Genomic DNA, 104,551 nt, shown 5'->3' with positions numbered 1-104,551 from the left:
ATATCTGTGTGTGCAGTGATAATAAACGCCAAGCCGGCAGTGCTTTGGTCTGCCATTTTTTTTTCCTGTTTCTTTTGCGTGCTTAGTTAAATATAAACTCTGGAACTGATTGTGTAGCCCCAAGTACACCACCACTAAGTCACCCTGAACACACAACATCGTCCCTGTGGTGCTCATGTGATCGTGCAACTGGCTATGCAAGGCTGGAGGACACAGACCATTTATTTTGCTCTGCTTCCAATAGTCTGAGAGTGTTGGAGGGGAGGGGGTGAAAGCAATAAATATCAGCAAATTACAAATAGCCAGGAATAAGTAGAAACAAGCAAGCACAGCGTTGCAGGATGAATAGTAAAACACGGAGTGGGTATGTGCACTTTCCCCTTGCCATGTGAGTGGACAAAGGGCAAGGATTGTGAGATTTAGTGAAGAATGCAGCACACTGCTGATCAGTGCTACTGATAGTGGACACATGGCCACGGTGCGAATGACAAACAAAAGACACATTATATCCAACTGATAAACAAATGAATGATAAGGCCAAAAACAACACAACCACGCACACACACACACACACACACACACACACACACACACACACACACACACACACACACACACAAACAGTTTTGCAACACATTAGTAGTGCAACTAAATGATGTGTCTGTCATGTGTTATTTGTGCTGACTGTGGTTGTTTTCCACTGCTTGGCATACTTAAAGAAACAGTTTCCATTTGAAAGAACAGAGTGATGTCAGCAGTGGATGTTTGGCTTTACTGGCAGTTATGGAGGGCACTGGCGCCTTTACATATACCGACCGCACTGTGTTGACCCAGCGGCCTCCTGCCCCGCTGCCTTCAGTGCACAGGAAAGTCAGTTTCCTGTTTTTCTGCCCCATCAGTTTGGAGAACAAAAGTACAATACTGGATTGACACAGGAGCATGATCAGCAGCCAGCACAAGTCCGTCCTGCACACCATCCAGTTATATATTGTCACATTTACACAGTAATGAAGATAAGGATGCTTCACGTCAGTACATCCTATTAACAGACGTCACAGTCAGTACTAACCCAAGTTAGTCCAGCACAGACGGCTGTAAACATACTGTGTGATACTATTAATAAACTAAGACATGCAGAATAAGGTAATGGTTTGAACTGAATGGACAGTGAAATGGTTTCCAAATAAATATGTCAGTGAGATTTATGCTACGTTTTTACAAAGCTCCCAGATGAAACTAAGAGGCAACGATAAAACTGTGAGGCGAAAATAAGATCATCTTGTAAAGAAAGAACATCTTGTAAAATCGGTGAGCTCCAGAACCAGAAGAGGTGAGACTGTGCAGCACAGAGAGAGCAAGAAAGCCAGGCGCCTTTTACATCCCGCCATTGTCCAGCTTCCTAAGGGCTCCAGAACCAGGGCTTCCTCAGGACACAGGGACAAGGTTAATAAAAACAGCACACACACACACACACACACACACACACACACACACACACACACACACACACACAGACACATTTCACAGCACATAAGCTGACAGAGCAATGAGTTCACCACCTTACAATCTGTACCAAATACTAAAAGTATTAGGAGTTCATCAAGATTAAATGCACTGTGATTAATCAGTTGCAACTTAACTTTGCAAGTGTTTTAAATGAGGGGTGTAGAACTCATTTTACATCCTGGGCCACCCGCGTGTACAGCCAGATCAGTGAAAGTGCCCTTTCTGTCATTGAGAAGAAATAAAATATTGAATCCATGAGATGTTTCTCCACTTTTTCTACATGATAAGGAAACGCTGTTGTAGTAACGTCTTGATGTTTCCCCAAATCTTATAAACAGTACATTTGCATAATGACTGAAACCAGCCCAGTGAAGGAACAATGGGCTGGGAGGTCAGTTCCTTAATCATAATTATGCAAATTCTCATGACCATTGATCAACAACCACTGACCAAAGACCACTGATCAATGGCCATGAGTACCATTCACAGAGAGTTGGGGAATGGCTGCAATCACAGCATTGTAAGATGGCGAAAGATGTACCCTTAGGCCCCCTCCTCGATTCAGAGACGGTCTTTCCCTTTTCACGTAAATGGCCTCCTTGCCTCCACGCTCAAACCAGCGTTCCTCCCTGTCAGGATGTGTACATCCTCATCATTGAAAGAGTGTCCACTGGCCTGTAGGTGTAAATAGACTGCAGAGTCCTGGCCTGACGAGGTAGCTCTTCTGTGTTGTGCCATCCACTTCGCCAGAGGTTGTTTGGTTTCCCCGATGTATAAATCCTGGCAATCCTCCTGGCACTTAACAGCGTACACTATGTTACTCTGTTTGTGTCGGGGGATCCGATCCTTGGGGTGGACCAATTTTTGGCGCAGCGTGTTTTGGGGTTTAAAAGCCACAGAGACCTGATGTTTAGAAAAAATGCGTCTCAACTGCTCCGATACTCCTGACACATATGGGATCACTACAGGTTTTATCTTGGGCAGTGGTTGTCCTTCTCTCCTTCAGTGTATTGTCTTCCACAACTGGTCTTGCAAAGATTGTACTGCTGGAAGTCCAGGGGTATACAGAGTCATGACTCTGAGGCACAGGGGTGCTAGATGAATCCTAGCAAAATGACATGAAGATCCCAAAAAATATCGACTTTTAATTTTTTCTGAAAACAAAGTTTTTAAATTATATAAGTTATAGTGATAACTACAGGGACAAACAACCCTACACCATGTGAGAAATTATCCCACTATCGGGATGGTTGTCACAAAGTATCAGTATCATTAATGTTTCGTTTTTGTTAAAATTAATTGCAAAATAGAAAACTGTAAAAACAAAATGAACACACACACGCACACAAAAGACATTTCTATAACTCACAGTGAAAAAACAGGAATTGTTTTTTAATTATTTCATTGTTTATCTGGCGTAGTATGAATGGGGATTTCTTTATCTGCAGGAAAAGCTGTAAAACTTATTAAAATACATTTAAAAGTGCAAAATTTATGCTCTCCTCGCCTGTTTTCGAAGATATCCATTGGGCAGGATTGACTCTGTGCAAGGCCGATTCTTGCTCCCAGGCCTTGTGTTTAACATCCCATTCCATACCTTTAGAAATCTGACAGCAGATATTTTATCTTCTGTCTCCCTAACCGAAATAAATATCGAGTTTTCTTTATCACAGCGTTTTATCTTCAAGTTTAATAAACCACTTGTTATTTATGTAATAGTTAATCCCTTAAATTGGCCTTTTAGCGAACTTCAATTGTTTCCTTATGGCTACTGGCTCATACCATGGGAAACAGCGGATGGGTGTTTCACGCGAGCTCTAAGATTGAAATCTTTCCACGTTGATGCCAGCGGACCTGGTGAAGAAATATCACTGAGCCATAAAGGCAGGGCAGCTTTTAATCTCGTGGCAGAACTAGCTAATGCCTTTCAAGGCAATTGCTGTGAGGTTGAAAACAGGTGAATTCATGAGATGTTTCAATACATATTAACAGGTGAAAACCGTGGAAACAAATCCCTCCACAGTTTCTAAATTAACATGGCCTCAGCAGCAGGTTCACCGTAAATAATCCAATTAATTTATTTGCTTACGTCGATTTTCCAGAAGAGGGCGGTGTCATATCAGTTTTAGCAACAAGCCCAGCCCAGCACTGCTAAAACAACAAAGTGGTTTTATGAACGCTCTCGACCTTCTCTAAATAATTTTGTTTTAAATATTACATGCATCTCTTGAAAAGTGACAAATGTGTTCCGGCCCAGTTTCAATTCAAGATGGCTTTGCAAATGAATCTAAAATTCTCATCTTTCTGTCAGTCTTCCTTTGCTTTGGAAATCGACTTAAAAGGAAGGACTCGTGAACACGTATCACTTATTGCAGAGTGATGTAGGGTATAGTATCCCCAAAGCGCTCACAGCAGCCCAGAGTGACGTCGTTAACCTAGGATAGAAAAAAGAGCGCAGTCAAGTTGGGCTCAGAAACCCGGAGCAGTACCGGAAATGACTTTACTTTCATAAAAAATCAGTTTTGAGTAACCATAAAGCTTGAGCTTTCAGAAATCGTCAGTGACACTTTCATATATATATGTAAATGTTATATATATATATATATGAATGTAGTTATGATATTCAGCCTAAAGTCTAATATTATTCGAGAAAGGACTGAGCTTGTGGGAAAAAGTTACGTTACAATTACAAAAGTATTACTTCTTTTTTATGTGGGCTTAACATTTTAGTTCAAGTCACGTACTTAATACATTGAAGACACAGTAATAACGTACAGTTGGGAATGGGAATGTTTTGTAGCCAGGTTCTGGTTTAATGCAGGTTTTGCTTTAATGGTGCATTGAATTAGCTACCACTTAAATAGATATTTCAAATCAAAATCTAAATTAAATAATAACTTAGTGTTAGCTTATTATAAAAATATATATGATCAAAGACTGTTATCGCTGAAACATCGATTTAGGTTGAAGTTGTCAGCGTTTATCAATGATATTCGAGGTGCATGCATGTCTTTTGTAGGCTAATATTTTAATTTCAGATATACCAAAATCCTTGTTTTTCCTTTCTTTTCACGCAACGTTCACATGCTAACACGCAAACGTGTTTGCTTTATTTTGAAAACCTCAAACGGAAAAATATATAGGGAGGCTGTGTTTACAGCGCGTGAAAGGCGCACGATGACACGCCAGGGGAGCGCGGCGGAGCTGGGATCAGCCGGCAGCGAAAATGTGAAGGTGGAATCCGTGTGAGCAGCATTGTGTGTTGTCACTGGCGTCTTTGGGGAAAAAAGAAAAAAGAAGAAGAAGAAAGAAAATAATAATAATAAAGGCAGCCGACGTTCACACAGCAAGAGAGGGAGTTTTATTTGGATGTTGTAGCTGAGTACGGGTATTATCCTACCTTCTGTTTCTTTTTTCTTATATTTTTATACCCCTCTATGCCCACCTTCTTCTTCTGACAAATTGACTGGAAGCAGTGCTGCTGGGAGTGAGAAGCATCATTTGCGTTTAGAGGATTATTATTATTAATTTTATTATTATCAATAATATTATTTCAAAATTGCGAAGGAGTAAAACTGCCGAAACTGAGGAATTCCTCGTGCTTTATGGGATTATTTTCTGACGAAGCCGCTTTGTTTTGGATAACAACCGATATTGGGCATCATGAGTTCCAGTGGTAAGTGAATGTGCGCTCCACCTCTCCACTTGAAGCGCAGGGACGATTTATGTAGGTGAGAGCCGAGAGAAGTGCCATAGAACAATAGTAGTCTAGACTATGTCACGTTTGCTCAATTATTTATTATAAATAATAAACATTTTAAAATAAGGATGACTTGCAATTTAATGTAATAAAAATAGGAAATTGGCATTTTTGCATTAAGGAAAAACAAAACAAAACACAAAAACATACAAACACACACACACACACCAGTGTGACTGTGGGTGCCAAGTCCTTATAATAGACTTGGAGCAGGTTTAGAGATTAGAGCTAAGTATATCTCGAGGTCAGAGTGGCATTTGCCCTGAGTTCATCCAATGAGGAGCATTTTTGAAATTCTTCATCCACATAACAGTTGTTTTCTGGGGCCTTCACTCGCTTCTTTCACTTCCTGTCTTTCATCTTCTTCTCTCCCTCCTCATCCTCCTTCCCATCACTCTTGAGGGAACACCCAAGCCTCCAGCTGTTGCTTCTTCTTCTTTTTAAAAATCCACCTGCTCCTTACTGACACATTCCTCACAGGATCAGTAAGGCCTTTGGTTGAAAGTTCCTAAGCTGATCGTTTGGGACTTTAGTTGTGCATCTGTCAGCCTCGGGGGCTCCTGTCATATTTACCTCAGAATGGCTCTGGGACAGCCATGATGCTAAGCTGACCTTGTATCACCTGACTCTGACCCTGATCCTCTGTCAGCTGAATCAGGGCTTTCCCCGTAGGGCTTGTAGGGTAATGTGTATTTGTTTTGTTTACAAGTCAGACCGCATGTGGATCTCAAGGTTAACTTTAAAAGAAAATTCCACCACCACCCCACCCCACCCCACTCCACTCCACCCCCACCCCTTAGCTGTCAGTAAGGCCTCTTGAAGTTGATGTGCACCAGGTGCTCCGTGAACTGATGGTGTCAGGCGCTTCCTGTCCACCCTCTGGTATTACTGCCTGTCATTGTGTGGCACTACATTATTCATCCAGTGCTCTTAACTCTGTGGCACAGAGTCTTGCCTGACAGCCCGGTGTCTTTGCCATTCGTGCCAGGAGTGATGTGGCAGCTTCTTGTGGTCTGAGTAAATGACTATAATTCCTTTGTTAAGCTTCAGAATGCTTTTCTCAGCTGACACAGAAGGAGGGGGAGGAGCACACGCGGCCAACATGTGAAGAGCTGTCCAAAAGCTCCCCTGAGTTAATAGCGTGAGCTCCTACAGGTTTACACACAAACACGCGCAGAAACAACATGTCAACATGTGGTGTTTGATGTGTCAGAATTTAAAAGTGTTTGTTTGTGTGTGTGTTTGTGTGTGTTAGCGATGACACAGCAGGCAGATGGTGGTGTGACATGTGTCTCTACTCTGGCTTTAGGCATCGAAACAAAGCAAACACGAACATGTCCTCTTCTCTCCTCTCCTTCAGTCAGTCAAACGTGTTTCCTTCTGCTTTCAACACTTTTAAGGTTTAGACATGAACGGGCCTGTTAGGCTGTGCTGTGTGCAGTTGTTCCGCTGCACTGGGTGTTATCAACGCACATAGAGTAATTACACACAGCTCTGATAGTCTGTCTTCATCTTCTGGTCCTTCTGTCTGTCATGGTCACCAGTTTTTTGTACGTGCGTGAGTGTGTCTGGTCTGGTCTGGTCTTATTTTCCATGTGGCTGACAGACGGTGCAGTACCCTGGGCACGGGAGGTACATTTCTTGCAGAAGGAGCCTTATTTTTCAATAATTAGATATAGAGAAAGTATGTGGGTAGCTATGATGACAGATTCTGAGTTGTTTTTGCAGAATTGGCTCCAGACAGTTAGTGTGTTTCAGGGAGTGATAAAACACATGTTGATCAATATACTGATCATCGAGCTCAAGGACCTGAGGGGATCTGCAGAGCAATACATCACAGGCAGCTCTGACACGTCTCCTCCTTGCTCTCTGTCTTTATATAGAGAAAAATTCTAAGGCTATTCAACAAAGTGCATTCAGAAGACTGTAGCTGCATAGTGCAGCATATGGGGACTGTAAAAATGTTTCCTCTTTGGCTGTCTTAACTTAAAAAAAAGTTGTATTGTGTCTCATGAAAAATAACACATATGGTTTAAATGTTACAGCAGCAGTTTCCAATATGTTGACCATTTGGATTTATTATTTAGTCTTGTGCAAATGCTTTGAAAATACAGCAAAGTCACAAACAAAAACCAAAGAGACTTGTTGGAATGAAACCTGAACCTCTCTAAACTGCCGAAACATTATTGCTAGCTCCTACGTGCTCTGCTGGCTTTCCTCCTACGGTCATGTACTGGTTTGTCAGTGCAGTGCTGCCACATGATTTAGGTAACTCAGAATAACAAAGAATGGAAATGACTGCAGAAGCCAGCCCGTACTTACAGATGCTCCTTCCAGCTATTTCAGCTAGTGTCAGGCCAATATCTGATAATGATGTTGCTGCTCTTCTAGTCACGTGGAAATGAAATTTGATGCAAATATTCATGTTCCCATACATTATATTCTAATGACTAGCTTGTGCCACCATGAGGTCAAAGGTGGACCTGTAGTGCTAAAACACCAAATACCTGCCTAATGAGCATCAGCTGTACTGTCTAACGAATGCTTGTTGGAAAATGCTAGCATAATAAATTAAGAGGAGAGTGATATAGATGTCTGCTGGAACTTCATCTTTCAGGGATTTGCTTGAGATGTGCATCCTAAAGTGCAGAATCAAGCAAACAGATCTGATTAGATCAAGAAAATCTGAGAAAAAAAATCTGCTTTAAACACAATTTGATTTGCGTTAGCTTTAGCTAAATTTTACCTTTAGTTATATAACAAGTTGCTTATTTACAGCTTCAATATGAAATAAAATAGAATACGAAACAGGCAATCAGTGAAAGATGACTTTACAGATGAGCAGCTCATTTGACACTTGAGGGCCATCCATAAATGACCTGCTGCCAGATGCTATCCTTATTGGGCCCAGGAACACTAAGGTAATTAATAATTATGTTAATTAGGATAATTAATTGATTTATTACTACATTAATTAATATTTTTTGTTTATTTTGCTGTTTTATTTACTGTTCATTGTTTTCCTGGTTTTATGGGTAGCATCTACTGGAGCAGGGCTAGTGAAGGAGGAGAAGAGCCGTGTCATGTGGTGAACAGTCCAAACCAGAGCCAAATGCTATTTTCCCTCTCGATACAAAATGCCTTATTATAATAACACAGAGAACAAAGATGCACAGATGCAAACACAGATGCTGGTATAGACTGATGAATATTCATATGCAGTAATCACATACAACGGGTGTTTTTTACTTACAGGCCGACATTAAAATCGAGCACATGTTTTTTGTTGTTAATTTGCAGCGGAGGCCATTGTTGCTGCTTATAGGTGAGGTTTTTTTCTTTTTCATTTCTTTCTTTACAGTATTAAAAGCCACTTTCAAATCATAATAATAACATTTAGCATTTGTTTTATCTTAAACTGTAAGTGCTCTGTTCATTTCATTGGACAGTTTAATCAGTAGACTCTTTTGAGCCAGACCGCTGTTCTGTCCTCAAGGATGCCGTCTCCACGACCTTGGCTTCTGGTAGGACTGAGTGATTATTCAGATTGTCAGTAGCGACCTGACCCTTCTCACTCTGTGGAGCAGCAGGATGTTTGTGATACAATTGGACACTACCATTGCTCTGATAAATGCTTCTACCCAAAGGGGATATAAAGACAGGGGAAGGGGGAAGGCATGGAAAAACATGACCACTGGCCTCTTTAGATCACAGACACGGAAGATATGATGTTGCTTTGTTGTGAAATTATATATCAGAATTACAAAAGCATTGCTTATGATTTATGTGGTGTTGCACTCACAAGTTGATTAACTGTTAAGATTATTATCAGATAACAAACTTTTTTGATCATCTGACAGATGTTTCCTTGCTATACATTACTGTGTAATCTTTGAACATTAGAGAAACCAAGACATTCTTCAAATCTTTGTTTATGGGCCTTTTTGTCCAAAGTTTGGTCTTCAACAAGTGAAATGCATGGCTGACTTGGCAATTCAGGAAAATTCCACTTCTTTGCTTTAATAAACAGCTTTGGCTCTATGGTTTGGATCATTGTTCATCTGTATTATGAGACGTCGCCCAATCAATTTGACTGCATTTAGCTGGATTTAAGAAGATGTCTCTGAATACCTCAGAATTCTTTTGACTGCTTCTGTCCTGTGTCACATCATCAATAAACACTAGTGTCCCAGTGCCATTGGCAGCCATGTACACCCAAGCCATGGCACTGCCATCACCATGTTTTAGAGATAATATGATATGCTTTGGATCAGGAGCTGTTCCACGTCTTTTCCATGCTTTTTTCTTGTCATCATTCTGGTAGAGGTTGGTCTTGGTCTGGTCCAAAGAATGTTATTTCTAGAATTGTGCTGGCTTTTTTATATGCTTTTTTAGCAACGTCCATCTAGCTTTTCTATCCTTGAGGCTTATGAGTGGCTTGCATCTTGCAGTGAACCCCTCCTGTATTTACTTTCTTGCAGTCTTGAATTTATGGCGGACTTGGATATCGATACACCTCTCTTAATTTGTAAAATATGTGTACACACACACACACACACACACACACACACACACACACACACACACACACACACACACACACACAAACAGTTTTGCAACACATTAGTAGTGCAACTAAATGATGTGTCTGTCATGTGTTATTTGTGCTGACTGTGGTTGTTTTCCACTGCTTGGCATACTTAAAGAAATATTTCAGTAAACAGTTTAAAAAAAACAACCCTTCAGTACGTCAGTATCCTAACTACATCAGTTCTGGGATCTTTTTTTCCGATTGTTTCGCATTGCAAAAGAATAACATGGAGCTCATGGCAGTCAAATGTTTGTACACTTGAGTCATCTGCAGTCCTTATTTGTACTCTGTTTTTACACTGTTTTCATACTTGGACAATGAAAACCTCTGTAGGCCTACTCTTTTCCTGGTTGTGTCGTTAAGGGAATCGATAAAGAATGAGACCCATGAGCAGAACTGATAATAACACTGGTATCAATAACATTTTTTCAATATCTATGCTTGTGGTTTTACTCTCCAGCCTGTATAGACAGTAACAATAGCTGGACCTAGGCTGAGTATTTTGTTCTTGATCAAATACTGTAATGCTTTTTAAAATTTGCCACCAAGACACACATGTGACTTCAGGCTTGTAGAAAACAAAAGCTAATATAATTCACAGAGAAGTTGGGGTTTTTCCCAGTCATTTTAACAAAGTGAGTCTTTTAGAGCCAGCATCTAGCTGCCGTACTTCTCAAGTGGCTCCAACTTTTGGCATTGCTGGTTGCCGCTTGGATTTCATGGCACTTTAGAGTTTTATAAGAGGATTTAGTGTCTGGATCAGAAAACGGCAAAAAACAGAATTTGAAAAATTCATCAGCAGCTTTCTCTAAAGGGCTTGAGTTTTCGCCCAGATACATGAACGACATTAGGCATTGATGTTTTGCTACCAGCTGTCTAATTGTCCAGGAAGATGCCTGCTGAAAAATTATGGATGAGATTCTCACAGCTTGTGATAGATTATCTGCTACCTTACCAGACACTACAGCTCTGTTGCTAAACTACAAGTTGATGGTTTTGCATCAAAATGACTGTCAGTCAAGTCTTTTTGCAAACTTCTCAAACTGCAGTTCCTATGCTATGGATTTTAAACAATAAAAATTACAATTTTAAGATGACTACCAAATAAGTTTCCCTCTGTAATGAATTCACCTTGATTTAAGTCTTGTGCCTGTGGTCTTTGTTCAGTAGAGATCAATTTCAATTTGTTAGAATTCAACAATGAAATTTAAGTTTTTGAAAACCAAAGAAAAAGCTTTGGAAACTAATCGCAGATTGCAAAGCAGTTCTTTTCCTTTTAATAATTCATCTTAATTCCTAAAGGTCTTTGTATTGGCTCGCTTAGAATGTCCTATTCTTTTTCTCATTGCTACCCAGCATCCCTCATGACTGAACCCACAGCATGTCTTTCCCTGGGGCTGTCAGGTCAGGGGTAGAAATAGCAGCAACCTCTCAGTCCCTGGGGATGTTGTCTGCCTCTCTGACCAAAGCCCTGTTGTTATCACCTGTTACCAAAGGCTGTATTCTTCCAGGCTACTCTCAAATGATTTGGAGTCAGTGGATTAAATTGGTAGTCTGGTGGCCATAATTTAGAAGAACGACTCAACACCTCACTAGGGGAGAGGAAGGAGGATTGTTAGAGAGGTGCCTATAAGGGGCTTGGACTTGGAGAGCTTTGCTGCAGTTAATGAGAGTGAGTGTGTTGACACAATTAGATAGAGTTACATAATGCTTCGGCTCCTGAGCTTCTTTTGGACCTGGATCCTCGGCTGTCTTTCTCTTTCTGTCACAGACATTCAAGAGGTTAAACAAGCACCTAGATCATTAAAACAGACTTGTTGAGTGTTTGAAAAAAATTCTTGCCATTTACCTCACCCCTGCCTATAATTTAAGTACCTGTTGATAACTGCCATTCCTTACCACGGTCAGATTTGAGCTACATTGTTAATTTTTGTACAATGTTACCTACCTGTCTTGTGTGCCAGAGGTTTGTTCTGGCCCAGATTAAGAAGGTCAGACCTGTAAGTAAATACTCTGTCTTTTACAGGTGTTGGCACAGGCTTACATGTTCTGCCGTTAGCTCCCATCATCTCTCATGTCCACCTGCTGGGAACAGCGTTAATGAATAGTTGTTTTTTACATTAATAAAAAAAACTAAAAAGACAAAAAAGAGATAGTTTTAGCAATTTATTGCAGCAATTTCTCATATGGGTTTTTTCTGTTTTCGCAGCTTTAGGACGGCTTGTTTCACTTGCATGACTGCATGTTGTCTGTTTACAGCAAAATCTTCCAAATCAAGCACTGCACCTTAAGTCAACTCCAGACCTTTTATCTGCCTAATTGATAATGACATAATGAAGGAATTACCCAAATCTGGCCCATGTTAAAGAGCTGAAACTTGTAAACTCTTCATCCAATTTAATTGTGGATACACTAAAATGAAAGCTACGAGTCTACACATTATGTCCATGTCCATTATATAACTATAACTGGAAAATATTTCAGTAAACAGTTTAAAAAAAACAACCCTTCAGTACGTCAGTATCCTAACTACATCAGTTCTGGGATCTTTTTTTCCGATTGTTTCGCATTGCAAAAGAATAACATGGAGCTCATGGCAGTCAAATGTTTGTACACTTGAGTCATCTGCAGTCCTTATTTGTACTCTGTTTTTACACTGTTTTCATACTTGGACAATGAAAACCTCTGTAGGCCTACTCTTTTCCTGGTTGTGTCGTTAAGGGAATCGATAAAGAATGAGACCCATGAGCAGAACTGATAATAACACTGGTATCAATAACATTTTTTCAATATCTATGCTTGTGGTTTTACTCTCCAGCCTGTATAGACAGTAACAATAGCTGGACCTAGGCTGAGTATTTTGTTCTTGATCAAATACTGTAATGCTTTTTAAAATTTGCCACCAAGACACACATGTGACTTCAGGCTTGTAGAAAACAAAAGCTAATATAATTCACAGAGAAGTTGGGGTTTTTCCCAGTCATTTTAACAAAGTGAGTCTTTTAGAGCCAGCATCTAGCTGCCGTACTTCTCAAGTGGCTCCAACTTTTGGCATTGCTGGTTGCCGCTTGGATTTCATGGCACTTTAGAGTTTTATAAGAGGATTTAGTGTCTGGATCAGAAAACGGCAAAAAACAGAATTTGAAAAATTCATCAGCAGCTTTCTCTAAAGGGCTTGAGTTGTCGCCCAGATACATGAACGACATTAGGCATTGATGTTTTGCTACCAGCTGTCTAATTGTCCAGGAAGATGCCTGCTGAAAAATTATGGATGAGATTCTCACAGCTTGTGATAGATTATCTGCTACCTTACCAGACACTACAGCTCTGTTGCTAAACTACAAGTTGATGGTTTTGCATCAAAATGACTGTCAGTCAAGTCTTTTTGCAAACTTCTCAAACTGCAGTTCCTATGCTATGGATTTTAAACAATAAAAATTACAATTTTAAGATGACTACCAAATAAGTTTCCCTCTGTAATGAATTCACCTTGATTTAAGTCTTGTGCCTGTGGTCTTTGTTCAGTAGAGATCAATTTCAATTTGTTAGAATTCAACAATGAAATTTAAGTTTTTGAAAACCAAAGAAAAAGCTTTGGAAACTAATCGCAGATTGCAAAGCAGTTCTTTTCCTTTTAATAATTCATCTTAATTCCTAAAGGTCTTTGTATTGGCTCGCTTAGAATGTCCTATTCTTTTTCTCATTGCTACCCAGCATCCCTCATGACTGAACCCACAGCATGTCTTTCCCTGGGGCTGTCAGGTCAGGGGTAGAAATAGCAGCAACCTCTCAGTCCCTGGGGATGTTGTCTGCCTCTCTGACCAAAGCCCTGTTGTTATCACCTGTTACCAAAGGCTGTATTCTTCCAGGCTACTCTCAAATGATTTGGAGTCAGTGGATTAAATTGGTAGTCTGGTGGCCATAATTTAGAAGAACGACTCAACACCTCACTAGGGGAGAGGAAGGAGGATTGTTAGAGAGGTGCCTATAAGCGGCTTGGACTTGGAGAGCTTTGCTGCAGTTAATGAGAGTGAGTGTGTTGACACAATTAGATAGAGTTACATAATGCTTTGGCTCCTGAGCTTCTTTTGGACCTGGATCCTCAGCTGTCTTTCTCTTTCTGTCACAGACATTCAAGAGGTTAAACAAGCACCTAGATCATTAAAACAGACTTGTTGAGTGTTTGAAAAAAATTCTTGCCATTTACCTCACCCCTGCCTATAATTTAAGTACCTGTTGATAACTGCCATTCCTTACCACGGTCAGATTTGAGCTACATTGTTAATTTTTGTACAATGTTACCTACCTGTCTTGTGTGCCAGAGGTTTGTTCTGGCCCAGATTAAGAAGGTCAGACCTGTAAGTAAATACTCTGTCTTTTACAGGTGTTGGCACAGGCTTACATGTTCTGCCGTTAGCTCCCATCATCTCTCATGTCCACCTGCTGGGAACAGCGTTAATGAATAGTTGTTTTTTACATTAATAAAAAAAACTAAAAAGACAAAAAAGAGATAGTTTTACGGAAGTGCTATTGTTTGAACCATTGCCTTTGCACTTATCAGTCAGGTTAGTGCTGCCAACATTGTGAGGAAAGTTATGGATTTACAGAGGCTCCAGTGTGGGAGGTGGGGAGTGGGAAAAATATGCTTGCATATTTCCAGTGCCCACAACCCTGTCCAGAGTGAGAAAATACACAGCTACAGTTATGCATACATGCACGTCCTCGTGTTCACGTGCACAGTGAATATCCTGTTGTCAACTTCGAGGCACGCAAGGAGCGCTCAGACTCTGAGATGTGCAAGGCCCTTAGACTGTTTAAGTGATGCCAGCCCTTTGGGATTCACTCGGTGAAATGGAATCGGTAGCACTGTCATGGCAGCCCATATGCTGCTGCTGCTTTGACTTTAGCAGCGCAATCCTTCACTTAGCTATTCAGGTAGTCAAGGCCAGCTGGTTACCCAGCCATTACACCCCTTCCACAGAGAGTATGACCTCTCATACTGCTTTGAAAGATAGAGATAAATAAGTGATAAATCCCAGCTCTTTTGCCATTATATATATATATATATATATATATATATATATATATATATATATATATATATATATATATATATATATATATATATATATATATATATATATATATATATCAATATTGAATGACTGGTTGTCCATTGTCCATTTCTTTGCCTGTGGATTCAAGTGTGTTTACAACCCAGAGGAGAAGATGGATCTTTAAAGAGCCCTTAATAGCCCAAGAGATTTAGATTCAGTTAATAGAATATTTCTACCTTTTTTCCTTGTGTTTGCATTTATTCCGATACTCTTAAGGCTTTCTGTGTGAACGTGCTTTCCTGACTGTGTGAAATAGCTATTGGGCTTGCAGGAGTCTGACATGTAAGGTATAATGAGGTAAGGGGATCCATCTCGCTTTCTCTACTGACACAGCAGTGTGTGTGTGCGTGTCTATATGTGTGTGTGTATATGTTTGTGTGTGTCATCCTGTATAACTGTGTGAAAAATAGAGACAGTGAGAGAGAAAGCCTGGAGCTTACCAAGCTTACATAGGTGTCAGACCTCACAGCTTCAGAGCAAGTGTTGACAGAGCTACACACTGATCTTATTGTTTGAACTGCACACAGTGGAGTCTGTAATGTACTCTCTCCTCAGATAACACTTGAAAATGAAAAGCCGCGTTATGTCTTTCACCCATTAACAGAAGTATTATCATGCTGTTTAAAGAAATGGTCTGTATAGTGCTTTACTTGGTCCTAAGGACCCCAAAGCGCTTTACACTATACACAATCATCCACCCATTCACACACACACACTGGTGATGGCAAGCCACAGTGTGGCCACAGCCACCCTGGGGCGCACTGACAGAGGCGAGGCTGCTGGACACTGGCGCCACCGGGCCCTCTGACCACCACGACCAAGACTGTCCAAGCCGGGGCTCGAACCGGCAACCTTCCGATTACAAGACGAACGCCCAACTCTTGAGCCACGATCGCCCCAAGAAGATAGTGTGTATACTGTATAGTTTCTCTGAATCACATTTGTGTGACTGACAATGGCAATATCAAACTACATTAGTATGTAATTTTGAGAAAAGATCATCTGCTGCGATTGCAGCTGAGCTTGATTCCCTGGCCTGCTTGAACTCATACCAGACTCCGTTTATACTGCATATTAAAATCAGAATACTTTATTAATCCCAGGGGGAAGTTGATTAAATTTAGTTTAAGAGGGCAAGAATTAAAAAAATCAAGAAATAGTATTAAAAAAATGGCAGGAACGACGGCAACATGTCCATGCAGGTTAATGCACACACACACACACCCATGTATATAGATAGATATAGATATATATATAGATACAAGTAACTATAACTTGGTGTCTTTAAAAGCTAGCATCAGTTACATATAAAAGGCCTGTGAAGCTTAGAACTTTGTCAGAGGTTGAGAACTGCAAATGTGCTTTGAGAGAGAGGAAAACTAAATCTTAAGGAAACTGGGAATGGGAACAGTCAACACAACTTTCAAAATTATGTTTTAATGTGTGTGTTAGCGGACCATAGCTGAGTTCAGTAAATGTTCTTTTTATGCCTTCATCAGCTTATCGCCAAGACTCAACAGGCGGTCAGCGGAGCTCTGGGCCAATCCGGTGCCAGCGATGTCGGGAAGTTTGCAAAGGCGAAGTGGTACGAGTACAAGAGACCCACTTTCATGTCAAGTGTTTCACCTGCACCGGTAAGAAATGAATCAGTTATATAAAAATCACACAAACTGGAGCTGCCTTGCACAGTTCCCAAGCCTGGGTGGCCATGGTTAGAAAGAACTGGGAATTCCAGTGGTAGGCCAGAAACAAGACATCTATCTTGGTCACGTCTTCGTCTGCTGAGCACACACCCACATGCACGCTTGCAGATACTGCCCATGCACTTTTTCATCCGTCTTCTAGCGTACATGCTGAGTGCTACTATTAGTAAACGGTGGGGATTGGAATGGATCAGAGGTGCTTTGCAGGCGACTCAGGCTCCTGCTAAGGTAGCCTGTTAATTTGCTGGCAACTTAAAAGAGATTGTATGCTGTGGATTAATGAGACTGATTTAGCTTTGCAGTGGAAGAGCACCGGTGACCTCCAATAGAAACAATGGTGACATAGTCACACACCCTCTTAGTGTAGGAGTTGTGTGGAATGCCTTTCACTTTTGTAATTTGTGTTTGTCTATTGTGTAAAGCACATTTACATGGCAGCATGCTCTATAACATGTTTTACTGCAGGGTTAATTGACATTTTGAGAGCTACACACCCAGGTAAAATGTACACTGGTTATGCTGTAGACTTTGGAGGCAAAATGTATTCACACTGTGACCAACTGACATTCAAGTTGAGGGAAATTTAGGAGGTTGACAGTCTGATGAATGGGATTTGTATTTTTATGTGGCTCAGCAAAAATCAGACTGACTCATAGTTCATTTCAAATGCAAAACTGACATGTACAATTGGCAACATTTGCAGAGTGAAGGGCAAGTCTGAAAGGGGCTCGTGATAAGCACGTGTCTGTGCATGTGTAAAATGAAAACTGGAAATGAAAGAAACGAGGAATGCTGTTTGTCACACTGCTGTACAGCCTTGAGCAAGCGCTCTCAGAATTATGTTAATAGTTCCACACTAAAACAAAGACAGTCAGTAAGTTGTGGGTTACTTATCGGTTCTTTGTAACATTTGAGACCAAAACTGTTACAGGACAAATGAAAAAGGAATCGCTTTGCCACATCTTTTCTGTAATATGTTTGCATTGGTAGCACGAGTTGCTTAGAGGAATGGTTTATTATCGTTTAATGCTCTACAAGGGATTTGGAGCAAACATTTATTATATTATATTATATTATATTATATTATATTATATTATATTATATTATATTATATTATATACACCCAAATCAATCGACAGTGTGCTAAAAGAGTCTTGAGCCACGCCTCATTTCTTTATATTTTCCTTCCAAGCAGCCAAGCTTTCTTGTACATTTTTAAAGTGGTTTTAATCACTAGTTTGTAAAGGATTTGTAAGGGTCTTTAAAAAAAAATTCTGTGGACATTGGCTACTTTTTCAATCATTCTCTGTTCAGTTATTATACCTGACCATTTTAAAAGGAATATTTTTTTTATAAAGCCCTTTAATTATGAAGTACAAATTATTCAAGCGCAAAAATAGCGAGGGATGAACCAGTGTTGCATTACGCATAACAGCTTAACGAAGAAGCATTTTTTTGTATCTTTAGGCACTTTGCTAGCATCAGTCTGTTGCAAAAACACATAATTTTTCCCATTTCTTTATATGAATATTTGAAAAGTGCCAAAAATAAAGCAGTTTGACAAGCACAAAACTTTATGTGTGCACCAACAAAACGAGAACAAAAAGAGCTATTAGCTGAAAGCTTGGCAAATCTCAGCATCCTGTGCAGCATGTCCGTAAAAAAAATTGAAGAAACTGCACAATTGAAGGACAAAAAAAGAAGAAGTGACAGAGCTTAAAAAGAATCAAATGAACTGTTTCTGAAAGTCATGTCCTTAAGAAACAGCAAACAAATGAGCTAATAGATGCATCTGGTCAGATTTTCATCCACCACGCAACAACATCGTGAAAGTGTACAACTGTTAAAGCGTGATTTAGGGTCCTGCAAATTTGTCTGTCGAGGGGGGTTTTTACCCATCGCAGACATGCTCCTTTGTAGTCCTCCAAAATCCTAACTGCATCCAGTCACTGCATCCAGTGACATGGAGTTAGCCAAATGCTGATTGGTTGACAGGTATGGTGGAGGAGCTCACCAGGAATGGAAGAACTTCAGAAAAAAGATAAAAAAAATACACAAAAAAAAGCACAGACAGTAGTGGACACCTTTTATTGTTTTTAACACTAGTTTCCCATCAGCTCTTTGAATGTTATAGCTTTGCTCTTCTCCACGGCTGGCTGACGCACCAACAATAGCACAAGTAAGAGTTGTCCACAGACTGGTTGTACCACATACTTTGTACACTGCATACATCTGATAACAGAGCTCTCTGCAGGTGCACGGGTTATCCCAGGACTACCAGCGGAATATGAATACACTACCCCTGCTGAACCATAAATTCGCCTTCATGCCTTCATTTTCAGCATGACAATGATCCCAAACTCACTGCCAATGCAGTAAAAGCATACCTGGATAAAAAAACCACACAATGGAGTACTGTGAGTCAGTGATTGGTCACCCCAGAGCTCAGACCCCAACATTTTTGAAGCAGTGTGGGATAATTTTGACACAGAATGGAACTAAAGGCAGCCGACATCCAAAAAAGAGCTTTGGAATGTCCTTCAAGAAGCCTGGAGAACTATTCCTGTAGACTACAAATGACAAGAAAGCTTTGCTCAGAGAGTTCAGGCTGTGCCAAAGAATAAATGCTGTCGTACCAAAAATTGAGTTTCAAGCTCATTAGAATTGTGCAAACTCTTCCACTGTAAACATTATTCAGTGCAAATTTTTAAAAAATGAAAAAACAAAAAAAATATTATTTCTTTTTTTTTTCATTCCCTGTTTTTTTTTTTTGTGAGACAGGACAACTGTCTTTTTCTTTTTTTTAACACCCCGACAACTTTTTTACATAAGGAAACGTCCTGAGTAGTAGGGCTGGGCCATATCATACCGTTCACAGTAATACCGGTATAATGTTGGGCAACGATAAGAAAATGAAATAGCGCGATAGAATATGGGTAAAACGCGCATGCGCAGTGCATTTGTTTTCATACGCACATGACGGAAAAAGCATGACGGCGACGGAGAATGTGAAAGGCGAAAGCAGATCGTTGAATGAAGCAAATGAACCAGAATTGGTTTTTAAAAATGCTGCAACTTCAGTGGTGTGGAACTGGTTTAGCTTTCGTCCGTCAGATACACAACAAAGCACTATTTTTGGTAGAGCATGCTAGCGGGCCGTCTTTATTACCGTGGTTTTTTGGAAAATACGGCACACTTAAAATCAATCCTTTGATTTTTCTGAAAATCGACAGTGCCCCTTATAATCCCGTGTGCCTTATGTTTGAATTCTGGTTGTGTTTACTGACCTCGAAACGATTTTATGTACACGGCGCTCGAAAATCTGTCAAATATTTTAGAACGACTTTGCTAAGCTACGAAGCCGCACAGCTTGATGGATTGTCGGAGCATTACGGCTGTCGTAGGCAGGAGCCTCGCGGAGTGATATGTACTGTGATACTTCAACATAACATTACGGTATTGTGTGTGTAGAACCTCTTTTTAAGTTTTGTGGATATTATACATGGTTATGCTGAGGATATGTCGGCCAATTTCCACTGGAAATGCCTTTTGGTTAATGTTAGCAAGGAATTTGCATTTGCACTGTTACATTTTTATATAACTTTAATGCACATAAAAAACAGCTGCTTGTTTAAGTGAAAATACATTGATGGGTTTTTTTTGCACTAATAAAGTTGTGGAGTTGTAAAGCATTTTGTCTAGTGTCAATTATATCGTCAGTTATATCGTTGTCGCAAATTTTCAAATGTATATCGTGATAAATATTTTTGGTCATATCGCCCTGCTCTACTGAGTAGTCTTTAGATAATCGTGAAGCAATGGTGGGTAAGTTGGGTTTGTTATTCTCTGCACTACAGTGCTGTGCAGCTCCCAGACGTTCTACAGTTGATAAACTCACAGAAGGCTATTCTTCTGAGGATTGTTGTTACATCTAGCTGTCACACATGTAAAAAAAAACAAAAAAAGCTTATTGTGCACACATGCAGTCGTGTTTATAAGCACGCACGTCTACTGTATACATGTGTGCACGCTCACTGTGGTTGTGTGGGGTTGCTGTGGTAACGATGTGAAGGGGCACCCGGGCCCTGGTTGGTGGATATTCTCAGCATCTCTATGGTCCTATTAACCAATCGAAAGGCTCTGTTCTGTGCCCCAGAGAAAAAGGGGGGCAGAGCACCGAAACCGAGCAGAAAAGAGAAAAAGAGGGGGGATGGGGGGTCGTTTGTGTCGCCTAAACATTACATCATCACTAGTATAATGCCAGTCTGATTCTCACTTTCTTTTCTTCCTCTTCTTCACACTCGTAGCAGCGCGATGCTAATGGAAAGCTGTCACTGATCGCATCATCTTAGCCTACACCTATCTGACAAATCTCTCCCTTCGTGTTCCAGACAGTTCTCCTGCTCCCATGAGGCAATGGGGGACTATTGTGTGGCCAGGCTCTGACACAAACCTGCCCATAATATGCTCTCCCGTATGGACTGCTGCACACCCAGCAGTTTTCTAAAGCTTTTATTGTTCAGTGTGTAAATCCCCCTCACACACAAACATGTTCCATGTTCCGTTGAACTTCGCAAACTCCATCTTTCCCCTTTTGTCTGCATTGACTTTGGCTTTTAGTTTGTTCTCTGTATATTTTTCGAGAGTGTAAAAATGTCCTGAATGCATTGGTAGGATTTTTCCCGTGTCTGTCCATCTCTGTCATGTGTTTTTTCTGATTCTTCTTCTCTCTCTCTCTTTTGCTTTCTCCATCTTCTTCTTTTTCCTCATGACAGTCACTCAAGCATGAAATCAATTTCTCATCTCGGGGCAGGATGACATTGGCAAGCGGTGTGTGCAATTTGGAGGCTAATGGCTAAACTGTATTATGCCAACACACCGTAGTGAAAATTCACTGCCCGGCAGCCAATATCTTTATCTATCACTCCTGGTTATGAACTTTGAGACCGGGATGTGTTTCATCATTTGATTTTGCGCTTTCCTGGCCTTTTTTTTTCTCTTTTTAGAAATCAGAATGAGTGCGCAGGTTATTGACCTTGACCATTTCCTTCATCTTCACTGTGAAACTATGACAAAAAATCTCCCTCCTGTTTTTCCTACTTCTCCTTTTCTGTCTGTATTGCATCCAGCCCCCTTTTCTCCTCAAAAGGGCTGACTATGCCCCACTGAATAGCTCCTGATCATTCAGTCTTAAAAAGTCTGACACTCTCAGTTACTGTCTCCCACATTCTCTTAGCATGTAAAAACACATATGGACATACAGCCACATCATTTATCATTTCATTCTCCCTCTATCTTTGCCCACACTTATGAACCTTCTGCATGCTACATTACCATAATTCATCTCTCATGCATTAGTTAGAGGAGGAACAGATCACTAATCATCTCATTTGAACCCATTATACCGCAGCTGATTATGGCATGAAAAAGCAGCCACGCAATCAGCTGGAAAATATCAAGACAAAAAAAGAAGAAGAAGTATGGAAAACGCTGAAGACAGAAGCCAGCTCACAGAATGATTAAACAGCCCCTGAATACATGCATCCTGTAGCGCTTGTCAGCAGCTATAGTGTGTAACGATGGAGTGTTCTATTACTGCTATATGGGCTGACTAGTGCATACTGGTTCAGTGACATAGTGACCACATTTACCCAAAGCATAATTGGCACTCTTAGATTCCAGCAAAAACAGAGGGAGCCTGTCAGTGTCACAAGCATAAGGCTAACTCAAACATAAATCAAGGTGCTTGCTTCCTATGCAGCCAGCTCACAGACTAACAAAGAACACAGACACAGAGAAGCAAATATCTAAACAGAGCAGGAGACAGATGCAAACACAGACACCTTTGCACATAAACTGCAAACCTGCTCCCGGTAGTTATTTATTTTCTGAGACAAAGCAGATTTCTCTCATAAAACAGCGCTGAGGGGAATACAAGATTTATTCAGACAGGTCAGATAAATACTTGACTGCTCTGCTAATGCACCCTTTCTGGCTGATATTCTCACCGGGGCTTTTATAAAGTAGCAGCATCTTTGGCTCTTTCTCTGCAGATCTGTCTCAGTCAATCCAGCCTCCCTTTGGAAGCCATCAGCCACCATCATATTAACATCAGCCTACTGTACTGTACTGCCACTGCTCTCTGAAGGCAAGGGGAGAGACTGTAATGGAGAGAAGTACAGTGGGGAGTAGAATATAAAAAAAACAAAGAGAGAAATAAAGACAGCAAGGTTATGAGGAGAAACAGAGAGACAGACACAGAAAAAGCACAAAAAACCACACAAAAAAACGAGGGGGTTACAGGAAAGGGGAGCTTCCTGTAGCTATAGCAACCGCTGGTACGCCGGTCCAATCACCACGCCAATGCATGGTTGCTAGGGAGAGATTCTGGCGGAGGGAGAAGGGAGTGTGGCAGGAAGTGGCGCTTTTCCCTTACGACTCTGGATTCGGTTTAGATGGCAGGCATTATACCTCTGTTCGTTTCTCATACGAACATGGCTTTCACATACTGAGAACCTTTTTGTTTCCTCTAGGTGTGTCTGTGTGTGCTTGCTTGGAACAGTGAGGTGCAGCTTCCTAGGTGTGCAAGTGTCTTCTTCAGAGAAGGAGTCTTTTCTTGATTGTAAAGAAGAAGCCGTGTTAGACAAGCGCATTCGGACATACCGACAACTGGAGCATGTTTAGGGCTTATTTCAAAGCGTCATCTGTAGCCGTCTGGCTGTCTCTGTGTGTCTGTGATCTCGTTCATGTCTTGTTTTCCCTTCCCCTCAGAATCTCTCATCAGCTCTCTTAGGGTTAAAAGCTGAAGGCCTCAGTCTGCTGGTATGAAGAGACTCCACTGGGCTACCATCTGTCTCCATCAACTACAGCAGCCAAATATGAGGGAAGCCCTGCCACTCATGCATGCTTTCTCTCTGCTTTAGCCTTTAGCTGTCCACCCGCCTCCTCCTTCTCTTGCCCTTTCCTATAAAAGCATCTCCGTCTATCTTCTATTGCCGTTTTCCTTTAGACGTGCTTGAATCAGAGCTCAAGGGGTGGCAGCACTGTCCAGTTGGTCCAGACAAAAATGTCCCAAAAACTACTGGATGGTTGAACCTTACTACATCTCTTGATATGGATCAGAAGTTTAGTTATTTACTGAATTCACCTGATTAATTGTCACAAATTTGGTATGGATCTACAAATTCTTCATAGACAATGAATTCATGCTGTCATCAGTTCACTTGTATGCATATTGCTAAGTAGTGAGCTTTAGCATGCTAATACATTAAATTAAACTGCATGCACTGTAAAGTATGTGCAAAAGCTCAACCTGCATTACCTGCATATCAACTGTACGCCTCTTAAGAGTATTGAGATTGAAGCGCAGTGCCTCACAGAGCTGCTAGTGTGCCTTTTGTCTGTCTCCTCTTCCTGTTTGTCTGACCCCTTCTTCCAGCGCCCCACGATTTGGCACAACTTGAGAAAACGCATTATTTACTCTTGAAGTGTTCCCTCCTGTCAGAGAGCCTCAGATCCGGGGGGACAGGGAGAGGGCAGCGAGGGCCCCATGTTGGTACCACAGATGTGCGTCTGAAGTTCTTTCTCTAATGAAACTTGTCACTGCCCCACTACTAAATGTCCCTTTGCTAAACTATCTGTGACTGCCTGTATTTTCCTGCAAAAGGTTGGGAAATTAGCACAATGCTGACAGCAATTAAAATGTGCCGCGAGGCTACTTTACGGTACTGCAAAAGCATGTCGATTCACTTAATAGCACATTATGAAAATCTAAGTGTGGCGTAATAAGCAGTGGGAAAAAGTTACAGTGACAGACAGAGCAAGGGAAGGAACACTGTAAAAAAAAGGCGAGGTTGTGTTGAGGTACAGCTCTGTAGTGGTGAGAAGAGAGGGTGCAAATTGAGATAAAGCGGAGACTTTGTGCTCAGAGCCACAAAAATTTGGAAGCAGTCTTGAAACGGAAAGTCACAGACAGAGAAGGGGAGAAATGGGGGGGGTTTAAGGAGGTGACGGACTATTTTAGAGTTCCGTTTTGGGCTGACTTTCAGAAGGGAATTTTAATTGCGTCTGTTGGCTGGAGATAAATACCCAATCAGGCAGACCCCCCGTGGATGCCTAATCAGTGCTGTTATAATGACCACAGCTGCAGACACCAGCCTACATGTTAACCTCTAATAAGGAGACTTATTATCTCTAGATGCTTCCTGCACGGCCCCAGAATGAAATACATCAAGAAGACAAGCGTCATCCTTTGGTTTCCCTCATTAGCATGTCATTCAGGGAGAGAGCATAAAACAAGCAAATAAATGAAATTAAGTGTTTGATCTAATTTGGTTCTGCAAAGCTCGTCTTTATTTAGGCATTTAAATGACAATAAATCTCCACGTCTCCACGGAATAATACACATTTCTTACACAAACAAACAAAACAGTCTTTTTATTGCCTTTTGAGTTGTGCACATCGATGTGGGACGTGCACAGTAAAAATCCTCACGGTCTATTCAGAGGATATTAAAGCAGACCAGAAAAGTTTTCAGTCAGTTGTGCTGGGCTCTTGTTTTTATGGGTGTGTGCCCTCACCCATGTGGTGCTGGTTGTGTGGCTCTAACCAAAATCTTTCTTCTTAAAGCCAAGCTGGGCCACAACTGTGCAGCAGCAGCAGAGACACCGGATTCACTCCCAACTCCACCCACTGTGCTGGCACCTAAAATTCTGAGGGATGAGCTTAGAAAATATGCTTGATGGTCACAGTTGAATTGGGAGTACTTGGAAAGTAGAAGGACTCCTTCTGAGTAGGCTTGTAAAAGTGGAAAGCTTTTTAGGAAAGTGTTATGAATGGCACTTTTTTTTTTCAAATATCTAAAAAGTGTAATTTTCTTTTGGTTACTCACTCAGGTGCACATTACAAAGTGATTACCCTGTTAAAGCAAACAAGCAATACTTGTAGTTTGATCTGATGTAATGATTGATTCGTAGTAATAGGCATGTTTGTAGTTACAGAAATATTGTGGAAAGTCTTTAAATCCAATAAAAAGAGTAGCTGCAAAAATTCTCATTTCATCATTAATGTCTGCTAAAGGTTGTTTGTTTAGGTTAGAACTATATAAATCAGAACATGGTATAATCCTTTATGTCACAATTACAGTAACAGAGAACCTGGCTACAGATCATCAGATTATGAAAGACGAGGTTTGGTATTTACAGCTTCCCGTTCAACTATAGCTTCTCCGAATGAGTTACCACCAGTACCACCACCACCTCATCACTCAAACTGGGACCTAGCTGTCTCTAGGGCAACCGTGGAAGGTTTATATCCTCCTGGCAACTGGGTAAGGGGGGAAGTCCTTTGCAATGCAACCGGCTTATCGCCTGAAGAAAACAGCGCGATAAGCCAACAGGTGAACCACACATCTCTCCCGTCCAATCCAGGCTGAGCTGATCAGTTCAGCTGGCTGTGGTTCGATCCAGCATCCATATGCTTATATATACAGTGCATTAGGCTAATTGAGCAGATTTCACTTATTTAGAAATCAATCTGGGCCAAGACTGAAAAGCAAATCATTTTGAGAACGAGGGTGGAGAGACTGAGGAAAAGGAAAAGAGAGAGGCAAGCGAGAACCAGACGAAATGAATCCAGTCATTGACTTCAATTTAGTTTGAGAAGATGAAAACATTGTTTTTATTAAGTGATTGGCATTTCAAGACACAATGATTTTTTTTTCCATGGTGAAAACATTAATAGAGTGGAAATATTTACCCTCTCATTCCCTTTTTTCCGTAAAGGAACTGGATAGCCTGTGATTTGGGTTTCTGGTAAGAGCCTTAGTAAGTCTGGCTCAAAATGCAGTCGAGGCACTTTTTGAAGCTATGTGCCATTGTTCAGTGGTTCTGGAAATGTGGTTGGCGCAGGCACACACACACATTTATATAAACAAGCTATTTTATATCTGAGAGCTGTGGATCTCCTTATGGATCTTCTTATGCTCCTCTACTGCAAATCTGCACCCACTGGGCCTCAATGCCAATGACCTGTCAAAATGATAAAGATCTGCTGCGATCGCATCTCAGTGTGCACGCTGTCCAGTTCTGTCATGCTATCTCTGCATACGCAGTGTGCCACCTCATCGGGGATGGATTTATGTGTCTCCATCCTCCTGAGGGAGATTGTTTTGTTTTTAAGTGAGGGCCCATTGATCTTTTATTACACCATTAAGTCAATGTGCTCCACTCATAAACAGCTTGAGATTAAATGAGCCCCTTTGAAGGGTTTATGTGTATGTCTGCATGTCTGTGAACTCTCAGCCTGCCAACAAAAATTGAAAACTGGGCGGCTGTAGGGAGCCAAGTACTGCCTAGAGCAGTCTGTAGTATGTGGCCAGTATAAATCCATTTTACATCAGTAAGTTATTGGTATTGAAGGTGATTCATTCCATCGTAAGAAGAGTGATGCCTTGGTAAATGAAGATGTTTATTTACTGTGGCAGTCATTTAGCAGCAGTTAACCTGATACTGTTAACCTACTGATTTTCCCTAAAGCTTATATTTCCTTTACATATGATGATGATAGTCAGTGGTTTGGCTTCAGTGTAGAAACACAGGAGTTTCTCATGCATCCAGAGTTTCACAAAATAACATCATGGCATTCATATTTCAATGCATTATTTTTTTTTCACAGTTATTGAGGTCAGGGTCGTGGTGGGAGGCTGTAGCTTATTCCAGCTGTCATAGGACAAAGGGTACATCTTGGGTAGGCCACCGCTCCATCATCGGCTGATTAAAACATCTGAGTGAAAATTAAACACACACAGAAACACACACACTGGAGTTCAAATTTAGAAACATGGGAGGCAAATGCTGGATGTGTTTCTAACTCACTGACCATTGCTTGCAAGACCTCCTGCTTCACCAGGGACATGTGATGTATTTCTGCACAGAGTCTGCTCTGGTCCAACAACACCACAAGTTCACCTGTCTTTTGGAGGTCATTTATGCAAGAGTCTCTGTGTTCAGCAGGTGATGTTTCCACATGGAACAAGCACCATAACAATATCATGTCAAAAAGAGTTTATTAATACTTACCAGCTCAGACCTACTGCTTATGGTGTTGATATAGTTTTTAATACATAATTTCCTGACATCATAAACACTGAATATTCTGTCTAGGTGTAGTGATAATTTAACAGTCACTTAACGTCCTGGAGGATGGGTTTTGTTTATTTTCTAACTGCTGCTACATGTTATTAGCTACTTTCACGGGACTCTATGCACTCCTGTGAAAATTAACTACACGTCATGATTTAGTATCTTGTAGAACCACTTTTAGCACTTGGAATAATTGTTGTTTTGGAGGAATTTTGGCCCCCTCTTCTTCACAACAATGCTTCAGTTCATTGAGGTTTGCAGTTGTTTGTTTATGCACCACAGCATTGAGGTCTAGACTTTGACTGTGCCACTGTAGCACCTTGTTTCTTTCATTTTCAGGTGGTCTGTTGTAGATTTTCTGCTGTGCTTGGGAATCACTGTCCTGTTGCATGATCCAGTTTCAGTAAAGCTTCAGCTATAGGACAGATGGCCTCACATTTGAGTCTAGAATACTTTGGCATAAAGAGGAGTTCATGATTAGCTCAGTAACGGCTGTGTGCCCAGGTCCTAATTGTACTGTCATGAAACTTAAGATCTAAAATGCTAACTGAGGTCTGTAAAGTCTGAGATGTAGCGCTTTTGTTTTTTCCAGTTCCACTGAGCATTGCAAAGTCTGACCTCTCGATGGGAAGATTTAGGGATTGTGTTAAGACACATCTGAATGCTCCTAAACAGCAAACTGTCACAACTTCTGGTTTCATAGAGGAGGTCACACTTGATATATGATCACCTATTCAAGTGCATATAGAAGAAATCTGGTGATACTTAACCTCTTGAGGCCTGTAGAAGCAGTAATGGTTTACTTAGTTTTTCCGTTATGCACAGAACTGCATAAAGTCACTTTCTTTTTCACATGACTGTAAAGGTCTAAGATATAGAAAAACACAGATTGTACACTGAGTCTCTGAGTCAGAAATAATCAATTGTTATGAATAATGAATTAAGTTACCACTCCTTTGCTATGTGCATATAAGCACACAACTCACTTGCTTTGGGGATACACATATGGATTCTGTAAGGGAGCCTATAAAGCAGCAAGGAAAGACTTCTACAAACAGCCTGAAGCATGAAATTCAACTAGAATTAAATTATGGTTTGTGACATTACCAACCTTAAACATGCAAACTGACATTTTGAGTTCAGTCTGATGTGTATGGACATGTGTTCACACTGAAATGTGGGGAAAAAAACATCAGGTTTCGATTCAGGTTTTGTTATGAATGTAGAAAAAAGACCCCTATTTGATATTAGACCAATGTTTAGTGAGAAGTGTTTAGATAAGAATGATGGCTGGCTCCATCTGAAGCTTTGCCATCTGAACTGTTATAGTGGTTGCTGCTATGTTACATGATAATTGTATACTATACAGAAGTCTAATTACAGTGCCCGTGTCAGCAAATGAGTAATTACTGGGTCAAAGCTATAATGCCGAAAGAGAGGGTGAAGTTCAGCATTGGCAAAGGTTTAAATACTCTTTATGTTGGTTTCAAGAATTTCTCATTTGGCTAAAACAATAAAAGAAACCCAAAATGTTTATACAAGTACCTCTCTAATGACCTTTATTAGTGCAATATGTATCAGGTAATAATAGTTTTTTCAGTCAGATGTTCCAGTAATTGTCAGCCTTTTCTGTTGGTTAACTGCATAGGAAGAAACTAGAGACCACGCCGGCCGCTGATCTGTGAAAATGCCTCTTGGCTATATTGTTACACCCACTGGAATTCCCTCTCAGTTACACAGCAAAGGGCTGTAGCACGTACTGTCTGCTTAGGATCCACAATATATAGAAACACATACACAAACTGAGCACTTACCTTGTGCATACACAGCAAGAAATGTTGATGTCTTCTCCAGTGAAATGTAATGAGACCGTAGTGGATGTCCTGATGATGTTGGGAGCTTGTGGTTTGTTGTTTTGTCTCCTTCTTCACATTGTTTAGCACAAAATGACTTTTCCACTGATTATATAATTATATTCCCATCACTGCAAATTGGCTCACCACTGTCTGGAACTGAATAACTTCCCTAGCAGCCGTGTGTGAAGACAAACAGACACACACAGCACAACCAAGCACACGTATACACACACAAACAGGTAAAAAAGGAGGGCGCTCAGACTGAATGAAAAACGTGCTGACTGAAAAAAAACATGTGTTGGTAGAGGAACAAAACAGAGAAAAAGAGCAGATGACAGATAAAGAAAAATGTGTTCTCTTAAAGCGGAAAACCAAAAATAGAAATAAAAACAGACATATAGAATTCTGTTTTGTATGCCTTACTGTTTCCAATGGCCCACTTTTCCTGTCTCTCACCATTCTGTCCACAGTGTGTAACTGTGATTTAGCACAATCTGGCTTCTTCCAGAAGAAGGGCGAATACATCTGTACAGCAGACTATCAGCGTTTGTATGGTACACGCTGTGACCGCTGTGACACCTTCATCACGGGAGAAGTGGTCTCTGCTCTGGGACGCACGTACCACCCCAAGTGCTTTGTCTGCAGTGTTTGCAGGTATGTATATTCCTTCTCAAAACACACACACAATACTATATACAAGTATGTATTCTGATGATGTTTATGTGCACCCAAAAGACTAAAGAAGAGCGCAAGAACTTTATTCTGACATATGAATTTTAGGTCAAGTGATTGATGACTTCCGTCCATCTGTCCACAAAAAGTCATAACAATTGCTCGTCGTCCTACAGTAGTGGTCAGAATTTTATCTGACCGATCGTGGCTCAAGAGTTGGCAATTTGTCTTGTAATCGGAAGGTGTCTGGTTCGAGCCCCGGCTCCGACAGTCTCGGTCGTTGTGTCCTTGGGCAAGACACTTCACCCGTTGCCTACTGGTGGTGGTCGGAGGGCCCGGCAGCCTCGCCTCTGTCAGTGCGCCCCAGGGCAGCTGTGGCTACAATGTAGCTTGCCATCACCTGTGTGTGAATGTGTGCGTGAATGACTGAATGTAGTGTAAAGCGCTTTGGGGTCCTTAGGGACTAAGTAAAGCACTATACAAATACAGGCCATTTACCATTTAAGGGGCCTTCACCCACAGTTTGCCCAAGGTCAAGGTCACTTTCATCATTTGCACACAATTTGTCACTCCTCCTAGAGTATTAGTGTATTTTTGGCAAAACATGGACACAGTGATCACCTAATGGCCTTTCACCCAAATTGTGCTCTAGGTTGCGCTGTAGTTATCTTGAGAAATGTATATTATATTACATTATATTATATTATATTATATTATATTATATTATATTATATTATATTATATTTGGCCACTTTGGAAGATGTAAAGATGATACAGAGTCTCTTTTTGCTCTGCTTTGGTTTCCACCGATTCAAAATGACATAACAATGTCTGGCTCATTACCGGCAAAATGCTGTCCTCATCTGCTAGGCAATGTTAACCAGTTATTGCAAAACAGAAAATGTATTATCACTTATGTGGATATTTTCCATCGACTTTATTGCGTAACATTTTATTTGATTGTATTTGATGGCTTGGGCCCCAGGAAGACTACCAACCACTGTTGTGGAAGCTAATGGGGTTCCTTATAAATAAACAAATTTCATGTGATTAAAAGTTGCCTATGCAACAGTTACCTTAGTTATTTTGGATTAGCTTGGAATTGGATATGTATGATTATAACAAATAAACAGTATAATATTGTTATTGGTAGCTACTATTTGCAGCATGCACTCAGCATGCTGCTTTATGTATTGCACAAAAGATATGTGAGACCTGCCGGTTGACTTCTTTAGAGTATCTGTGCTTTTCTCAGTCTATTCTGTGAGACTTCATTAGTAATTTGTTAGAGAACAGCATGATAGAGACGACGGGAAATAGCAAACAGATTGTGGAGGCACTGAATAAGAAACGCATGACTGTTTTTTACTTTTCGGCTATGAGTCACTATTTTCAGCCTCAAGACCTGAAGTGACGCAGCAAAAGTTGCATCTTTAAAAACAAGAATTGGCTAATTGACTGACTTTTTTCATGGAGGATTTAATAATTAACTCATGATTCATCTTCTGAATGTCAGCAAATGTGTGATTGGAAAGCTCAAGTGTAGGAAAGATAGAAAGCTGACCTGGTGTATCGCACATTTAGGTTTAGTAAAAGTAGGTCATCTCTCCTATGAACTCCATCAGTGTTCATGTGAAGCTCCTTCAGAATGAAATCTCAGCATCAATGTTGGCTCCTTTCTTTATTTTATTTAACCGTGTCCCTCGCTTTCGCTTCAGAGCATGCTGCATATATGGGATAACCTGTCTCTCATTTGCACCCTCTCACTTGCTGACTGGTTTTTAATGTGTTGTTTACATTATAAGGATCTTTACTAACAGTATCCAGAGTAAATCATATTGTAGTGGTTTACACATTCCCCTAACAAGCGAAAGATCCCTGCTTTGATCCTGGGAGAAGACACAAATCCCTTGCGGGGTTGCGTTCGGAAGGGCATCAGGGCGTAAAAAATCTGACAAATCAAACATGCAGAGTTACCTGCTGTGGCGCCTCCTTGTGAATAAGCGAGCAGCCTTTTAGCTTACTTATAGTATCGTCTTCCAGTAGAGTAGAGATTGTTGTCGGGTATCTGCTTGACATTGCCTGATAAACACACATTCTGACCCAGCAGCTGTGGGCAAAAGACAAAAAACACCCCCCCCCCCCCCCCCCCCCCCCCTTCCAAAAAACTGAAATGATACCAGCAGGACAGAGACAGGCAGTGGAGCAGCGCTGGCAGTGACAGTGATGTGTGTGTATGTGTTGTCAGTGTATGTGGAGTAAACTAGAAGAGACAGCAAGAAGCCAAAGGGTGAATCTCTTCTTTCGTGCTCCGTCTGCCCCCTGTCACATTGCTGACTGTTCCATCTTGTACGTCCTTTCTTCCCCTCATCTTTCACTCCTGTCTTCCTTCTGGACGCACCTCCTTTGCTCTTGCTTCTTCTTCGTCATTCGCATTATTCACAAATAATAATCTTTGCGCTCTTTAATCATCAGCCACATCGCCCTCTCTTCCTTTGTCTCCTCATCATTATTCCACTTTGACTTCTTTGTCATCACTGCTTCAGCTTTAATGGAGTCCGAATGCAAGTTTCACTTTTACACGTGAACGTATTTTTAACGCAGTGGTGATCAAAGCAAGAGGACATACCCCTAAAGCCAGAAATAGCTTTACTTTTTTGGCCAGTTAAGAAAAAGAAAGCATTAAATATGTAAACAGAGTAAATTTTTAAAGCGCTGCAAAGGGCTGACAAGGCAAGAGTGTCTTGAGGGAGTGAGAGCAACACACAGGTAAAGACGAGGTCACAAATGCACGGAGATGCTTTTCTGCACCATCACAGCATTTCTGGTGCTTCGTTCTGCTGAACTATACAATGTGAATGCTATGTTCAGACATGTAGAAGAGATTTAGTCTGTCGTGCTTGGAGCTGGACACAAATATTCGCATGGACACATGTCTGAATTTTAAAATGTGCAGTTAACCTCTGGAACAGCCGAAGAGTGACATTCAAAATAAAGCCTTAGTGAAATCACTTTCCAGCAGCTTGTGTTTACCATAGCTTTTGTTGCATAATTTGTGTATCTGCAGCTCAGCTCTCATGTTTGGATGGTGCCCTTTTGTGAATAAAATAAATGCACAGAGGAGCAAGTCTCGAATATGTTGTTAGCAAAGACACACAGAGAGAGAAGACTTTATACATGGTCTGAGCACCTTTAAGTGACTACATGGATGTGCTGCACTCATGTGTGCTGACTGGGGCCTCTACTGGAGACTCAAGCCTCCCTCTGGGTCTTGGCTCCGGCTCCAGGGCTCGGTGGGGGAGTAAAAGGATTACTGCCATCTATGTTTTTTACACAGCCTTCTCTAAGCCTTTTAGCTCCCCATTCATTCTCATATCGTCCCTGGTCATAAGGAAATCAATCTGTCTCCTTTGAAAAGAGAGGAAAGCGAGTCAAAACAGTGCATCGTGATGTGGCAAATTTGATTTCATTGATGTTGCCTGGTTGTCATATTCTCCGCCTGTCAGCAGGCACATGTTTTTGCTCTTCTTTCTTTCTTTGAAGCCTTGAAAATGGTGACCTGGTGGCGTCAGTGTAGGGAGGGCAAGCTGGATGGCTAGACTGAGAGAGCAATAGGCAATTAAAATTAGTATGCGCTCCACAAAGTCTCCCTAATAAGTTTTTATTCTCACTGAGAGAGCCAGTTTTCCTTTCAGAAGCCTGTCGCATTATCGCCTCTTTAATCACAGAGCAGCCAGGTGCTCCTGTAACAATCAGCATCCTATTAACTCATCATCACAACAGTTTGCAAATGTATTTTCATTTGCAAACTGTTGTGCAATGAAAATGTATTTTCAGTTTCATAGAGGATGTCGGACCGCATTCAGCTTGTGTCAGCAGGATTATGGCCTGTCTATCACCGAATCATGTCTCTGCCAGCACCCATTTGTTATTTCAATGAATACAGTAGACTTGGATGTAAACACAGAATTACTGCAGGCGTTTTAACGCCCATTGTGCTCCGCTTTCTAATTCTCTTGTCTGTCTTTTTTTTTGCCTCCTCAGTAAACCCTTTCCAATCGGAGACAGGGTGACGTTCAGTGGAAAGGACTGCGTGTGCCAGCAGTGCTCCCACACACTTGTCAAGTCAAATGAACCGATCAAGATCCACGGGCCCAGCCGTAAGTCCAGCGCCCACTCCGCTCTGTCCGTTCTGTTTAGGGCCACCAGGCGCTACGGTGCGCTAAAGCTAATGCGACATGTCCACGAAGCCTACTTTGCTCATTTAGCTAATCGTGTGTCTGTCAAATCAGCGGAGTGACCTGCCGCGTTGATCTGCCAGCTGAGAATTATGCAACACAAACAGACACATAATCCACCTGCCAATTTCCAACATACAGGGTTTAGTGGTTTTGTTCACTGCATGCTCACAGTTGTTTATTAACAGGAATCATGAGCCTGCTACCATGTGTGTTACTAGATCTTTGACTGCATATAAAAAATGAATCTAGCCTTAGTGATGTTGGGTTTGTGACTGTTTTAAAGACTCATTAAGTTAATGTCAAAGTGCTTTAATCTCACATTCTATCTGAAGGGCACCAGATGGCGATAGCTATAACTACAAAAAGACTTCCAGTCCTAACGAACTGTGTCTTGTGAACAAGCTCTTGCTGAGTCAGTCACTCATTTCGAGTCAGATTGAATAAAAAATGTGGTCTGTTTTTTAATCTCAGTCATACTGTGTTTTAAAATTTAGGATTATCTGTGGTAGGAAACCACTAATGGCTAATGGTTTGTCATGGTTTGAGCAAGCAGTTAGACCAAGCTGGCAAAGGTGTTAACGCTCATCTAGATGCTTCATAACAGAACTTTCGAAACCTACAGGTGATGTCACCTGCATCCATCTTATTTTACAGTCTATGATAAAATCTGAGGATGAATGACAGGAAGTAGAGACTAAAGTTTTTTTTTTAAGATGGTTGGTTTATTCCTGGTACCAGAGCTGGATGATCTACATGCAGTAGCAGAGAGGAGTTGGTGGAAGTCTCCCACAGTCTGCACAGTCATCCTGCTGGCAAGAGTAGCCCACTCAGAAAAAGTCCTAATAATGACAGAATATTTCAGCGAAGGTCACAGAGAGCTCCTCCTTCCTCAGTTCATTCAGATATGCGTAATTCCTCCTTCTGCAAATCCTCCACAACTGTTATGCAGGAATTTCCCAGAGGGATTATTAGTAAAGTTATTTTTCTCCTTCTCGTTATTTAAAATGACAAATTACTATGATACAGCAGCAGGATAGTGACTGATAGTGAATCATTTGTTAAGCATAGCATACAGACAGCAGTCTGCTGCTCAGTGGCTGTGCAGTAACAACAGATGGCGTATAGGCAGTGAACAACAGTCCTCCCCAAATTGCTCCATTCAGCAGAATAAGAATCGAACAGCTCCCCAGGTACATGTTCATCACTCTGTCTTATGAGGATGCAGTGTGTGTGGACGGAATAGGGCACACGCACTAATGCACTGCCTCATTTTGCATAACGATCGGGATATTTAAGAAGGTAAATAAACGCTTAGTTTGCAGAATTCTTAGAGGGAAAAAAAGAAAAAAAACAGAGCTAAGTAATTATTAAAGTTTTCTCATGCATACACCATCCATCCATCCATCCATTCGCTTCCGCTTATCCTTTTCAGGGTCGCGGGGGGCGCTGGAGCCTATCCCAGCTGTCATAGGGCGAGAGGCGGGGTACAACCTGGACATGCATACACCAGTGGAAGCAAAATATAAAGAAATGAGGGGCGACATAAGATTTTTTACACAGTGCTGTAATTAACCGCGGATTCGAATTCATTTCATTCAAGATTTTAACGTGATATATTACAGTGGGGTAAGAGCTTAGTGTGTATGACATGAATCCAACTTCCCCAGTTTTGTTGGGCACCTTTGTTGCGTATCAGCCCCCTCGCCTACTCCTTTCATTTTCTTTTCACACTACCCACACAATAACAAACACACCACCTTACATGATTGATGAGGCTATATGTTTTGGGTCATAAGCAGTTACTTTTTTAAAAGTTTTTTTGGGGCTATTTCTGCACTTTGAGAAGTGTGTATTCACACACGTTCACCAAAAAACAAATTATATATATAAAAAATGAAATTAAAACTGAATGTATTTTAAGGTCTGAGCCAGGTGCGCATGGCTAAATAAGGCAAGTTGTGTGAAGAAGAGCCATACCATTTACCATTTAAAAAACTGCTTTGACATCACAGATAAAGCCGTGGTGAGCAGCAACATTCCTGCATTCTTTATTGTACATTTTTATGCGTCCATAGCCGGCTGCTCTTTATCACAAACATTGGTACGTAATTTTAGATGATCTAATACCTATTTCATCCAGTGGCTGAAATCAGAAGTGTATAATGACTCAGTAGAAGAACGGTCTGGGACTAAAATCCCAGCCCTTTTACACTCAGCACAATCACCACTAAATCACTTTTTAAGATTGATTTGGACGCCAGAAACCCAGCCTGCACTGCACACTGCAGTTTTTCACTACAAAACACAATTTGTCTTGGCTGACGAAGCAGACTGGAGTGGTCCCTAGAGTGACTTACTCTCTTGTGTAACAGAGCGGGTCAAAAAGGTTAAGCTAAAACCAAGCCTCCATCTAGTACAAACAAACAGAGGGCTGACCCTTTTTTAAGCCTCCCGACGCTCCTGTTGGTCAGTAACACCTGCTGAAGCATCTTTCTGAGGGCAAAAACGATGCTTGTATAATCAGCAATTAAGCTAATGTACTTCAGGCCAGAGAAAGGTGAACTTTGGTATCAGAGAACCTTGCTGGTTGTGCAGCTAGTGAGCTGTGTGTGGTGGTCTGTGGAGACGAGTGTGTGCTTTGCTGATTTACCCTTTTTTGATTTACATGAACTTTTCAGTTTAGTGATGAACTCCTGCTTTTTGTTGCATTCCTTACTTATCGGCTTGCCCGTATCTCTTAGTTTAACTAGTGATAGAAATTTTAATAAAAACTTTTAATTTAACAATTTTGCCTCCCTGTCTCCTTTTTTTTTTTTAACCCGGACACTTTTTGTTACTTTCCCACATCCCCTGGACCTCTTAGGGGAGTGTAAAAAGCACAGTAGGTTTTATTTAAGGTGGTGGCAGTGATGAAAACTGCACTTAGTAGCTCAGAAAGTGCTTAAAGATGTACACTTAGTCCTTGGGCTCATTTTGCCTTTCTCTGTCTCTTACAATTTCTACCACTCCACAACATTTTAACATCTTATCTCTCTGCGTCCCTCTTTCTTTCCCTCCCTTTCCCTTTTCTTTTTTTTCTCCAGACTGCGCTGGATGTGGAGCCGAGATCAAGCAGGGTCAGTCTCTCCTGGCACTTGACAAACAGTGGCACGTCAGCTGCTTCAGATGTCGGACGTGCAATATGGTCCTCACTGGAGAGTACATCAGCAAGTGAGTGTGTAAAGGGAAGGAAAACAGAGAGAAACAAAATGCCCAACAACTGCTCTGTCCTTCTTTATCTGCCGTTTCCCCAAGACAAGGCAAATTGTGTCGTTGACACTCTACAAGCAAGTTTCTTTTATATGTTCTATGTTGCAGGGATGGAGTGCCATACTGTGAGGCAGATTACCACGCCCAGTATGGGGTGAAATGTGAGACCTGCAGCAGATACATCAGTGGAAGGGTTTTGGAGGTGAGAACGGAACCAGATGTCAACATTAGATGATCCCACCGCAGCAGCAGCACAGAAATCCAAATTGGAGTGAACCGCGGAGCGTAATCAGCGTTATCGTAATTGAACGGCCGCGTTGCACGTCCTCTGCGGAGTTTAAGCCCGGCTGCGCTTCAGGGAGTGACCGACTTAAGATTGAGGGGGTGATAAAACATTTTGTGAAGCTTTACTAAACCGAAACCAATTGAGCTGCACCACGTCGAGCGCGCCCGACAGAACATCCGAGCAGATTGACTGTTTCTACTTGAGGTCAAAGAGAACACAAACCACCCTCCACTCTGAGGAGGTTAAAAAAAAAAACTAGACTGAGGCACAACTTTGTGAAAAGAAGGGAGACAAAAAGGGAGTTAAAAAAAAAGATCAGAGGCTAAAAAGTGAAGGGTGATGTCAGAGGGAGACACAGAAAGCGGGATTAAAAAAGCACAGAGTGAAGCAGTTTTTTAAGAGATTGCAGAAGGAGTCAGCAGCAAAGGATCTACAGCAAAGAGTTAGGAGTTGGGCTTAAGAAAGAAGTGAAGGGAGAGTAATGAGGAGAGCAGGGCTGGAAATAATGAAAGTGATAAAGTGCAGATGCTAATTAAATGTTTTGGAAGAGTCTCTGGTGGGCGTCTTGCGTCTGAGGGGACTTGAGGAAAGGGAGCAGATGTAGTAAAACTTTGTCAGACGCACACACAAACACACACATGCACATACAGGGTCTTGTTGTCCCTTTGCTCCTTCGCCTGTCAGAATAGCTGGTGTAAAGTGCTTTGTTCCTGACTGTCAGCCTCTCTAGGCTATTTATAGACATGGGGACATGTCAGCCTTCATGCTGCAAGTCTCTCTCTCACTTTCTTTTCCCACTGCATCTGTGTCGTTTGTTCTCTGAACATGTGTATCTGCGCTCGCTTGCATTCGGTCTTCTGTCAGTTTCTGATCACATAATGATGCACTTCTTTAAGATGCAGCGTGCATCGAGACTGACTCAGGGGAAGTCTCATGCAGAGGTTTGTAGCCCTACATATGCAAAATGCAGTTCATTAAGGATAAGAAAAACTTAGGAGCTGATTATTGGCACATTGGCAGATACCAATAAGTCGCACAGACGTCTGTTTAAAAGTATTGTTTTCATTTATGCTGTCCGACGTCAAACACTCGGATTAATCTCTCTGCATCTGTGTCGATAATTAGACTTTTTTTTTCCCCACAGCGCAGCGCTTCCTTTTAACTTAACACAGCCAAAGGTTGTTAGTTTAATGAGTAGTTATATAGAAGATGGAGGAGGGGAGACATAAAGGGGGAAAGTGGAGGGTGGAGGATCATAAAACCGTCTTTCTTATGTTTCACTTAATGTCTCAGTTTGGCAATAAATTTAGCAGCCTGTTAGTGCCACCACAGAGGTTCCTCATTTGAGATGGTAACAGCATTTGTTTAACTGATACCGTTTGGCCACCGATAGTAAACGCTCCACTGCTTGGAAAACAGACAGAAGTGCTGCATCCTCCCCCTTTCGTAGTAACCTGAGCAGATAGGGAGCGCGGTTAAGATGTGTCTCGGAAACAGCTGAGCGTCTTGCTGCACAGTGGGAGTTCTTGGAGGGAGCTCGCTCATCAGGTGCAACCGATTTCTTGGAAATCCAGTAAAAACGTGCGATTTATGAACACCAGGAAGATTCAGTGCAGCTTGAAATGATATAAAGTACCTCACCGTGCACACAAACACACCCACTTTAACTTGCATGCCGTGGGAGTTCAGCTGACACAGTTCAGGTCTCCTCGTCTGCAGTGCCTCTATAAATAGAAATTCTCGAATGGTGCGTTTAGGGAAGGCAGAGGTGATGGGATGGGGCCACGCCTCGGCCATCAGCCTCGCAGGGTTGCATGTGAGAAACATCAGGAGTGCGATCACTTTTCTGTGTCCATTTCAGCTGCGCCGTGTGCTTGGATTTATCCCCTCGAGGCACCTTGCATGTTCAAGGGCATATTTCACACTCACATGTCCTTCACTTACATGATTCTGTATTGTACATACACATGCATACACATGCTTCCTCATGTGACTGACCTACGGGGATCTTTGCTCTAATTATGTCATAGGGAGAGAATGGGTGGTTTCTAGCATGCTGATGAAACAGCTTCAGGCAATCCACTGGTCTCCTAATACTTTCTCAGGCTACCGGTGGCCAAATAAAGCGCATAAAAAACATATGGAAACAGTGACCTGCTCTGCTAGGCGGGGTGCGATTTTTAGATTAGCCCTCAATCTGTGAAAATCCTTGTGGCGATGATTTACGTTCAGCCACGTCCTCTCCTCATCACACAGGCAGGAGGGAAACACTACCATCCAACCTGCGCTCGGTGCGCCCGCTGCAACATGATGTTCAAAGAGGGCGAGGAAATGTACCTGACAGGTCGAGTAGTCACACATATGCATGTTTTAGATTGTGCTCACCAATTTTAGAAAACGCACGGCATGCGGGGAACACCCAGCAACTGTGTGACTGCCCTCTTTCTCTTGCTCCTCAGGATGCGAGGTGTGGCACCCGTTATGCAAGCAAGCGGCGAGAGCAGAGAGGAGACTCAGGGTGAGTTGGACTTTCAATTCAGTCTTTGTGTTTACGGAGCACTAGTTGAAACAGTCCTAAGAGCATTTGACAGTGGTACAGAGAGAAGCCCACAGATATAGAGTGAAACTTCCTCACTATGTGAATTAACTCCCTCTTTGTCTGATTCTAACCCACAGCACAGACGCCTGTCCGAGGCCTCCATCTCTCCCCCGGGCTCCTCAATAGGCTCTCCTAGTAGAGTTATATGTGTAAGTAACCTGTGACTCTGCAGCTTTTAGTCACTTTTGGCTGCCACACTGCCACCGAGCCTACCCTTGAAGCACCTTTGCTACACTAGAATCACGAGCACTATGCTTAGGCTTGAACAGTCAAGCACAAAATAAGAGAGGCTGCTCGCTCCCTTGGCCTGTTCACTTTGTCTGTGTCCTTAACCTCTGTTGTCACTGCTGATGTGCCAGACATCCCATTAGATTTGAAATAAAACAACTGCGGTGCGACTGAACTCCTGTCGTTTAGTCTCAAGGGGTTGAACTGCATTGCTTCATTTATTGTTATACACATTCCCATGTTTTCAGGGGGCGGTTCAAAAGTTCAAATTCATATAAGCATTTTATAAACTGATTATTTTAATGCTTTAATGACAAAAAACTGTTTTGGCTGCAAGGACCGCCTGAAGTCTGGAACTTAAGAACTGCCAAAACAATGGGTTTGCTCCTTTTGCAAAGCTTTGTCGGTCCTTTACTGAATCTCTCTCTTCAGTTTTATTTCAAATCAAATGGCAAAATTGTGGAAACAATGTGTCACTGTCTTCAACCTGACTGGATATTTCATGCTCATTTTCAATATTCAATGACCAAAAAACACTCTACTCATTATACACTAAGTAAAAAAATTAAAGGAACACTTGTTAATTGCAGTGTAGCATCAAGTCAGTTAAACCTCTGTGATATTGATCTGCTCAGTTAAATATCAGAGGGGGTTGGTAATCAGTTTTAGCTGCTTTAGTGTTAATGAAATTAACAACTAGAGTGGCAACCCTCAAAACAGGCATGGTTTTACAGCTGGAGGACAATGATATTTTTTTCTGTCATCTGCTTTCTCACTGTTTTGCATTTGGTTATGGTCAGTGCCACTAGGGGTAGCATGAGGCGATTTCTGGACCCTACAGTGGTTGCATCTCAATATGTACCAGAAAGTTTGCTGTGTCTCCCAGCACAGTCTCAAGAGCATGGACGAGTTCCAGGACAGAGTTACTGTAGGAAAGCTGGACAGGGCCACAGAAGGTCCTTAACCCATCAGGAGGGCTGATATCTGCTGGTTTGTGCAAGGAGGAACAGGATGAGCACTTTCAAAGCTGCAAAATGACCTGCAGCATGGCACTGGCGTGAATGTCTGATCTAAAGACTGTCCAGGAGCTCAGTGATGCCCTGATGGTGCCTTCCAGATCTGCAAGGAGATCCTCCAGGCACCATCTGTCATGTTATTAGCAGCCTGCCCCAACATACAAACCATACAAACTACTAAGTGCCCCTTTGACTTACTGGAATATAATTTAATCAAAATGGACTAGCCTGTTGCATCATTTTTTAACTTTGATTCTCAGGGCATCTTTGAATTCGGACCTCTGTAGATTGATAATTGTCATTTCCATTAAACGATGTGGCATCCTTTCGTTTCTAACACATTACAGAGTCCATGTTGGTTTAGATATCCAGCATGATCTCCCCCTCCAATCTAATGTGTTGTCAAAGTGTTCCTTTAAGTTTTTTGAGCAGTGTTTATGCTGAAAACCACATCAGAGTGTCAGCCAGGCCTTATTTTTTGTTTAGTGCTTAGCAGTTGCACTTGTAAGTCCTGCCTTTTTGGCTGTCTGAATTGTTGCTGTATATCACTGCAGTATTAGCATGTCAGGGGTTATCTGCATGCAAGCAGGAGTCACTGCTCCTTGCTCAGCGCTGCCCTGCCCTGCTCTCTTCTCATAATCAATGACCTTTCTGTTTAAGGTGATGGATGAGGGGGAAATGCAGTGTAAGCACGCTTGTCATCCATACTGTCTCCACGCTTCCTCCCTCTCTTTCTCTCTCCTGCTGTCTGTGCTTCCTCTGCTTTCTCTCTGACATATGCTGATATCCTGAAGGTCAACAGCTTATAGTGCTGTCAGCTCCTGCAGCGTGTTCGTTTGTACCTGTGTGTTCCTCATCAAGTTTTCTCTGCCCCCCCTCTACGGCTCTCACTGTTTCACGATCTGCTTGCTATCACTGGTGAAGTTCTCATTCATTGTCCATGTGGTTGATGTCGGGTCTTGTTGCTGTAGCGCTGTCTTTTGGTGGGTGTATGTGTGTCCTCTCTCCAGGCCAGAGTGGAGAATGAGATCCTAGATTATAAGGACCTAGCTGCCCTGCCAAAGGTCAAAGCCATATATGAGGTCCAACAGCCAGACCTCATATCCTCCTCATACCAGCCGTACCACAGATACATCTCTGATGACAGACTAGACACTTACAGCTATGGGGAGGTACTGCAGCCACACACTCCAGGTCAAACACAGCGTTGCACTCGTCACTCGTCTGTTTTCAGGAAGATCAAAAGTCGGTGTCGTGCAGTTTGATTGGGCATATTTTGTTAGTTTTCGAATTTTTTTTCTGTTTTTGAAAAATAATCCCAGAAATTATTGATATTTGTTTTGGTATTTGACTGATGTGATGTTTACAGAAGTACTTTTAAAGGTGAAAAACAATCAAACTGTCTTTTGTGGATGAGTGAACTGTTTAAAACATTTGACCTTTTTTTACATAGCAGCCAGTTATTTGTAGTGCAAATGTGCAATTAAATGTAAACATACTTACAGGAAATTATGTTTTCATGATTAAAATTTTGATTATATTTCATGCCACTCTCACATCTGTCTTCTCAAGAAGAAAGAGCTTGCAGGTGATCGGTTTGGGTTTTAAACAGCAAACCTTGCAAGCTTCAACCAAGAAATAATGCATGCTAACCCTCATTTGGATTTTGCAGTCTAAAAAGAAGATAAATAGCCACTTTCCCAGACAATGGATTAAACCTGGTCTTTGAAAAAACAGAAAAGAAAAATTAAACTGAAAGTAGTCTAGACTCCGTGTCTGGGAAACTGAGCAATAAAGTTTTAATCAGTCAGCTTTTGAAATCTATGAAAGAGGTATGGAAGAGGATTACAGCCACAGATTCAGTTCAGCATCTTGAGAAAAAAATCACAATTTACAATTTTTTTTCCATCCTGACATTTTTCTCAGAATTATTTACTTTAGTCCTACAATCTCATTTTTGTTTCCTACATTTGTATTCTGAAAACAAAGTCATGAAGCCCTATTTTCTTTTTTCTTACTTTCTTTTCTTTAGCCCCTCTTCTTCAGAGTGGTTATCTAAGAAACTGAATGAGTTGATTTCGTTAAAATTTGAAACTTTAATTGTCTTTTCCTGTCTCCCCTGCAGTCACTTGGGACTCTCTCTCCCTATTCTCAGGTAAACACTCTGAACGTAGCAGTGAATGTAGTACAAGTTCACCCAAGTGAGCTGTTGTCATTTCGGTGAGCTGTGTGTCTGTTTGCTCGTCTTTCACCTGACTTGCTTTGTTTGTCCCTTTTAGGACTATAACAGCCTAGATATAAAGCAAAGGCGGTGCTCCAGTCCCGGCTACATCGACTCACCAACTTATAGTCGCCAAGGCATGTCACCCATCATGCCTCGCTCTCCACAGCACTATGGCTACCCTGGTAAGATGTCTATTTTAGAAAGTTTGGAAACCAGCTGCTGGAAACTTCATTAAGTCACATAACAACTAAGTAATAATCTTTTAATTAGAAGCTCCTGTAGAAGTTGTAGCCACATAGTTAGCATAAAGACAATGAATAAACTCAAATGTGTCGTCCAACTAGTTGCACAAAAGCAAAATGTCAAACTATTCCTTTTACTAGAGATCAAAGTGTTTGTCATTTCCATCTGTCATTACCAGTTAAGACAAATAGCCCCTAATATATTTGTACTGGTGACAAATATCTGCCACAGTAGCTGCTTGACTGTCACCTTTGCTGCAGTTGCTCCTTGGCTATCATTTCATTTAACTCTTACACATGTGCATTGAGGCTGTAATTACTAATTACAGTTCTAAACAGCCCTCTATGCTGCTGATAAGTCAATAACCTTTGTTGTTACACAAGTAGAAAGGTTACTGAGTGTCACCTTGTAATTTTAAACACACTTTTGAGTTGTTTGGCTTTCATCTGCATGTGCTGATGCCTTCCTTCATGCTCGTGTTTCCTTCGCTGTGATTGGGCCATGGCTGGCTGCAGGCTCTGAGAGTGGCAGGAGTTCACCTTATTATAGCCAAGACGGGCGACCAAGCACACCCACCACAAACCAGCCCCCTAAACATTTTCATGTACCAGGTAGGACTCCTCATCTCCTCACATTCACACTACTCTCAGATTTATTTATTTCTTTTTTCACTTCACAGAGAAGATTTCATCAGCCATTATTCACTGAAGGAAGTCCTTTAAAAAAGGTCATATTAAGTTCCTCAGGAGTGAGCGTGTGTGAAAATGTGAAAGTTGTATATTTATACAACACATAATCAATCTGACATATTCTTCCCCTCATACTGCATATTTACTTTTCTTTACAATCATCCCTCCTACCTCGCCTGGCAGTAGTTCACATCCTCTCCTCCTTTACTCCTCCATGTTTCACGTCTTCATCTCCTCTTTCTCTCCTCAGCCACAGGGGATCCCAACATCTACAGGAAGCCTCCCATCTATAAGAGAACGGGTACAGTGCAGTTAGTCCTGCCTTAGCCTGCCTGTCCTTCTGTCAGTTTTAGTCATGCTTTGTTTAACCCGATGTAGATGTGTTTACCGGCCTCTCGCCATTCAGCTTCGAGTAGTGTCGATGTTCCAGCTGTTCAGTGAAACCGAAGCCTGCACAAACAAAAACAGCAACGATTAGAAGTGCTAGAAAAAGCACAAAAGGGATAGAGTTTTGACTTGCGCGGCTCGTTCCAAAGTTGAGGAAGGGGATCAGTCAGACTTCTCGCATTAGCGGCACTGAGTGAATATAAAAGAGCGATGTTTTAGTGTGCATGCCACAAGCATATGAATATGCCTGCTACCGCGCGCAGCTCCCGACAGGTTCTTGTTGGCAAATAGTGCTGGAACGGGCCATGAATGAAGTGAAGGTTGCTCAGGCGTGAGAAGCGTTGAGTACAGAGGGCTCTGAGGACAACACAGTTCACCAGAATAGAACAGAACAATGGAACAAAGCGCACTGGAAAAACTGTTTTGTAACAGAATTTTAGATTTGCTGTGGAGTCTTCTTTTATTTGTCGGCCTTGCCTTTTCTTTTTTTTCTTTTTAATGTGGGCTTAAACCATTTGTTACAAGTGTTCCAGCTCTAGAAAACAAATAGACTTGTTGTTTAAAGTCTTTATTACGTTCAGATAGCATGATGGTGTGGTTAACACGAGATGCTGTTTTTTGGGGGATTTTTTTTTCACAAGGCCCAGCAATTAAATGCGCTTGAACTTTCTGGGTAGTGTGCATCAGTAACAGAGTCTCTTTCATTAAACTGCATTTTAAAGGCCTTTTCAGCTGAGAGTCATAAGACCTCTTGATTGAGGACAGTCTTATCTCTGTTGTTGTCCCGCATGCTTTTCCGTGCTGTGCGTGTATGTGTGTGTGTGGGGGTTAGTTAGTGAGCAGCGTGTCGACTCCCGTCACCCGTCAGTGTCTCTGTTCTAAAAATTAGTACATCACTGGTCACGATGCTGCCTCGCGCAGTCCTTTACACATGATTAAGAAAGTAGCATGTACTGTAATTGGCAGCCTTTGTTAGCTCGCCTTGTTTGAATAATGACATTTAACTCATACATCAGTGATATTGATCCCTGTGCTTCATGTCTTCCTGAATAGCCATTGATTAACATGTTCTCTTGTGTCAGCGCCAAACACACCCCATGTAAACCCAAGGCCACAGCAGATACATGTACTTTAGATTTGCTTTGTTCGCCAAATGCCAGTTATGTACTAATCAGTTAGCACCCAGTCATATACATGTATGCCTTCCGTGTGGGTAGCAAAGCACTCGCATTGGATGCTCCAATAATGTTGCCCTTTATCTTTGCACCTCTTTTTTTCTTTTATTGCATCCAATCACTTTTACTCACTTCCCTCCACCTTCTGCTCCACTTTACCCGGTGACCTTGCCTCTGTAAGTATCTCCCTCCTTTCACTGTTTCAGTTACCGTCAGTGAATAGATACAGAATTTCATTTGTCTTCATGCGTGTGTGTCACTGTATTTCGCATTCAGTGTTGTGCAGCCATACTTCCTCTGACAGAAGTATCAAGAGCGTTCAATATTGCTCTGAATATGTGTTGGTGTCGTGCATCGTGTACATGGGAATTCAATGGGCCATGGATTGGATCTGGCATGGCTAATGGCTAACAGAGTGAAGAGCGATCTATGCGACATTACATCGCATGTCACTCCCATTGACTTCCGTTGACTATGCTTTAGTGCAGAGTGGCATCAATATCGCCGCCTCACACCATTCGTGAAATGAATGTGAGCCTCAGGCTGAGCCGTAACAGAACTCCCTTTTTAATGCCGGCTATTTTCCCGCCGTTGGCCGGAATATTGATCTTCTCTGACAAGAGCGTTGGATATCATAAGTGTGAAGCTGTGGAGTGAATGCGCTTCATCGCTGTACGTCTTTGTGACGCTCATTAAGATGTTTTTGTTAGTGCGCTGCTGGTGCGTGCCGTCTTAAAGCAATAGTTTGACATGTTGGGAAATTTCCTTTCACACTGAGAGCAAGATGAGAAGATCAATACCAATCTTGTTAAGTATCTGTCTGTTCAATATGAAGCCAGGAAACATCTTCGCTTAGCTTGACAGAAAGAGTAGACGCAGGGTGAAGCAGCTAGCCTGGGTCTGTAAAACGCAAGGCCCTAAAGCTCATTAACAATCTAGTTTGGGTAATTCATTCAGAAACCAAGCACCATATCTTTCCTGTAGTTTATAGACACCAGGAGTACGCTGCTGCAAGCCAAGAAATAATCCACATTTATTTTAATTTCTCCACTCTGGTATTGCAAGATCCTGTTTATATCTGGTTTCTACTAAAACCAGAGGATTGTCATCATAGTGAAGTTTCCAGCCTTTGTGCTAAGCTGCGATGACCCTCTAATAACATAGGTGGGCAATTAATTTTCCCAATGGGCCACATGAGAAACCGGGACTGTTTTTTGAGGGTCGCACCAATAAGCTGAACTCAGTTCTCCTCATTATTAATTTTCTCTTTATAAGCTTGTTGATGTATTTCTTCACAGCAGTCCCGACTTCTCATGTGGCCCTTTAGGAAAATTAATTTCCCACCCCTGCTCTAGTGACTCCAGAATCATATTGAACTAACAGATATAAGAATGGTTTATAATTTCCCATCTAGCTCCCGACCATAAACTGAACAGGCAAACTATTCCTCTAACAGGCCAGTTCTTTTGGTTCTGCCTCTTTCTCTCTTAATTCAAACAGACAATCACGTGGATGCAGCCACCAAAAGCAGGACCAGTGAGGACATCCTCAGATCCTCCAGACTGTCTACCTACTCTCCAGAGCCATACAGCCAGTCAGAGTCTGACTACTACCCCTACAGCAGCTCCCCCAGGGGTACGAAACACTGCTGTTTCACTTATTCAGAGTGTACCGATGGCACACATGGGAGAGCGGTTCATTTTGTAGCCATATTGTCATGTTTATCCATTTACTCGCACTGTTGCTGTGCTCCCCGCGAAAGTGCAAAATTCATAAAGGGAATCTCTTTCATCTCTTTTCCTCTCCCAGCCTATCGGGCGCCGAGAAGACGCTTCTCCACGGGAGGAGATGAAGAGACTTGGAGTCACGGTCTTCAAAGAGTAAGAGCTTCATAATTTTCTCTCTTTTCTTCAACGTCACACTGAAGTAAGTCCCCACCTCAAAAAGAAAAGAAAAGAAAAGAAAGAAAATCACCCATAAATAAATAAATGCACTTTTTTTAATCGCACGGCGCCTGTGCCGTCCTCCTTATTTGCTTCTCTTGCTCTCTTTCTCTGTCTTTCGTTTAATTCTACAACGCGTCCTTCATTGTTTCCTCTCCACCTTCTGCTTCTCTCCTCGCCCTCTTTCCTCGCAGATTGGGAGTGGCATCGGGAGGATGATTCTAAAGGAGGAGATGAAAGCCAGATCTGGTTCCTATGACAACGACCCCTGGGGCAGCGCGAGGAATTCTCGTAGCGGGAGCAAGGAAACACTGAACACAACAAGCTATGGCACCACGGCGTACAACAACACCATCAATGGCTGTAAGGATCCACCTATCCCACCCACCCCCACACCCCCAGTACATCCACCTCTTTTGTCTGCTGGTTTCTTCTGTTTCAGCAGGTTTATGACTGTCTTTCTGTACAGCCCTATATGTTGCCACAAGGGTTTTTTTATGAGCCTCAGTATGTCGCCGGCGTTGTGAGGGCGAGGGCGATGAGGTTTGCGGATGCAGGTCACAGAGGGTCACGGCCGCTGCTGGAGGCTGGGTGGTGTATTGAGATGGAACGATGATGAGTGTGCTTAACAGCTGTGGTAGGCCAGCGGCAGGGGCAGATGTGGCCTGTCAGTGTTGGAGGGATATCTGATCACACTGATTAAGAAAATTTCAAGCTAACTGAAACAGAGTGCTCAACCAGGTGTGCTGAAATTCCAGATGTCACAAAGTCACATGCCGACTTGTTTCTCTTTGTAATAGTCGCACTTCGCTGCTCATACAGTGTATAAGCTACTGGTTATTTTATCCTCTGACATTCAGCCTCACCTCATCTCTATCAGACAGGTTTTTTCCTGCTCCCTTTGCTTTCTCTCTCCAAAATTGTTCCATATGGGTGGATCTACCCTTCCATCTACCCCTGCATCTATGTGATTCTCTCACTCTCACAGCTGGTGTCCCATATCCTGTTTTATTTATGAGCGGTAAGATCTCTCATTAAAGCCGCTTCTCAAATGGGAGTGAGCGGGGCTGAATGGGACTCGGCTCGCTGGTGGTGTTTGAAAGGCAACAAAGGCTTGTAACTGTGCAAGCTTGGGTGTTGCAGTTAGATGTTGAAGCATGTAGTGTGTTTTTTGCACACTTGTGCATCTTATTTTTCTCGTTTTTTAAAAGATGCTTGCATGTTCCCTGGCCTTATTGCCCCTTTGATGTTTTGTGTTCCTCGCAGGGCTTGATGAATGTGGAACTTGCCCCCCTTTTTTCTTTAATTCCTCTTTTTGTCAAGCCTATAAAAGACAGATTGATGTCAAAGCTCTACACTTATTTTCCCTGATGAGGTTTTTCATGAATTTAGATTAGGCTCATGTGCTGCAGCATTTATTGTTTTATTATTGTTGTTTTTTGTAACAGGTAATCGTATCATCTGTTTATTTTACAGCTCCTCGGTCACAGTACAGCACCGATAGTGGTAAGTTCATCTGCAGAGCGTTTCAATATGTGGCTCTGATTTATTTAAATAGCTGTTTTTTTTAAGGCATCAGTTTATTATTGATCTTTTCCTGCTAGTTTTAATACTTCTTCGACCAGCATCATTTGCACACATCTGGAGATATTTTTTGTTTTAGGTTAGGCATGAGCGCCATCTTATGGCGCCAGAATGCATGAAAACAACTGAACATTTAAGCAGCTCATGGCTAGACTGATATCATGCTGATGTGTTTTCTTTTTTCTGCTTCAGATTTTGTTTGTAAGTCAGCTTCACTACCGGGATATGGCCGCAACGGCATCCAGCGGGTGAGATCACACTGAACCTGGCAAAGCATGAATAGCTGTGACATATTCTATCATACATATTATTTGGCTTAATTCAAATAACTCTTTTGGCCCCTTACACTTTTCATTACTACCTTCGACCAGTTTTCAAGCTGTTTTATTAGTTAATTCCCCGAAGCTCGCTGCTCTTGTTAATCTCACTGTCCTACTCTGTTCCTCAGCCTCAGAGTGCAGATTGCTACCAGTACCAATATGACAGTGGCAGCGAGGTCAACTGGGGAAGCAGAGGTAATTTAATATGAACTAAAAACACCTTATTAGAGCCAAGCAATTAATCTAACATGCTTTTTTTCAATTGCACTGATTTCATTTTCTCTCTCTCTTTTCTCCCAGCAGAACACAAAGTAAGGCTTTTTTAAAATAATGAAATTCCACTCCTTTTGTACCCGGGTATCTGAAATGTGTGCGTGTGTCCTTTCCTTTATCCTGCAGATTTACCCCTATGAGTCGCTCATCGTCACCACCAGAGGGCGCAACAGGCTGCCCAAAGATGTAGACAGAGCCAGACTGGAAGTAAGTTAACGGCCAAAGAAATCCCAAAACCATGACTAGAATTTGAGACTTAATTTCTGCTATGATGTGTTTTTCCAGCGCCACCTGTCCCCAGAGGAGTTTGTCCAAGTGTTCGGTATGACCGTGGAAGAGTTTGACCGGCTGGCTCTGTGGAAGAGAAATGAACTGAAAAAACAGGCGCGACTGTTTTAATAACATTCAGACGTGTGTTGAATACTGCCATAGAGTCGGAGACGGACTAACTGTAGGAGGGGACGGATAGAAACGAAGACTCCTACACAGTTACACTGCCATGCCCGAGATACCTGTTCTACATCCCCTCACGTGATAAACCAAATTCTGGTCCCACCAGATGGACTCCTGGGATACCGAGAGACATTATGCACGCTGGACTGATAAACTTGTGTGCAACTTGTGTGGGGTGCAAGCAATAGAGACTGTGATACAGTAGTGTTTTGCTTTTGTTAAGCCTAAAGGATGAAGGATGGCGTGACCGTTAGTGACCAGAGCTGCAGTAGTAAAACATAATGAGGAGAATTTTGGCTTTGCCTTATTTGTTACGCTCTCTTAGGTATGACTGTGCAGCACCAGCAATCTGAATGAGTAGAATGTAGGTATAGCATATCATTTATGACACTTTATCAGTGAGAATGACTAGATGAAAAAGAGTGTGAGCCTGCGAGCATCGCTTTGCTTTTTTTTCTCTTTTTTTTTTTGGCTTAGGGATGCATTTTGTTTACCTGTGCCCCTGTTTTCTTGCTCTCTCACAGAAACTAAGAGACCTGTAGTTTACAACAATTGATTTAGATATGAAAACCAAACTGAGAACGCAAATGTACAATTTATCAGATCACTCTGGTTAAACTTGTCAAAGATCACCAATAGATTCATCTCACTGTGCAGCTGTGCGATAACCTAAAAGAATGTGCAATCACGGCGGTTCTGTCCTTCTGCTTTTCTACCCGTTGCAATAGAACAATGACTAAATGTTTTAGGATGAGAGTTGTAGTCATCCATTTGCATTTGCTTTTTATTTATATACTTTTAGAATGGTAATCTAATAATTTTGTAGCTCCAGAGATTATATCACTCACAGATAAAACACTCTGCAAAGGATTTAACGTGCCGACAAAGATCCAGGGTTGTTGAAGACTTTGAATACTGTTATTTTTGATTTTTGTCACTAAAATTAAACTTCAAATCAAAACCAGCCTCCTCTTTTTTATTACTTTACTAGCTACACTTTTAATAGACTGTGGAATATTTGTTTTAGGCAACTGCCCTTATTTGCTTTCCAGGTGCTTGTGTAAGTATGAAGACTGATACCACCAGAGCCTGTTCACTTCCTGTTAATGCCAGCTGGGGTGCTCAGTAGTACTCACTGCATAGAGTACCAACAGTGTCGAGCCATCCCTCATTTCTTCATGTTTTATTTCAAAAGACTCTCTGGTAATTTGGTCTTGAGCAATAGTTATCCAGCCTTTTGAAGGGTGTTTTAACTGTTTTTTGTTTCCTTTTTTTCACTCATTTTCAGTCATGCCACAACAGCAGTCACTTCAAGATGCTTTACATTGTAAGGTAAAGACACCAGAATAATACAGCCTCTACAGCTGTCTATATAATACGGTAGAGGCTCTGTCATGGTTTCGGGCTCCCTTTCAGCCAGTGGTGTTGGGGATTTTGTTAAAACTGATTGAATCATGAAAGAAAGAAAAAAAAGTACTGTCAGATTTGTATTCTTCAGCATGAAGATCCGAAACACTGCCAAAGCAGTAAAAGCACATCTTTAAAGAAAAACACACAATGGAACACTATGAGTCACCAGACCTCAACATTATTGAAGCAGTGTGGGATCATCTTGACAGAGAACAAAACAAATGCAACCAACATCCAAAGAAGAGCTTCGAAAGTCCTTCAAGAAGCCTGGAGAACAGTTCCTGAAGACTACCTAAATAAATCACAAGAAAGCTTGGCTATGGCTGTGTTGAAGAATCAAGGAGGTCATACCAAATATTGACTTTCAAGCTTGGTGGAATTACACAAACTCTGCTCTTGCCTTATATACTGTAGTTCTACATATGCTTGCATGTTTCAATAAATCACTGCACCTCTTTCCTAACAATCCCAACGGATCAAGATTGCACAGTAGTGTTATTTATTAGTTTCACGAATCTAGTACTCGTCATGTGTCTGAAATGATTCCTTTTTTCTCATAGCAAATCCTAGCATTCTGCTAATGCATGCAGATTGGTCAGCTATGGATTTAGGAGATTAAATGTTTTCCTTAATGGCACATTTTTTCCAAAAAGATCAATACAACAGATATCACTGTCATAGTGTGTTCAGAAAAAAATAAAATAAAACAGTTTTCTAGAGGTTAGGATCAGTGGTCCTGTGAGACTGCTATCTGGAGGCCTGTGTTAGAAATTGTCTGCACTTTGCTTATCTGAATTGTGAAATCATGGCAACGTCAAAGAGTGACTCATGGTATGCCTACCTGTGCGATTGTGCCTTGCTCTCGCAGTTGTCCGTTTTGTCAAAACCCTTTATGAAAAACTCTACCTTTACTTTACTGCTATTTTTATTTGCTAACTATCAGGCAAGTCCCCTCTATGAAACAAGAAACTTGGAGTTAGACTTCTCTCCCATTTAAAAAGGTTTTATTCCCATTATATAGCTGCCTGGAAGCCGCGCGGAAATCCTTGTACCTATCTGGCTGTCCTTTCTTAAAAAAAATCTACTGCTTTTGACAGTAAAACCTCTACTTGCGCAAGTAGAATAGCCAGCTGAAACTCTGCTCCCAGGCAAGTACAGACAGGGTCACATCATCATCTCTGCAACAGGTTCTTGTCTAAGATAAGCAAATAAGACATAATAGGCGCTTTAAGGGAGCAGCTAGGTGGGCTTGGCTTTGGACAGGGCCAGGCGAGTTCCTTCTCTTTGTTTAGCAGACTGCAGACGAAGAAGTGCTAACTTTACCCTTCAAGCACACTTGTAACCTTGTCAAACACGAGTCATTTGTGGCTCCGAGCTGTTCTGCTGCGACGGGAGCTTGGTGGCTTTAGGACCCAGCAGATCAGCGGGTGCCTGCTGCTGCTCTGTGTTGTATCCACTGTGGATCTATCAGCGGCGGCGGCAAGCAGCTCTCCACACGTCTTCACATGCTCGCTCACTCACTCATGGACCTGCAGTAGACTTTCACAGGGACAGCATCACAGCGCAATGGACACAAGCGGCCCCAAGTGTAAGTGTAAGCTGCTTTCTAATTCGTCAGCTAATTAAGACAAGCATGTGTTTGTTTATGGGAACTAATCATTTCTGGGAGACTGTCAAAGAGTGACACACACACCCTTCCTCTCAGACTTTTATCTGCGGAAAGTCTTGTTTTCTACTTCACTGAACCCAAATGTTTACTGCCTCATTTACCTTCAACAAACACTCACAAACATGTCATTTTAGACAAAGTAAATGTAAATGAAGCAAATTGAGTAAATGTGAACTCATGTGGAGCATCTACAAAGATACAATTGTAGTCCACTTAAAAGGAAAAGAAAAGAAATAAAGCTGCTTTGGTCTCCCCCCAGCTGCTTGGACAACCAGGAAACCAAGTGCAGACCCAAGACCCACAGTTTGATTGTTGTTCTAGAAAGTGAATCTCACTCATCCTGAGTCAAGTCAAATATCTGGATGTGGAGATGAGATCTTTACAGATTGGGTGATCCTGCTAGTAATTGTCTGGTATTGGACGCCAATGGCACAGAATTCTTTTGCACAGATCTCCAGGGATATGCAGTGTTTTTGTGTGTGTGTTGAATAGCCAGAAATACAAAATGTGTTTCCATGCCATGTGTTTTCTCTGGGCGGGGTGCACTCGCACCCCCTGCACAGAAACATGTTTTCCCACTGTAACAAAAAGCATATACACTTGCCTCCGTCTGGGCTTTAGCTAAACATCAGAAGTGATGGCATTAATCAGGAAAGGTTTGACCAAGTGTAGCATTTCAACTAAGAACATATGGTCAAACCTGCAGTGATTTAAGCTGGTGTTGCTGTTTGCTTTTAGAGCTGTGAACTCTCAAATGGTTTTCATCGACTTGTTGCCCGCAGCCAGGCAGGTAAACATGTGATAGTGATTATAACGTTCAGCTTAATGGACATTTTTACTCAGCTGACTGGAAAGGAAAGAAAAGGGGGCAAACCTGCATGCCTACAAGAAAAACAACAATTCTTTTGGTCACTCCTGCCCTCCCGTCCTCAGTTTACCTCCTTTTCCATTCTTTGTGACTCTGTCAGCATATGAGGATTATGTTGATGTTAGCAGTGTTTTTGGTGTGGAGGCAAAGCATCTTAGGAAGGAAGTTTTTAGGGCTTGTCCAGATTTGCAGACGAGCAGAAAATCTCATCTGTCATTGCTATCTTTCTCAACAGAGAAACTCGTACAAACACACAAGAATGCATCTTGACAGACTGGGCTTTTTGTTTGTGTAAACACCACGAGAATAAACACTCCCCTGTCCCCTGCTTGCCTGCAGCTATTTATTTGATCTGTCAGATATGTTATAATGGGCTAATGAGCATTCATAAAGTTTGTAGCATGTCAGAAATGATAAAGATATTAGTAAAGAAGGTCCACTTCAAAACATCCTGCAAAGTGATGAACACTCTCCAGGAGGCTGACATTGATAATGTAGAGGAGTTCACAAGAGCTGAATCTTTTGTATTTGTGAGGAGCAAACTAGAAGTCAGCTTTAAGAACTGAAAGGTCAAATTAGCTCTGGGACTGCAATCTTTGGACAGTCGACACTAAGATCAAAATTATAGAGAAAGGTTCAGGACCTGAAGTATATCTTTCAAAGCCCAGTAAATGCAGTGATGCATGGGTGTGTGTCTTCCAGTGGCATTGGATCACTAATGTTTACAGATGACGTGATAGGAGATAGAAGCAGCCAGATAAATTCTAATGTTTATAAAGATTTATACACATCTTCTGCTTAGATTCAGACAAATGCTACAGAGTTGATGTGAAAGAGCTTCATGGGACACACGGGGAATGAGGAAGAAAACATACTGCAAAAGGCAAAACAGGGGTTTTTGTGTCACGCAGGAGTCAATCGCCACATCTTTAACTGATCAAGTTGCACTAAAAGCTAAAAAAGAAAAACCCAAGGCAGCAAAAATGTGCGGAACTGCTTTTGCAGTTAGAATTCATATGTTCAGATATCAAACTTGTAAAAGTTGACAAGTGGCAGGTAGGAACTTGAATGGTGTGAGCCAGCGACTGTCTGAGCCAGCTGCAGCAGCAGCAGTGTAACAAAGGTTTTGTTTCCACAGTCGACCTCAGTGAACAGTGTGAGAAGCAGAGCATTCAGGTGGGTGTGAGAAGGGTGAGGTCGTCCCTGCAGAGATGCATCGCAGCAACGGGGTTTGCCTGTGATTTAGCCCATCAGATATGATGAATTGAGGCTATTGTCAGAGCATGTGGAAGAACTTGTAGAGAAAAACAATAGACTATGGAGTAGAAAATGATGCAGAGAGAAATGCACAAGTTCACCACATGCAAATCCCTACTCCGTATATTCATTTCTGCTAATGTGACAGCGTGCTCCACATTCCACTGAGTACTATATGAAAAAGACAGCCAGTGTGTTGCAGGGCATCCATGCGCCCGTGCTTGTGTGCCTTTTGGAATGTCATTCCAACCCCCACCATCCTCTTAATATATTATTCAGATAGGAAACGGCTCAGAGTAAGAAAATGTTTTTCTTTTCATAGAACTGAGTTCTGAGCACTGTTAGGAGACAACAGAGGTTTTAATTGGTAGCGGTCGTATTAAATCACAATTTCAGTGGTTTCAGGTTAGCAGTGCAAAAGAGCACAATTAAAATGCTGCCCGCTTTCATCATCTATGCAGCGGTCAGGGGACTTCACTGTGTGCACATTTATGCAACACTTCCTGATTATCTGCTGGGTGATCTGCATTTTTATGTAACAAACAAAGAGTCCTTATACATTTAGCTTTTGTCCAGTATTTTACAACTTGGCTTTTTACCATTAGTTTTAGCAGCCAAAATGAGCAAAATCTTAGCTTCCTATGATGTTGTCCTCCTTGCTCAGCTTTCCAGTTGAGTTCGATGAGGTCAAGGAGGATTAACAACAATAAAACCATCCTGTGGTTCAGTTTAAATGTTGTTCGTTTAGTCTGTTTCGCATCCTGTTGTAAATGAAATAGCCAGACGTAACAAAGGACAGTTACAATGAATTCTACAGGCCATAAAATAGCATTCACCTTCATTTACAGTTCAAAAAACTCAAAGAAAGCTGCCTGTTCTCTGGTGCAAAGCTGTTTCCAGTAGAACTCTAGATCTTTTCTATGATGTGATGTACACAGTATAGTATTATTGTAACTAACTTGAACCACATGAATGTCAATGAGACCCAGAACATATAGAAAAGGGAATCTCCCTTCCATATAACCTTTGTTCAAAAGAGTCTTTGTTTTGTTTCCCTTTTGAGACTTTAGTAGGAGTTTTTAATTATGAAGAAGCTTTGCAGACATGGGTCGATCACACATGTAGCATACATTAAGGCATTTAGTATGATATACGTGTATGTATGATATATGTGCTTCATCATTCATGAGCTCTAAATTATGGATGATTGTAGACCAGCACTATAAGAAGTGGAATTCCCCCCTCTTTAACCCTATGAGAACAGGAGATCACCATGATTCATATGGCTGTATATGTGTGCGGGTTATGTGAGTGTATGTGCACATGTAGGCAGTGGTCATTCTCCACACATTGCTGTTTATATAGGGTTTCCATGGAGACCTGCATCACACCACTGTAGCAGGGGACTATAGAGTGTACGTGACACTGAGGAAAAAAAGGTGTTTTCTTATGCTGCTGACAGTGAAAAGGGACTCTGCCTGAGGTGTGCTGGCACACAGACACAAGCAGTACTTATAAAAGATTACGATTTATTGGGAAAACTTGGCATAATAGGACTTGTCTAACCTGTTATCAGTTAGGACGTCTATATGTGACTTTCGAACAGATGTGAATTAGGGTGATTTATGAAACAGGTACAGAAATTTAATTTAATTTTTTTCCATTTTGCTTTAGGGGGTAAAGAGACATGTTACCGACAACACATGGTGTGGAATTCACAAGAGTTTTGGTGTATGATGTGTGATGACGTATACCACAAAACATTGTAACATAATGTTTGATATTATCTACATTAAAAAAGTAGATTTCATGCTTGGCTCTTTTGAAGAAGTTCGGTCTGTAAAATGATATTTTTAAAGTCTTTGTGTCAGTTTATTGTGGTTCTTTGCTCCAGTCACTGTCAGTGAAGGAATTATTGTTATTGTGTATAAATGCAAAAATGACTGTAAAAGTAAAATATTGAAACACTGCAAAACAGCTTCTCACCTGTAGGTTTTTCCCTGTTGCTGTGCTTTGGCATTCTTTTCATTGGACCATGAAAAAAGCAGGACAAATTCTGGTATTTCATATAAGAAGGTCTTAGTGGCTGGAGCCGATCCCAGGTCACACTAGGGGAGTCACAAGCTACCCTCCCACCTATGGTCAGTATAGAACAGCCATTTAACTATGAGCGTCTTTGGAATGTGGGAAGAACCTGAAAACAAAACCCAAGCAGATAGACTATGAAAAAAGACTCCAGCCTGCCAATAGCTTATTATATTGTAATGATATTTAATACTTTGCAGACTTTCCACCTCCTTTGTTTTCTGCCTCTGTGGTTTCATGCTTCTTTGAAGACTGAACACATATTGCACTTAGTGAAAAAAGAACAAAAAAGAAGTGAAACTACATGAGGCACGACATGCTAATCCATTACCTAAAACACTGCATGGAAGTGTGTTGAAAGGTAACTTAGTAATGATTTAGTAAATGTTATTTTAACTTTTTAGACATAACTGTTGTTTATAATCAAGACTCATTTTATTGTTTACACTGCAAAATCCATGCCCAAAGTCATCCTCATTATGCATTTAAATGCTCTTAACTATACAATACAAAGGCAGTTATCAAGGCCTTCTTATGGCTAACATGACAGATTCAGACAACAGAAATCTCAGCTTTCTGGTGAAAACTGAATACAGCGTTTTAGTTCAGATCTTATTAACACAGAAAATCCCAAGTGGAGACAAAGCAGCCTCTCTCCTCCTTCTGTGCATGTGTGACTGGGATTCTGAGCGTGTGCGTGCACGCACGCGCACGTAAATGGTGTGTGTGAGTGTCTGCCAGCATCTGTTCTGTCTATATTACCCTTGTCTGTGCAACATCAGTGCTTCCACTTGCAAAATAGCATCTTTCTAAGTGTGTGAATACTTTTCTGTGAGGGAGACATAGCATTGTGGTGATCTCATAGGACTGAGGGCAGATACGGGATCTGAATAATACTGACTGCACTGTAGGGGCTTTGTCTAGCAGCAGGCTGAGTCAAGCCCTCTGTGCCATCCTGGACCTGAATAAATCAGAGCAAAAAATGAAAAATGAGAGCAAGGGGAAGGAAGTCTAGCAGGCAGACATCCCTTTGACCTTAGTCCATATTGAGAAATGCCCAGATGCATATGTTTACACCTGGTGAGTATTACTGTTGATCAGACTCTTTCTACCCATCTGTCCATTTTTGTCTCCTCCCTTTTTTTTATTGCATTTTATTTTTCAGGGACACTGGGAAGATCGGCCCTGCCTCACAATGCACTGATAAAATACAGGGAAATCCCCTGGGCACTTTGCCATTCTGTTACTGTGGTAATGCATAAACAGGCATCATCAGCTGCTGAGATGCTTCTTCATCACACACAAGAGATTTGCCACAGTAGACTGAGGGGTAAAGGATTGTAGGAGTCAAAAGTGGAACTCTGCTACACCAGAAGAAATCTTATTTCAGGGCATCAGTAGTACAACTTCAGTGTTGCCTCTTTCAACAGTGTAATTATTTCAGTAACATAAACCTTTCTCCCATACCTGTCAGATACAATTATTCTTAGGGCCTGATAGCATGAGATTCTTGCTACAGAGATGCAAAAGCTGCTGAACAAACATCACCAATGTCAGGTAGGAAGAAAGAGCAGAGTTGCTTTACTAACCTGACCTCTAACTTAGGACCTTGACTGTCTCTTTGAGATAGCAGCTCTAGCTATCACCGTCTGAACATCAAAAGCTTCTGTGCTTAATGGCTGACCTTCAAAGAGCCAGTTAATGCTTAAGCAGGTGAGCGGGAGTGCACAAGCCCATATTTCTCCCACACTCTGACCATAAGTGCCCCGGCCACCATAGATACCTAATGAGTTTGAGTATTTTCTCTGTCTGGGGTGAGCTCGTTAGAGTGGTGTAATTAGTAGGAGCAAGAATGCAGGATGGAGCCAGAAATCTCTTAGAGACAGACTGCACGACACAAACAAACCGAATGTAAGTGATGTGTAGAAATATTTGCTTTGATTCGGGGAGAGGCTCAGGGAGATTTAAACAAAGATGTTAGATTGGAAAGTAATTGTGCCGTGAAACGCATGCTCTGCTGAATGCAACGCTGTTTATCGCTCTGTCAGTTTCGGGTCAGTGTGCTGGCCAGTTATTGCAAAGAAAAAGAAAAATCTCAGACAGAATAATACTCTACTCGCGTAGAAACTCAGCATATCTATGTCCTTAGAGAGTCCCCATCACTGTTATATTTATTGTCTTTGCTCATACACTTGTATCATGGAGTGTGGGATCGTTGCTGTATTTTATAATAACCTGAAGCAGCTTCCCGAGTCCAGTAAAAACAGTGGGGGTGGAGCATGTTTTTCTCTCTCTCCTTAGCCATATACCTTTGCAGTTCCTCCAAAACAAATAAACTTTTCCACATGTTCTTCTCACCTGCTGCTCAGCTCCAGTTTTGTAATCTACATTTAGTATATATGTTCATTATCACTGCTTTGTCAGACATTACTACCTACACAATGAATGCATTAACAAAAAGGCCATGAGAACATAATTATCTCTCAGGGGTTCAGCCTGTAGCTGCTAAATGAGTTTTTGCAGTAATCGCATATTCAAGGCTCTGTTTTATTGTTTCTTTGAAATGCAGCTGCAGATGCATTCTCTATTCTATCTGGTGAATGATCTAGATAGTGAAATGAGAATGGGGTCACCAGAGACGCTGCAGTCAAAGTGGGAATGGGTCAGCTGACAGGAAGAGGAAACAGAAGGCTGGAGGTGATAGGTGATGTCATCGGCAGAGAGAGGGAGTTCATCTCTATTGGGGGCCATATGAGAGAACTCCATAGAGATGCTCAGCCCATTATACTAATGATGATGAGGAAAAATGCTTTGTTTTGCTACTTTTTTAAATCTCCCTTTCAGGGTCTTCAGTAGGTAGTTTAGTAGTCCTGGCATAACCTTTAAATACCCACACTTTCTACTCTATATGCCAGACATGCTTCCAATGAATGGGCTCTTATTCCCTAAGCCCTCAAAAACATGTAATGACATCTCTGTTTTCAGGCCCGGCAATATTGACCAATAATAAGATTTACTTAAACATTCATTAATTTTAAACTAATATATTTCTTTGGAGTGTATGTTGATAAAAACTATAAGCACAGCAATATAAAATATTGTCATTTTTTGTGTTTAAATGTTAAGTAAATATATCCAGCAAATCATTAGTATTCAGTTGATGAAGTGTCTGAAAGTCCAGTATTTATTTTCCCTGTGGCTTTTTGCCATCCATCAACTCCTCCAGCCTTAAAGTTTAAATGCTAACCAAAAAATAACCAGGACACCTAGGGAAAGCATAAGATAATGTGCCAAGAGACGAGCTGATGAAAATCAGGTGGGGCAGAGACGTATGTGAGGCTGGTGTAGGACATGAATGAGGACAGCGAGATAGTGGTGAGGTGTGCGGTCGGAGTGACAGATGTGTTCAAGGAGGAGGTGGGATTGCCTCAAGAGTCAGCTATGACTTCCTCTTGTTTGTAGAGGTGATGGACAGATTGAGAGATGAGGTTAGACAGGAGTCTGCACACGACACTGTGACTGTGTAGAAGATAGCCTGGAGAGGTGGAAGCATGCTTTGGAGAGAAGAGGAATAAAAGTCAGCAGAAGCAAGACAGAATACATGTTTGTCAATGAGAGCAAAACAGGTGTAGCTGTGAAGGAGCAACGGAGCAGAGTTAGTGAAGGTGGAGGAGTTTAAATATCAGGGATCAACCGTCCAGACAAATGGACAGTGCACGAGCGAGGTGAAGAAGAGTGGAGATAAGTGTCAGGAGTGATGTGAAGGATAACAGCGAGAGTGAAATGGACAGGGTCACCAGGATTGATTGCACTGACAAAATGACAGTAGGTGGAGCTGGAGAAGGAAGAATTGATTTTCATTGGGAGTCACCAGGATTTGACAAGAAGTTAATACACAAGTGGAACAGCTCAGGTTAAGCAGTTTGGAGACAAAGTTAGAGCAGCAAGGCCGAGAAGGTTTGAGCATGTGCAGAAGAGGGATAGTGGATATATTGGACAGAGGATGCTGAAGAAGGAGCTGCCCAGGCAAGATGAAAAGTGGAAGACAAGAGAAAAAAACCCATGAAGGTAATCAAAGGGGACATTCAGAGGCTTGGTGTGAGAAAAGTGGATGCCAAGGACAGGGTTAGGTGGAAACCGATGATCTGCTGTAGCAGGAAGAAGCCAAAAGAAGAACCAAAGCTCCTCAATGATATGCTGTTTGCTCATTTAAAACCAACACAACAGACTAAATTATGCTAAAATGCTCCACAAAACTTAAGGACACTGCACAGTTGGACGATTACTATGTTCTCCCATAATATAACATTGAATGTTGTTTGTGCAAGAGGCCCCAAGAAGATGTGTGAAAAAGTGCTTGTAAACTGTGCACAGGTGTGCCTGTGTGGTAAACCACACTAAATCATTTTGTTGCCTAAACTTAGCCAACCAGAGCGAGAAAATAAAAGTAACACTGTGGTAGCTCCTAGCAGCTACTGCTAAAGAGCATGAATGGGACACCCTCATTGGGGACAGTCGTTTCACCGAGTTTCATGTCTCCATCTCGTGCACTATAGCACCATCGCTTAGTTGAAGCTAGAGTAACCTTTATAACACCACCTAATGAGGTACTGTTATATTCCTTGTAGCAAGTTAACTTCAAAGCTCATGACATCAGATATGGGTCACGTTCAGTCTGGAAATAGCATACAACATTATGGCATGTTTAGCAGATTGTACGCAACAATGCTCAACAGGCCTAAAGCTATGCTCTCTCTTGTTTGATGGATATATCTGTTTCACAATCAGCAGTGATATGGACATGAATCCTATTGTATTAAAACTGTACCGTAGGTTGAACACCTGGAAATGCACCAGCTTTTCCAATCAAACATAAATGAATAAGTACATTTCCATATCTGAATAAAGCCTTGGTGTATGAACTTTGTACTTCTTCTTGAGGTTCTCAAGTTCCATAATGTCCCCACTCAGGGCATTAAGCAACAACTCATTTTTCCTGCCAGTGCTTTTAACATGGTCAGCTCAAGTTGCCATGGTGACTGTGCCAGCTTGGCCCCCTCATCGCTGCCTGCAGCTATATTTCCCAGTCTATTTGTGACTGCAAGCAAGCCATTTCATACACAGTCCTTCTGTGTGATGTCAAATATAGCAACTTTATATACCGTGAAAGTAAAATGAACGTACAGCAACAGCATTTTTTTGAATATCTCTTCCTCCATCACAAATGACGCAGTAAAAAGTAGCAGAAAGACTGGCAGCAGCCATCAAGATGATTTGCGCTATGAACCGGATCTGTCCCTGTGTACCTGTGGTGTTCTCCAGAGATATCACTTTGCGAATGCCCAGACACGTTTCTACTGGCGAGAGGAAAGAAGAGCTGTCACTCTTGGGAAATGCCAGGAATTCGAAGGGTAGGGTGGGAGGGAATTTCATCATGATAGGGCACAGCCTGGTGAGAGAAGGCATTGTTGGCACACCTCCTAATTCAATTAAAAACTGGGCGAACATCTGGCTGTCTGGTTTACCTCATTCTTTGTTACACGGAGTGGTGTGATAAATCCTGTGGTGAACGGTGATCTCCTTTCTCATCTGTGCTTCTTAACATTATGAATCAGCTTTTTTTTTCAAACATGCCTGACTCAGCTTTGATGACTGAGTTGGATGGAGGTATTTAGGTAACACTCACACGGCATGATGATAACACTCAAACGCCACTGTCTCTGTACTGAAAACCCTATCCTTTGACTCACTTAACATGAGATAAGATTATGCTTTTGCACACAAAAAATATGCTTTTCGTCTCCTTCAAAAACTTGCTGGGTCGTATTGTTCGGCCGAGGAAGAAAGACACCTACACAGTGCAGTGTGCTTTCATGTCAGATCGGGTTGAGAAATGGTTGTGTATCCAGCATCTCCAAAGACAATAAGGAAAGGGGCTCTTCCAAGAATAATCCATCAGTTTTCAGTAGATACAGATCTCTTGTGGAGTCACAGATGGTACCGTCTTTTTTTTTCTCGAACTGCTTTATCTGGCATGACTTACATCTTTATGGTTCTCCTTTGTTTTGCACTGTGGACTTGACCAGTAGTTTTCATTGTAATAAACACTAGGTTTTGTTTTATCATTAACTGTGACTATTTCTGCCCCGAAGGCTTTAGCTTTTCAAAAACCTGAGATCCATCGCACCCAGCTGTAATATGGTTCAAGGTGGTGTGAATTTTACAACTTGGTGTGCTTTCACATCCCTCCTCTAACATCCACAGTTCTGTATGTGGTCAGATATTTACTATTGAGGTCAAAGTTCAGATTTAGTCACTATCAGAACTCGTTTTTTTTAAGGCCATATCAGACAGTATGTGAGACTATTTTGGGAAAAGCTGGGACGCACCATTTACGAGTGAGGAAGGGTCTGGCTTTTTTATCAATAGATTTTAGAAGGAGCTCATTAGTGCGGCGCTTTTCTTCACAAATACAATTCTGTGCAAAAGCATCGAGCCACTACTCATTTCTTTATATTTAACTTCCAAGGAGTCCAGTCCTTTTACCGGACCATTTTTAGAGGAGTAGTTTTTGTTTGTAACGCCACTTAACACTGACCTATGACTCATTTAAGCATAAAAAGACACCCAACTCAAGTGATGAACCAGGGTTGTGTTTACTTACAACAAGCAAATTAGCAATTTGTTACTAGCAGCTAATTACAAACAGATGTAATTTGTTCCCATTCCTTTGGTTTAGCTGAAAACCTCTTGTATGTCAGCATGGTGTGCAGTGTGTCCTTAAAAAATCTGAGGAAACTACACAGGTGTAGGACATAAAAGAAATGACAAGCCTCAAAACTATCTGCAACAGATTAACAGTATCTGATTAGCATTTTTGAGACATGCATCTGGCCCTTCAGTTGATCCATCTACTGTTTGCTTAAGCATCAGCAGAAAGGCCTCAGAATGGTGGCTGTTATAAAATCATTCTTAAGGAAGGACAACTTGGAGAAAAGCCTGAGCAAAAAATTCATCCGCTTGAATTTGAACACTCTTTGCTGTGGAACCAATGCTATGTTACTCTTTCAAAGAGAGGGAAGAAAGAAAATAAAGCAAGACATGGAAACAACTGTGTATAGAAGAACTGCACTGAAAATCAGAGGCAGAAGGTCTAATGGAGTCCATTCTTCCATTTTCTATCTGCTTATTCAATTCAGCTTATCCCATTGCAGCTGAGCCTATCCCAGCTGTGTTAGGGCGAGAGGCAGGCTACACCCGGGACAGATCACCAGTTTATCACAGGGCTAACACAGAGAGACAGACAAACTTTCACACTCACATTCACACTATGGCCTGTGGTACCTGTGTTTTTGAGAAATGGCAGCACCTACATCCAATTATCCTAGCAAATATAAACAAATGAGGGTTATCTCAATAGTTTTGCACAGTACTCTATATTTTTATTATGAAGTTGTGTTTTTTATCAGCTACCAAAAGACAAAAAAAACACACAAATCTTTGTATGATTTAAATAAAAATGTACAACCTGTTAACTAGTCTCGATTAGCACAGATGGATCTTAAAACCATTCTCGTCTAATTCTGAACAAAAAAGTGAATGAGCTCCCCAAATAGAATCACAATGGGGTGATGAGGGGTCACACTAGGATTCCAAACAACAGGTGATCTTATTACTTGCACGCTTATGCTGTAACCCCAGTCTTGTGACATCATAATGATACTTGTCCAGTCTTGTGCAAGAGGCTTCTTATAGTAAAAGCCTACACTTAGAAGAAGCTAGTGTGTCATATTGTGGTTGTGGTTGTGTATTGAACTGTGTATGCTTCAGGGCTGTTTGTGCCACGTTACTGCCAGTGTGATTGAAGGCAGCATGTTGCATCGTGTTTGGCTGCCTGATTCTGCCTCAAGGCAGCAAATCCTCCACGTGTGACACTGAAAAGGTCTCAACTTGCCCTAATGACTACTCCACAGAATTTCCTAAATCCTGCAACTTTTACTTGACATGTTAAAATACCCCTATAAACTGGGGATTTCCACAGGCAGCTAAACTGGAACCTGTTTAGTTTGTAGCCACTAGTTAAAAGTTAATAATGTAAAGAGAGAGGGAAAGAATGCAAAAAAATAAAGAATGTGAGTTAGCTATTAGTGTGTGTGTTTACACAGCAAGCCTTTCCCAGGTGCTATACGATCCCTAGGATTACAGTGGAAGAAGGGGGATCAAACACATGCGCACACACGCAGAGCACCACCCCTGCCCCCCCCACTCAAAAAAAAGGAACGAGAGGAGGGTAGACGGAGAGGGAGGTGCAGAGAGATAACAGATCAGATGGAGGAAGGGAGAGGTAAAGGGAGTGTGAATTCAGCAGATGGTAGCTCACCTCCGCTACAGACTTCACAGGACAGAGCACAAAGGGTGTCTTTGAGTCTGGAGTATCTCCTGCAGTATCTCTTTTGTGTATGAATGAGCCAATTAGAGAATGGTGGGACTGTCATCCACTGCCCGTGAAGGTAAGTGTTTTGAAAAGAAAACAACAAGAAAACAGATATTTTATAAATGTTGGTATATTAAAGCATCTGATGCTACAGGATTTGGGCATGCCGAGGGAAAGAGAGGTGTGTTAGCTGCGGGGATGTAAAGACACTAAAGGTGTCGTGCCTTCAATCCAAACACAGTAGGAATCAGATGATGTTTACTTCATGCCTTGAGGGCCATGCCAGCTCACTGAGACACAGAGAAAGGCAGAAATGTTGAATTGTTGAGAAAGCTGTGTTTGCCAGGGTCGTTAGTGAAACATTGTAATTTCTGAAGCCTCTGAAGACTCGTTGTGGGCTGCAAATTCTTGTTGGATAAGTTGGAATGTCTGCTTACAGTGATGTTGTGAAACAAAGCTGCTGCTGACTGAATCCTGTCACTTTCGACATACTGTTATGTTAAGTTTGTTTGTGTGTGTGTGTGTGTGTGTGTGTGTGTGTGTGTGTGTGTGTGTGGGTGTGTGTGTGGGTGGGTGGGTTGCATGGCAAGAAAAGAAGTCAGCTCAGCATGAGGGAGGTCTTTGGTACTTGGAGGGAGCGGGGGTTGAGAAAAATGGTGCAATCGTATGAGGTCAGATTATTCTTTAATTTAGACGTTGTTGGGCATGTTAGCACAGGTGCTAGACTCACTGAAATTATTCACCCATCATTCAACCGTACAGAGTTGGCACAGAAAGTCTACAAATGTAAGCTCCTTTTAAAGGCCTGAGTCTGCAGTGTTAAACAAACTACCCTCTCCACTTAACAAAGGTCTACACACACACACACACACACACACACACAATGCAGAGTCTTGCACTATGAACAAGGCGAGGAATGTGTCTGGTGTTTAACAGCAATTGTTAAGCAAGTGTGAGGAAACCAAGTGTGTTCTAAACTTTGACTGACTTTGCAGACCTGCACAATCTTTTTTCTCTGGTGTCTTAAGTCTTCTACTTTATGATGTCTTTTTTTTTAAAAGCTGAAAGTACACAAAGCTTAGAATAAAGTTATCCTTTGACCTTCTATGGAGACACATACATTGCTTTCACTACACTGAACCACATTTTCATCTATCACTGTAACATTACGGGAGCTTTTGCCTAATTAGTTAGAAGACATCGGTTACGTATCGCATTCAAACACACGCACGAGCAGTTGCAGCATAAAAGCAAAAGATGACTCGCCGCTTAAGACGTGTGACGACACTCGTGCATGGTGTGTTGTTAATTATAAAGGAACGATGGACGACTTGAGGGTGGTCTTACGTGCCCCTAGTGCCAAAAATGAGGAAGTAATTCCTTCTCGCTCGCCCTTGCACTGTAAACGTGAAATTGGGTAATCTGATTTTTAAGGAGTAAAATTGTGAAACCGTTTTTAAGGAGTGAGGCGACCTACTTCACGCCAAATCCTTTGAAAGCGTCGCCTCAATTTCTCTATTATATTATATGTAATATACTTGATTTAGTGCTGACTGGTGTAAATTTCAACTTCTCTCTGCAGAGAATGAGTCATGCTGTGGATACGGTTTTGTCTTACACTTAGGTTAGGGGAAGCCCAGTGCTACGCTAGAGCCAGAATCTAAACAGCTGGAACCTCTGGCAGAGTAACAGCGTTCACCAGGCCCACACATCCCACTCTCATGAGTTTCCTGTCCTTCCACTTCCTCATTTCCCTGCATGAATTAGATGTTAATGAGGACACATTCCAGCTCACAGCATGGATTAAATCCTCATGCCCGTTCCTCAGAGTGGGAGCGGGCTGTTATTACAATGGAAGGAAACCAGGCTGGTACAGGAGTCAAAGTGGTTAAACAGACACAGGCAAACATACACCTACTGTAGCTGTTGTTGCTTTTGACCGTAGCCTTGGCTGGGCATTGTTAAAACCCATAGGAAGACCCACCTAAGAAAAGTATGTCTGTCTTTAAGGAGTGGGAGCACCCTGAAATGTAGGACATACATCACTGACAAACAATAGATATTTTCTCCAGCTAATTTATTTTCTGCTTGTCAGAGGTGATTACATGCAAGTTCACTGCGTTGGGGTCATACGTTGAGACAGCCAACATTCTGCCTCAACTTATTAATGTGCTTTTTAGGCCTGTGTACAAAATCCTGCACACGATGGTGGTTCGAGTGCATTTTCTAGATAAGCAGACAAAAGTTAAGATTTGACACACCTCGCTAAATGCACAACACATGAGCCTGCCTGTGCGTTTTGGGCTTGTGTGCACGAGTTTATGTGTCTGTTTCTGCCTGTGTTTGTGTGTGTGTGCTTAGCGCAACAGGTCTTGCTGCCATATGAGCGCACTCTGTACAAAGAGTTTTCTGGCTCAGCGGCTGTCCCACGGCTGACCCTAGTAAGACGCACGGTTCGCTAGGTCCAAGGGGCCTGGACTGTGAAAATTGGGTAGGAGGGAGGGGAGAGAGTAAGAGATGGAGGGGAATGGGAAGTAGGGGGAGGCAGACAAGAATGCCAGCAGTGACTCAGCCATTTGTTAGGTTTTGTTTTGTTTTTACATACATAAGCATACATACATAAACTGGGTGCTAGAATACAGACGGTGGTTACAAACGAGCTAATGGAAACACCTCGGGAAGCTGGAAGAAACAAAAAGCGCTGCTTGGTGGCACTGGCTTGCAGCAGGTTGCAAATCTTTTCTCGGGCTTGCAGCAGCTGGGGGGAGTGAGCTAGTTTATTTGGGTTTTGCTCTGAGAAACAGGGAGTGGACCTGTCCTACATCTCAGATCAACATATGATGTATGCGATATATCTGTTCCTACAATCTTGGGTCCAGAGGACCCAGAGAGCCCTGTGAAAGCCTGTTTAAGGCAGCTTGTGTTTTTCTAAGTTCTGCGTTTCAGTTTCGCAACTGCTGGATAAAGATCGGGTCCTTGTGAATGAAGTTCTAGCTTTCTCATTTGGCTTGTTCTGAGCTCTCTAAAGTGCTCCTTAAGTTATTCCTGTTAGAGTCCGATGCTCCATATTGAACCATTGCCTGTATCTGTTTGTTCTTTTAGAGGGCCAGGGGGACAAAAATCTAGTTTTTCTGTCACTTAAATGTTGATTCAAATTTGAGTTTGTGAATCCGCAGAATTTTAGAGCTTTTTTCAGGAAGTTCCTTTGCTGTTATCTTTGGTCGTCGCTCCAAATTCACATATTTACAGGGTTAATGAGCAATTAGCAGACATGTTTCCTGTGACTGAAGCCTCTTGGCATTGTTTAGTCTGGATAGACAGAGGGAGATAGAAAGGAGACTCAGTGATGAGATGGCTGATGGATATTGACAAACTGTGAAGCAGAGTGACACAAATTGAAAGAAGGACGAGGGGAAAGCAAAGCAGAAAGAGCCTGTTGGACATACACCAGGGATTTGTTTAGACTTGCTAGTCTGACCTTTGCCCTCTCTAATTATACACAAATGCTTGCACATATACTCACACACCCCTTTGACCATTTGCCCTCCTCTCTGCGCAGCAATGGAGGTGTTGGTGAGTGAGCTGGGCGTGCTGCTGAAGATGCTGGACCAGGAGAACCTCAGCTCCACCACCCAGGAGAAGAAGACCTCAGTGCGGAACCTCCTGCAGCAGATAGAGCCATCAGGTAACAGAGAGGAAGGAAATTCATTTTTACACTAAGTTCTGAATGATTGCACACATAAGGTTTGTTTTTTTTTAATGCTGTTTTTTTTAACTTACTGCTGCCTGTGTTTTCTTCTTCCTCCCCTCTAGTGTCAGGAACAGACTACATCTACATGAACTCATCAGTGTACAGAAATGGCACGAGCTTTGTAGAGTCTCTCTTTGAGACATTTGGTGAGCTCCACCATAGTGAGATCAAATGAAAGCCACTTATGCAAATTCCCTGCCCTTAACATAACGAGAATAAATGAATGTCTCTTTTTTTTAAGATTGTGAGCTTGGAGACCTAAAGGATGTTTCTGATGATGTGAAAGAAAACAAGAATGCACAAACTGAAACTTCGAAAAAGGCAAGTGAAAAATATGAGAAAATATGAGAACTCATATTTTGGAAATTAACTAAATATTGGCTTAAAGTCCTGAAGGTGAAAGGATTCCGTGTGTGGGCTGTAAGCTGTTTAATATCAGTCTTTTCAGCACTCGCTGCCCCAGTTGCACTTTGCAAATTGCAAATCCAAAAGAGGCGATGAAAACCAGAGACTGTGTTCCATATTGTGGGGTTTTCCCTTTGCTCGACATGCTCATTGCTCTGTAAACTGCTGGACGAGTGAAGACTTGGGGATCCGCCCAGAGCCCATGCGTCTAATTTATGGAATTTTTTACAGGGTTATTCTGTGCGTCTCTTTGATTATGTAGCTCTTTTGGCCTTTTTGGCTATAGAGGAAATTTGAGAGCTTTTTTTATATTTATGTGTCTCCCTTAGCAGAGCTGTGTCGCCCCACACTCAGCTGACTCGCCACCCCCGCTGCCCACAACCCCTCCTCCAGAGGAGTACTACGAAGAAGCAGTGCCCCTGGGCCCTGGCAAGATGCCTGAGTATATAATAACAAGAGGTCAGCATGTTCCCACCTCAGTTGAACTCAGTGACCTTAGTGTTCTAGAATTTTCCATGCACAGGATATAATTGATATGAACACAATCATATAGCAGGATGTACCACAGATAATTAGCGCAACAAAAGCTAAATTGCATTTTTTCCTTCCCTTTCCAGTAAGGTCCAGCCCTCCTAACTCTATAGAAGATGGCTATGAAGATACAGAAAACCAATACCCCACTACCTGCTCAAACCTACGTCGCAAAAACTCCTGTGAGAACACCCACACGTTTCCAGGATCGCCGGATAAATCCTGCGTTTTTCCAACAAATAAAGCTGACATTTTCCCTCTCTCTGTCTTTCTCATTGCTTCAACAGACAATGATTCTGATGCTCTGAGCAGTTCTTACGAGTCCTACGAGGAAGACGAGGAAGAGAGGAGCCCGAGCGTCCGGCTTACTCATCAGTGGCCCTCCGATGAGAGCTCCATGCCTCCTGCCAGGGACTGTCGCATTTGTGCCTTCCTGCTGCGTAAAAAACGCTTTGGGCAGTGGGCCAAGCAGCTCACTGTCATACGGGACAACAGGCTACAAGTGAGATGCTGCACTTTCTCATCTTCCTTAAAGGATGTTCTTTACTTATGTATCTTTCCTTTTTTCCCCCCTCACACGTACCACATTTTGTTCTTTGTGCAGTGTTATAAGAGTTCCAAAGACATGTCCCCCTACGTGGACCTGCTGCTGCCCCAATGCACTGTAGTCTACGTCCCCAAAGACACCAAGAGGAAGCATCATGAGCTTCGCTTTACCTTACCCAATGGGGACGCGCTGGTGCTGGCGGTACAGAGCAAAGAGCAGGCCCACACGTGGCTTACGGTAATTTTAGCATGCTGCAATTTTATGCAGGAGTCATGTATTTTCCTCTGGTATAGCTGCCAATCATCAATGGTCTATCGAGGGGGGGGGGGGTTAGCATCCAGTCCAGAGTGATAAGTGCAAACTTTCCCGCAGGTTGTCAGAGAGGTGAGCAGTCAGAGCGCAGCACCCGAGGAATCGGCATCTCCTGTCATTCTCAGAAAATGTGAACTTGATAAGGTAAGCGTGAGAGAGAGGATGTTTATGTGAGTGTATCCTTGTGGGGGTTTTTTTTGTTATATCCCCGAAGTCCGTAATTCTTCCTTACAGCAGCTGAGGCGAGGAATGCTCAGCAGCAAGCAGCAATTGTGCTGTCAGCATCAATTTTCCTAAACAATTGTTTGGCTCAACACAGATACCTGTGTTTGGCTCGCAGAACAAAGAGGAGATAAGCAGGGTAATTAGGAGTTAAGACTTCGTTGACGGAGGTGGTGGTGAGCCAATGTCGGAAGAGGCACATCCTCTTTAGGAGTTTATTAGATCACAATCTGCAACAGGCTCTCATACAAAAACAAATACTAAAACAAGGGGAGCCCATATAGAGCTGGAAGGAGACTATTTGTTTAATTATGCCATGTGTTTGTATTTAGGAAACAGCATGACAGAAAGACGTCTAAGAAGGTGGATATGTATGAGAAGAAATGCCTTTAAAGTATAGTTATTTAGCTCTTTATTAGTCAAAGGCAAGTGTAGACCAGCTTAGCTTAGAATGAAACCTTGGGCCCTGATAAAATCTAACCTTGTGTTGGCGTGTTTGCTTCTGCAGAGGTTGTCTGCGGAGAGGAACACATCAGATTCAGACAGTGTGGGCGTGTCAGCTGGAGAGAACTGCAGAGAGAATGGTAAGGCAGAGATGCACGCAGTCTTAAAGCATTGCAGCTGTTCCAATTAGAGGTTGCTGGGATGTAATTTGTGTGACTCTTCCATATTGCTGCATTTATGCCATATGAGATGGGAAGGATTCTGTTGAAACATGTTGATAAAATAAAACAGATTGGGAATACAGTTCCCAAACGACACAGATAAATCCAAACAAAAGCATCTGATTTTGAACTCTTTTTAATTTTTTTTTTTAGGTAAGGTGAAACGGGGTCCTTTTGCTGCGGGGCGTAAGATCACACGCATCATCAGCTTCTCAAAGAAGAAGTCAACTCGGACAAGTGACCCACGGACATACAGCGATCCTCGGCAAGGTCAGAGCCCGCTTCAATGTCGTGCTTCAGGAGTCCAAGTTTGCGGAATGCGTAACTCTTCCTTTTCTCCTCGCTATGCAGGCCATTTGTCAGTGCTGGTGAACCAGGTGTGGCGGGAGCAGTGGTGCTGCGTGTGCAGAGGTGCCCTGCACTTCTACAACGACAAAGGAGATCCTCGGATGTCTCTCCCTTCCCTTCCTCTCCACGGCTGTGAGGTGGTTCCGGGACTCGGACCCAAGCACCCCTTTGCCTTCCGTGTCTTACGGGACAGCACAGAAGTGGCTGCCCTGGAGGTGTGCTTCTTGTTTGATTATTTCAAAGCTGCACGATATTACCAGAATGGTCGAATCTGTGAGAATTGAAAAGAGTCATCTTTCATAAGAACATAAGCAGGGAGATATTTTTAACCAGCTCAACAGTCTCCATCTGCCCAACAGAGGTGGTAGGCTTATTGTCGGGTTAATGTTTTGATTCAATCTCATCACTCTCGTCAGCTCGACTCGGTCAGCACTGGGCAGCTGTTTCAGTGAAAAGAGCTCAGATAAACAGACTGTGAAGCAATTATCAGCTAATGAGCCAGATGTTTCTCTCATCCACTCGAATACCTGCAAAGCAAAAACAATCACGATCTGTACAAAAGCTTCAGAAATAATCCGAATGCATACTAACGTGCATATCACACGACCATTCACATCCCATACATCACCACAGTCTTTAAGTAGATTGAATATTAAACTTGATTATTTATTTATTTATCCAATGCCTTTCTTTTAAATTGTCAGGCAAGCAGCTCAGAGGAGCTTGGACGGTGGCTCGGTCTCCTCCTGGCAGAAATGGGCTCTGCGACAGACCCAGAATCACTGCATTACGACTATGTAGATGTGGAAACCATTGCTAACATCCGTGATGCTGCGCGGCATTCCTTCCTGTGAGTGAGATGAAGCGGAAGGGGGTCAGGATCCATGGACAAGTTCAAAGCTAGGCCATCAACCAAAGCAGCGATGTTTTTGCTTACATCATTTTTATGTAAATTTACTTTGTCTGTTGTCTCTCAAACTAGGTGGGCTACCTCCTCCAGCAGCACCTCCACAGATTCTAGAACATACGATGAGGTACCTAACGAGGATCTGCAGGTAAGCAGGACACTCACGCTCAGAAATCACGCGTTAACTTTGATGTGACCAGATCAGAAGATGTATGGGCATGCAGCTGTTTGGGTTTTCGCTGTCTGACATCCCATCAGTCACCCAAATAAATAGACAGTGCTCTGCTGCACTCCTATCAATGATGCCTTTTTTTTTTTACCACAGAAAGATCAGGGTGTCCGCATTAGGGAAAAAAAAGATAAAGTGCTCTGACTGGTGACAGGAAGGCAAGAGGTCATAGCAGTTTCACAGCCTGTAAACTCCTTTCTTAACCCCATTAACATGCACTTTAAACACATGCCTCTCACCACCTACAACCAAAAACACACACACGCACACCACAGCAGTCTCAAATCACTAAATCCCGAGACACGTTCACTGCATATCCTGATAAACAAATTTAACTTTTCTTGATCTGCCCTCACTCTTCCCACATCTGTCACTCCCCCCGCCCTCTCTCTGCTCCACCCAGTCAGGAGAGAACCGCAGGCAGCAGTCTGGGAATACAGGGAAACGGCGCTCAAGTTTCTCAAGCAGCGACTCTGACAGAACCAAACCATTAGTCTCCCTGAAGCGAATAGGCTCACGTAAGTGTGCTCAGTTTGTTTTCCAGTGTGACTTGCAGTTCATCAAGTGGTGCTGAGTCTAACCTTGTGAAATAAATTCTAGGATTTTCCAAAGAGCAACAAAAAATCCTCTATTTTATTTACATACTTAGCTTTTAATTCAATGCTTCCTAAATAAAAAGGAAGACATCTTTAAACGCCCCTCTTCGGAGTGTGACTAAACTGTCTCCTGACTTGTTACATTTGTGGTAAACTGATTGTTTTAAACAATTTTTAAGGCAATTCTCTTTTTTTATTGTTCTGTCAGTATGAAACTTAAAATATTGCTTTACAACTTTGAAACATTGCCATTTATTGTTTAATGTGCAGCCTTATGAGCAGTGCTGGTGTCTTTTTTCAACTACTTTGAAAGGAGCTGACTTCACATTTATTAACTTACAGGCTGAGTTTATTAATATACTTTGTTGTTATATTAAGTATTTTTTCTATTTTATACTGATCCTTGATTTACATCTGTGTGATTAAAAAAACCCCATAAAAACAGCTCAAAATACTGTGGTGGGGGGGAGAAATAATTCTTCTTAATACATCAATATTTCACTAAGTCATAGATTCCAGTGCTCTTGAGCTCATATAGCTTACACTCCTTCGAGTTGTGGGCTTAAGCACTGGCAGTCATAAAATTTGAGCAGTCATCTGGCTCAGTATTTCTTCTTTTCTTCTCTTCACTCAATCATCTTCTCACTTTCCGCCCATATTCCATTCCCTCTGCTCTGGCCTCTCCCATTTGCTCCCTTTTGTCATTCGCTCTCTGCTGCACAAGTGAAGGAGATGAGCGTCTGAGTTACAGAAAAGTGATATCAGTGCGGATTTCTAGCGAGGGTTCCTCTTCTTGCCGCGTCTCCGCTGTGGTCTTCGCTGTCACCTTCTGGCACATCAAAGAAGCCGCGCTTTCCATGGGTTGAGAGCTGCAGGATGTAACCTGAGATTTATTGGACACTCGCATTAGATCTGCTGCCTCACCCTCTGACCTCTTACCCCGCAGGAGTGTGTGTGTTTATCTTTAATTCCTGCAACCATATCACCGGGTTTCCTTGAATTTACAACGCTGTATTATGGCCATTATAGGTTAGGGTTTGCTTTGGGGTGAGTGGAGCATGGTAAGATAGTAAGTTTAATGTCTGATGCTTAAAGAAAGAAAGAAAAATCAAACATCCTCTGAAACATAAATGGGACATGAACACAAAAATATTATGTTCTCTAATATTAAAGCCACACAATTTCTAGAAAAATGAACGCTGTCTCTCTCTGGCCTGTTGTAAAAAACGACCATGCTCTACATCCATGTGACACTTACAGGCAGCTTCATATTGCCCCCACGGAGAGCATAGCATTAATTATGCAGACAGGCTGCCGTGAGAGGGTTTTGTCTTATTCCCATAACCCCTGTACATCTGACCTTTAACCTTTGCTCTCATCCAGATACCAGCCAGTACGGGAGGTATGGGAAAACGCGAGCAGAAGAAGATGCCAAACGCTACCTCAGAGAAAAAGAGGAGCTGGAGAAAGAGCGAGATGGCATACGTAATGCACTAGTAACCCTCCGACAGCAGAAGAGAGAGCTGAAAGAAGAGCTGAAGACAGCTGCAGGTAAGAAGATATAAAGTCAGGCATGAATGGTTGCTCTTTATTGTTGAAGCAGTCCCAAAATGAAAAACACAACTAAAACATGCATGTACCCTCTCGATGATTAACTAATGTATGAAGACATAGTTACAAGGCACAAAAAAAAAAAACATGGGAGGATTTTAGTCTTATTTTTGCAGGATTCATTGGTGTGTTTGTGCAAATTTGCCAGACGTCCTTTACATCATAACGCATCACGGCTCTTTATATGACCCCGCATTGTGACCTCCTTTATTATAAGGCCATGAAAGAGCAGAAGTTTCCCATGCAGCATTTGTATTAAAATTATTACATGAAACAACATGCTTATGAAAAAAATGTCTGCTATCTCTAATTACCTAATTTCCTCTAGTACTGTGTGGCGTGCTTCCAGCAGAGGCAGAGGAAACAATCATAACTGTGCCACAGAAACACAACTATATGAAACCTATTACATTTTAGATCATCAACACATTTTAATGAAGCAAAATGTTTTCTTTAAAAACATCTAAGTAGTATTTTTAGGTTTCATAATTAGATTCGATTTTTTTATACAGTGCTTAAAAAATTTATAACAGCATCCTGCATTGTGAGGTTTATGCTGCAGTTGTTGAAATATTTTTTTAATGTTAATAACTTGTTTCAGGCTAGTTGAGCAGTATGTGTAAGTCTTTTACTTGAAATTGTACTTTTAATGCTAAAATATAATTATTGTTGTTATCCAGTAATATTCGACTATACTGTTTTACAAAATAAAGTAAAAACAAAAAGTGATAGCACATTATTATTAAAAATAAGTTTATACTAAAAATGTGTTTTAAAATCAAATCACTTTTATTGTCACATCACATGTGCAGGTACATTGGTACAGCACATGTGAGTGAAATTCTTGTGTGCGAGCTTCACAAGCAACAGAGTTGTGCAAAATACAATAATGTAAACAAGCAAAATACAAGAATGGCTACATCTGAAACTAATAAATATATGTACAATATATAATAGTATATGCATTTCTGGATGTGTATACTAAATATTTTTCTACGTGTGTGTGTGTGTGTGTGTGTGTGTGTGTGTGTGTGTGTGTACACATATTTTACAAATTAAACAATAAATAAAATATATAAAAATATACAGAGTTGAGACATGTGCAAAACAGTGGCATTACTGTACAGTATGGAGTGCATAATGTTAAAGTTCCAGTAGTGAAGCTGAGGTGTCTATGACGTGTTTTTTAGTGGTTGAATGTTATTCTTGGTTAATTTCCAAATACAGAAGTCCGGTGGCTTTAAAAATGTGAATTCAGTTTGCTATTTGCGTCTTAAATAATGATACAACTTTTTCTCCTTTTTTTAGTCTTAAACAAGTTTTGGGCAAATTTCTAGAATATTTTTGTTTTCTTGCTTTTTTTTAACAGGTGGTCTAATAAATTTCATCGCTAGATAAATTAAAAAAACCCCAAAATAAACAAAAAATTTCTATTGAGATTGATTTATTGTAAAATCAATAAATTTAGAACTTGAGTAAGTGCTTTATTTTGAAAACTGGAATTTTAAGACTTATTTATAATGCAAAGGATATGAACATACAAATGCGTATCTTATTGTTTTGATCTATTTCTGTGAATCTGTGTGGCAGATAAGAGGAAGTCCTTCCTGAACAAGCATGTGGCTCAGTTGGAGGAGGCCTGTCGAGCTAAAGAGGCAGAGAGGGTGGACCTGGAACTTCAACTGACTCAGGTCAAAGAAAACCTAAATAAGAGCCTGGCAGGAGGAACCCTGGGGGCATCAGCGGAGGCTAAACCTCCTGTTCAGGTACCGCTTATGCTTAATGTAGAAAGACAGGCCCTCTGCATACAAAGATTTTTAAATACTTCTATCCTTTTTCTATATTGTCCAGGCTTCTAGCAAGAAGATCCAGAATATCTACAGTGATTCTTTACCAGTAAATTGTGCCGCAGAGCTGCGTAGGAGGCCACCGTCTGTTTACGCTTCTTGTACTGGAACTGTCATGCAGAAAGCAAAGGTAATAGTGATGAAATTCATCCGTTCTGCTGCACGCAGTTCAGTTGCTCAGCTTGTCGTGTATTGTCATGTTTTCTTTTCAGTCTCCTCAGGGAGTTAATAGAGTCACCGCGGCATGTACCATCATCTAATGGGTTTTTCACAGTTCGCACATAAATAGATAGTCATCATATGATAGTGCACTCAATGTAGATATTAGTGGCTCTATGTGTTAATGAAATGTGAGGCGGTCTACGAGGAAGCAGCAATAAAAAAAAGTGTATTGCAAAATTGAAGCATTACAAATACACCATATTGTTCCATTGACTTTCATGGCCACAGGTGTATTAAGTCAAGCACCTATTTATGCTTCTAAAAACATTTGTGAAAGAATGGGTCGCTCTCAGGAGCTCAGGACCTATGAAAAAAGCCCAGTCGTGAAATTTCCTCACTACTAAATATTCCACAGTCCGCTGTTAGTGGTTTTATAACAAAGTGGAAGTGATTAGAAATAACAGCAACTCAGCCATGAAGTGGTAGGCCATGTAAGATCACAGAGTGGGGTCAGAGGCACGTAGTGCACAGAGCTTGTCAGCTTCCTGCTACAGACCTCTGATGTGGCCTTCAGATTAGCTCAAGAATAGTGTGGAGAGAGTGTCATGGAAACGGCTCCATCCAAGCCTTACATCACCAAGCTCGATTCAAAGTGTCAGGCGCAGTGGTGTGAAGCATTCTGCCACTGGACTGTAGACTGCTTCCTGTTACAACATAACTGTGCACCAGTGCACAAAGTAAGGACCATAAAGACAGAGTCCTGACCTCAACCCAACACAACACCTTTGGGATGAATTGGGCGGAGACTCAATCCAACATCACTGTCTGCCGCTGGAAGAATGGGCAAAAATTCCCATAAACTCATTTCTAAACCTTTTGGAAAGTCTTCCTAGAAACGTTGAAGCCGTTATAGCATCAGTGGGTGGGCCAATGTCATATTAATGGCTTCAGAATGAGAAGTCACTCAAGTTCATATGTGTGTGAAGGCAGACGAGTGAATACAATTTAGTGCACCATGACCTTGTTTTTCATTTCATTTTTTCCCCAAAAAGCTTTAGGTTTTCATTCTGTTAGATTACTGTAAACAACTATTTAATGATATAAGTACACTTTTGTGTTTCCTGTGAAATTAATTGAAATCCGTTTTCACATCATTAAAAAAAAAAATCTGATTTTCTTTCTCTAGGAATGGGAGTCAAAGAAAGGAACCTAGGATGACGAGGGAAATAATGCATATCTGGAAGAGACTTTGGACCCTTTGTCTAAAATTTGCCATTTATAAATGAAAGTCAAGACTTGTTTCCTTTTTGGATTGCTGAGAAACTGCATAAACAGTAATGAAAGAAATCAGCCACTAGGTGGTGGTACAGCTTACTGAATATTTCCAACAACTGTTTACGGTCTGTAGCCAAGTATTTTCACTTTCTGGAAAGGTGCAGTTTAAAATTTTGGAAAAGGAAAACAAAAAAATCAAGAAGGGTAAGTTCAGCAGAGAAAGGCAACATAAAAGTATGGAAAGCACTACAAATGAATAAAATGTAGTGTGGAAAAGAGCCAGAAATGTTTAAATGGTGTCGTGAGGGGAAAAAAGAAGGCCAAAGCAATGTGACGTATCGGAAGCTTTGAGAATGAAAGACAGTTTAAGCCATGATGTGCCTTTTAGGTGACATAATCTTTTTTGTTTTGCCTGTACATAATGAGCGCCAACTACTGTTCTATATGTGTTTGTACTTAAAATACTGTACAGCGCTTCATTCCTCATCACAAAGTGTGCAAAAGTTTTAGGCACAGTTTTCCAAGGTAATTGGCAGGTATGTTCCTCTGGGGGTTCAGGCTCTCTGAGTTGCATCAAGTAATCCCATAGTGACTCTCTAATCTTCAGATAATACCATCTGCTGCAGCAGTCTCTCTATTTCTTGATGTTTCTTTAATGACTCCACAGTGGCTCATATCCCTAATGTTGCTACTCCTTTTAAGTGCCTAAAACTTTTTGTGCATTTTTCTGCCTGAAGTCAGTATTCGGGTACGTGCCATAGAGGATTCTGGGTAAAAAACAAAGTAAATCCATGCTTGTCCTGATCACCCTCTTTGGCACACATTTAAATACAGCTGAATACTTACATTACAGATCATTGAGTTACTAACAAAGTGGTGCTATCAGTGATAGAAATCTGTCTTTTCCTTTTAATGAAATCATCAAATGTCATTTTAACACCTTCCTTACCAAACCTGTGGTCGCCTGTTGCACTTTACTGTTCTCGTACCCGGATGAGGGAATAATAAATGTGTCTCTTATTTTCCCAAACAATTCCTGTTTAATTAACTTGTTACTAAGCACAGACTGAATTTCCTTCTCATAAAATGCACCGACACATTCCAGTCACTGATGTAGGCTTTTAATTTCACATTGTACGGCGAAACATAATCATACAGTATATGGTCTCATGCAAACAATGCATAGCAACCAACTGTGTGGTGCTGTTCAGCATCCTATTCATTCTAAACTCTTCCTCATTTGATCTATGGATTGGTCAGTAGACAATACAGGCTTTGCATTACCATGCTTACATGCTGATGTGCTGGGAGCCAACTCTTTGCACACAATCAATAACGGCCCTTGTTGCAGAGCGTAGTCCTGACCAATTGATTTTTCGCCATCCAATAAATAAGCTGTGTCAGGTCCGTTCGTATTCAGACCATGGCGACTGGTGTTGGATCTTAAATGAGGAGGTAGAGCAGCTTCAGGTTGGTGAAATTAAACTTTCCACGGCTTGGAATGAGCACTTACAGAAAGAGATAATAAAGCCAGTACAGGATATTGACAAAGAGGAATGCTGTGGGGAAAACTGTGCGGGCATAGCGATCAATGTTGTGTGGATTTTCCACAATGAAGACAGATGCCGCCTTACGTGATGCGTCTCTCACTGACGACAAGCCGCAGCCCTGATTTGGCGCCTTCTCTTTTGTTCCTGTGTGGTTCTTGGTGTCGCTGTTCGCTGACTGCTCCGTGGAGTCCTCTGCGGTGGAGCCGATCTCCACGGACTGATTTGGCTGGCTGGAGTTGACGATGGGGATAGAGCCATTTCCATTAGACTCGCTGAGCTCCCTCAGAAGGTCCTGTTACATGGGCAGATAAACCGATGGATTGATGTTTACAGTAACAGAGAATCTTTCCATTTTTATCTGTGTCATGGTTATGTGTCTCACCCGATATAAATCCTCAATGGTCTGGTGCTGCATGGTGTAAAAATGAGCGCAGGCATACTCCAACAGTGCGCCAAAAATGAAGGTGAAACAGATGCCCAAATAAACATCTATGGCCTTTATAAAACAGTTGGCATTGGGCAGGGAAGTGCGGGCACCCATCATCAGAGTTGTCATCGTCAGCACTGTTGTCACTCCTGCAGACAGATCAGAGGGTTGGGATTTTTTTCTTTATTTCCAGCATGTCCCAGCAATTAAATCAAGCAAACAAATATTTAGTTTGTCCATTCCACACTACTCTTGCTCTTCTTTCAGGGGCTTTTTTTGTTTATGCATTCTCTTTATTATTTTCTTCAAGCAAACAACATCACTGCTGCTGTAGATGTGAGACTAAAGGATCCAGATCTTAGAAAATACTCAGTGTATGGGGAAATTGTATTGAAAACAAACATGTGGAAACAGAAAACTTGATGTTTTTTTCAGTGAAATCTTAATCAGTGATGTATTTCTGTATCTACCATCATCAAGGAGGTCATGTTTTTGGGTGTGTGTGTGATTTTATTCTGTCTGTCTGTCACATTTGCTTGAGTGGGGTCATGTTAACAAGCAATTAAATATTTGCCTTAAAGTTTCCAAGGTCAACACAATGATTTATTGGTCAAAAATGGACAAAAATCTTACAAGTGTGGTGTGTATCTATGAAGCGCCTTGAGGCGACTTTTGTTGTGATTTGGCGCTATATAAATAAAATTGAATTGAATTGAAGTGTATTGTTAACACATCAGTGTAATGCTATATAGAGTTATTTAAAACCATCTTTCTTATTTCTTGTATTGACAACATATAGTGAATCACATCAATACAGTGGCTTGCAAAAGTATTCGGCCCCCTTGAACTTTCCCACATTTTGTCACATTACAGCCACAAGCATGAATCAATTTTGTTGGAATTCCATGTGAAAGACCAATACAAAGTGGTGTACACGTGAGAAGTGGAACGAAAATCATACATGATTCCAAACATTTTTTACAAATAAATAACTGCAAAGTGGGGTGTGCGTAATTATTCAGCCCCCTTTGGTCTGAGTGCAGTCAGTTGCCCATAGACATTGCCTGATGAGTGCTAATGACTAAATAGAGTGCACCTGTGTGTAATCTAATGTCAGTACAAATACAGCTGCTCTGTGACGGCCTCAGAGGTTGTCTAACAGAATATTGGGAGCAACAATACCATGAAGTCCAAAGAACACGCCAGACAGGTCAGGGATAAAGTTATTGAGAAATTTAAAGCAGGCTTAGGCTACAAAAACATTTCCCAAGCCTTGAACATCCCACGGAGCACTGTTCAAGCGATCATTCAGAAATGGAAGGAGTATGGCACAACTGTGAACCTACCAAGACAAGGCCGTCCACCTAAACTCACAGGCCGAACAAGGAGAGCACTGATCAGAAATGCAGCCACGAGGCCCATGGTGACTGTGGACGAGCTGCAGAGATCTACAGCTCAGGTGGGGGAATCTGTCCATAGGACAACTATTAGTCGTGCACTGCACAAAGTTGGCCTTTATGGAAGAGTGGCAAGAAGAAAGCCATTGTTAACAGAAAACCATAAGAAGTCCCATTTGCAGTTTGCCACAAGCCATGTGGGGGACACAGCAAACATGTGGAAGAAGCTGCTCTGGTCAGATGAGACCAAAATGGAACTTTTTGGCCAAAATGCAAAACACTATGTGTGGAGGAAAACTAACACTGCACATCACTCTGAACACACCATCCCCACTGTCAAATATGGCAGCATCATGCTGGGACAGGGAAGCTGGTCAGAGTTGATGGGAGGATGGATGGAGCCAAATACAGGGCAATCTTGGAAGAAACCCTCTTGGAGTCTGCAAAAGACTTGAGACTGGGGCAGAGGTTCACCTTCCAGCAGGACAACGACCCTAAACATAAAGCCAGGGCAACAATGGAAGGATTTAAAACAAAACATATCCATGTGTTAGAATGGCCCAGTCAAAGTCCAGATCGAAATCCAATCGAGAATCTGTGGCAAGATCTGAAAACTACTGTTCACAAACGCTGTCCATCTAATCTGACTGAGCTGGAGCTGTTTTGCAAAGAAGAATGGGCAAGGATTTCAGTCTCGAGATGTGCAAAGCTGGTAGAGAGACAGACCCTAAAAGACTGGCAGCTGGAATTGCAGCAAAAGGTGGTTCTACAAAGTACTGACTCAGGGGGCTGAATAATTACGCACACCCCACTTTGCAATTATTTATTTGTAAAAAATGTTTGGAATCATGTATGATTTTCGTTCCACTTCTCACGTGTACACCACTTTGTGTTGGTCTTTCATGTGGAATTCCAATGAAATTGATTCATGTTTGTGGCTGTAATGTGACAAAATGTGGAAAAGTTCAAGGGGGCCGAATACTTTTGCAAGCCACTGTATGACCTTACTTTGGACCTCTGACTTCTTCAAGGTCAAATAAAGTCAAGCTTTCATAAAATGCCTTTTATCTTCAAAGTGATGCTTAAAATTCTACTGCCTTTGTTTGTATTGGCAACATTAAGAAAATGATACTCTTTTTGGGGATTCTAATTATCACATTATTTTTCATCTAAACATCATGTCGCACTTGACCTCTGACCTCACTTTACATGACGTCTGCCTTTCTTTCAAGTTGATCCCAATAAGAGTTACATCTTTAAAGTATTGTCAAGAGTTAGAATGAGCTGCCTAGTTAGAAATATACTGTAGTATATTATTATATAACAAGCTCAAGTTAGTCATGTCCAGTTATTTATATGTGAAGGCCCATCATCCATTAGCTACTCCTACAAAACATTAGTGTAAGCAAAGTAAATGCCGTGCTACCCTTATCTTATTTATTCATGTATTTGTGCACTTTTTTACTATAATTGGTGTCTTCAGCTGCTGATCATTTGGTGAGTTATTTAGTGACTAAGGTCAAAGTTATCCTTTTTATTCATAGGTTAGAGTCAGAAAACCTCAGACATTAGACATCATAGTTGTTATATTGAGAACAATTATTTAATAATATAAGTATTGTTATTATAATTATGCTACAAGTAGGTGGGATGCTAAAACTCATCCCTACTTCATATGACCAAAGAAAAACCAATACATGAAATCCTGCAGCCTCTAATATGGAAATGGTCACTCTATGGACAGTTACCAAAATCCTGGACTAAAAGAGTGAGGTCTGCTACTGACCAATGCAGGTCCTAGCTGGCACAGAGGACTGGCTGATCCAGAAAGAGACCCAGGACAGAACCACCAACAGAATGGAGGGAACATACGTCTCCAAGATGAAGAAGAGCACATTTCTGCGCAGTGCAAAATGCAGCACCAGCTTGGGGTAATTTCCTGCAAAGGACATAAAGAGACATAAAAAGAACGAGGGAAAAAATACAGATTTAAACAATCCTGTGGTGCATTTGTGCTCCAATAGCAGCTGCCATTGGATGAATCCTAGCATGCAAAGGAAATCCAGAGAGCTCAAATATGTTACCTGTTTCGTACACAGCCTCTGACACTGATGTGTAGTAGCTCTCCACACTATACTGTGCCAGCCTCAGTGTGTTCAAACCCTTCACTGAATCATTTCCTCTGGTCCAGTAGAACACCACATCCTGTAGGTTATACCCCCCTGAAAGGACAAAGAGTAGTTAACCTTTGGCTAGTGAAGTGCTTGGTGTAAAGCTGGCTTTCAGTTTCATACTCACTACACAGAGGCTGATGAAAATGGTAGTAGTGATGATGATGATGATTTATGTCCAGCTACACACATGACTGATGGTTAATGGAGCTCACAGTGAAATACTCACAGCTCTCCAGCTGAAGGGTGCACACCTGTCTATCCATAGGGTACTTAGTCAGATCCATGTTGCAGGCGATCGTAGCCGTGATGCTGTTGGGCATTCAAAGCAGGCATTCATTACCAAGCTTCAAAAACCCAACTGAAATGACTGCAGCTCTGCTGATTTATAACAGGGGATGTTAATTATTAGTGAACATAAAGAACTCTTCTCCCCTGATGAACATCCAAGAGATCAAAGACTTATATCTGGAGTATCATCATTGTGTCTCACATATGAATTATGTGCACAGTGTTGTCGGATTGCAAAAATGAGGCCAGGTTGCTCGAGTTCTACAACATTCAATCACCTCCACACAATCAGATGATGGCTCCAGCTATCAATCAGTTTCGGTACTCAAGAAGAAGGAAGATACTGAACATACTGTACACAGCTGACCTTTCTTTCATCTGTCAAACTGTCTAGTCAAAAAAAAGTTATATGGAAGTGTGAGCTGACAGATTAGCCTGGCCTGATTTTTAATACTCATATGGAACTCTGCAAATCTTCACTGCCAAAGGCTTAAGTGTTTGAAGGGCAGAACATACAGGAATGCAGAGCCATACCCCTGAGATGAATGAATGAGGGATGACATTTGCTTTTTAGTCATACTCCTAGTTATTTTTTCCCCTTTCTTTTTATATAGAACGTGAGAGCAGTGTGCGGTTGACTGGATTTGTTTTCTTCTTGTCTGTGACCAGCAGCGTGAAATGTCAGCTGTCAGCGAGCGTCAAAGCTTCGGTAAAGAAATGTACCGAAGAGCATAGAGAACAGTTCCATTGCTGAAGATGCGTATGAGGCGATTTTCCACGGTGACATCGTGCAGGAAGGAGCGCTTGGAGTCTGGGATGAAAGTGTCAGGGATCCAGAGCAGTGACACCAGGCGACCGTCCACGCTCACGCTCTCATTACCGGGGAACATCAGCCTAGCATCACGCCAGCGCTGACGGAGGAAGATTGTCGCTGTGTAGTCCTGAAAAGATACAAAAAACATATAAAGACGCCTGCTCCCTCGTTTGATCGCGCAGATGACAAAAATAGAAGGTGTACCATATTGATTTCAGAGATGGCATCAATGCTGGCGATATCAAGGCTCATTCCAATTTCCACTGGGCCCTCTGTTCAGGAGACACACATGCGAAACAGTACAACTGGTCCACTCTTAAGTGAAAGACACAGAAGCTCTGACGACTTTTAGAAAGTTAAAAAAAAAAGCTTAAAAAATAAATGTCTCAAGCAACTTCATACCATTGAAATTAGGTCTGAGGTAGCGGTTATAGCCTTTCATGAGCTTTTGTATTGTTGGCAGAAGCTGGGAGTCGTTCCATTCACCCCAGTGGTTGCTATGGAATGCACAGCTCCTGATAAAAGCAGGGAAAAATGAAAAAGGAAATGAGAGAAACAATGAGACAAACAAGTGGGCGTGCTTTTTTGACCTCAGAGTCACTCACCCCTGCGTAAAGGTCAGGAGGATGATGAGTAACAGGTTGGCAGACATCCTGGATCAGCTGGCAGAGGTCAGAGAGATGTGATGAGGACTAAAACACAAACACAAGAGCTGTTTTCATTTAATTGGGATGACACAGTTTGACCATAAGGTGGCAGCAACTAACTAAATGTGACTACAAAGCACAGTGGAAGTCTGCAACGCAGCAGTCATCCTCACTCGTTTCTTGTTAGATAACTGCGCGTTCACCCTGACACGATAGTTTTAAAATGTTTTGTAAACTTGCATTGATCCCCACCTCTATTACTCGCTCCAATATTATATATTAGTAGCGTTTCCAATGCCTTCACACACTCGTGCAGACACACACAAATACACACACATAGACAAACATTTTGTTTAGATAGGCATGTATGTACGTCTAACATTTATTTTATTTATTAATATTTTTTTAAATATTGCAGTTACTCTGATCTGCTGATATATGTGGCCTCGATCACATTTTTTGTTTTTCAGAATTCTTCAACTAACCCTCTCATCAAGGAAGAAATCCTCACAGGAAACCCTTCCCCTCCTCCTCCTTTCCCTGATTGATTTCACTGTCAGTAACAGACTTCTGTCCTTTCACTTTATACTTTCATCCGAACCATGCAAATCTGTCCTGCATGTTATTGTGCTTCAGTTATCATCAAAGCAATCTGCAGCTAATATATCGCCATATTGCCAGCAGTCTAGAAAAGCAGCATTTAATTTTCAATGCGTTATTTACACTGAAGTGCCATTCTAAATGACTGTGCGAACCAACACTATTGATTCCCCTTCGCCAGGGGCCAAAATGGCACAGAATGTTATCAGGTTGTAGTTGTCAGGTGAACATATTCTCCTGTTTGGATGCATTTTTTTCGCCGGCTGCTCTGAAGCTTAGGCTGAAGCCTGCTGTGTTAGTTTTGCATTGCATCATGCATGTTTCCCTTTGTCCTCACATCTGTCTTCCGGTTTATCCTCTTTTCCCATGTATTGAACTGCACAACAGCATATTGTCAGATACTACCTTGCCTATATGTGGATCTACATTCAAATAAACATTTCTGTTTACTTTTTTTTCTTTTACACTGCTTACGTACAAATTTCTAACTCTTACCTGCCTCAGCCGTGCTCTTATGTCCTCCTTTTTATTTCCACTTGGTCACTCTTCTGCTCTCTCTCAGCTCTCTTTTGTTTCCTCCTGTGCTCTTCTGCCTTCCTGTATCCCAAGTGTTGCCAGTGGCTGATATTGGTCCACTTTCTTGTTTACTTCTGATTATATACCCCTGTGTGTCTTCAGGCTACCGTTAAAGCATCTAATATTTGGTCCTTTGTGTCTTACTGCTGGTTGTTCCACTATCTGTGCAACTCCCTCTGTCTCTCTGCACAGCTGTGTTGATCTCCCCGCAGAGCCTCTGTGCAGCCCCCCCTCCCTCTCTCTTCGTACTACTCATTTGCGCTGCACTTTTTTTCTCTGCCCCCCCTTCACATACTCACACACACACAGAATAGCATCTAGTTTGAGCCCTTACATCACTCCCTTTTTCTCATTCTTCCTATTCTTTTTGGCCCCTTACTCTCTATCTACCTCCTACCGAGACTGTCCGAGCCGGGGCTTGGACAGTCTCGGTCGTTGTGTCCTTGGGCAAGACACTTCACCCGTTGCCTACTGGTGGTGGTCAGAGGGCTCGGTGGCGCCAGTGTCCGGCAGCCTCGCCTCTGTCAGTGCGCCCCAGGGTGGCTGTGGCTACAATGTAGCTTGCCATCACCAGTGTGTGAATGTGTGTGTGAATGGGTGGATGACTGGATATGTAAAGCGCTTTGGGGTCCTTAGGGACTAGAAAAGCGCTATATAAATACAGGCCATTTACCATTTTACCATTTACCGCTCAATTTACACTGACACTGTACCTCCTTCTGGGCTTCAAAGCTTGACTGTGTGTCATCCCCTCATGCCCTCTCCATCTTCACCTCCAACTACTTCGTTCCTTTGCATCAGTGTCATCATCCGAATTAGCTTCCTCTCGGCTCTGTCTGCAACTTAACTTCAATGAAATACCCATGCAGCTCAGACAAAAGTAACAATTTTGACTACTTTCATCTTCATAAAGCTTGCCCTTTGCCACTGTTGTAGGAAGTGCACATGTAGTCCTGATGATGAAAAAGCTGCTTGATGCTGCTATAAGGAGCAGATCCTGGTGATGATTTGTCAACATCCAGAGATGTAAACTGCAGCTCAAATACCAATACTGCTTGTGTGCTGTGTGGTCAGTCATTCATCTCCAGCGCTGCCGACTTTATGGGATTCAGCCCCAACTATAATTATATAGCCTGACCTCTGAGAACCCACGGCTGGATCTCCAGCATATGTGCAAGAACCTTTGGGGTATACTTGTTTACAACACTTTATGAGATTTCAGAGATGCTTGTACCTACTGCAGCCAATTATTTTGCTAGTCTGTGTTTCCCAGCACTGACTAATGATTGTAAATGGTCAGTAACAAGCTGCTGCAGTATTTTTTGCTTTACTCAGTTATTTAGTGAATCAGTAACACACTGTGGGCGTAAGGCTCCCTTTTTCTCAATTTCATGCTCCAATGGCTGCGTCTGAAATAAACAATCTGTTTATTAAACAGTGATGGTGAAGGGGAGCTGTGGAATGAACATAAGAAAATCGTGTAGAATTTGCTTCCATGTGGAGAATCGTGTGAAACGCAGTGCGCACATTCCTTGACAGTGAAAGAGACAAATGGAGACATTTGTGAAGCACCTGAAGGGGGAGGATGTAAATGTTTTATCTGTGTGCTAGAGGGCTATTGAATAATTATAGCCAGAGCAGTGATGTCACAGTGGGAGACAGCTTTGTATTAGTCAGCATCCAGCTGACATTCTTGTCCTACCTGCGTACATGTTCATTTCTACCTGTGATTGAGTGCTCCTTTTACTTCCCCTACCACTGATAAACATGCAAAATCATTGTTCCCCCTGCCTGTTAATGACCTGATTACCTCTGATCACTTATGTCTGGCTTCATGTCAGGGTAACAGAAGTGGCTAACAGTGCTAATGAGGGCCAGTGGTAACCAGTGAATACCAAAGGCCATATGAATGACCTTCTGGACCTCGAATATATGTAAATCATTACACATCTGAAGTGGGTGATGAACACAAAACAAAATTAATACATATTACTGTTAGTAATGTATTCATAACAAATAAGGGGAAAAGAAAACATGCCAATATGTTAGAAGTGTACCACAGAGTGAAGAGTACAGGAGTGTGTTCCTCTTTAGTTGGTGCAGCATGATTGAATAAACTGCTGGTCTGCAAATATCAGGTAGGAACTAATAATCCTGGGGTGGATGAGGGAGGGGCTTTAAACACTAAAATTTATTGCTTTATTAATAACTGTCACAACCCAGGACCAGTTATTGAAATGCCCATATGTCTTGCATGCCAGTTTATGTGTCTGTATATTTAGTGCTTCTGTAAAGCAAGAGTCTTCCACGTTAAATCCTCGTATCGGTGACCGGTGACCCTTTAGGCCACCCCTTTGGTTCATTTTTCATTTTAAATGCAGTAACCTACCTGACAGCTCTGTGCTGCCACAGCAGCCTTCTGCTACTTATGTGTCACTCACTTCTTTTATCTCTTCTTGCTCTGCTTATGTTTATTTAAGTTAACCTTTGACAACCTTGAGCATCTTCTTTCATTTTCTTTCCATCTGTCTGCACGCTGTTCCCTATCATCTCCTATCATACAGCCAGCCAAAACACTTGAGTCTGCGCTTTGGTTTCGTTCCCACCCCAGTTGCGTAACCTACATAACCATCTTTTTTTCTTTCTTCTAAATCTCTTTGCCTTGCTGTCTTTACTCATGCTCTCTCTCTATTTTTCACTGCTTATCAGAACGATAAGCATTTCGACACCATGTTTCAGGTAATGTTCAGCTCAGAATCTGCACTGAGGCAACAGAAAATGGAAACGTCACTGCCCCCACATTTGCCCAGTGATTTGCTGTCATGTGACAAATGGAAATGTCACAGGACTGCCCACGAGAGGGACACAGATAAATCTCTCCTAAATGACTGTGACGGCAGCCATGTCCAGGAGGAACACATATGAATTAATGTGGCGTAGACGCCGCTGCTTTGAGCATGCTGTCATGTCTCCCTGTGACTGGTGTATCTGCTTGAGAGGTGGATAAGTGTTTCTGTTGTTTCTCTCTTCAGATATGAACATTAAATTGTCATTCAACTTTTTGTTTTTGCTCTTTTAGGGCTACTTGCCAAGGCGCTTGACTTGTTCCCTGGATTTTACCTGAGGCGTAGTTTATTGACGTTCTTTTGTGACAATTTTTAAACATTTTCCTCTTTACATCGTCCTTCTGTCATCGCACTTGTTGATCTCCAGGTTTCTCCTGGCTCAAGTCCTGTCTCCAATCTTTGTCAGAACATTTGTTTTTATTCACTCCTCTCAAACTTATATACGTATACACAGACTGCCAGATTCATTATTCATCTTCGCTCCCTGTACTCCCACATCTTCCTGCCTTTCATGTCTTTGTTGTTAAAGTTAGGTTGAAATCTTTTCATCCCTTTTTTGCAAGCTATCACTTTTGTGATGTAAACTGCCTGGTCTCTGAAGAGCAGAATATTCACAAAAGTATCATTAAAATGCTCTTAAAACAATGCTCACAGAGCATGGGACACCCTTCTGTTTGGGACTGGGAAAGCAGCACAAAGCAACCTTAAGGACTGCTAACCACGACTAGATTTGATCATCAGTAAAGAATGATTAAGAATTTGACTCTCTGAGGATTAGAAACATCCTGAAAAAACAATGGCTCGTGGGGAAACTCTCACACTGCTTAGACAGCCCGAGAGAACCACACTCTGTACTCACAGTTTTGAATAAGAACTGACAATAACATTGAATCAGTATCATACCAAAACAAGCTGTGTGGTTTTCTGGTCTTTTAAAGCCTTTACACAGATTTTCATGATTAATTTATTAAATATAAGAATCCATACTGAGATTTTTTATTTATTTATACATGTTATTTTGCCAGCGATAAGCAAAATATGCAAGCGAACCAGGAGTCATCTAAAATTCAGTCTGGGCTCTATGCCCAAAGCTCAGATGACCCACAATAGTTTATGTTTTGGTTTTCTGAACACAAAAGTTTTTGCTTTAAAAAGATTCAAAATTGAAAAGATTAAAAAGTAATATATGAAAATTCACCTACATGTTTTCTGCGCTCATAATTTCATCATTTTTGAAAAGATGCCCAACACCAAACCACAGGCAGTATTTTACACTGTTCCTCTCTCCTGACATCCTCAATAGATACTGAGGAACACTGGACCCAAAATTTCAAATTTGGGTTCATCACTCACCTGTTGCCACTGAATTTAAGTGCGGTTCTTGTGTAATTTTTGCATACATCAGCCTTGCAAGAATGGCTGCTTGATCATCACCCTTCCACTGGGACCATTTTAGCCCTGCCACGTCATCTTTTGTTCCTCCTCTTGTCCAGTTTCCTCAAATGTTTGAAGGACACACTGCACACCACAGTGAGATCTGCGTGTTTTCAATCATCAGTTTGCAAGAAAGTGCTATTTTTTGCCTGTCAAACTATGTTCTCTCTGGCATTTTTGTAGACATTTTCTTTTAGTGATACGAAATCAAAATTTGTTCTTTGCTAGGTTGTCTGCTATGACTGTGGTGTTTCTTTTATGTGATACAGTGATATGTACGGCAGTGTTTTAAAACACCATCAAAAAGCCTGAAGACTATTCACGACACCTTTAAAAGAATATAAGAAAGCCTCTTCTCTCAAAAAGAAGCCAACAGATAACCAACAGGGCAGCATGCCTTAGATTTGCAAAATTGCACCTGAACAAATCACAATACTTCTAGGAAAATGTCCTTAAGCAGATGAGACCTACGTAGCTATGTTTGACTTTAATTCACAACACCAAGTTTAGTGAAAACCAAACACAACATACCAGCACAAACACCTCATACCAACTGTCAGCACAGTGAAGGGGTGATGATGTGGTTGTTTTGCTGCTGCAGGATGTGGGCACCTTGCATTAATTGAGTTGACCATGCACTCCTCTGTATACCAAAGTATTCCGAAGTAAAATGTGAGACCATCTGTCTGACAGCAAAATCTTGGATGAATCTGGGTTATGCCACAGAACAAGTACAGCAGCAAATTTACAACAGAATGGATGGAAAAGAAAACAAGTAAGGTATTGCAATAAATCATCAATACATAATTTTTTCTGGCGTCCTAATATGTAAAACCTTAGCTCTGAAAGACACTGTACTTTTGGTTTTACTGTGAATGCATATTTTTCTCTTTATATCTTGAACCACATTGTCTGTACTGTACAGTTGCAATGAGAGCTGCACTTCATACATAGCGGATCTATTAGGAGAGCAGTTGTGTCACTGCTTTCCTTGGGATTTGGAATTCAGCCCAGAAGGGGGGTAAAAAAGAATAATCCAGTGTGAAATAAGCTGCTTACTCCCTCGATGTTAACATCTTATTTTCTGTCTTTAGTTGACTTCCACTTGAAATGACTGCAGGGTGTTTTTTAAGCGTCTGTATTGGAAGGCATCTGGACTCTGCACTATAATCCCAAATCGTGTTTTGTTTTTCATTATTCCAGCCAATGGTGTGAAATAATTAGCTTTAGGAAAAGACTAATTGCAGCTTGATATAACATCAGACACCCACCTGAAATATATATATATTTAAATATTATGTCATAGTAACTGCGGCACAGAAGATTTGGATCATTTTATTCTCATGATTTAAAAATATATATACCTATCTGCCCCCAACCATATCCTTATCAAATTAGCATTGATATTCTCTGTGATACAATAATAATATTACAGCATCATCGTTTATTACACTGTAATGGATTTATTGTAACCAGGAGCCACACTCTCGTGCCAGAGCTCCAGTTTGCTCTATTCCATGGGTGAGATGGGGTTCTTATTAAAGCTTTAAAAGTTTTAAAAACAGAAAAAATAAACATTATCTCTATATTAATGGGAACAACCAAAAAGTGTTCCCTTTCTACCAGAACTTCAATTTTATACTTTAGTAGTTCCCTAAGTCATCACACTAACCAACTGTCTGGAAATGTGAAACACTCAAAATCTGAGTTTGCAAGCTTTCACTGACTCAGTCATTTAGTCCCTTCTGTCCTCAATGTTAAACTTCAATCATATGTAGGAATCAGATGGATAATTGTGGAAAAATGTAGAAACTAAAATATTGCTAGGGTGAACTCCAGGACGTGGAAAGGTAGGAGGGACTCTTAAATGGAGAATTTAGCTCCAGGCAAAACTATGCACACACGTTTTAGCCTTGTTATTATAAGGGCTGGGGGATTACCTTTTCTTTTTTCTTCCGTTTTCTTTTAAAAAAAAAAAATTGAAACGACCTTGTGCTTTGTGCTTGCTGGGTAAGAATCTGTTGTTGCTGCACACTGGTTTTTGAAACAAAGTATGATATATGACAAATTCTGTGGTTTGCTTTTTTTTTTCTTTTTTTTTTTAATCTCTGAACATGGCCAGGCTTGCTGTTAACCCCTATCGACCTCTACTGTCTGTTAACGGTAGCTTCATATGAACCCATTCAGAAATTTTCATAGCTCAACAGCAATTGAACAAACAAACTAAATTCCAGCTGCTCTTCAGCTCTGTTCTTGATCCAAACCGCATTTTAACCTTCCTGTTGGCACACGAAAGTTCACTTTTGTGTTTATTAACCCCAACAAAAAGTCGGCCAAAGAGGCAACGTGTCCATGTTTACGTTAAGACAGAACATTGCAACATCCAGTTTTTTACAAATCATCTGAGACCCCCCAGGTGGAGTAGTGTTGAGGCGGTAAAGTGTGCTCCAACCATCTCCACTTCTCTAACTCAATCGCTCTCTGTGTCTTTTACCTCCTCTTGGATATCAGGCATTATTTGGCCAATCGAGTTAAATGTTTTGTGTCCCGTTATTCTGCTCAAAGTGCTCAAAAGTGAATCACGTGTGATGTGTGAACCCATTAACCATTCTGGCAGATCTCATAGGATTTAATGCTGATTCGTGTCATCTCTCAGCTGGGTCAAAGGACCCACCGAAGGTGTTCGATACTTCAAACTGCTGTAGATGGCGGTTATGTCAGCTTATTGTAGCAGGTGGTTGTTTTTCTTACCTTAGACAGCATGCCAGTTCATTGCTGGCTTTAATATTGATCTGTTTAAACCGCTCTGATGTATTTTTCTCTCGCCACCTACCTTTATAAAATCAGCGTACTGACAGTGATAGTGTCTTCTTCCAGGAACACCCCTTCTCCCCGGAGCATGTCCTGTCCCTTTTGCCTTTCTGCTTGAAATTCAGATGAGTCGAGGTGTCAGCAGTGGTTATCGTCTGGACCTGGGTGACATCTCATTCAGTTCTGCAGGGGGGGATGAGGGTGGACAGGGGGCGATGGTATAAAAAGAAAGAATGAAGGTGTCAATATACTTTTCTTGTGTTCTGTGGTGTATCTAAAATAATTTCATTGTTATTGTTGTTGTTGTGTCTTAAATTAAATAAATAACTGCCCATTCCCATTCCTCTTCAATAATAGATTTAATGTCATCAAAAAGGTTCAACAAGGCTCATTCTGTGACAACGTATTTTCAGGTTCCATAGTGACCCATGCAACACAGCTTTACCTCGAGAAGCATTTGATCAAGGACTAAAAACAAGAGCGCAAACACCAACATAGATTTATTAACAATTGGACTCCTGCAAAAAGCGACCAGTGAACGTAGCAGAAAACGACTTTCACAACATCTGTCGTATTTGCTCCGAGCACAATATAAGCGATGAAAGCGAGTTATTGACAAATGTTGGCAAACACAAAAGCATTCACAATGTTGGTGAAAGACGAACTGCAAAAGTATTCCTCTTTTCCCCTTCCCACTGATACTGTAGTGCCAAAATGTAAATTTCCATTGACTTCTGATTCAGCACAGAAATCTCTCTGCACGCTGCAACTTTCAAAAATACAGTTAAACAGACAAAAACCAAAAAATCCAAAAGAAAAACGGGCAAAGCATCTATACCACGTTTGGACAATTTGTTAAAATAAAATAGAGGTTTACACTGTTTGATTAAACATTTTAGGTGTGTAGCAGGCTCTCGCGGAAATCAGTTTAGTGTAAACTGCTGAAGAATGTGGTATCCACCTTATTATTAGTAAGGTAGCCACCTTGTTTGTTGGAGTGGCTGGTGTCTAAAAAGATCAAAGCTGGCTGCACTGATGTGTAAGGAAGGATTTCCTGCAGCTGTAGGATCAGACTCATCTGCATGGTGCGGTAGACTCATCCACCCACACACACATATATTCACTCATGGATGCACACACACGCACGCGCGCGCACATACTGTTCCTCCTTTTGCCACGGGGATAAGGGCACACCAATTAGTATGCACCAGCTTATTTACCAGAAAAAAAAGCCCAATGGGAACACAAAGGTTCAGAAGGCTATGGCCGTGCATCCTGCCTGGACAAACATGAAAGTTTCACTGCAGCGAGAATAATTATGCAAGCATGAGTTTTTATCAGATTTTCTTGGTAATGGACATTATAAAAACACAAAAACGCTGACATGGCGTTCTTTCTTTGAAGAGGTTAAAAAAAAACAAGTAAATTCTTCCTCGCTGGTCCTGCCACGTCATATGAGTGATGCATCACTCTAACTGAAATATAAGATTTCCAGGAATCTGGAAAAGGGGAAAGCCTTGTTGTCTCATTGGCTGCACGTTATGTACCTGGTTTTCTTGGAATTCAAGAAATGAAACTCTTTCTGCATTTAGATATGAGCCATAAAGTAGTTTAGTATTAATGATTTGATAAGGTTAATCAGACTGTGTTGGTACAAATTTGAGAGAAAATGCTTCAAGACACCTAAAATATTAATATTTTTTTGTTTGTTTTGTCACATTTTTTGTGAACTTCCACACCAGTGTGATGGAAGATGTATGCATCATATGCACCATACGTGGACGGACATGGATTTGCATTGTGTGTTTATGCTCGCTGATTACTCTTTTGGATGTCAGTGTACTTGTTGTTTAAACAAGGCACTGGCTACCAGTGTGCTGTGCTCCGGAGTCCTTGGTGGACTAGACTGGAAAATATATTCTGTTTTAACAACTGTTGTGCAGATATGAAATGCATTTGTTCCAGCGCTGGGAGCTGCTTGTGCTCCCCGGTGTTTACCTGTGTGGTCACACTTCAGTGGTGTTTGTCTATATATTATTATTATATAGAATTTCTATCCTTTTTTGCTTTTCAGCTGTCTCACCACTTTCCTCTTTCCCGGTGGCACCTTATCAGACACATCCTCTACCCACGCTTGTTAATCCTCCAGGCTCTCTGCTCTCTCTTACCTAATTTTTTTTTAAATCTTTAACCTCAAAACCACTAGAGCCCAGAACAGCCCACCAATTGTCTACTGTTATTTTAATGTTCTAGTGTTACTTATTACTGTGGAAATTCATCATTAAGAAGCTTATGTTTATGTTTTACTGATGTTCAAATCATAAATGTTTTTGTGATCCTTATTGAGAATAGCCATCCAGCCACAGGCTACTGCTACATCAGACAGTCAAAGTCAAATTCTGCATCTGACAAGCACAAACATAATCAATAACACAATAAAAATGGGATATGGGTGACTCTTCTTCACATATAATAAATTATAGCTTTATAGTACTGAGCTAAAGTCTTGAGTCAGCCTTCACTTCTTTATATCTTATTGGAAAATGAGATAGGTGCAGGGATTTATTGAAATGAGTAAAAAAACAGTTCTCCAGTCTTCTTGAATGACATTCAAAGCTCTTGTTTGGATGTCGGCTGCTTTTTGTTCTGTTCTCTGTAAAGTTTACATTTGAGCTCTTGGGAGGCCAATCTATGACTGATAGTGTTCCATTGTTTGTTTTTCTATCTCTTCTTACTGAATTTGAAGTGTTCGTTATCATTTTCATGCTAAAGAATGAAACTGTAGCCAATCGCATTCCTTCATCGACCTCCACAAAATGTACCAAGTACCAAAAAAGCAGAGTTGCTGTGAAAAAAAGTGGCCTCTCTATCTTTGCTGCAGACAACACAGTATTAAAATGTGGCAGCTCTACATTAAGAAATAAATATTAAAGAAAACAAAACAAGTTCATCACAGCACATGGAAACACACACTGAACAGTAAGCTTCAAAAGTTCCTACAATGACCACTAGATGGTCTCTTGGTATTTGGGTAAGTCTTACTACACCTGGTCAGGTTGCTACAGAGTCATTCAAACTCACCTATAACTACGATATGAAGCAACGGTACATAATTAAACATGCATACATACCTGAGTGAAAGTGGACCACAGATAGTTTGTATAACAGTGAATGTCCACAGGCTTTGTCGTAAAAGGGTTTTGAAAAAACTGACATTCATTTTTGATTCATAATTAATAGCAATTAATTAAAATATCTAATCAAAGGGGTGCGGTGAAGATCCTTGTTCTTGTCACTGAGGAAGCCACACTCTTATTTTAGTATTTGGTAACTGAAAAAATGTTATACTTAGCATGCTTAAAACTCATCACCATGATTTTAAAGCTTGCTGTAACGTAAAGGAAGTTTACTCCTTGTCAGCTAAAACACCGATAATATATGGAACAGTAGTGAAGTGACACATCTTGAGAACCTAACAGTTTCACTTCAAGAGGGATGAAAAATATCACCCTGTTAGATCTCAAATGAGCTTATAACAAACTGTCAGCCTGCAGGTACAGTCAGTTAATGATTAAAACAAAGCTTTTGTTTTGACAACTTGGGAAAACTGGGGCCAGAGTTTTTTTTAAAAAAGAGAGAGACTTGATCTTTGTTTCTGACATAAACCTCAAACTCAAGATTTTGACTTGTTGCTTAGTTTTAAAATGTGAAAAATATTTGCTTGGACTTAAATATTATCAGGAAAACCCCTATCTAACCAGATTGGCGTGGTGAAGAACCTTGTTTTTGTCACTGAATTCAGAGGAGTGTGTCATAACACACGGGCTATGAGGGATGCATCAGTCAGATGTTACTAGGCATGCAACGCCAACAGAACATTTCCTGTTATGCAAACAGTAGAACTGACATGTAATCTGCTATAGGTAACCTTCAGCTGCTGTTAGTAACAGGGTTGCTTCATGCTGAAGGCTTTAGGATTAGACCTGATGCTCTTTACAGTAGAACCACAGAAAAATAAGTGACATTATGTGACCTTATAAAGTTAGATGGGAGTATATCAGAAGGAGAAGAAGCTCAGGTGAAACTGTTATACCTGTCTCTCTCTCATTCACACACCTGTTTCTCCTGACTTTCATTCCTCTTTTCTCAAGTGCATACCGAAACCTCTCCAGGCTCTCTTCCACCTGCTCCCTAATTTCACTACAGATCACAATATTGTCTGCAGACATCCCAGTTCAGTGTCTTGTCCACAAACTCTTCAGCTCACCTTCATCTCTCTTCTGATGTGATATTAAAGGATCCACAATGATCTACCAATAATAATACAAGAAATAGAATAGTTGTCATTACAAAGTTGACTCCCTGGTCACTTTATTATGTACATAATATCTGTTATTAAATTAGTTGATACTAGATGTTTGAGGAGAATCATTAAACTTCTATGAGTTGATATGAAGGTAGCAGTAACTAAAAAAAAGAGTGATTACAAAGAAAGTATTCAGAAGACCATCTCTGAAGACCGTACCAGAGGCCAATCCTGTCAGCTAACAGCCGACAGACGACTGGAAAAATGTTGTCTGGTCTTATGACTCCTGATTTTTGCTGAGATATTTGAGTAGCAGATTCAAAATTTGGCATAAAAATGAAAGCATTGATTCATCCTGCGTTGTATTAATGGTGGTGGTCTAAAGGTGTGTGTATTTTTTTTTGGCATGCTTTGGGCCACTTAGTACTAATTGAGGACTGTTTAAACACTACAGCTTAGCTAAGTATTACTGCCACCACATCTATCCTTTTATGACCACGGTGTACCTGTCGTCAGGTGGCTGCTTCCAGCAGGATGATGCACCATGTCACAAACCTCATATTATCTCATTTCATCAATGGGCTCAAAGGTCTCAACAGTCAGATTTTAATCTCGCAGAGCACCTTTGTGGTAGAGTGGATGTTAAGCTGACAAATCTGAGGAAACTATGTGATGCTACCATGTAAATATGACCATAATATGTGAGGAATGATTTCAGCACCTTGTTAAATCTATGTCACAAAGAATTAAAGTAGGCAAAAAGAGGTCTAATCCCGTACTAGCATGATGCAAATAATTAACAGTTTGGTGAGTATACACAACATAATGAGTATCTGCTAAAACTTTTACAGCAATCCAGCTTATAATTGTCAAAAAACAATTACAATGAAAGTCGATAGTCCTGTCCTCAGGAAACATGGATTCAAAATGATTGATAATGCTTCCAATACACTAGTTCTGATATTAAATTTTTGATTAAAAGGGTTAGACTTACTGACCAAAATACTAATACTGCCATCGCTTAAAAAGACACCTGTGTGGATTTTACTTTTAGATACTTGTTAATTTTATCATTTTCACTATCATTAACTAGTCCCATCAGATCAACAGTAAAATGCTCACAAATACTATTGGTCAAAAAAATGGGAATACGGGAAAAAAGGTTACACAAGTTACATAAGATGCTGTTCCAGTTTCTTAGATTACTTATTTAGCTTAGCTGATTTGAGATGTACGTATACACTTTATCCCACTCGTATTTCTTCATCTCCCTCCCTCTCAGCAAAGCCCTGTTCATATCGCCATGTTTACTGCATGTTGACATGGAAAATATTTTAGGGGGAAATAGGAATGATTCATATATACACACCGTCTCACTCCTTTCTGTGTTTGTCTTCAAACTTCACTTTTCCCCAAATCGTGTATATAAACCATGTTTAACAAGTGCAGATCAGTCACTGCTTTATTCTCTGGACTCTGCGACACAGGGATGCAGTACAGGGAAGGAGCTGCTGAAGATTTACACTTTTCTTAGGGACAACTGAAGGAATTTTCCTATGGACTATGGCTCTTGGACCAACCTGCTGAGACTATTTAGACACCTTAAAGTCTCCTGTTCTTTGTGTCATGAGGATCAGTGGCATTTCATTTGTCAACGGTTAATTTTAAAATGTGAAGAATTTTAAACATAAGAGTACTTCATGGACTTGGATCCTGGGATGTAAGACCTCATACAAAGCCAGCTTTTTGAACTGACCTTTGAAAAGCATTAAAAACTAAAAGAGTGCTGAGTGACTTTCAAAACTCGCGTAAACCGATTTCCCTCCTTTCATCACCTGTGGAGTGTGTGGAGGTGTTTACACATAACAGCAAGCTGGTAATACAGTGCTGTGGCCATGGGTATGATGACATTTCTCCAGGCTTGATGTTCTACCGTTTACTAAACAGCTTTGACAGGACATAACTGTTTTAGTAAATACAGAAGGCGCGTGTGGTGTGTCCTTGTGTGTGTTTTGGGTTGCTTTGGTACCACAGCAGTTAGCTTTCTGTTCAGGTAGCAGTTATTCAAGGTGAACTGGTGCATCTGCTCACTTTGGAGGAATAAACATGAGCTCATTCCTGCCAGACCTTATTCTCTATACAGTGAGGTGTGATTTTTCCCCCACCCCTCACACATTTATAATCAGGAGAGTTCAGACAGGAAAGATCTCTCATGCACATCTGCTCTGGTACAATCGTTCTCTGTCTCAGTTTATAATATAAACACTACACACGGGCCATGCGTTCCGTTAGTTTGACAGGTGTGTGGAAGACAGCCACGAGCCAGGCGGCAGGTGGAGATGAGGATTTATAGATTTTAATCGCATCACTCTATTGAGCAATATTTCCACTGCCTAAGGCAAAGAAGGTTCACAGCTCTGTATGATTAATGGATGCTCTACTGGGTATCCCTGAGACACAGAAAAGCTACTGTGCCTCACAATAGATGCAGATTAGTTGTCAATACAAGTGCTTATTGGCTTAATTTTTCACTTTCACTATCATTTTTATAAGGTAAAGACAGAGATTCAAGCACCTCTTAAAAGTTTTTATTTCAGTAGACACGCAGTTTTGGACTCAGCAACAGATAAAGACAGGTGAGAAGAACTGCCAGGAGGGAAATAAAGCATAATTGGATGTTATATCACGTAAGACGAACCTGGAATTCCAGATTACACGATTTCCAGCCTTGATGTGATAAACAGTTAAGAATTTGCATCGATTTTGTACTGTCTGCCTAAAATGACAGTTTCCTTTGGAGTCTCCGAAACAAAAGTCCTATAATGTTTCTGTTGGCAAAAGTACTCAGGCTTAATCGACTAGGCAAAAAGGACTTTTACCTGCCAGTACAAAGTCTGCACACGATATGGAGTTGGGGGTGGGGGTGGGGGGGGAATAAACTAATTGGCTGCATGAACCTTTCAATGTGCCAAAGGATTTAGAGATAGAAGTGTGACATGTTGGAACGCATATGCAGCAATACTGACTATACGTTCCTCCTCTTACCTTTATCTCTGACTTCCGTCTCTTTGTCTTTTTCTGAATCTTCATATACTTGGAAATCATATTGCCTCCGAGAAGACTAATTCCCTGAATGAGTTGAAGAGTTTAGGTTTGGCATAAGGGTGGCTATTTTTCAAACAGTTAAATCAGATATCCTAGCAAGTCTGACACAAGTAATAAAACAAGACTTTATGGCCCATCTGAACGCAACTTCTTTAAAATCAGTTATGCAAATTTTGACAGGTTGACCTCGTACACTTTGTCATTTGTGCCAAGATGTTAAATTCCACCTGATCTGTTTCTGAAAGTGTGTCTTTTCCATGTCTTTTCCATCTTCTTCTTCTTGTTCTTCTTGTTTTTGTGTTTAGCGTAAATGAGTGTCATGCTGCCTTTATTTCAGGGTAAATAAAGGCCCGAGGGTGACATTGATCAAAGAGTTTAGATCGTTTTAAATACCAAAAATCAACAAAAGAACAAATTAAAACAACCAAGACGATAGGCATTGCTTTTAATGTTTTTTTATTATTATTATTGTTAGACGGATTTTTCAAATTTTCACAAATCTAGTATACATGTATACTTTAATAAATTCCAAGTGCTTAAATACAAAATGTAAGCTATCTTGTTATATGGCTGTGCTGGTAAGAAATACTTTGTCAAGATATATAAATCCAATTTATTGGATAGATCTGACTTTACAAAGTTACATTAAAGTTGCAAATTCAGTTTACACAAGTTTTGTAATAAGTACTATTTCTTTATTAGATGTTATATTTTTTTCTCCAAAATGTATACAACACTTAAATATTTACGCATTTTTGTTTTATTTATTGATGTACAAATAAAAAGCTTATTTATTCTTGGCACTTTGATTTAATTCGTTCTCGTTTATTGTTAGGATTGTTCTCATTTGGTATACAGTTTTGACAGTATTAAAATTCATCGGGTAATAACAAATGCAAACTGGATTGAGCTGCTGTGTTCCATTTAGTTGGTAATTCATGCATCAGCATCTTTACAGCTGTTTTACAGTTGGTCCCCTTTCCCCTAATGAAGCTGCTTGCATCCAGTCAGCAGTATGTGTGCACAGATGGTGTGATAGAGAATGACTTTAATGTTTAGAGTAGGGAAGAGGGACAGCATGGGAATGTGGATTTTCACCGTTTAGGAGAATCAGTTAACTATCCATCACACAAAGATCAGGTTACACCGACATGCAGGTTCCACAGTACTGGTCATCGCTTTTCAGACA

At 41.3% G+C, this 104,551-nt stretch overlaps 3 protein-coding genes across 4 annotated transcripts; 2 read left to right on the top strand and 1 right to left on the bottom strand.

Annotated features, from left to right (window-relative positions):
• The first annotated feature begins 16,460 nt into the window (after positions 1 to 16,460).
• ablim3 (actin binding LIM protein family, member 3) lies at positions 16,461 to 51,202 on the top strand. 2 transcript variants are annotated; one of them, XM_085369143.1, is made up of 22 exons: positions 16,461 to 16,608; positions 30,145 to 30,328; positions 34,391 to 34,506; positions 37,671 to 37,797; positions 37,945 to 38,038; positions 40,379 to 40,466; positions 40,582 to 40,640; positions 40,799 to 40,870; positions 42,976 to 43,137; positions 44,091 to 44,120; positions 44,245 to 44,371; positions 44,948 to 45,043; positions 45,372 to 45,422; positions 48,202 to 48,318; positions 48,493 to 48,563; positions 48,821 to 48,989; positions 50,103 to 50,132; positions 50,403 to 50,458; positions 50,659 to 50,725; positions 50,831 to 50,841; positions 50,930 to 51,010; positions 51,089 to 51,202. In XM_085369143.1, the coding sequence occupies exons 1-22, from the start codon at positions 16,461 to 16,463 to the stop codon at positions 51,200 to 51,202; spliced, it is 2,070 nt and encodes a 689-aa protein (XP_085225269.1). The 2 variants fall into 2 exon arrangements, with proteins under 2 accessions (XP_085225269.1, XP_085225260.1); XM_085369134.1 differs by having other exon boundaries at positions 48,184 to 48,318.
• A 2,976-nt stretch (positions 51,203 to 54,178) lies between these two features.
• On the top strand, positions 54,179 to 81,405 carry afap1l1a (actin filament associated protein 1-like 1a). The gene is made up of 19 exons (XM_085369122.1): positions 54,179 to 54,254; positions 70,539 to 70,664; positions 70,793 to 70,876; positions 70,972 to 71,051; positions 71,465 to 71,594; positions 71,753 to 71,848; positions 71,954 to 72,168; positions 72,271 to 72,450; positions 72,586 to 72,669; positions 73,256 to 73,331; positions 73,566 to 73,682; positions 73,764 to 73,975; positions 74,465 to 74,610; positions 74,743 to 74,815; positions 75,300 to 75,414; positions 76,876 to 77,043; positions 78,694 to 78,869; positions 78,955 to 79,080; positions 80,299 to 81,405. Exons 1-19 carry the CDS (start codon positions 54,233 to 54,235, stop codon positions 80,323 to 80,325), a joined length of 2,253 nt encoding a protein of 750 aa, XP_085225248.1. The 5' UTR covers positions 54,179 to 54,232; the 3' UTR covers positions 80,326 to 81,405.
• A 491-nt stretch (positions 81,406 to 81,896) lies between these two features.
• On the bottom strand, positions 81,897 to 87,689 carry gabrp (gamma-aminobutyric acid type A receptor subunit pi). The gene is made up of 9 exons (XM_085369110.1): positions 87,643 to 87,689; positions 87,440 to 87,552; positions 87,242 to 87,309; positions 86,947 to 87,164; positions 86,162 to 86,244; positions 85,846 to 85,983; positions 85,548 to 85,700; positions 82,320 to 82,513; positions 81,897 to 82,229 (listed from the first exon to the last, which is right to left on the bottom strand). The coding sequence occupies exons 1-9, from the start codon at positions 87,687 to 87,689 to the stop codon at positions 81,897 to 81,899; spliced, it is 1,347 nt and encodes a 448-aa protein (XP_085225236.1).
• Positions 87,690 to 104,551: the final 16,862 nt, after the last annotated feature.

Source organism: Diplotaxodon limnothrissa, linkage group LG2 (assembly GCF_057381915.1).
Source record: "Diplotaxodon limnothrissa isolate DT_005_m linkage group LG2, D_limnothrissa_male_GT1.1, whole genome shotgun sequence".
In the NCBI taxonomy this organism is placed as follows: Eukaryota; Metazoa; Chordata; class Actinopteri; order Cichliformes; family Cichlidae; genus Diplotaxodon; species Diplotaxodon limnothrissa.
The sequence above is the reverse complement of the archived record's forward strand: the minus strand, read 5'-3'. Positions and strand labels throughout refer to the sequence as shown.

Excerpts from the sequence above, each read along its gene's own strand:
- ablim3 (XM_085369134.1), top strand. The coding sequence starts at position 16,461 with ATGCCTTCATCAGCTTATCGCCAAGACTCAACAGGCGGTCAGCGGAGC. Across the intron at positions 44,121-44,244 it reads CTCTCTCTCCCTATTCTCAG|GACTATAACAGCCTAGATAT; the intron begins GTAAACACTCTG and ends TGTCCCTTTTAG. Across the intron at positions 45,423-48,183 it reads TCCCATCTATAAGAGAACGG|ACAATCACGTGGATGCAGCC; the intron begins GTACAGTGCAGT and ends TAATTCAAACAG.
- afap1l1a (XM_085369122.1), top strand. The coding sequence starts at position 54,233 with ATGGACACAAGCGGCCCCAAGT. Across the intron at positions 73,683-73,763 it reads ATACAGCGATCCTCGGCAAG|GCCATTTGTCAGTGCTGGTG; the intron begins GTCAGAGCCCGC and ends CTCGCTATGCAG. Across the intron at positions 73,976-74,464 it reads CAGAAGTGGCTGCCCTGGAG|GCAAGCAGCTCAGAGGAGCT; the intron begins GTGTGCTTCTTG and ends TTAAATTGTCAG.
- gabrp (XM_085369110.1), bottom strand. The coding sequence starts at position 87,689 with ATGTCTGCCAACCTGTTACTCATCATCCTCCTGACCTTTACGCAGGG. Across the intron at positions 87,310-87,439 it reads CCTCAGACCTAATTTCAATG|AGGGCCCAGTGGAAATTGGA; the intron begins GTATGAAGTTGC and ends TCTCCTGAACAG. Across the intron at positions 82,514-85,547 it reads GCCAGCTAGGACCTGCATTG|GAGTGACAACAGTGCTGACG; the intron begins GTCAGTAGCAGA and ends ATCTGTCTGCAG.